We start from the raw sequence: 144,179 nt of genomic DNA, 5'->3' as shown, positions 1-144,179 counted from the left end.
CTGCTCTTGATAGACCGGTCGGTAGCCTCTTTGAAGGGCAACTTGAGGACCACGGTCAGGTATCTAGAACACCTGGGTTGGATCCTCAACTTAGAAAAGTCTTTCCTAAAACCAGTAAGAAGACTGGAGTATTTAGGTCTGATTATAGATACAAGCCAGGAGAAAATATTTCTACCCCAGGCAAAGATCACTGCTTTGAGAGAGCTGATTCTGACAGTAAGGACCAAGAAGGGTCCCTCAGTCCGCCTTTGTATGAGGCTACTAGGGAAGATGGTGTCTTCATTCGAAGCAGTTCCCTATGCTCAGTTTCACTCAAGAATGCTGCAACACAGTATTCTGTCGACCTGGAACAAGAAGGTTCAGGCATTAGACTTTCCGATGCACCTGTCGCATGCGGTGCGTCAGAGCCTCAATTGGTGGCTCATACCCGAAAACCTGCAGAAGGGGAAATCCTTTTTACCGGTTACCTGGACGGTGGTAACAACAGATGCCAGTCTGTCAGGTTGGGGAGCAGTTCTGGAACAGGCTGCGGTCCAAGGGGTATGGTCCAAGACAGAGAGGACCTTACCCATCAACATTCTGGAGATCCGGGCGATACATCTAGCTCTAAAAGCCTGGACTATCAGGGTACAGGGTTGTCCGGTCAGGATCCAGTCCGACAATGCCACAGCAGTGGCTTATGTCAATCATCAGGGAGGCACCCGGAGCCGAGCTGCTCAAAAAGAGGTGAACCAGATCTTAGTCTGGGCAGAGATGCATGTGCCATGCATATCGGCAGTTTTCATCCCGGGAATAGAGAATTGGCAGGCGGACTATCTAAGTCGCCAGCAGTTACTTCCAGGGGAATGGTCTCTGCATCCCGACGTCTTTTGGGCCATATGCCAAAGATGGGGGGTTCCAGATGTAGATCTCTTTGCATCCCGATTCAACAAAAAGATAGAAAGATTTGTGGCAAGGACAAAAGATCCTCTTGCATGCGGGATGGATGCGTTGGTGATTCCGTGGCATCGGTTCTCACTGATTTATGCATTCCCGCCTATTCTGCTACTACCACGACTCCTTCGCAAGATCAGGCAGGAAAGGAAGTCGGTACTTCTGGTGGCCCCCGCTTGGCCCAGAAGGACTTGGTATGCAGAAATAGTAAGGATGACGGTGGGTTCCCCGTGGACCCTACCGGTACGCCCAGACCTGTTATCTCAAGGTCCAGTGTTCCATCCTGCCTTACAAACGCTAAATTTGACGGTTTGGCTATTGAGACCCACGTTCTGAAGAGTCGTGGGCTCTCAGGTCCTGTCATATCTACCTTGATTAATGCAAGGAAGCCAGCTTCCAGGATGATTTATCATAGAGTCTGGAAGGCTTATATAACCTGGTGTGAATCCAGAGGTTGGCATCCCAGGAAATATGTCATAGGTAGAATCCTTGATTTTCTACAGATGGGATTAGAGATGAAGCTGGCCTTGAGTACCATCAAGGGCCAGGTCTCTGCTTTATCAGTATTATTTCAGCGGCCACTTGCTTCGCATTCTTTGGTCCAAAACTTTATGCAGGGGGTGATGCGTCTTAATCCTCCGGTTAAAGCGCCCCTAAACCCCTGGGACTTGAATTTGGTACTGGCTGTGTTACAGAAACAGCCTTTTGAACCAATAAATCAGATTCCTTTGGTCTTGTTGACAAGGAAGTTAATTTTTTTGGTGGCCATCTCTTCTGCTAGAAGAGTATCAGAATTAGCAGCTCTTTCCTGTAAGGAGCCTTATTTGATTATACACAAGGATAGAGTGGTACTACGCCCTCATCCTAGTTTTTTACCGAAGGTGGTTTCTGATTTTCATTTAAACCAAGACATTGTTCTACCTTCCTTTTTTCCAGATCCCTGTTCTCCGGAAGAGAGATCTCTACATTCGTTGGATGTAGTAAGAGCAGTTAAGGCCTATCTTGGGGCAACTACTCAGATCCGCAAGACGGATGTTTTGTTTGTGCTGCCAGAGGGTCCCAATAGAGGACAGGCAGCGTCAAAAGCTACCATTTCTAAATGGATTCGACAGTTGATCATTCAAGCTTACGGTTTGAAACAGAAGATTCCTCCGTTTCAGATCAGGGCACATTCCACAAGGGCTATTGGTGCTTCTTGGGCAGTGCATCACCGGGCCTCTATGGCTCAAATCTGCAAGGCCGCAACCTGGTCTTCAGTTCATACATTCACCAGATTCTATCAGGTGGATGTGAGAAGGCATGAGGATATCGCCTTTGGGCGTAGTGTGCTGCAGGCAGCGGTACAGGGTCCTCAGGTCTGATTGCACCCTACTTGGTCGTGGTTCCCCCCCCTCAGGTAGCATTGCTCTGGGACATCCCATCAGTAATTACTGTGGCTCTGTGTCCTGTGATGTTCGAGAAAGAAAATAGGATTTTTTTAAAACAGCTTACCTGTAAAATCCTTTTCTTTCGAAGGACATCACGGGACACAGAGGTCCCGCCCCTCTTCTAATACACTATATTGCTTGGCTACAAAACTGAGGTATCCCTGCAAGGGGGAGGGATTATATAGGGGGTTGAACTTCCTGATAGGGTGTGCCAGTGTCCAATCACCAGTGATACCTATATAACCCATCAGTAATTACTGTGGCTCTGTGTCCCGTGATGTCCTTCGAAAGAAAAGGATTTTACAGGTAAGCTGTTTTAAAAAATCCTATTATTTTCTACTGGTATAAACTCCCCTTTTCCGCTTATTTTCTTTTCTGCGGTTTAAATAAATCAACCCAATTGTGATTTAAAGTTAGAAGGTGTTTTTTGGTCTTCTTTCCTCTACTCCCCTTGTACTGTAAGTCTGTATTTTGCCTAAGGAAACAGTACTAGGAAGTAGCTGAGCTTTTAAGGTGAAGGATGTAAAGCATGACTTCTAATTCTACATAGTTTCTGCAAGTTAAGCCCCGGTTGCATAAACAACCAGGCTTTCAACATTTGTTCACCTTCTTTTAATTGCCATTAATTAAAATAATCAACAATATATCTTAGGATAAAAAAAATGTTCTTACTGAACTGACAAACATGCAATTAATGCAATTACTCTGAAATTCAAATTTGAAACTTGAGCTCTGCTCTACAGTTATTGTACCACGTGTCGTTCGTTTTTGTCTGCAATAGACTGCAGCTTCTAAATTTCACTCATCCACATTTTGCTAGTTTGTATTTTTTTCTGGAAAGAAAAAAAAAAAAAAGGAGAAAAAAAAAAAAAAATATATATATATATATATATATATTGTATATATCTATATAGATCTCTCTCTCTCTCTCTCTCTCTCTCTCTCTCTCTCTCTCTCTCTCTCTCTCTCTCTCTCTCTCTCTCCTCTCTCCTCTCTATATATATAGAGAGAGAGATATCTGTGATGCTGGTGAGGAAAAGACGTAAGGGGTCTATTTATAAATGTTTTCACCCTTTTACCCAAGATTCACAACTTTAGCCAATTAGAAACATTTTTGATTCTTGGGTGAAACCATTTATAAATAGACCCCATAATGTTACTTAACCTGTTGCCGCCCACATATGTGCTGCAGCTTCGCTGGGCAGCCGATGTTTCTGTGCTGACAGCACAAAGACAGCTGTCGAAAAGCGCTGTCTGTCTGGACTGATAATCGGCTATTTGACTAGCTCCAAATCATGTGATCACTGTGACGGCCTATCACAGTGGTCACATGAGCACTGATCCTTTCCACTTCCCAGGCGTTCAGAACTGTTTAAAGACATGCCGGAGTAGGAGGGAAGGGGTTCAAACAAGTATGTCACTATGCTAAACTAAGCAATCTATCCCCCAATGAAAGGCACAACATCTCATTGTCTTTTTAAATTGTCTTCTAAAGACGCTGAACATGAGCACTTGGAATAGTTAGTTTGGGTTAAAGTGGTATTAAACCCAAAACCAAAAATTTTATATATTGCAGCTTACCAATGGTCCGATGTGGCATCTGTATTGGTTTTCTTTTTAGGGGCTTTTTTTTTCCCTCTGTTTTGACCTGGTGATCTGGCCAGTAATATACCACCTGTATTAGCATGCCCCCACCTTGGATGAAGGAGCACAGGGGACACATTTGGACAGCAGCATTGCCAGTCTGGGGGAGTGTTAGATGTACTAGATAGAATGTACTGTGTTAGATACACTAACACATTAGAGCCAAACGCCAGCTCACACTTTATAATCAGTTACAAACAGATTTGTTCTTGTTGGGATAATGGTTTTTCCATAAATAAAAGCTGATCATTTTAGGCACCACTGCCAGTAACTGCAAGAGAGCCTGTAAATGCAAGTGAGCTTGTCCTTTTGAAATATATCAGTCTTAATGGCTAGGTCACAGGTAAAATTAAAAGAAAGCTTAAAAAAGGAAACTAATGCAGCCACCACATCTAAGAATTGTTAAGTTGCTATTTATTAAATGTTTGCTTCTGGGTTTAATACTGTTTTAAAGAAAAACCTCAAATGAAGTAAAGAGACCACAGTTCTTGACCTTCTTTGTAAACTCTAGTTGCGTGGCTGCAATACCTTTTGGAATTACTATTCTGATGAAGCACGTAGACAGGAAAAAAACGTGAAGTCAGAACTCCTAATCGACATATGTGTTGTAAATCAGTGATTACTAAAGCCAGGAAGAGGTTTTTCATTCTGAGTCATAGGCGTTTGCCTATCAGAAGCAGAGTTGGAATGGCAACTTTTTTTCCGGGTAATTATCTGGTGCACATTCTTCCTACACAGGCTTCTTTACACATTGCTACAGTTTTCTAAGACAGGTTAGGCAATAAAACAAGAACATGTTTTATTTAAAGGTGCTCATAGAAGAGGCACAAGCTTAACACACCCAAGGTTGTGTACCTACAATAGCCAGCAATAGAAATTTGACCCTGACTAAAGCATTTTGATCAACATGACAGCCACAGAACCAGTATTTTTAGTATTTTCAGGAGAGGTCAGCAATGGAATCCTTCATACTTTCTGAATGCAGGCTTCCTCTAAATCAAAGTTCACTTTAAAATGTAGAATTTTAGGAATCTAATAATTGGATGTAGGTCAGTGGCACCACTCTCAGTGAATCAAAATAGTTTAATTTCTGTATAACTAGTATGCAGTATGGGAGTCAAAAGAGTGGCAGTTTCCATATAAGTTTCCAAAAAGGTCTTCCTTCACAGATTGATGAGTAAAGATGAGCTCTGGCGTGTTCTCACAGCCCACGTGCAGAGCCCGCCAGGAAGTCGGCACGGTGCTGTGCTAATCACAGGCAGTGAGACATTTCCCGATCTCTGCAGCCGCGCATCGGGACAATGTCTCACTGCCTGTGATTAACGCAGCGCCCTGCCGACTTCCTGGCGGGCTCTGCACGTGAAGTGTGCGAACACGCCGGAGCTCATTATTATTGACGAGTCCACTTCCAATTCATGGTTGGTAGGGTTGAATATAGACACCAGTTCATCTAGTTCAACCTGTGTAGGTGTGTGCGTGAGTGTTACCTAGATCTACATAGATACAATCATTTGTAGGTCTATGCATTTTGCCTGTAGATGATTTGTGCAGTAGAATATAAAGATTACTTGTGTTAAAAACTGTGTGTTGTGTATTTCTGTGTCCGTGGGCTTCTGAAAAGTAGACTGTGCTTTTTCTGTGTGCATTACATTGCATTAACACTGCTTTTTGTCAGTGTAAAAATCTTTTCCTTTGCTTTTTAATGCATAATAAAATGCTGTCAGAACAAGCTTTGCAGCCATCAGTATTCGGAAAAAGACTGCATATCCTTAAGCGAAGATTGAAAATGTAATGTATTGCAATTGTACCAAAATGAAAACATCCCTTCTTAATTAATTTCCTCTCCTCTTTCAACTGTGAATATACTTTGTATTGCTGAATAAAAACTTTGTTTTGTTGGGAATTATTCATAAGATGTTTGTGTCAGAATGCTCCTGTCTGTGTTCCCATTACTTTGTCTGGTGTTGCGGCCCTTTATTAAAACATGGAAGACTTTATTGGTTAAATCTCTAGACATCTGTAAATCGTGAGAGGCAACAGTTTGCATTATCTTGGGACATTCATGACTATATTGAGGCAATTTTTTTCTTTTGAATTACTTTTTACTTTTTCATTTTACTAGTCTGGCAAAATTCTATTTAGTCTAGGAATTAATTATAACATTTTTTTTTTTTTTAGAGAACAGTTTTCATTTTATACCTAGTGACCATTTAGGACATTTTAACACTGGTAAATGGGCAGGGTGTATTGAGAGGGGAAATTGAATCTGCATGCATGCTCACATGGTTTGCAGAGTACCTTGGGATTTTGAGAACCAGTGTGTTCTATTAGGCAAGTCTTATCAAACACCTGTAGTGCAGATTGGACCGGATCCCTCTTTAATCCCTTTTTTCTATGATAGGCTACCTCATAGGCTAAAGGGGAGTACACAAATTACCTTTCTCCCACGTGGGCCTTTTAGGTGACCGGTCTCTGTCATGGAAATCATCCTACACACCACTAATGAGCCACTGTTGAAAAAAAATCTACACAATCTGGGGCGCCTTCAAACTTTTTTATATTTCAAAGTGTGCTAACGGTGTAACACCATGGATCCATCCCTCCTCCTCCCACAGTCATTGAATTTATGTTTCTTTCTCGAACATCACGGGACACAGAGCCACAGTAATTACTGATGGGTTATATAGGTATCACTGGTGATTGGACACTGGCACACCCTATCAGGAAGTTCAACCCCCTATATAATCCCTCCCCCTTGCAGGGATACCTCAGTTTTTACGCCAGTGTCTTAGGTGATGGACGTGTAAAGATGTCCTGTGCTGAGCTCCAAAGGGAATATCCTAAGATCCTATACTGGGGCAAGCCAGGCGAACCGGATCCGTTCAAAGTGTCTTTTCATGGCCGAATTGAATGGTACCCGGGCCTCGTGTCCGAAGAAACGAGGTTTTACCCGTAATGCTTCTCTTTTTAGAGAGCTGGACCCCGCAGATCAGAAAATGGCTTTAAACTTCCTAATTTCTGGCGAGGTGCTTTACGGTCCCAGAACTGTTGGATCCCCCTACTGATGGGGGCCCCAGTCTCTGACGGTTTTTTCAAACGGAGCCCACCGTGAGAGGTGAAGATTGGGTCTGTGTAAACAGCACCCTGCGGCTGGATAAGGTAAGAGGAGATTCCACAGAATTTTTGAGTTCTAGTGGCTTTTCTCCTTTAAGGTAAATGCATGCTATGCCTATTGTGACCACCGGGGGCTGCCAAGAGCACAAACCTACACATGCTGACTGACTGTCTCAGGTGTTCAGTGCTGATTATGTCCCAGCATCTCAAAGCAGGCTGCAAGCAGGTAAGGTGGAAAGGGGGATTTCTCATGTTTGAATGTTCCCCCCAGGCTAGAGAGGGGCCACAGGGGTCTAGAAAGTGGTTATACCACCCGGGCTCTGCGGCCTAATGGCCACCATCTCTGAAGATAGCCGTTCAGGCAGATCTTGTTACCAGTCTCCCTCCTCCCCTCCCCCCCCATCCCCAGCCTTTTCTCCAGAAGCATGACAGGAGAGTCGGCAGTGCGGGAAGCGCTCGTTTTTTTCAAAACTCGAGGGGGGGGGCGGTAGAGGAGGGGGCGGGATGTCAGCACAGAGTGTTTAGACTCCCACTCAGGCCAGCTGCAGGCTATTAAAGGCACTCTGTACAGGTGCACTCAGCCTTCTGAGAGACACAGAGCTGACGGTCGCATGTAAGGTGGGACACAGGCATTCTCCTAGGCAGCATTTACTGAAGTAACACCAGACTGAGCATTGGGTAGCAAGGCTTTTAGCCAGACTACATCGCTCAGCGGGCAGTGTTCATTTGTATACCTCACACCTTGTTGCTTTGCACTATGGGTAGAAGAGGTTCAAGCACCCCAGGAACCAGAGACACTATGGGATCTCGTTCAGGTTCTGAGGGCCCCCTGTCAGCAGCATCCTCCCCCCCTAAAGATGGGCCAGGGACGGCTAGCCAGTGAGAGCCATCGGGGTCAGGGGCTACACCTGCTTCTGGCACTTCAGCCCCTGTATATATTACACAAGAGGTTTTTTCCTCAACCATTAATGGTCTAGAGGAAAGATTAATGGCCGTGATTACGTCTTCACTCAGTGGAAGAAAACGCACTAGGCTTTCCTCTGTTCCCCAAGACCCTCAGACAGAGGAGCTCTGGGATAAAGGAGATGAATCCCTTTCAGAGGATCGGGATGGGATGGATGATTCCTCTTCGGAGGATTCAGGTGGAGAGGGACCCTCTGCGACTTCCCAAGAACAGAAAGTCTTAGTGCAGATCCTCACTGGATTGGTCTGCTCCACATTTAAGTTGCCCATACCTGAAACTGCTAAAGAATCCTCTTCTGCTTTGGGGTCACTGAAACCTTTCCAAGCAGCACATGCTTTTCCTGTTCATATTTTACTTGAAAAGCTTATTTATTCTGAGTGGGATCAACCAGACAAACGTTTTTTTCCGCCGAGAAAGTTTTCAACACTTTATCCGATGGAAGAAAAGTTTATTAAAATGTGGGGAATACCGGCTATTGATGCCGCCATTTCCTCCGTAAATAATAGCCTGACTTGTCCTGTAGACAATGCTCAGATGCTCAGGGATCCTGTAGATAAAAGGATGGAATCCCTATTGAAGGATGTTTTCTCCTTAGCAGGATCAGTGGCCCAACCTGCAGTAGCAGCGATTGGAGTCTGTCAATACTTAAGAGACCATGTTAAGCAGGTCATCAAAGTATTACCTGAACAGCAGGCCCAGGGGTTTGCTAACCTTCCAGCGGCCTTATGCTTTGTGGTTGACGCCATTAGAGATTCTATCGTGCAAACCTCCCGTCTTTCACTGGGGTTGGTGCATATACGTAGAATCCTATGGTTGAAAAATTGCTCAGCCGAAGCACCATGTAAGAAGCTACTGGCTGGGTTTCCATTTCATGGTGCAAGGTTGTTTGGAGAGGACTTGGATAACTATATCAAGAGAATCTCTTGTGGGAAAAGCACTCTCTTACCTGTCAAGAAGAAGAGTAAGCGTCCCTCTTTCAAACTGACTCTTTCCCCAGCGCCGGGGGCTTCAGCCTCCAGGCAGTCTCGACGGCCGCCTCCATCGGGGTCCAGAGACAAGAGTCAACCCCAGGGACAAAAGAAGTCCTGGGGAAAGAAGCCTACTAGGCAAAACACTAAGACCTCTGCATGAGGGGGCGCCCCCGCTCACTCGATTGGGGGGAAGACTGCGACAGTTCTCAGAGCTCTGGCACGAGGACTTCCAGGACAGATGGGTAGTCTCCACGGTAACCTTAGGGTACAAGCTGGAGTTTCAGGAATTCCCTTCTCCTCGGTTCCTCAGATCAAATGTTCCCAGAGACCCAAAGAAGAAGCAGTCGCTCCTTCTAGCGTTAGAGCGACTTTTGTCGCAGGAGGTCATTATGATAGTTCCCGCAAAGGACCAGGGATTGGGCTTCTATTCCAACCTTTTTACGGTCCAAAAGCCAAATGGGGATGTCAGGCCCATTTTGGACTTAAGGGATCTGAACCGATTCCTAAGGATTCAATCCTTCCGCATGGAATCAATTCGAACAGTAGTTCCCACCCTGCAGGGAGGAGAATTTCTGGCATCAATAGACATCAGAGATGCATATCTGCATGTGCCCATTTTTCCTGCTCATCAGAAGTTTCTGCGCTTCGAGGTAGGAGGGCGCCATTTCCAGTTTGTGGCTCTGCCTTTCGGGATAGCCACTGCACCTCGAGTGTTCACAAAGATCTTGGCTCCTCCTCTGGCCAGATTAAGGGCTCAGGGTATAGCTGTCATAGCATACCTAGATGACCTGCTCTTGATAGACCGGTCGGTAGCCTCTTTGAATGGAAACTTGAGGACCACGGTCAGGTATCTAGAACACCTGGGTTGGATCCTCAACTTAGAAAAGTCTTTCCTAAAACCAGTAAGAAGACTGGAGTATTTAGGTCTGATTATAGATACAAGCCAGGAGAAAATATTTCTACCCCAGGCAAAGATCACTGCTTTGAGAGAGCTGATTCTGACAGTAAGGACCAAGAAGGGTCCCTCAGTCCGCCTTTGTATGAGGCTACTAGGGAAGATGGTGTCTTCATTCGAAGCAGTTCCCTATGCTCAGTTTCACTCAAGAATGCTGCAACACAGTATTCTGTCGACCTGGAACAAGAAGGTTCAGGCATTAGACTTTCCGATGCACCTGTCGCATGCGGTGCATCAGAGCCTCAATTGGTGGCTCATACCCGAAAACCTGCAGAAGGGGAAATCCTTTCTACCGGTTACCTGGACGGTGGTAACAACAGATGCCAGTCTGTCAGGTTGGGGAGCAGTTCTGGAACAGGCTGCGGTCCAAGGGGTATGGTCCAAGACAGAGAGGACCTTACCCATCAACATTCTGGAGATCCGGGCGATACATCTAGCTCTAAAAGCCTGGACTATCAGGCTACAGGGTTGTCCGGTCAGGATCCAGTCCGACAATGCCACAGCAGTGGCTTATGTCAATCATCAGGGAGGCACCCGGAGCCGAGCTGCTCAAAAAAGAGGTGAACCAGATCTTAGTCTGGGCAGAGATGCATGTGCCATGCCTATCGGCAGTTTTCATCCCGGGAATAGAGAATTGGCAGGCGGACTATCTAAGTCGCCAGCAGTTACTTCCAGGGGAATGGTCTCTGCATCCCGATGTCTTTTGGGCCATATGCCAAAGATGGGGGGTTCCAGATGTAGATCTCTTTGCATCCCGATTCAACAAAAAGATAGACGGATTTGTGGCAAGGACAAAAGATCCTCTTGCATGCGGGACGGATGCGTTGGTGATTCCGTGGCATCGGTTCTCACTGATTTACGCATTCCCGCCTATTCTGCTACTACCACGACTCCTTCGCAGGATCAGGCAGGAAAAGAAGTCGGTACTTCTGGTGGCCCCCGCTTGGCCCAGAAGGACTTGGTATGCAGAAATAGTAAGGATGACGGTGGGTTCCCCGTGGACCCTACCGGTACGCCCAGACCTGTTATCTCAGGGTCCAGTGTTCCATCCTACCTTACAAACGCTAAATTTGACGGTTTGGCTATTGAGACCCACGTTCTGAAGAGTCGTGGGCTCTCAGGTCCTGTCATATCTACCTTGATTAATGCAAGGAAGCCAGCTTCCAGGATGATTTATCATAGAGTCTGGAAGGCTTATATAACCTGGTGTGAATCCAGAGGTTGGCATCCCAGGAAATATGTCATAGGTAGAATCCTTGATTTTCTACAGATGGGATTAGAGATGAAGCTGGCCTTGAGTACCATCAAGGGCCAGGTTTCTGCTTTATCAGTATTATTTCAGCGGCCACTTGCTTCGCATTCTTTGGTCCGAAACTTTATGCAGGGGGTGATGCGTCTTAATCCTCCGGTTAAAGCGCCCCTAAACCCCTGGGACTTGAATTTGGTCCTGGCTGTGTTACAGAAACAGCCTTTTGAACCAATAAGTCAGATTCCTTTGGTCTTGTTGACAAGGAAATTCATTTTTCTGGTGGCCATCTCTTCTGCTAGAAGAATATCAGAATTAGCAGCTCTTTCCTGTAAGGAGCCTTATTTGATTATACACAAGGATAGAGTGGTACTACGCCCTCATCCTAGTTTTTTACCGAAGGTGGTTTCTGATTTTCATTTAAACCAAGACATTGTTCTAACTTCCTTTTTTCCAGATCCCTGTTCTCCGGAAGAGAGATCTCTACATTCGTTGGATGTAGTAAGAGCAGTTAAGGCCTATCTAGGGGCAACTACTCAGATCCGCAAGACGGATGTTTTATTTGTGCTGCCAGAGGGTCCCAATAGAGGACAGGCAGCGTCAAAAGCTACCATTTCTAAATGGATTCGACAGTTGATCATTCAAGCTTACGGTTTGAAACAGAAGATTCCTCCGTTTCAGATCAGGGCACATTCCACAAGGGCTATTGGTGCTTCTTGGGCAGTGCATCACCGGGCCTCTATGGCTCAAATCTGCAAGGCCGCAACCTGGTCTTCAGTTCATACATTCACCAGATTCTATCAGGTGGATGTGAGAAGGCATGAGGATATCGCCTTTGGGCGTAGTGTGCTGCAGGCAGCGGTACAGGGTCCTCAGGTCTGATTGCACCCTACTTGGTCGTGGTTCCCCCCCCTCAGGTAGCATTGCTCTGGGACATCCCATCAGTAATTACTGTGGCTCTGTGTCCCGTGATGTTCGAGAAAATAGGATTTTTTAAAACAGCTTACCTGTAAAATCCTTTTCTTTCGAAGGACATCACGGGACACAGAGGTCCCGCCCCTCTTCTAATACACTATATTGCTTGGCTACAAAACTGAGGTATCCCTGAAAGGGGGAGGGATTATATAGGGGGTTGAACTTCCTGATAGGGTGTGCCAGTGTCCAATCACCAGTGATACCTATATAACCCATCAGTAATTACTGTGGCTCTGTGTCCCGTGATGTCCTTCGAAAGAAAAGGATTTTACAGGTAAGCTGTTTTAAAAAATCCTATTTTCCTGAGAACTAGCTTATCTGGCACCGATTTGGGACAGAAATATTTATTTACCTGTCTTTTGCAGTGGTTACCCAAATGCAGGCAACCCAATGTGCCCACTTTTACTGTATAACTTATTCATTTTTAATATCAATACTACACTATTAAATGCTCCTTTTGGATTTCTCTATTTGTGCAAGCACACATGCATGGATCTCTAGGTGTCTGCCATCCATCCATGGGGCTCATTTAGAATCTTCAAACAGGACACAGGGTCAATTTAAGTGTCGGTCCACACAAAATTCAAGTTTGTGTATCACCCTTTGGCACCTTATACTGTATCTCTTAGGCAGGCATTTGGTGGAGTGTCCCTTTGTGGTAAACCTGTACTTTGCCAGTGCTACCCAAAGTGCTCACTTCCCTTGCACTTTCCACTGCATTGACCTTCCACCTGACCATCTAAGATCTACATAGAGCTTCTAGGTACATGCTCCCTGTGCCTCTTCACAATACTGCACTTTGTGCCTGAGCTGCTAATTGCTAGGCCCAGTCTTTAGCATACTGTATGTTTCAACTTGCTTAGCACATCAAAATGTACATTTCACTCTGGACTCAGAAGAAACACCTGTAATCTGCAAGCATGCTGCAGATTTGGGACTCTTGCTGCAGAGAGCATAAGCTTTCCTGTTTGCAAAGCTATACAGTGAATCCAGAAAGTATTCACAGCGCTTCACTTTTTCCACATTTTGTTATGTTGCAGTCTTATTCCAAAATGGATTAAATTCGTTATATTTCTTAAAATCCTACAAACAATACCCCATAATGACAACGTTAAAGAAATTTGAAATCTTTTGCAAATTTTATTAAAAAAAAATCACATGTACATAAGTATTCACAGCCTTTTCTCAATTCTTTTTTTGAAGCACCCTTGGCACCAATTACAGCCTCAAATCTTTTTGAGTATGATGCTTGGCACACCTGTTTTTGGGCAGTTTTCCCCGTTCCTCTTTGCAGGACTTCTCAAGCTCCATCAGGTTGGATGGGGAGAGTAGGTACACAGCCATTTTCAGATCTCCCCAGAGATGTTCAATCACGTTCAAGTCTGGGCTTTGGCTGGGCCACTCAAGGACATTCACAGTGTTGTCCTGTAGCCACTTCTTTGTTATCTTGGCTGTGTGCTTAGTGTTGTTGTCCTGTTGTATGATGAACCCTCACCCTAGTCTGAGGTCTAGAGTGCTCTGGAGCAGGTTTTCATCAAGGATGTCTCTGTACATTGCTGCATTCATCTTTCCCTCGATCCTGACTAGTCTCCCAGCTCCTGCCGCTGAAAAACATCCCCACAGCATGATGCTGCCACCACCATGATTCACTGTAGGGATGGTATTCGCCAGGTGATGAGCAGTGCCTGGTGTCCTCCAGACATGACCATTGCCATTCAGGTCAAAGAGTTCAATCTTTGTTTCATAAGACCAAAGAATTTTGTTTCTCACGGTCTGAGAGATCTTCAGGTGTATTTTGGCAAACACCAGGCAGGCTGTCCTGTGCCTTTTTACTGAGGAGTGGCTCTGTCTGGCTACAGAAATGGTTGTTCTTCTGGAAGGTTCTTCTCTCTCCACAGAGAAACACAGGAGCTCTGTCAGAGTGACCATCGGGTTCTTGGTCACCTCCCTGACTAAGACCCCTTTCCCCTTACCACTCACTTTGGCCGGGTGGCCTGCTGTAGGAAGAGTCCTGGTGGTTCCTTCTTCAATTCACGGATGATGGAGGCCCCTGTGCTCATTGGGACAGTCAATGCTGCAGACATTTTTCTGTACCCTTCCCTAGATCTGTGCCTCGATACAATCCTGTCTCAGAGGTCTACAGATAAATCCTTGGACTTCATGGCAGGGTTTGTGCTCTGACATGCACTGTTAACTGTGGACCTTATATAGACACGTTTGTGCCTTTCCAAATCATGTCCAATCAACTGAATTTACCACAGGTGGACTCCAATCAAGTTGTAGAAACATCTCAAGGATGATTAGTTTAAACATGATGCCCCTGAGCTCAATTTTAAGTGTCACAGCAAAGGTTGTGAATACTTATGTACATGTGATTTTTTTTTTCTTTTTGTTTTGTTTTTTTTTTTTTAATAAGTTTTCAAAAAATTTAAATAAACCTCTTGTTCGTTGTCATTATGGGGTATTGTTTGTAGCATTTTGAGCAAAAAAATTAATTTAATCAATTATGAAATAAGGCGGTAACATAACAAAATGTGGAAAAAGTGAAGCGATGTGAATACTTTCTGGATGCACTGTAGGTCTGGTTTAGGAGGGGTGTGGCGGACCTCTTCAATAGGTCCAGTGCTTCCCTACAGAGAGTAAGGGTCCTGCTTTGCAGTATGATTGCATGGGGACATGCCTTTCTAATCAGACTATGCTTTCTTTAGAAATAAACAATTTGTAAGACATTGAACAACTCTTGTTTTGATGCCCTTGGAATGCCTTTAAGTGATTCAAACTGAAGGCCTAATTAAGCTTTTAGTGAATATGGATGACTGTATGAAGTTCTGACCAAGCTCTGCACCCAGTTCCACTGAAATGGACTAGTTGATAGGAATGGACCTAACATAGTCTAAAGCAACTGATTGGTATAGCTCTGGGCCTCATTAGGACCATCACTTTCAGCTAGTCCATCTTAGTGGGACTGGTTGGGACTTTTCATCCATATTGCCTTACAGTCTCTGGTCTGTTAAAATGCATAATAAGTTCAGGCCTCAAACCGCTCATTACTCACCATGTAATTTAAAGAGCCACAAAAGTACTGCAGTATTGACTGGAAAAGTCATTGGGGAAACTGTGCATAAGTATTTTCACACACGAGCAAAGAGTGATCTTAACAAGAAGGCACTATATCTTCTAAGAGTGAAAGGAAATAAAAGCACATTCCAATTTCTTAGAGCTTTTGTGCTTATGGTCTTGGGGAGTTCCGAGAAACTGATACACGCAATACTTGTGTCATGAGATTGTTTTGTCAACCACAAAGGCAGAAAAGGGAATAGTTTTAAGAAAGACTTCAAGATCAACCAGAACCATTGTTCACACTGTTATCACTAGCTATCTCTATAATTTTTGACGCATGCAAAATTTGCATTATTTTCTAGCTTGTCACAGGATATTGGTCTGTATTTTATTCTCTGAAGCTGTTTTATATTTTTTCATAGCCTCACGTGGGCCGAAGGAGTCATGCATCACAGATTAGACTGGCTGATATGAAACCTGTGTCATTGCATTAAAATGATTCTTATTTTTTAGAAAAAAATAAATGTCATACTTATCTGCTCCGTACAATGGTTTTGCACAGAGCAACCTCGATCCTCCTTTTCTGGGGTCCTCCGCTGGCGCTCCTCCTCCTCAGCCCCCCCCCCTATATAGCAAGCTGCTTCCTATGGGGGCACTCATGCAGGATCGATCCCGAGCTGTGCTGCCTGTGTCCATACACACAGACACAGCAGCTTGGTCCCGTCCCCTACCCCCTCGTCACTGGATTTGATTGACAGCAGCTGCTGCCTTTCTGTCCTGTAAAGAGAGCGCATAGAGCTGCTGCTCTCGAGCACAGTGCTGGATCTTGTTGTAGCATAATATAGATGTTTTGAATGCTTTTACAACCTCAAGAAACCACATCCAAAATATCCACTAAGCGGTCTGTCCTCCAATAAAACAATGCACACCAGTAGTGCTAGGCTGCCATACAATATAGCTAGCAGAGAACTTACAGTAAAACTATGAGCAGAACTTTTCTTTTCATTCTGGGTAGGGTTATAACCCTTGTCAGGTTATTTTTCACCATATGTGTCCAATTAGGGAGTCCCAGAGCCAAAACAGCAAGTGAGAAGAAGTCCCAAATTAAGGTAATTCCTTGGGGACGCTCAGGTCACCAGAACTAGTGTCCATTAAAGATTTCCCCTCTATTACTTTCCTGGGGACAACCCAAATTTGGGGATTTTCTTTTACTCTCACGTTCAATGATGATAATGAACAGAACAAGTAGAGAGGGTGAACAGGGGCACAGACCACAATAAAAACTGACAAGTGTTCTAATCCCTCTCCACTCTTTTCAAAACAAAAACAAAAAATATTGCCTTTAGTTGTACTTTACAATCAAAGATATTGGTGGCATAATAAGGACCTGTCTCTTTTATGAATCTGTTAAAGCTAGAAAAAAAAAACATTGCTTGCTCATCATTATTACAGCCATTCTCCACACTAATGTATTATTAGTGGCAAGGTATTTCCACTATTGCAAATTCCCCCGCCTCCCCCCTCCCTTACCCCTTTTGTATGAAACTTATTCCATGGAAGGCAAAGAGACTCCAGGATCTATGTGTTGGTTGAGCCTTGCATGCTCTGCATACCTTTTTGGAATATTATCTCATATCAGCTAAGATGAAGCTTGAAAGCATTCATGGTTCAACCATCCACACTTTGTGCTTTGTTACATTACTGAGGATGCAGTATCTTGCACTGAAGGAAATGCTTACTTATGCTAGTATTAAAAATATTAACATATTTGGTGCTAATGGCTGTTATTGGGAATTTTGTTGTCTTTGTGTCTTGTTCTGTTCATTGTTGTGATCTTGTGTTGTCTTTGTTGAGTGTGGCATGTGTTGCAATAGAAATTATTTCCCTTTGGGATTAATAAAGTATTCTGAATCCGAAAACCTCTTTAGGAAATCGGTAAGCTTTAAGTAAACTCAAAATGCATAATCAATTTTTTTTTTTTTGCCAAATTTTAATCAGTGTTTGATAAAAAGCTACTTAAAATATGTTGAGGATGATTAGGGCATACATCCGTATCCCTACGCCTCCATCTATACAGTTTAGCGGGGTATGATCACGTTGAGTGAGCTTCTGAGTTGGTGACAAGGGCACTAGAGGAGGAGAAACAAGTGCCTGCTCCCACAGGTCTCCCCTCATTAAAGTCCCATATAAATGATAAATAAGCCCTTTTCTGGAGTCGGCTTTAGTCAGCCGTCCAATAATTACATTTTTATATTCAGTTCATTGAAATGTATGGGCCTTAATAGTTAGCGCATGTCTCAATTGAAACTATTGAAAAAACCTTTGAGTCGGAAGATGAAATTCCACCTGAAGCAACTGAAAGGTTTTCAATACACTGCCCTCATTCAGCTGGGTCAAATATCTCACTCCCCTGTCCTGCTACAGCCCAAAAACTTGCAATTTATTAAGTTCTGGTAGGAACAAATTATGCCATATAGGCGTATAGCAGTTATATCCCTCCCACTTCATCAGCTTCTACACCTGCAGCTAGAGGCGATGAAAGAGCAGCAATGTGGGGTGTTGCTGACATGCAGCAAAGGTAACAGCCTCAAGTTGGCAAAGCAATGGGTATTGGAATAATAGGAGAGTAAAATTGCCTGAGTAGGATCCTCCAGGTCCCTCTCATCCCAGTTTAAATGTTAGAGCTGGGCAGCGAGAAAGTACATTTTGGGGTTAAGTATAGCTAAGCCACCAGCGTCTTTTGCGAGTTGGAGAGTAGATAGTTTAATACAAAGAGACTTCTTTTTCCAAATAAGCTCATGAATTAAAAAAATGTATTTGTCTATAGCAGCACTGCAGCATCCAGACTGGGGAGTTGTGAAAGAAGTACAGTAATTGGGGTGCCCAAATCATTTAATGAGATTGGAGCGGCCAACTGTTAATTTTTTGCTTAAATTTCACCAGTAACGGGGACAGATTTACAGCATATCACAAAAGTGAGTACACCCCTCACATTTTTGTAAATACTTTATTATATATTTTCATGTGACAACGCTGAAGAAATGACACTTTGCTACAATGTAAAGTAGTGAGTGTACAGCTTGTATAACAGTGTCAATTTTCTGTTCCTTCAAAATAACTCAACACACAGCCATTAATGTCTAAACCGCTGGCAACAAAAGTGAGTACACCCCTAAGTGAAAATGTCCAAATTTGGCCCAATTAGCCATTTTCCCTCCCCGGTGCCGTGTGACTCGCTAGTGTTACAAGGTCTCAGATGTGAATTTGGAGCAGGTGTGTTAAATTTTTGTTATCGCTCTCACTCTCATACTGGTCACTGGAAGTTCCATATGGCACCTTATGGTAAAGAACTCTGAGGATCTGAAAAAAAAGAATTGTTGCTCTACATAAAGATAGCCTAGGCTATAAGAAGATTGCCAAGACCCTGAAACTGAGCTGCAGCACGGTAGCCAAGACCATATAGTGGATTAACAGGACAGGTTCCACTCAGAACAGACCTCGCCATGGTCAACCAAAGAAGTTGAGTGCACGTGCTCAGCGTCATATCCAGAGGTTATCTTTGGGAAATAGACGTATGAGTGCTGCCAGCATTGCTGCAGAGGTTGAAGGGGTGGGGGGGTCAGCCTGTCAGTGCTTAGACCATACGCCGCACACTGCATCAAATTGGTCTGCATAGCTGTTGTCCCAGAGGGAAGCCTCTTCTAAAGAGGATGCAGAAGAAAGCCCGCAAACAGTTTGCTGAACACAAGCAGACTAAGGACATGGATTACTGGAACCATGTCCTGTGGCCTGATGAGACCAAGATAAACGTATTTGGTTCAGATGGTGTCAAGCCTGTGTGACGGCAACCAAGTGAGGAGTGTAAAGACAAGTGTGTCTTGCGTACGGTCAAGCATGGTGGTGGGAGTGCTATGGTCTGGGGCTGTATGAGTGCTGCCGGCACTGGGGAGCTACAGTTCATTGAGGGAACCATGAATTCCAACATGTACTAGGACATACTGAAGCAGTCTAGTTCCTTCGGAGACTGGGCCGCAGGGCAGTATTCCAACATAACCACAAACACACCTCCAAGACGACCACTGCCTTGCCAAAGAAGCTGAGGGTAAATGTGATGGCCTGTCTCCAGACCTAAACCCTATTGAGCATCTGTGGGGCATCCTCAAACGGAAGGTGGAGGAGCGCAAGGTCTCTAACATCCACCAGCTCCGTGATGTCATCATGGAGGAGTGGAAGATGACTCCAGTGGCAACCTGTGAAGCTCTGGTGAACTCCATGCCCAAGAGGGTTAAGGCAGTGCTGGAAAACAATGGTGGCCACACAAAATATGACACTCTGGGCCCAATTTGGACATTTTCAGTTATGGTGTGCTCACTTTTGTTGCCAGCTGTTTAGACATTAATATCTGTGTGAGTTACTTTGAGGGGACAGCACATTTACACTATTATAAAAGCTGTACACTCACTACTTTACAGTGTAGTAAAGTGTCATTCCTTCAGTCTTGTCACATGAAAAGATATAATAAAATATTTACAAAAATGTGAGGGGTGTACTCACTTTTAGGAGATACTGTAATTCCAGATACTTAGTTAAGACCAAATTTTTAAGTCCTATTCTAGCCTGTGGGTTAAAAAAGCTCCACATGCCAGTGGCAAAAATGAGCAATCTGAATTACTCTCACTTTGGTGTTCAGAGCACCTTGGAATAGAACTACAATTAGTTGAGGTGGTTGGACATATTACCCAGACTGTCATTGGAGCTCATGCTTATTCAACTTCTGAGAAGTAGACCATAGTACAGACTTAGAAAATACTAAAATAATTAAGTTTAACAGACTACCTAAAAATATCTTCAGCACCTTTAGCAGGTGCCGAAATTTGTGTCCAGCCAAGAAGAAATTTAGGCTGGCCTACAGTCCACTGTTAGAATGCTTTGGCTAAAAATTCTGATAGTCATCTATTTAGATTTAGGACCAATTCACAACAGTATGTTGATCTGCGCTAAGGACATCTGAAAAATTATAATTTTCAATGTGTCCTATTCACACCATAATGCTGCACATGCATGTCAGCATTAAAACGCAGATAAATGGAAAGACATCTGAAAAATAATACTTTTCAGTGTGTCTTATTCACACTATAATGCGGCACATGCATCTCATCAAAAAGTATTTCAACAGACATCAGTGTGTGTTAAAATGCGACTAAAATGGATGGAAACATTCATTTTAGTGCAAGTCAGTGTGAATTGACCCTCAATGTATATAAAGGATAAATCATGGCTGTTGGAGGACAGTAGTAGCATAGCATGAATGATGTTAAAACCCAACTCTATACAAGCATATTTAGGGACTTGGTGGAGTAGGTTTAAAACCCTTGTTTGGCTTTTATTGCTTTCTTTGTCACCTTAGGGGAGGCTTCCCCTTGTTTCTTCTCACAATTTTAAACAGAACAGGAAATGTGGTGAAAATTCCTCAACAGGTAGTGGACTTTTTAAAATGTGACATTCCTCTCCAGTCTATTCAAGACTGTAAACATTGGGTCTGGAGTTAGGCTTTAAGGTAGCAACCTTTATAGTCCAAGAATTTGAATGTGATTCTTTTCTTGTCTGCAAAAAATAGTAACAGAAATCTGTGAAATTATGTATTTGTTTATAGGCTTGTATGGGTTAATAACATCAATAATCAAGGTATATAAGTGTTAGGGCCACTTAGGGCATATGTTAGGTGCAGTGCAGGAGAAGGCTTTCTTTTAATAACTGGAGAAAGTGTTGGATTAATGAGTTTAGACAAATGAAGAGAAGCAGATTGTCATAGCTATGTCCAGGGGCTTTGCGGACCTTGAGAAAAGATGTTTGTATGTAAACTCTTAATTCTTTCTACAGGATTCTAGCAAAAGCCCAAAAAATGTCAAGAAGTTTCTTCCAAAACGAAAACCAGAACGAAAAGCTTCGGATGATGAATCTGTTCTCAGGAAAAGTATGCAACAGCTATTTGTATTTGTTCAGGTTTAGAGACTAATATGGACTTTAAAGGATGTTCACTTTAAAAAATAAAATTTAAAAAAATGCACGTTTTTTTGCAAGTAAAAAAATGTGCATTTATTATTTTTTGTTGCAGGAGACTGTAAAGCATTGCACCAGCGATCAGCAGATCACTGGGACCATGCGGGACTCCTGCAGATCTGTGAGTGTATCGGCTTGCTCGCACCTCATACGATCAAGCCGATACATGCTGACAGGAAGAATGAATGAACTACCATAGTGCTCAAATGCTGTGAATGAGTGACACTGTGAATGAGTGACACTGTGAATGAGTGACGTGGCTGGGTAAAGACCAACTGGGCCACATTTTTTTTTTTTTTTTTTTTTAATTGTGACAGCTAGCGGGGAGGGAGAAGATCTTGCTAGCTGTCAGATTGGGGGGGGGGGGGGTGTAACATGTTACAAAAGCCTTAACCTTTAAATCTCTGTTGTAATTTTGACAGTTTTTTATTTTTATTAAACCGCTTGGGATGCACAGCACAACTTTGCAGAGAGGCATTAGCTGTCTTCTCTGAGTGCATGATCAGACCTAGGTCAGGGAAGTGACTTTCACCAAATATTCACTGGTAGAAAATCAATCACTGCCATTTAAAACACACACAATGTGAAGTTCCACCTGAAATAATGGTTTGGTGAATGCCAAATTCGTTGCTTTATAAATATACCCTCAAGTGCCACATGTTTTAGTGTGCTTACACTGGCTTAGTGGGATATGTGTTTGATTTATACAGTTCTACTGTTCTCTGTGTCTTAAGACTAGTCACAGGGAAAAGACACATTTCTAGATGGGATTGAGATGCTTGCAGAAAGTGGAGCCTACTTGCTCAAGGCTTTCTTTTTTTTACCCATCCATTACTGTAGTGTATCAGACCACTTTTACTCCTTTTTTGTGGTCCAGTTATCCAAAAATCTTTTTTACTTACCTGTTTTTGGTCCAGAAAAGGTATTCCCAAACACCTTCTTCAGCAGACTCCTTGTTTTCGCTTGCATGTAAAAAGACTGTATCAAAGTGTAAGCATAAGAAGTTTCTTACACCCACAGATTATAACCTACTGATTTGATAGGCAATCCAGATGACAGAGACAGTGGAAGTTACCTGAGTATCTTGAGGCATACACGTCAACACATGTGAGGAGCTCTGTACAATCTAGCTGCAGTGAATCACTCCATTCCGCAGGCTTTCTGACTGAACAGAGCTACATTGTTTGCTGAAAATCATTAGTATTTCAACGATCAATGCCACCTGTCCCCTGGATTTTCTTGTTAAATATTGTCTGGTTCTACCATTAAAGCCTAAAGCTGGCCATATGTGGATCGAAATTCAGCCATTTCGGCAGGGACCGGCTCAATTTCAATCCATGTATGGCTCTGTGGTTGAACAGAAGTTGATCTACTGATCAACTTCTGTTCAACCTGCTCGATCAGTGCTACAGGCTAAACCCTGCAGCGCTGATCAGTATATTCAGAGTGCAGGGAAGTCTCCCCATCATCGGAATACAATGTTTCAGTGGGGAGAATTGTCCCATCCACCTCGAATGTAAGGATGGGGAAATTGGGTGAGCTTTCTTTCTTTCAACCTGCTGGTTGAACAGTAAAAACTGATTCATCTATGTCCAGCTTAGAACTATGGGCAAAACTTTTATTGTCGTTTTGGATAGAGCAAGGAAAGGTTGTCAGATTTTTTTTCATCATATGTGTCCCATTTCAGAGATTTTACTACACTTCCTATCACATAGCCAAAACATGAAGTAGGAGGAAATCCCTGGAAATGAAGGGAATGTCTTGGGGACCCCCAGGTCACTGGAACTCCAAAGGAAGATTTCCCCTCTATTACTTTTCTGAGGACAATACAAAATGTGGGATTTTCTTTTACTTTCACTTTCAATGATAATGGTAAACAGGACAAATATGGAAGATGACTCTCCCTAACTGAGGCACAGACAGCAATCAAATCCTGACAGGGGGTTCTAGTCCCTCTCCACTCTATCTAAAACAAAAAAAAGTTTTGCCTTTAGTTATACTCCAAGTCTATTGACCCTTTGAATGGTTTGTTTGGGCCATGGTGACCTAAACAAACTGTTTACCGCACTAACAGATGCATTTGCTGGGCGCACTGCATTAACTGTATGTAGTCTCTGCTGCATACAGTATGAGGCGGGCAAACAATGGCACCATCTCCAACTCAGTCAATCAGAGGAAGCCATGTATTCATTCATAGAATACAAAGCTTCCTGTGAATGGCTGGGCACTCAGCCTGATGGGATTTATTTTGAGAGTGGGAAGGGAAGTCCCTATCCCACTGCTGGAACACAGCATTGTATACTGTATATAGTTCAGGCTACATACAGTTAATACCACATGCCCAGAAATGACACCTGCTATTGCAGTATAAAGTACATTTTGGGTCAGCTTGGTCCAACCAAACTACTTATTTGTCTGTAGGATGCAAACATCCTTAATTAATTGCACAGAGGCACCTAGAAAGAGGCCTTTGACATGAATTCTCTCGTGGTGCTGAGAATGCATCCACTGAGTTTGAAACCTTCAAGAAACAATATACAAATTCCAAAGGCAGACTACGCAAGAAGTCTGCCTGCCCAGAATCTGTCCGCTGATCCCCCCCCTAAGCAGGCAGTTGGCTAGTCCATGTCTGCTCTGCTTATGCAGAGCAGACACAGCCTTCTCTTGTCTATTGGTGGTTCAGATGTAAAGGGACCACCTGTCCATTTATGCTCGACTGGCATCCGATCCGCTAGAGAGATAGGTAACGGATCCCCATTCGTCTGTTTTTAGTGGATCAGATGCCGGTGGGTGTAAACAGACACGTGTCCGTTTACACCCGCCCTACCATAGAGGACATTAGAGGGTCCGATCAGGTCTGCCTAAAAAACTGACAGGCAGACCCGATCTGTCTGCTCGTGTGAAGAGACCTAATACAGCTGCGAAATATGAAAGAAAAAGCTTATAAAAATTACTTTGACCAGACAAGTAACCTTAGTTAAAAAAAAAAAGGAAATTACATTTTTCCTATTTAAGACCATAGTTAGTTAACACTAAATAGCCCTAATAACAGTTGCTTCCCCTTTTCCCCTTATTTATTACTTTCTGCAGATTTATTTCATTTTTTATACTCTTTTAAAGATGAAGTCCTGAATGATCTTAATTGCATGCTTACATTAGTCTACCTTTACACAGGACCCGGAAGATCATGGCAATCACTGTGGTAGTGTGGACTACTACAGTGATTGTCATCTTCCACTGGTACTCAGATATGAAGGTAGAGATATGAATAGTTGGATTGTAATTTGTATTTTTTATTAGTTTATTCGTTTTCTTGATTTTTTAAAATTTATTTGTAAATAACTTTGTATTGCTTTGTGCCAAAATTGTACATTTTAGTGTCATTATAAATGTGACAAATTACGGAATAATATGTAAACTCTTCTATGGGCAGTAACACGGTATTTTACATTTGTTATGTCTATTTGTCAGAAAACAAAATAATTTGTAGCTGGCCAAATAAGTAAAAACTAATTCGGAGTAACACTCAAGCTTTTCATCTCAGTAATATAGCAAACTGGCTTAAACGCCTAAGGCATAGGCAGCTGTGAAATGCAATTACATTATACCTAATTGCGAGCTGTTTGTATTTTAGTACAAGGCAAACATTCATTTTTTGCTTTTCTGTACACATTGTCATTCTCTTCCTCAGGATGTAGATGTACAGGACTGTATTGTAGGCTTGGAAGATAACAGGTCATCTTTTTAAAACAATATCTTGCTTACATTTCCCAGTTGTAAAATCCATTGTAAATCTTTGTGAATAGGAGTGAACTAAAACTGTTTTTACATTGCTAAACCTCTTTTTTCCAGGCACCATAGCACTGGAAGAAGATGCACAGATTCTGAAAGTGATTGAGGCTTATTGCACAGGAGCTGGCTTCCAGCAAAACCTCAGCTCTGGTAATCTAAATGTCTACGGTTTTGTTATCATGACAGAACTGACTGCAGGAAAACAAATACAAATATGGATCCCATTTATAGATTCTCTTAAAGTGACCATGATGCCAGACCATTTTTAAATAAATGATCTTTCCATAGGTCTATATGTGCTTTTCAACCTATTTTATGCCTTTTTACCTGTAAAAGCTTCCTTTGTGCTGACATCCAAATGTCCTGAGATGTCTGTTGGGTTTCTCCATTTTGAATGCGTCGGCAGAGATGTCAAGTGAGTAATTGTCCCCCCCGGCAGCTAAGTAAAAGGTTTTTTAGGGAGGTGAGGAGGAGCTGGGCCAGCACATACAGTAATTATACACCCACAGAAGATGAGAAGACTGACATGCAAGTAGGGAGAAACGGCTGTGCTAGGGAGTCTCTTCTGTGAATGTTTGAATTCCCTAAGTTCAGAGGCACATTACAAGTTAATAAAATGAGTTTATGGAAAGGAAAATGTTACAAATACACATTACAAATACTTTATTTTTTTTTCTTGCTTTTAAATGCTGTTTTTTAGGTTAGTGCCATTTTTTTTTTAAGTTTTTAGACTAATGGACTGGACCCTCAGATTAGGGGCATAAACTCTAGGATTAAAAATCACAAAACTTTATTAATACATAGTGAGACATGTCAAATACATATAAAAATACCGATGCAGTTACAGTTCACTGAATATTGTTGGTAAGTCTATAAGGATAACCACAGTTTACTGTCAGTGTAGATCATACAGACACAGTTTAACCCAACGTGTTTCAAGGATTTTGATTTTTTCTTCTCTTCTTCAGTAGTAAGTGGTTATAATAGAAAACGTATTTATAATGAAAAAAAGGAGGGAAAAATTAGGGGAATACATTTATACATGTTAGCAGCATATTACATAGATAGTGGCAACAGTATGTATATATTAACCCTGTAGATAACCCTGTAGATATAAACCTATGTCCTGGACTACCGCATCAATTTAAAAACATGAATAAAAAAAACTTTTGCTGCTGTCTGCTATCCAAAGTCCAATTGATGGGGAGTGTTGGGGCCCACATGAATTCAGCTACAAGGGGGAGGGATAGGCCCAAGGAAAACACGCCTCAGCTTTTTCAGTAGGTATGCTCAATCTGCCAAATGAAAGCAGAGTGATCAGTGTCGTAATTATATCATAATAGGTAATAAATTCCACTGACACATCCAGCTTAAAAGCCTACCTGAGTAGTGCAGTAGCAGAGCTAGCTAGACCTGCCCATAGAGAGCACACGAAAAAGTGCATGGATCCTGATGAATTGTCAGTTGAAAAACCTAAAACACAAGAGATTAAATGGGATTGGGTTACTTCTACTATGGATTTCCAAAGTGGTAGTCTATGCACATCAAGTGGGAACAGCAGAGGCTTACTCAAATGTTGGAAAGTCTGCATTAGGAATTTTCAACAGGGTCTCTAAGAAGAGAGTCAGCAGGAACCCTAAATGGATTCCTAGTGTCTAAAAGAAGGAAATCAAAATAACTAAATATAGTTTTTTAAACCTCTGATTTGCTTAGTTTTTTGGGGGAATTTCAGACCCACAGAAATTCTGATGTGCCCATAAAGCACAAAATCCCACCACCAATTTTGCCCATCCCTCACTTTTTCATTATTTCCCCCTTTTTTATCCTAGACTATACTGGATGGACTTGTGTCTTTTTTCAACCTGACTAACTATGTAACTATGTATCATTGTTGTCAGGGGAGGTATAAGTGTACATGGCTACATGTTCTTTAATGCTGAACTACAGGCAAGTAAAAAAAAAAAAAAAAAAAACATCGGCTTTTGTTTTGATATCCCCATTTTATAATTTTATAATCCTCTGTACAATAGAACTTTATAGAGGAAACTAATCAGAACTATATTTCTTTGCACAGGCATGCTTACAGGAGGGTAAAGCACAGGGATGACACCACCAATGTCAGTACTTTTTTGTTGTATCACAGGGTGGAGCTGTTCCTGGGGCTGTCTTTAACTGCAAAGAAAAAAAACATTTAAAAAAGGTGCAATGACTTTGAGTGTTGTCTCAAATATATGTTAAAAAAGAGTAAATTGTGCGCTTACAAGAGGATTCATGAAATCATGCTTATTATCGGTCTGGCATTATGGTAGCAATAATCCACCTTACTTCTGAGAATAATGGTCTCCAGGTTCTCCATCCCGAACTGGAAATCAGCACAGGAACTTCAACAGATCGGCCAAATAGTTACAAATGGGGGGAATCCTAGAGTAAGACACCAGCAGAGTGCACCCGCTTAATGCATTATAAAACATAACACTTTAAAGGTAGAAGCATAAAATGCACTCAAAGATGTTCGTAAAAGTGCTGCATAACACTTGACCCTGTGTGATTTTTAAAGTCCTCCTCCTTTCTGTGGTCAGTGGTGGGGATGAAGTACAGCCACTGGGAATGAGCAGCAGAGGACCCGCTTCCTAATGGTACCTATGGCATCCTTGTTGTCAGGTATGGACCTTACAGAGCAGGAAAGGGTCCACTTCTGGGTGCCTGTATCCTTGACAGTGTGTTGCAGAGGTGCTACTCCTTTCTCAAACCAGTGGAAGTGTGTGCAGGTGCCAGCTATAAATATTAAAACAAAATTACATGAGTGATATTATAACCACTGAGGATAAAATGTTAAAGTGGCTGGGATGCTGAAATACATGCAGAGTTGACATTAAGAGAAACAAATTTCATACTATAAATATAATGCAGTACATGCTTAACATATAATAAATCACAAGGAACAAAGAAATCAAAATAAATTAATTTCTATAGGTAATAATAAAAAGCTAAATGTGAACACTGAAAAAAGGCTAAAGAGGATGCAAAAAAAAGATAAACCATAAGATAATAGTTCATGAAAAATTAAACAAAAATAAATGCTCATTCTCTTATTTTATCAGTTAATTTTTTATAAAGTGTTTTATAATGCACTAGGCTCGTGTGCTTTGCTTATCCATTGTCTCACCTCAGAGTTCCCCCTGATTGTGACTGATTTGTAGGAGTTCCTCCACTGATTCTAAGTTCTGCATGCAGACCAATATTGTTACAAGCAAGGTGAATTATTGCTACCATCGTGCCGGAATGATGATGAGCGCAGTTTTATTTATACTTTTCTGAGTGTATGATTGACTTTTTATATTCCAGTATTTTTTATTAAAGTTTCAAGTAACAAACCGTCTCCCTTGTCAAGGGAAAGGATAACAAAATAACAGAATAGGCACTATTTTGAGCACGGTTAAGACACATTACATCAATGTGAAAAAGTCTTGTGCGTAAACCCTCTAAGGTAGGGATATGCAATTAGCGGACCTCCAGCTGTTGCAGAACTACAAGTCCCATGAAGCATAAAAGACCCTGACAGCCACAAGCATGACACTCTGAGGCAGAGGCATGCTGGGACTTGTAGTTTTGCAACAGCTGGGGGTCCGCTAATTGCATATCCCTGCTCTAGGGGTATATACCTAAGAATCGATAGGCAGTTAAGCGGTAAAGTTAAATATTGGATCGAGTAATAGTCAATTAAAGGTACAAAATGGTTTCCACATTCAGAAGTGTAAATGTACCAAGTGACTAAAGAAATTACAAGTAATAGTAAAAAAATTGTGGCCAGAAAGAAAGAAGGGAAAGAGAAGTAAAGCATCATTGAGGGGATCCCTGGAGCAAACTACACCCTATCAAGTGAATCCATGACTGTCACGTTTTATCAAATTTCGATTGAATATTGGTTAGAATAGACGATAATTTATTGTTGATCATTTTCCAGTTTAGTTTATGCTTAAAGTGGTTGTAAAGGCTCAAATTTTTTACCTTAATGAATTCTATGCATCAATGTAAAAAAACCTTCTGTGAGCAGCTCCCTCCCAGCCCCGCCCTAATACTTGAAAAATGGAAAAAATACAGCCCTAAGTGAACAATACAAATAAGATAAAGAACAGCAGCAGATCAATATGAGATACACATATATACAAATAGAAATAATGAAAAGGGAGCTGCGCTAACAATAATGGAAAAAATGTTGTGTTAAAACCATAAGTTTGTTACCATTAGAATTCAAATAAAGTGCATAAATCTTGAAATAACATTCAACACTACAAAGGAAATAATGTGAATTAGTCCATATGTCATAATCACAAGTGTAGAATCTTGGTATAATCAGTGACGACACCAAAAAAACTTGTGCACCTCCACCATATAAAATGCGTGCTTACCAGAGGCAAGCTAACATGGGCTTGCGGCTGTTAACCTCGCCAAGGCCTTGATCCAGGGGAAATAGAAAGGGGACTTCTAGACACTTGACCTGATGGGGCAGGAACACACAGCAAACAGCCAGGGAGATTCGATATTCGATTATTCAATGGTCACGATGAGGACCAGGAGATAACCCAGAAAAGAGGAGCTCACCATAGTGTAAATCATATAAAAAACATTTATTAAAGTTTAAAAGTTGCACTTGTCTTGCATACACACGGTCACACAAATGTTGGCCAACATTTCCGAATGTGAGAACGTGGTGACGTACAACACATACAACGAGTCGATAAAAAGGAAGTTCAATAGCCAGTGTGACACCCTTTGGGCTCCTTCTGCTAATCTCGTGTTAGTAGAAGTTTGGTGAGAGACGATTCGCGTTTTCAGCCTCGTGCTTTTCAGTTCATTTCTGCTTTTCAGTGTGTGCTTGTAGGTTTGTATCTGTTCTTCAGTGCGTGTTGTCAGTTCGTTCCTGTCTTTCAGTGCATTCTATTTATAGTTTTTCTGATTTTCAGATCGTTCTTCTCAGGTTCTTTCTGATTTTCAGTGCGTTCTGTCAGTTCGTTCTGAGCAGCCGACCGTTTTCTAGCCATGTTGCGGTTAAGTACTCGTTGTAGAGTTAGTGCTGTTAGGCTTGGTGTTGGAGTTATTGCTTTGACCCAAGTCCAGTCCATGAACAGGGGGAGGAGGAGTTCATGGACCAAGAATTGGTTATTTAATCGTGACCAATTCTCTCATATGCCTTTGCTGCGGGACCTCCAGGAGAATAATCTTAACGATTTCAGGAACTATCTCCGGATGACGGACCCCGTCTTTCACTGTCTGTTGGCTTTGCTGTCCCCCTATATTACCAAGCAGGACACCTGCATGCGGCAAGCCATCACTCCCGAGCAAAGTCTCGTCACCCCCTTGCGCTACTTGGCGATGGGGAGAAGTCTCCAGGATATCAAGTTCATGACTGGGATCTCCCCCCAGGCTCTGGGAATCATTATTCCAGAGACCAGTTCTACCATCATTCAGGTCCTGCAGAAGGACTATATTAAGGTATGTTTTATCCTTTAACATCACATGCTATGTATTTAATGTTTGCTAATGTATTGTATTTATTTCATCATTCCCTAATTACCATGATTGTAATATGCTGTGAATGTCCTCATGCATGCTGTAGGCTTTTAATGCTCCTTTTTATTCCTTCGAGCATATTTGCGTTCACTAACCTCCCCAGCATGCTATCCTGGGCCCATACACACCTAGCCTAGTCACTTAACAATGTATTTTGTCAGCTCCATTGTAGTGCTTACCATAAACTTCCCCTAAAATGTGTCCAAATGTTATTGTTTTCCTTAAATTCAGGCAGAGTGCAAGAGGCTTTTTTTGGGGGCCCAAACTCATTTGGAACCCTCCCTCCCCCCAACCACTAAGTCAACCGATACCAATATCTGCTGACTTTGCCAAACCCATACACACTATACCTACCTTTTTTGTGTTCAGATTTCTGGATGAATTCACCAAAGCATGTAGTGCAAGGGCCTGCCTGAATACTTTCAAATGGTACTGTTTAAAGTTTTGTTCTATTATCTTGATAGGTAATTGCAGAATGTAAAAATGTGCTTCAATTTGGACAGTGTGTATTCATATTTTTGGATTAAGACACTTCTTACCTGTCCAGTGGGCTTCCAATAGTGTAAGTAAGGAGGGGCTGGCCAAAGTAACACACAGTATGCATTCAACTCTCAATTAAGTGGAGAGGGTTACCTTCCCAAAACATCTACCCCCACACCCTAAAATTTTTCCAATGGGCCATCAGTGGGGGTGAGGAATCTGATAAGTTGACCTTATACTTTTGTCTTTAAATACTCATTTCAATAACTTTATACTTATGTTGGCCAAGAATGTTTGTGTCTAATCTGCTTGCAATGTTATGTGCAAAAGTACTAATTTTTTTATCATGTTTTTACTCCACAGTTTTCTTCCAACCCACAGGAATGGCAGATTGTGGCCTCCCAATGCGCCCAGCAGTGGGACTTTCCCAACTGCGGTGGTGGGAGAGATGGGAAGCACGTCCGTATTGTCCCACACCCCAACTCGGGTCATATTACTACGACTACAAGAGGTACAGTAGTATAGTGATGTTGGTGGTGGTGTCGGCGACTTACGAGTTCCTCTATCTGGACTTGAGGAAGAATGGCCGTATGTCAGATGGTGGAGTCATCGCACAGACCGAATTTTACAGGCTTCTCCAGAATGGCAGCTTGGGCTTGCCACCTCCAGCAGATAACGTGGTGGGCTTCCTGTTTGTTTTTGTGGCAAATGAGGCATTTGCATTGGGGGACCATCTGATGAGGCCATTCCCCATGAGGACCCTCACCCCGGAGCAGAGGATTTTTAACTACCGGCTGGCCAGAGCCAAAAGTGTGGTCGAGAACGCCTTTGGTATAATGGCCAGCCGGTTTCGGCTATTCCAAACCGAATGGCCAAATGCAAACCGAACCACATAATTTTAAGCTGCTGCATTCTACATAATTTTCTGCGTAAGAATGCAGCCAACTATCTGGCCTCAGTTGCGACTGAGGCCGACTCACTGGCAGAAACAATGACGGCGCTTGAAACTGGCCATCCTGGCTTGCCCCCCCCAAAGCGCCTGTGAAGTATGGCAAAGCTATGTGGAGTACTTTGTGGGTAGGGGGGCAATTGATATCCCAGAGAATCTTTAAGCTCTTCCAAATAAATTTGTTGTGAAAAACTAAACTCATGTTTCATTTGATTTACTGCTTGTGTTTCTTATCTGTCTCCTAGGTTCTCCAATGGCCTTTTACTTTTGGCCATTTTCTTCAGTAGTGCAAACGTAACTTATTTGATACATGAGGTGACAATCTCTTCTTCAGCTAACTATTATGTTGTGCTGTGGGTCTGCTACACACACACAATGTTTTTGTTGTTAATGTATGTAATGCATTAATGATAAAAATAATCATCCTTTTCAACTCCATGAATTAATTGCTTGGAGTCCCTAAAATGGCCTGTTGGGTCAAATTTTAGAGCACAGTGGGGGTTATTTACTAAAGGCAAATCCACTTTGCACTGCTGTAGATCCGAGGGGGACATGCAAGGAAAATAAAAAACAGCATTTTAGCTTGCACATGATTGGATAATAAAATCAGCAGAGCTTTCCCCTCATTTCAGATCTACCCCTCAGATTTACAGCGACCACACTTCCAAGTGCACTTTCAGTGCAATTTCAAGTGCACTTTGCACTTGTAGTTTGCACTTGTAGTGCAAAGTGGATTTGCCTTTCATAAATAACCCCCAGTGTGTCAACGTGCTATTTGCCATCATGGGATATCAATGTACGTGTTTTGTGGGTGCAACCCCTTCCTCAAAAATAAAGTAGGTGAGAGGAAGGGTTTGCACCCCCAAAAAACGTCCATTGATCCCCCATGATGGGAGCTAGCACATGTTGACACACTGGGCGTTATTTCAGAAAGGACAATGCACTTGCATTGCACTTGTAGTGCAAAATGTTTTTTTCTTTTATGAAATAAGCCACAGTGTGTCAACATGTGCTAGTTCCCATCATGGGGGATTAATGGACGTGTTTCGGGGGTGCAACCCCTTCCTCTCACCTACTTTATTTTCGAGGAAGGGGTTGCCCCATGATGGCAGATAGCACAGGTTGACACACTGTGTGCATCTTCAAAATTTGGCTTTGCAATTAAAAATTTTTAAATAACAACAAAATTTACATTTTTTTTTGTGTTTAGATTTTGCATAAAACATCAGTGACGTTGCTCAGTCTTTTTTGAACATCATTGATGTTTTGCTTCAGCTTTTCTAAATCCTTATTGCACACCATGATCTCACTGATGAGGACTTGTGCACTTGCACTGCTGAAGTGAGTTTCTTCTTCCACAGCATCCACATCCTTAGGTTGTGTTTTGAGTTCCCCTTCTTCAGGAGGTGTGGGGTTCTGGTGTCCTCAGATGTCCCGATTCTTTTCTCCCCTATGTGAATACAAAAAAGGTATACTTAACAGACAGATATTTGAGGCGAAAAATAGTAATATGAAACATTGCTTGGAAGTGTCGTCCAATTGTCTGTTTTGGCAGAGTTCCAAGCTGAAGACATGATTTTTTCCCTTTCAAAAGATGGAATACTTACCTGTTTTGTACAAGTTTCACACATGGAGAGACCCCTAGTATCCACTGGAGCACCTGCGTGGGACACCATAAAAAGGTTGTTATGGTGTCCTACACTAGTGCTCCTGTGTCCAGATATGTAAACAGCTGCTGAGTGTCCTCTCCTTACACTGAATCAAGTTGGCATTTCATTCTAGTTTCAAACACATCTAGGCAACAATGTAATAAACTTCTTTTAATCCAAAAAGGCATGAACAAATGTAGTTAACCTGCATCTGCCAAAAACATTGTATTAGTGGTCGAACGAACGATGTTTAATACGAACGATTACTGTGCCCATGAACCTCAAACTTGGCATTTTCAACTGTACAACAGCAAAGAAAAGCACATGGACCAGCACGAAAGTACCAATAATAATAGGAACACATTACAAATACTTTATCGTACATCATGGGACACAGAGCCTAAGTAATAACTTAATGGGTTATGGGCCACCTTCAGGTGATGGACACTGGTATACCCAATACAGGAAGTTAACGCCCCTATATAACCCCTTCTCCTTCCAGGAGCACCTCAGTTTTTTCACCAGTTTCTAAGGTGTTGGTCACTAGTGAAGTTGTGCTCTGAGGAGCTCCAGGAGGGATCCATGCTGGATTTAAATTCCTCCACAGACCAGATCCATCCAAGCCACTGAGCCACAGAATGGTACCTGGGCCTCGCATAGAAGAACAAGGTTAGAACAAGGTTTTGCCTGTAAGCCTCTTTTTGAGGGCTGGACCCCAGGAACCAGGACTCTTTGTGGTCATGCTACATTACCTAAAGTTGCTCCTGAGGGGTCCTATACAGGTCCAAAGGAGTTGAACCCCTATAATAGAGACCCAGTCTTTGAAGGTTTACTAACGCAGCCCGTCATGATGGGTGAAGTTTGAATCTGTCTGTTTTCAGCAGTACCCTGCAGCGAGGAAAAGGGAAGAAGCTTAGGAACTGTAAAAAGTCCACCTATGCCTTTTTCTTCCATTTGAAAAACATTTGTAATGCCTTAAAATCTCCACTAGATGGAGGAAAGATAACATACCTTGGGAGGTTGCTTTTCAGCAGCTCTGTGTCCAGCTATAAACAGCGTGTGTGTGTCCCAGCAGCAGGAGGGGGTTCTTAATTGAACAAAGGTGTTCCTCTCCCCCTGGGGGAACTAAGGGGCTGGGGGTACAGCATATTGTTAATACTGGCTCCTGTTTAAAACACTAAGTGTTACAGAATACTAAGCCTACTGCTGAGAAAACTCCCCCCCCCCCTCAGAGGGGTGCGGTGGCGGCTTCCTATGAGTATTACTCAAATGACTCACATTTTGTTGTCAGACTGCCAGTTAAATAAGCCTTGTGCCCCAGTCTCATATATTTCAAAGACCGCTTGCATATAGAAAGCATAGACAGAGTTCTTAAGCGGCAGATGGCGATCACAGATCTTCCTTTTCATGCCATGCCGTCCGTGCGCACGGACTAAGGTTCATTTTTTTTAAACGGAGGAGGGCGGGTACTGGAAGGGGCGTGGCTTAAGGCAGGCGGCGCTGTGTGCAGGAATCGGCTTACACGTGGCACACAGCGCACAGCTGAGGACGCCAATCAGTCTTACACCTGAAGTTTGTCATAAAACAGATGATCTCATTTTCAGAAGATCTCTCAAGAGCAACTGAAGAGAAGAAGTCTGTCACACAGAACACAGGAGCGCTGAGGCACGTAAGGGATGTATACGGGCATTTCCAGTACAGGAAATACAATTGGTTCTCAGCACCAAAAGCTGATTTTTATGGTGGCATTGTTTTGCTAGCTATTACTCAGCAAGTAGTATATTTTTTCTTAAAGTGCCTCTGCTTTTGTGCTTAGCACTATGACTTTCTGAGCTACCACAAAGGTACCAAAAATTACACACCCAGGTGCGGTGCTAGGTACACCAGTCATGCCTCCACACGTCATCCTCTCCCGAGATACCAGATATGGCAAGCCAGGGTGAGTCATTGGAATCAATTGGTGGTGCAACTGCTTCTCACACTTCAGCCCCTGTATACATAGTTACATAGTTAGTAAGGTTGAATAAAGACACCAGTCCATCCAGTTCAACCTGAGTGAGTGTGTGTCTACAACCCTGACCCTTGTTCCTAACCCTGTACATCGCACACTCACATCAGTCCCTACCCTCAATCAAAGGTCCCCATTCATATACTAGGGCCAATTTTGGACAGAAGCCAATTCACCTACCAGCATGTCTTTGGAGTGTGGGAGGAACCTGGAGTACCCGGAGGAAACCCACGCAGCCACAGGGAGAACATGCAAACTCCAGGCAGGTAGTGTCGTGGTTGGGATTCGAACCAGCGACCCTTTTTACTGCTAGGCGAGAGTGCTAACCACTGCACCACTGTGCCGCCCTCATATACGTGACTGAAGATGCATTTTCCTCTGCCCTGCAGGGCCTAGAAGGAAGATTAGGGGCTTTAATTGCATCCTCCATCCAAATGGATAGAGAGCGTGCTAGATCCCCCTCCCCCACCTAAAACCCTTTACCAAAGGGATAGTGGGTACAGGATGAGGTATTACCCTTAGGCGATCACAAGTAAAAACAAACCGGTTTTTCTTCTGTGGAGGAAACCACAGTTGATGAACCTTTTTCAACTTTGCAATCTGAGAGATTGCTAGTACAAACTCTTACGGAGATGGTTCGTTTTGCTTTCATGCTACCCCTAACAGAGTCAGCTGAAAGTTCGGTTTCTTCCTTGGGTTCTTTAAAACCTTAACAGCCTTTTCATGCGTTTCTGATACATGCATTACTAGAAAAGCTTATTTATGCTGAATGGGATCACCCGGATAAGCATTTCCTCCCTCCAAAGAGATTCTCAGTTCTCTATCCCATGGAGGAGAAATTCATCAAAAGATGGAATGTACCAGCAGTTGACGCTGTGATTTCCAGTGTGAATAAAAGTTTAACTTGTCCAGTAGACAATGCACAAATGCTTAAAGATCCAACAGATAAAAAGTTGGAATTCCTGTTAAAATCCTTTTTCCTTGGCAGGGGCCGTTACTCAGCCTGCAGTTGCTGCAATAGGCATCTGTCAGTCCCTAAAGGACCAGTTCAAAGAGGCCCTTAAGGAGGTCCCTGCACAACAGGCCTGTGAGCTGGCCGAACTACCAAAGGCGCTATGTTTTGCCATAGACGCTATGAAAGACTCTATTCACCAGGCGCCCTGCCTTGCGCTTGTGCTAGTACACATGCGTAGGACCCTTTGGTTAAAAAATTGGTCAGCCGAAGCACCTTGCAAAAGGCTTCTAACTAGTTTCCCTTTTCATGGGGAGCGACTATTTGGGGATGATTTGGATGAATACATCCAAACGATTTCTAGTGGGAAGAGTACTCTTTTACCAGTAAAAAGAAAGTATAAACGTCCTTAGTTTAAACTGACTTTTTCTCCTGCGCCAGGGGCATCCGCCTCTAGGCAGTGGCGACGGCCTCTGCCGTCAGACTCTAGAGGCAAACCTCAGGGTCAGGCCCAGGCACAAAAGAAGACCTGGGGCCGGAAATCTGCAAAGCAGAATACTAAAGTCTCATCATGAAGAGGCGCCCCCCCCCTCGCAAGAGTGGGGGCAAGACTTCAGCAATACTCAGAAGTCTGACAAAAGGAAATTCAGGACACATGGGTCATCTCCACGGTGTCTCTAGGATACAAACCAGAATTTCGGGAGTTTCCACCGTCTCGTTTTCTGAGATCAAACATTCCCAACGATCCAGGGAAAAGGCAATCTCCGTTTCAAGTATTAGACCGATTATTGGCTCAGGGGATGATCATACAGATCCCCACAATAGAGCAAGGTTTGGAGTTTTATTCAAACCTGTTTATGGTACCAAAACCAAATGGAGATGTCAGACCCATTCTAGATCTTAAGAATGTAAATTAGTTCCTGAAAATCCGCTCCTTTCGCATGGAGTCGATCAGGTCAGTAGTTTCTATCCTACAAGGAAGAGAACTTCTGGCGTCCATCGACATCAGGGATGCATATCTGCATGTCCCTCTATTTCCCGCTCACCACAGGTTTCTGAGATTCGAAGTAGAACAGCAGCACTTTCAGTTTGTAGCCTTGCCCTTCGGGCTAGCTACAGCACCCTGGGTGTTCACAAAAGTGCTGGACCCACCTTTAGCCAGGTTAAGGGCACGGGGCATAACAGTTTTGGCGTACCTAGACGATCTATTGCTAATAGACTACTTAAGTCGCCAGCAGTTATTGTGAGGACATGCTTAAGCTGAAAAGGATTGTCTAAAGATAAAAATACAAAATTGAAGTAAGTTACCTTTAGGACATCAGTGCGGTAGAATCAAAAATATACTTCAATTGCATCCACAGTGATAACTGGAGTAATTCACTTTAATAAATGGGAGGTAAAGAGTGGAAAAAAGGAAATGACACCAGACATATGAATGGCGGCCCCCAGATTTAGTAGGGCAAAACCAAGATGGGCCAAATGCTGGGGTATATATCAAATGAAGGGACCTGAAAAGATCACTGTGGATGCAATTGAAGGATATTATTGATTCTTTCCGCACTGATGTCCTAAAGGTAACCTTACCTCAATTTTTTATTTTTATCTTTAGACAATCCTTTTCAGCGTAATTAATTCCTAACATAATTTTCATTCTTATGTGCTGGTTTTTTCCTTACCAGAAAAGACTCCTCAATTGATAATCTTTGTCCTTCTCTGCAAATGTTTTTCTGAGGTTCCTGTATGAGAAGAGGCAATCCAGGGGATGCACATTTAAAACCCTCTGACTCTCAACCCTGAGTCATATTTATTTATTGAGACAATCTTAGGGTAAGGTTCATTTATTCTCCTGTAGCCTCACAGTCATTATTGTTATTTGCCCTTCTCTGTGCCCTATAATGTGATAATAATTATAATTTTTTCTATTCTGCCATGTTTTTGTATTATATTCAAACAATTGATGTTTGCCTTTTCTATGGACCTATTTATACTTAAACATGAGTATTTTTATGTGATTTATAGTATAATACGATGCCACACCCAAAGTCTCCGGAAGAAGCTCCGCTGAGCTAAACATGTTGAGAAAGTGGTATTGTTCATGCATCATGTCTCATTGAATTTTATGAACTTTTGTATTAGTCTTTGTCTCATGTGTTTTTTTTAAACATTGTGTAATAAAATTCAGTTTTATTCAATATAGTTGATGAATTGATAATCCCAAATTATTTACACAGCACCTTTAAAGTCCCGAGGTTTGTTACCTCTAGCCCCTCATTGTTCTTTTCATTTATTAAATTGGCATGTGGTGTTTTTCCTTTGGTCTCCTCCTTTACATCCTTCATGAAGTTAGTCAACCTTGTGTTCAGGACAAGGGATCCACTCGCATGCGGAACAGAAGCATTGGTGACCCCGTGGGATCAGTTCTCACTGATCTATGCATTCCCCCCTATACAGTTGCTGCCACAACTTCTTTGCAGGATCAAGCTGGAAAGAAAGCCGGTAATTCTGGTAGCACCAGCATGGCCCAGAAGGTCATGGTATGCAGAAATCGTAAAGATGGCAGTGGAGGATCCATGGTGCCTTCCACTAAGGCCAGACCTGCTCGCACAGGGGCCGATATTCCATCCTACTTTACGAACACTAAATTTAACGGCTTGGCTATTGAAACCCACATTCTGAAGAAACAAACGTGGGCTTTCCGGGTCAGTTATCACTACTTTGATTAATGCAAGGAAGCCAGCTTTCAGAACTATATATTATAGAGTTTGGAGGGCTTATGTTTCCTGGTGTGAATCCAAGGGTTGGCACCCTCGGAGATATATCATAGGAAGAATTCTTGCCTTTCTACAGTTAGGGGTAGAAATGAAGTTGGCCTTGAGTACTATTAAGGGCCAAGTCTCAGCCTTATTGATCTTATTTCAAAGACTGCTTGCTACGCATTCTTTAGTCCGGGGTTTTATGCAAGGGGTGATGCGGATCAATCCGCCAGTTAAATCACCTTTGAGCCCTTGGGACTTGAATTTAGTTTTGTCAGTATTACAAAAACAGCCATTTGAACTGATACAGTATATTCCCTTAATCCTACTGACAAGGAAGCTGGTGTTCTTTGTTGCTATATCCTCAGCAAGGAGGGTTTCGGAATTGGCTGCTGTTTCTTGCCATATTTGATTATTCATGAGGACAGAGTGGTGTTACGCCCTTGTCCAGACTTTTTGCCAAAAGTAGTGTCAGGTTTTCACGTGAACCAAGATAATGTCCTGCCATCATTTTTTTCCAAAACCATGTTCCAGGGAAGAGAAGTCACTACATTGTCTTGATGTGGTGAGAGCAGTGAAAATCTATTTAATGACAACTGCTCAGATTAGAAAGACTGATGTTTTATTTATTCTGCCAGAGGGTCCTAAAAAAGGACAGGCAGCGTCAAAATCCACTGTCGCTAAGTGGATTCGGCAAATTATAATTCAGAGTTATGATTTAAGGGAAAAGATTCCTCCTTTTCAAGTCAAAGAGCACTCTACCAGGTCGGTTAGTGTTTCTTGAGCAGTGCGTCACTAGGCCTCCATGGCTCAGATCAGCAAGGCCGCAACTTGGTCTTCAGTACATACATTCACAAAATTTTATCAGGTGGATGTAAGGAGGTATGAGAATATCACCTCTGACGTAAGTGATGACAGAAACACGTTGGGGCGTTGCTACGCAGCTATCTACAGGGTCGGCTTATCCTCGTCTGTCCTTTCTGGAAACACCGCGGGAACGGTGAGAGGTTAGAGAGGAATGCACGACTGACATAGTATTGATGTTACATGCCCCTATATTATGCAAACATTGTGAGTGTTTTTTTGTGAGATAATTTTAAATTAATACATAATTGTTGTACTGGATTACGCTATGTAGATTTTTTTTTTATCTATTGCTTGCAATGAGCAAAATACAGATGAAAAATGTCCAGTGAACAGCAATTTATCCCTTTGATAAGCATGTTAATCAGCAGGGTCTGGTAAGTGGATTACCTACAGGGCTGTGGCACAAGTGGTGTTGTGATGGAGACTTGGGATCACTGCTAATATTTTCTTCCACGATCATCTAGTTTATACTCACCTGCCTTTTATTAATGCACTGAGTGGATCACCATTTGATACTTTGTTTAAGTGGACTCTTAAGCAATTTCATTGATGTTTTTAAATATTTGCTATTTTTGCATTAGCGCTGCTAATGTTTTAGAAATTTTTCTTTGACATATATTTGATGCATCTCGTTTTAGTATAGCAGCTGCTGACTATTGTTTTATCAATATTTTCTCTGTGTGCGCTGAGGGAGGGATACTGAACATAGTTTTTTTTATCTCTCATTCTTTGATATCACCTTCGGGTGCAGTGTGCTGCAGGCAGCAGTTGAAGTCCTCAGATCTGGGGGTACCCTGCGGGTTGTCTATCCCTACCCTCAAATAGCATTGCTATGGGACGTCCCATTACGTTATTACTTATGCCGCGTACACACGGTCGGACTTTCCGGCATACTTGGTCCGGCGGACCAGAGTGTGCCGGACAATCCGCCCGTGTGTGGGCGGCGGCGGACTTTTCCGGCGGACTTCTTCCCAAAAGCCCGCCGGACCTAGATTTGAAACAAGTTTTAAATCTTTCCGTAGGACTCAGTTTCGGGCGGAAAGTCCGCTCGTGTGTGTGCTGGTCCGACGGAAAGCCCGCTCGTGTGTAGGCTGGTCCGACGGACCAGATACGACGCGAGGGCAGGGTATTGCATCTCGCGCTCTCTGCAATAGGAAAAACAAATTTTCCTATTGCGGTGAGCGCGGTGCATGCCAGGCCCTTAGGTCTGGTATGGATTATAAAGGGAACCCCGCTACGCCGAAAAAACGGCGTGGGGTCCCCCCTAAAATCCATACCAGACCCCCGATCCGAGCACGCAGCCTGGCCGGTCAGGAAAGGGGGTGGGGACGAGCGAGCGCACCCCCCCTCCTGAACCGTACCAGGCCGCATGCCCTCAACATGGGGGGTGGGTGCTTTGGGGGAGGGGGGCGCCCTGCGGGGCCCCCCCACCCCAAAGCACCTTGTCCCCATGTTGATGAGGACAAGGGCCTCTTCCCGACAACCCTGGCCGTTGGTTGTCGGGGTCTGCGGGCGGGGGGCTTATCGGAATCCGGGAGCCCCTTTTAATAAGGGGGCCCCCAGATCCCGGCCCCCCACCCTATGTGAATGAGTATGGGGTACATGGTACCCCTACCCATTCACCTAGGGAAAAAGTGTAAGTAATAAAACACACTACACAGGTTTTTAAAATATTTTATTAAACAGCTCCGGGGGGGGGGATCTTCCTCCGGCTTCGGGGGTCTTCTTCCGGCTTCGGGGGTCCCTCCGCTTCATCTTCTCCCGGCGTCCGGTTGGTTCTTCTCCGCTCTCTTCTCCCGGTGTTCCTGTTCTTCGGCCGGCTCCTCTGCTGTCTTCAAGTAGCTCTCTTGCCAGCAGAGGTCCGGACTTCTGGGCTTCTGGGCTTCTTGTCTTCTCTTCCCCAGATGTTGACACGACGCTCTCTCCTGCTGGACTGCTCTCCGAGGGCTGCGTTGTGACTTATATAGGCGGAGACCCCGCCCCCTTTTGATGTCACAGTCCCTGGGCATGCTGGGACTGTGACGTTTTAGGGGGTGTGGTCAACATCACCCAGTGACCACGCCCCCTAAAACGTCACAGTCCCAGCATGCCCAGGGACTGTGACATCAAAAGGGGGCGGGGTCTCCGCCTATATAAGTCACAACGCAGTCCTCGGAGAGCAGTCCAGCAGGAGAGAGCGTCGTGTCAACATCTGGGGAAGAGAAGCCCAGAAGCCCAGAAGCCCAGAAGTCCGGACCTCTGCTGGCAAGAGAGCTACTTGAAGACAGCAGAGGAGCCGGCCGAAGAACAGGAACACCGGGAGAAGAGAGCGGAGAAGAACCAACCGGACGCCGGGAGAAGATGAAGCGGAGGGACCCCCGAAGCCGGAAGAAGACCCCCGAAGCCGGAGGAAGATCCCCCCCCCCCGGAGCTGTTTAATAAAATATTTTAAAAACCTGTGTAGTGTGTTTTATTACTTACACTTTTTCCCTAGGTGAATGGGTAGGGGTACCATGTACCCCATACTCATTCACATAGGGTGGGGGGGCCGGGATCTGGGAGCCCCCTTATTAAAGGGGGCTCCCAGATTCCGATAAGCCCCCGCCCGCAGACCCCGACAACCAACGGCCAGGGTTGTCGGGAAGAGGCCCTTGTCCTCATCAACATGGGGACAAGGTGCTTTGGGGTGGGGGGGCCCCGCAGGGCGCCCCCCTCCCCCAAAGCACCCACCCCCCATGTTGAGGGCATGCGGCCTGGTACGGTTCAGGAGGGGGGGGCGCTCGCTCGTCCCCACCCCCTTTCCTGACCGGCCAGGCTGCGTGCTCGGATCGTGGTCTGGTATGGATTTTAGGGGGGGACCCCACGCCGTTTTTTCGGCGTAGGGGGTTCCCTTTATAATCCATACCAGACCTAAGGGCCTGGTATGCCCCGCGACGGAGCTCGCAAGGTGTCAATCTCGCCGATAAAAGCGGCAAGATTGACATCCTTTTCTAGTCCCGTCGCACCTGAGTCACGTTCAAAATGAACGGACTTGTCCGTGTGTGGGCAAATCCGTTCATTCTGAAAGTCCGCCGGAACTCCGGCGAAAGTCCGTCGGAAAGACGGGCGGACTTAGCCCGCCGGAAAGTCCGGGTGTGTGTGGGCAAGTCCGTCCGTTTTAAAGTCCGGCGCACCTGGCGGACAAAGTCCGTCGGAAAGTGTGCCGGACCAAGTAGGATAGAAAGTCCGACCGTGTGTACGCGGCATTAGGCTCTGTGTCCCATGATGTACGATAAAGAAAATAGGATTTTTATAACAGCTTACCTGTAAAATCCTTTTCTTGGAGTAAATCATGGGACACAGAGGTCCCCCCCTCTTTTTTTGGGTTTAAGTATATTGCTTTGCTACAGAAACTGAGGTGCTCCTAGAAGGAGGAGGGGTTATATAGGGGAGTGAACTTCCTGTATTGGGTATACCAGTGTCCATCACCTGAAGATGGCCCATAACCCATTAAGTTATTACTTAGGCTCTGTGTCCCATGATGAACTCCAAGAAAAGGATTTTACAGGTAAGCTGTTATAAAAATCCTATTTTTTAGCAGCACTTTCCTGATCTTCCTATACTGATCCTGCTTGCTCAATTTCAGCTCTGACCAGCGTTTCTTCAATTGCTTCTTGGATCGTCGTACCCCAAAAGTCCTTTGCAGACTTCTCACAACTTTAGTCGTGATCTTGGCCTTTCTCACATTTGGGTTTCTGTACGGTCCATGCATCCCATCATAGTCTGCTCTCTTCAAGATGTCCACCATCTCTTCAAAGGACATATATGAGGCCTTATATCTCCTCCTGGATCTAGAACTGCCTTGCTCCAGGCTTTCCTCGTCATTGCTGCTCGCAGCACACACCTGCTGTGTCTCCGCCATGTGCTCTCCCACTGCATGAAAGAGAAGAGGTAGGGAATACACTAGAAAGGACAGGGGCAGAGTTTGACGCATGCACAGTGTATATAAAGCATGCGTCATACGTACGATCTGTGTGTGGAGGACGGAGGATCGTAAGCGCCGATCGTACAAACGAAGGTACAATTGTAACTTGGGGCATTAGTGGTTAGTGGCCTATACTGCTTATAGATTGAGGCCTATATTGGGACAAGATTAGGATAGTTTAGCCTGACATTAGGGTTTGTCTTGTGTTGTCTTGCAGCCAAAATGGTGGATAAATTCACTGACCCTGACTTCCTGCCCAAATTCCTAGACGTGTACAGGGAGCAGCCGTGTCTCTGGCAAGTCCAAAACAGGGACTACTCGAACAAGCAAAAGAGGAAGGCAGCGCTGGATAAACTGTTAGAATTGGGGAAGCCTGTTTATCCCATGGCAGACATCAACTATTTTAAGGCCAAAATTGGAATCCTGAGGAGCACATATAATAGGGAGCGCAAGAAGGTCCAGGATTCCCAGAGATCCGGAGCAGCAGCAGATGACTTGTATGTCCCCAGGCTGTGGTAATACGACAGACTGCATTTTTTGTCAGACCAGACGGAACCCAGGACATCACAATCTACACTTCCTTCAACACTTCCTTCCACATCAGCTGAGGTTCCTGAAGTCCAACCTGGGCCTTCCACCCAGGAAGATGTGGAGGAGCTCAGCTTGAGCCATGTATAGCATTGTTGAACATATTTCTTGTCAAAAATTGAATTATGTTAACTAGATGTTTTTGATCACTACTTTCTGATTTAACAAAGTGGTTTACATATCAATAGACAGTAGTAGCCAAAAATGATTTGGACAAGAATTAAAAATGCTGGGGTCAGAAGGATAGTCTTTTCTATTTGGTAACATTCAATTTGCAACAGTCATGAGCTCAAAATTGTGTGTGATTGATGACCAAAAAACTAAAACTATGTACCATTTTCATACACAGGAAAGTCTCAGCCAGGAGAAGGCCATATCAAGCAACCTGAAGGAATCCCAGGTTCCTCCCCTCCGCCCTCCAACCAAAAGGACCAGGAAGGCAAGGAACCTGGAGGAGTCAGCGACTGTTTTCCTTAGCCAGGCTACTGCAGCACTTAACACGACCCCTGGTGGCCACGAGGCATTTGGCTGTGTCACAGCAAGCAAGCTCGAAAACATGGAGGAGGGCCAACGCACAATCTGTGAGTAAATCATTCTGCAGGCCCTAAACAAGGGACGAGGGGCGAACTAAAAACTCAAAGCCACCTGTGTGAGTTGGACCATACTCCTCCAGCAACACCACCAATACCACAGCCACCCAACCCACCGCAGCAGCATGGAAGGAAGCGTGGAAGGAAGTGTTGAGAGTGATAGCCTGGGTTTGGTGTGGTCTGGTAAAAAACGCAGACTGTTGTAAGACCAAAGCCTCGGGACATATATGTCATCTGCTGCTGCTCCCAAGCTCTTGGAGTCCTGGACCGTATTGTGCTCCCTATTAAATGGACTCCTCAGGTTACCAATTTTGACAGTCAAATAATTGATGTCTGCCCTGGGGTACAAAGTCTTCACCAATTCCAAGAGGAAGGCAACTCCAGCGTTGCCTTCCTCTTTATTTCGTTCTGACCTTGTGCTTCCTATTAAATTTTAAATGTTATTTTTGACAAATACTTGGCTATGTGTTTTACTTCAAAAAGGACAGTTTGTGAGTAGGCAGGTACATTTCAAAAATACAATGTCAAATTAACAAGGGACACCAACATAGTTGTATCTTTGATGTTAAAAAATACAAGCTTATAGTGGTGTTGTGGTAACTTGTCATACAAAACGAAAAAAAAAATTATGGAGATCACTAGAAAAAGAAAAAAAAAAAAATATGGAGATCACTAGAAAAAAAAAATTATTCTGGAGATCACGAGAAATAATAAAAAATCCATTTGTCAGAACTGTGTGAATATCAGCAGCAAAGCAACTTCATTATTCTAGCATTATAAAGAAGAAAAGAATGCGCTGCATTGAGAGATTTCATAATTTGCCTCGTGACAAATATGATATCTCCATTACGAATGCTAGTTTTACAAGACCGAGCGCTTCCGGCTCGTACTTGATTCCGAGCATGCGTGAACTTTAGTGCGTGGACTTGTGTACACACAATATTTCCAACAGTTTTGTTGGCGGAAAATTTGAGAACCTGCTAGCAAACATTTGTTGGCGGGAAGTCCGAAAGCAAATGTTCGATGGAGCATACACACAGTCAGACTTTTAACCAACAAACTCATATCCAACATTTCCCGTCGGAAATTCCGACCGTGTGTACGTGGCATTACGCTTATTTTTTTTTTTTCAGTTTGGCCTCTATGAAAGATGATTTGATGGTAGAGAAAAATTTCAGTGATGGGCATATGCAGGCTATTCTGAAAATATTCAAGAGAATAGGGTTTGGTGCAGTGTAGGAAGTCTCCTGTCCTATTAAATAGAGGAGCAAGAGGTGTATGAAGAAAATGTAGACCTTTGGTATACTTAAATCTGTCCCAGATCGTAAATATATAGGAGAGAGATGGGAGCAAAATAGGAGGTTGCAACCTGTTAGGGAGCCATACCAATGATTGAAGAGGAACTCTAGGGCTAGCCAATGCCTCAAAATCTACCCAGTGTGGTGTATATTTGCCAGATATGATTGGAACCAGACAAGCTATTCGTGCAGCTTGTAAATAGGTTGAAAACTTAGGAACACCCAGTCCTCCATGAGTCTTGGGTGTGTATAAAGTAGATTTGTTCAGTCTAGGTATTTTAGTAAGCCAAATTAATTTTAGATTGTAGTAATGTAAGAACTCTGCTAGGACTTGCCAAAGGTAACATTCTAAAATATTATAAGATTCAGGGGAGGAGGGTCATTTTCACAGAGTGTATCCTTGCTAACCATGATAAAGACATAGCCAACAATTTTTGGAAGTCGGTAATCCGTTATCTGAAAAGGGGGAGGGGGGGTTGTTTTCTTTATAAAGAGTGTCCATTACTGGTATGAGATAAACTCCCAAATATGGTAGTGATTTAGAAATTAGCTTTGATCAAAGAGCTAAGGGACACGGGCAGATTGATAAACAGGACATTGTCTGCGAATAAGGCACACTTGTGCTCTTGGGTTCCACTGAGAATCCCTTTGATATCAGGATCAGCATGAATGGTTAATTCTTTTTATATTTTTCTAGTATGTTTTGAGACAACACTTCCACCCTTTTCACTTGTTCTGTTGCTCATTACAGTTGAAGTTTTTTCTCGACCATTTTCGGAGCAAAAAAACTTTGTTCACCAATAGTAAATCTGTTTGGGTTCTATAAATTTGGAATTGCCCTACATTTGCATTATTGGACTTCTAGTATAGTGTCTTGAAGTAGAACTATAGGCAAAAAGTTTTTTTTTAATTTAATATTGGACAGAGTAAGGGAGAGTTATAACCCCTGTCAGTTTTTTTTTGCCATCTATGTCTCATTGGTTAGATTTTACCTCTGCCATAGTCAAAACAAGAAGTGAGAGGAACTCCCTGCAAATTAACTGAATCCCTTGGGGCCCTCCAGATCACCAGAAGTAGTTTTCCCATTGGAGGTGTTTGCCTCTATTACTTTTCTGGGGATAACACAAAAATTGGAATTTTCTTTTACTTTCGCTTTCAATAATGATGTTAAACAGGACAGATAGAGATGGTGAATTTCCCTAATGGGGGACAGACCGCAATAAATACTTAACAGGTGGTCTAATCCCTCTGCACTCTACTTCAAAACTAAAAAATAGTTTTGCCTTTAGTTACATTTTAAGTTCTTTCGTTCTAATATTGTGTGCCAATACAAACACACATACTCACCTCTATGCTGCAGATCAGTATGATGCTTCAGCTGGCCCATGTCCGCTCTGAAACTGAGAACTCAGCGATCACATGATCGATCAGCTCTCTGGCTGCTCAGATTGGAGAACAGTGACTGTAAGTCACTGCTATCCTCTCTGCACATCCAGCATGCACTGGGGCGCCATTGAGTGGGGGGGGGGGCTTCGCAGTTGGCTCCGGCATGTGTTGAAAGGCAGAGACAGATGTCAGTAAGGCAGCAGGGTGGATTCTGACAATATTGGCCACAAGAGAAGTATGGCCAAAAAAAGGAAAAAGGTTTGGCCATACTTCTCTTTACTACAGTGCAATATCAGAACCTGACTGTACTGTTCACCAGATGTGTATTGATCTCAAAACTGGCTGAACAGGGTTCCAAATTGTTTGTCAGGTACAATACCTAACTTACTGTATGCACTTCGGCTATGTTTAGATGTTTACTGGGAGTTTAACTTTGACCCCTGGGACACAGAATTGTCATTGACACTTTTCTCAATATGCTTGCCATTTGTAAGCATCAGGATATGATACTATGATTTACTCATTTCCTTAACAATATGTAATTGTAATGATTTCTTTTGTGTACTTTTCATGCACTCTTTCCATATCTGTTGTATTAACAAATATAACAGATATGTGTTTGCCGATGCATCTATGGTGCTGTACAAGGAAGGGTTAAATAAATGAAGGTTTCCAAGTTTGCAAAACTAAGATAGATTTTATCTTCCTATTTCCTGTGTCTGTTACAAAACAAAAGTCTCTCTGAAGCAGTAGATCTGCGGGTACAGAAATACTTGTTTAAACAACGAGGTGCATTCTTTACAGATGCACCTGCAAGTATAGACAAAATGACTGCGGTACAGATTTATTAAAGATGGAAGAAAAAAGTAACACTTGTAGTATTTGCACCAAGTTTTTCAAATCTTGGTTTTATATGTGCTGTTTTTATAAACATTTATGATACGGTATAGTTTGCTGATTATCAAATCTTACACATATTCATGCAAAAAAAAAAAAATCTCAGGCATCTGTGGACCTACTCACTAGAAAGATATTAAAGACTACATTTTTATTCCATGCTGGCAATGCTTCTGTGTCTCAGATCATTTTCTAATTCTACCTTTTTGCTCCCCTGCTGTTTTTATACCCATTGCTTATGAAATCTATATGCCAGGTTCAAGTGATATATGGCTCTTTTATAGAAACCATTCAGATTTTTCTAGTATAAAGAAAAGAGTGAAAGAAGAAATATGGTTCCTGTGTATGATACATATGCTTTTCTGAATTGGTCCCCAAATAGAAGCATTTTTAAATAGTTAAAGCCCTAAAATGTATTCCCACTATATGTATAACATACCTAGCCCCTTCCTAAACATACAAAGCAGGGAGCGCATGAAAAGCACTTAAAAAGGTAACAGGCAAAATTATAAATATTTTTTTTAAGTTATGCTTTGTTAATGGTAACAAATATAAAGAAGGTGCTATCCCAATTTAGCTGCAAAGTGGAAATACACTTTAATATAATACGCACTAAACATGCATCACCTAATTTGTATCTTGCAAATTTATCTTTCTTAAAGTGATTGTAAATAATTGCCTTGTAAAACAACCCATTCCGTTTAAAATAGGTAGACAAAACATTTGTATATGGTGTGACAGAATGAGGCTCTGTCCCTATGGAAATTGGATCAAAATGGACACAGAGTCTGCATATCGGCGGACTGCAGCACTAGAGAACATAGCTTTAAAACTGAGAACTGCTTTGGCAGCTTTCTCCGGATTTGCTATTTCCGGATGGGACTCTGTAGTTTGGAGATCCCTAAGAGTCTTGGGTGGGATGGGATCTTCAACCCTGTGTCCGGGTCTTGTGGATAGCCAGCAGTTTGTGTGCCCAGGTGCACACAGTCCATATAACGAGGGACTTGTGAGAGCAGTAAGTTGAGGAAGGTGGAGTGTGAGCAGCTTGCTGCTGTTTAAAGACAGACCTGTGTCTGAAAAGCTGTCTGCACTGTTTGAGACTACATCCCTGGTGGGCGGGGGGGGGGGCGACTTCTTGTCTGAAGGACCGGGAAGGTGGGGATGGCTACAAGGGCCTGAGAGACCAGAGGAGGGTCTGGGAGAGCTGAGGTGGCTAGGGAGCCCAAGGGGACAGAAGAAAGTTCCAAAGTCTTCGGGACAGTGAGTAATCCCAGGGAGCTGGAGAATCCAGTTGAGGCCAGGAGTAGGACAGTTCAACAAGATAAGGCAAAGTAAGCCTAGGAGCCAGGTAGATTGGAATTTTCTCATTTGTTGGAGAAGAACCCCCTGTGTGGGAAGTCCTATGTATAAACTTTTTTATTTTGTTTTTTTCATTTAATAAATGTGGGCTACCAGGCCCTTAACTAAAAGCACCTGTCTGATGTGGAAAAAGGCAAATACTTTTGAGCTAAACACCCCCAATATGACAATGGATATAAAAAAAAATTATAAATACCTTTTTTTTCCATTTTTTTTTATAAGTGATCCCATTCCCTCTGTTTTCAGCTGCATAAGAGCTTGAGGGGAGGAGAAGCAACAGTACACTGATTTTCCCAGTGAATGACTGTGCAGGGGAAGCATGTCAGGACAAGTTCCCAGCATAGTTGAACGGACCACGGTGTGTTCTTCTGCTTAGTGTGGTCAGTTTTTAACAGAAAAGCAGAGGGACTGGCAAGAGCACCAGGGATTTCACACAAAGGAAGCAATATAAACAGAAGCGGATCATTTTTCACACAAGTACATGGTCCAGCAGACACATATCAGGAATATGAAATGTTGGGGTAACAAGCACTTTAATTGTACATTACAGGACACAGGAGTATACAAAAACATTGGGTTAGGCTGCTGCTTTGAGGTGATTTTAACACGGTCAGTCAAGATCTATGAGGATACTAGTATCTTTCGGTGAACTGATGCCTTCTCTCTGCTCCGAAAGAAGCAAAAAAATTCCTATTTTTCATTTGATTTTATCAAAATTGCTGCAGAGCCACTACTACTCAGCTTTTGGAAAGAGTTTGTATCACCACAGGGTGGCACTGTGGATACAGTTATAGTAAGAATATGCCATGTCCTAACTATATTGGAATACTAATTTGGAAAAATATAATGGGCCTTGTAGGCACTACAAGACACAAAGTTAACTGCTACATCTGAAATGCTTTCACAACCATACAGGATACATAAGAATTGGTGGTGTGATTTATGTGTATTAGGCAATATTTTTATTGTGATTACTTTTAAGGATTGTGTTTTTCTACTTTATAGGCAAGAAGTAATTTTTTTTTCTTAAAGTCCATGATATTATTCCAAATTAGTACTACTCAGCTTTGTCCTGGGGGGCTGTACCTGAACCCTGCCAGTAAGAAGTAGAGCCAGCTTTAATGTTGCCCTGTGTGCATTGGACTTTGCATCAGGCACTCACCTAGGCACATAGTGGAACAGGGCTGTGGACCACCTATCCAAGGAGCTCTTTTCCTGTATACCCCTTACTGGGTATGACTAATGGGAAGGTGAAGACTGTAGGATAGGGGCATGTCTCTTAGAACCCTACCTTTCTACATGGTGGGTAAGTTGTCAGACCACCACTGCAATAAGTCAGGGCTGCAGCCCTATCTGGGAACTTGAAGGTGTTGGACTGTCTCCCCTAATGTGTTACCCAAGATTCGTCAGCTGACGACTTGATTTGCAGCACAACTACTAAAGTTCTTTTGTTTATCAAGAGAGGACATTTCTGCTATGATGGTTGAGTTTATGGGGAAGCTTTCAGCTTTGCTGGCATCTTCAAACCGCAAAAGCTGCAAGTGAGCCCCCTCATCCTCTCCTCCAGAGTCCATCTCTGATCTTCCTCTAGTTGCATCTGTGTATTCTGATGAGGAAGAAGGAGATTGTACCTTTTCCAGTTCTGAGGATTCGGTAAACAGAGAGTTTCTCTGACATCTCCAAAACTTAAGGATACTGTTTTGATCCTTATCGAAGCAGTGTGCACATGCCTTGATTTAGAGCAGCTTGCTGTGCCAAAAGTCACTAGCCAGGGATCTCTAAAAATGCATTGGCCTGCACATTCACTGTTATAGCCGATCTTGTATAGTGACTGGTCTCTTCCTGAAAAGAGCTTCGCTCTTATGTAATTGTTTTCCCTTGCAGGCCCTGCCGTGCTACCTGCTGTTATGACCATGTCCATCTGCCAAACTCTAGCCTTTTGGTTCAAGACCATGTCTCAGGATCTCGATCAATACCAGTTGTTCCTTCTGTCCTCCAATGACAAGAGTTCCTGCCCATGGCCCTGTGTTATTGGATCTACAATTCCACCAAGGAAGAGAGGCTCCAGGATTTCTATTCAAACTTGTACACTGTCCCCAAGGCAAAGTAGTCAGCTACCCCATTCTGATTCCAAAGTTTCTCAACACCTTTTTCTTTCCTCTGTGAACAACAAAATTGCTTACCTACATATCCTCATCTTCTCGGCACATCAATGCTCACTCATCGCCTTTCGCTTTGGTCTGGCAACTGCGCCTCAGATTTTACTCAAGCCCCTGTGCTAGCTTTCCTATGTTCTCAGGACATCCCAATAGTGGGTTGCATGGTTGATGTTCTTTTGAAGGAACAATTGACTCTGGCTCTGTTAGTCAATGCCAAACAGACTGTGCGGACTCTACAGAGATTTGCTTGGATCCTAAATCTCTAGAAATCAACATGAGCGCCATCTCATTGCTTGAAGTGTTTCGGCCTGATCCTGGAAACAGTCACGTCCTAGTTTTGGCTTCCTCAAGACAAACTCTTGTCTCTAGGTCAATTCCACTCCAGACTGTTGCAACTCAACATTCTGGCATTGTAGGACAAAAGGGTGCAGTCTCTGCATGGTTCTATATGCCTGAGCAGCAGAACCCTGTTTGTCCTGGCATGGTAAGTCACCCATTCAGTGTTGGAATCAGGAAAATCCTTCCTCCTAGTGGTTTAGAAGGTGCTCAGGGTGAATACCAGCATAGGGGGCTTAGGAGGCTTTTTGGGAGTCCTCTTGGTACAAGGGACTTTGTCATCAGAGAATACACCTTTCCCAACCAACATACTGGAGCTCAAAATTATTTGATTCACCCCCTATCCCTGGACCTCTCATGTGTGAGGTCATCTGACCAGGATTCAGTCGAGCAACACTAGGCAGTGGCTTACATGAACAATCTGGAAGCAATCCGCAGTATGACTCAAAGAAAAGTGGACCTACTGGCTTGGGTGGAACTTCATGTTCCAGCATTGACCGCTGTGTACATCCCAGGTGTGGAAAATTGGCTGGCGGACATCCTCAGTCATCACTGTCTGGACTCCAGAGAGTGGTGCCTTCACCCCAAGGTGTTTCAAGACTTCTGTTGCAGGTGGGGAACACCACACATGAACCTCCTAGCCTCCAAGTTCTACAGCAAACTGAGCAGCCTTTGCAGTAGATGCTCTGGCATCTCTGTGGGATCAGTTCAACTTGACCTACGACTTTCACCCACTGAGGCTTCTTCCTTGCTTGTTCTGCAGGATCGAGATTGAGAGCATCCCCATGATTCTGATGGCACCAAACTGGCTCAGGAGGATGTGGTGCTTGAACTACTTCAGACTCCTGGAAGACTCCCTGGGGGCCTTCCCAGATCGTTTAAATCTTCTGTCCCAAGAGCCGATTTACAATCCTGCTTCTCAGTTGCTGACTTTGATGGCCTGGTAGTTGAAGTCTAAGTCCAGATTTGTCCATCCCTAGCTTTTAAAGGCTAGAACATTGACTTTCTGCAAAACCATTACATTTAAACAGCATGTTTTTCCTGGTACAAGGCAAGGAAGTTCAATCCCAGGAAGTTCTCTGTTGGACCAATCATATCGTTAGTCCAGGCTAGTCTAAATCTACATTTGGCCTTGGGTACAATCAAAGGTCGAATCTCAGTCTAAAGGGTTCTATTCAGAGACTGCTTGCCTCTCACTCCTCAATAAAGGCCTTCGTACAAAGTGTTGCTCATATTGTTCATCCTGTGTGATCCCCAGTGACTCAGTGGGATCCTAATTGTATTGTGTGGTTCTTCAGAAACCGCCCTTTGAACCTATTAGGGCTATTCCCCTGTCTATCCTTACTTGTAAGGTTGCCTTTCTTGTCACGATCACTTCTGCAAGGTTAGTTTCTGAATTGGCAACCTTTACCTATAAGAAACTTATTCTTGTGCTGCACAAGAACAAGATTGTTTTTTGTTTGCCCTGGGCCTCTCTTCTTCCCAGGGTGGTGTATTTCCTTCATCTTAACCAGGATACTGTACTGTGATGTCAGCCACCCTTTGTCTGCTGAAAATGGTTTACAGGAGTGCAGAACGAACTGATCCACAGGGGAAGTACAGCCAAACGAGCTTTGACTGTACTTCTCCTTTTAAGGAGATTTTTGTTCATCGTCTGGATGTGGAACGTGCAGTTTAAGTTTATCTAATTCAAAACTATCTAATCTAATTCAAAATGCTAACCACAACATACAAGGCCATCCACAACATCGCCCCCAGCTACATCACCAACCTCATCTGCAGATTTCGCCCAAATCGTCCCCTGCGCTCCTCCCAGGACCTCCTGCTCTCTGACTTACTTGTTACCCCCTCTCATGCTCACATTCAGGACTTCTCCAGAGCCATTTCCATCCTTTGGAACTCCCTGCCCCGGTTTATCCGATCAGCCCCTAACCTGTCCACCTTTAGGAGATCCCTGAAAACTCAGTTATTCGGGGAAGCCTATCCCACACCCACCTAACAACTGTCCCCGAGCCACCCTCCCCCCAAAACCATTCCCCTGCATCTATTACCTTTTGTACCACCACTCCCTCCCTTTAGAATGTAAGTTCTATGAGCAGGGCCCTCCTTTCCCTTCTCTATTGAATTGAATTGTACTGTAACTGTGCTGTCTCCACTCTACATTGTAAAGCACTGCGTAAACTGTTGGCGCTATATAAATTGTGTATAATAATAATACTGATCCATCAGCTATTAGTCCCTTTTGACAGTCTGATTCTCTGATTATTGTTCCCCAAAGGTCCCCGCAGGGGATAGTTTGCTTTTCAATCCACTACCACTAGGAGGATCTGTCAGTTTATCATTCAAGCTTATGACCTCAAGGGCAAAGTTCCCCCTTTTCTGTCAATGCCCACTCCACTGGAACAGTTAGTGCGTCTTTCAACACCAGGCATCTGTTTCCCAGATTTATAAGACTGCTACCTGATCTTCTGTTCACACGTTTGTTAATACTTACCAGGTGGGCATTCAGGCTTCAGTTGACCCTGCCTTCTGCCGGGTCTGTTGAATCTGTTTACCACCTCTGTAAATCTGGTTTTGTGGGTCTGTTGGCCTTTCATTTTCTTGGTTGCCCACTCCTCAACTGTACAGCTTTTGGCTTTACCAATGTTCCTGAATACTTCTCCTGTTTCTCATAATGTATGATTCTAATGTACTCCTTTTTTGGAGTACATTACAAGATAAAGGTCCCCCTTCCCTTCTGTTCATATGATCCACTTGCTGGGAGTGGGAGGGGTTATAGTGGGCTGTCTCTACTGATTTTGTTTGCCAATGTCCAATCTCTTGAAGACAGCACAGCAGCATAATCCAGTGTTCCTTAATAGTTCTCCTGTGTCCCATATTGTACTCCAAAAGGGGGATTTTATAGTAAATCAAAATGTATTATTTATTTATTTATTTTTTGTAAGATGTTATATGCAAAAAGTAAAAATCTATTTTATTATATTTATACTTTCTCAAGTATGTTTTAATTTTTTACTCTGCTTTTTTGTTTCAGGTTCCCGGAAGGATTCTGTTCCACAGGTCTTGCTCCTTGAGGAAGAAAGTCTTATTATTGATGACATGAGGAACAATGGTCAAACTGCACCAGAAGAAAAGTAAGATGTTGTGCAATGCACTGATCAGGTTTACACCATATGCACACAGTCAGAGGTAGATGTGGTCACTTCTGCTTTTTTTTTTTTTCCTTTTCCTCAACAAAAAAGTTTTATTAATTTGTCCATAGTGCATACATGTCATAATATATTGTTCAGGGTACAAAACATGTCATGAAGGTACGTAAATAACAATTAAAAGCTTAATCTATAGTTATGTTTACATGTTCCGTTTGGGTACAAGATAAAGAATTGTTCCATAGTGCGGCCATGCATTTCGTTCATAGTTCCTATAGGATTAGCAATCTCTAACTTAATATCTATCTAATGTGCAATGTTCCGGTTGTACTATGAGCAGGTATCCGATTCTTGTAACCATCTATCCCAGATTTTGATGTATTTCGTGGGGCACCCTCTATTAGTGTATATGAATTTTTTGTATGGTAAGGAATTATTTATTTCCGCCTTCCAGTCCGAAAGCCTTGGGGGTAAGGGTCTCATCCATTTTCTGGCTATCATTTTCCGTGCTAGAAATAGCGTCTTGTGCATAAACGTCTTGGTGTATTTGTCAATAGAGTCAGATAGTATCCCGATAAGGCATGTTTTGGGATTTAGTGTTACTGGAGAGCCAATATTGTCATGTAGGAATGTCGATCACTTCTGCTTTTGATTAGCTATAGACCGCATTGTTAGGTGCTGCGAGAGAGAGGGGTGTCCTTTCTTGCTTTGTGGGCCTTCAGTTGTGTCCTGTTTCTCTAACTGGGTAGAACAACCATGGTAATGTATAATCTACATAAACCCATTTCCTAAAACTGAATACAAAGGAGCTACTAGCATGATATGGTAAGGTGGGGCTTATAACTAGAGGTGCGGCTTATCTCCTGTATTGGGCATTTCAAGTTCTGCCTTGGAATTCTTCTTCTAACCTCAACAATGACACTGTACAAAATCCAGAAATCTATTAAAGTAGAGCCTTTAGCATCTGAAATGCATGCATGGAATCCCACTATTGTCATTAAAATTTGCTACATTTATCATAAATAAATTAAGGTAGTTAAAAGTAAAAAGACCTGTAAAATGATTAGACTTTATCTCATACTAAGTTACCCCATATCAGCCATTTATATTCTATCTTTCATTCTTACATTTTACAGTGAATGTAGAGACCTGATTGTTTTCCCTGAAAAGCAAGAACATTTTTACTTTAAACACTTTCGATTTAAAGGCTCTTTTTTTCCTCTTTCTTAAAATAAACGTTATTAGGCTTTTAATATTTCTAGAGTAACAACAGCACAGAAGTTCCCTCGTTCGCCTTCAGACATATCCCTGTTTACCCGCAGAGGCCCTTGGATCCTAGGTCCAATCTGTACTGGGAAATATGCCCTTGTCAAGAATACACCCTGCCCTCCCTGGAGCAATGCCCTTTCCCCTGCTAGTTAACTGTAAACTCCAAAACTTCATTGACTAGTTAAAGCTCTGCATTTGCCATCTGATTTACAGGGGGGTGGACTTTGTGTCATAAAGAACTTAATCTGAACTTGGGCAGAAATTGAGGCCCCATGGGCTGGGCTTAGGGACCAAGGGGCACAATAGAAACAAGAGACCGATTACAAGACTGACGCAGGTACTTGCAAGCACCACAAGGTGCCTGAACTTTAACAGTATTATTACCTTAGAATGTCAGGTTCTTTAATGAAAGGGGCATGTTCTGGCGGGAAATATTTTAAAAGTAAATCCGTGTAAATCAAAATGTGTGGGGAGAAAATTGTAAAAGGAAAATCAGTTTAGGAACCTGTCTTTCTCTTTTAACAAAAAACATTGGTTTGATATATTAAAATGGAGAGATATAATTTTCAGAGCTGTGATCACTATTATACAATTCCTGTGGTTACATTTCTAAATGTTTTTCAAATACGACTTACTCAATAATTTTACTGTTCTTGCCTAGGAGTCTTGTAGACACAGTTTATGCATTGCGAGATGAGGTCAAGGAACTAAAACAGGTAAGAACATCTACGGAAGGTTTTGCTTTGCAGCTAACTCAATAGCCTTTATATTGTAATCTTGTGTTGGGTAACAAAGATACAGAACAATCATGGAGAAGGCTTAGTGGGCAGCTTTTCTGTTTCTTTTGTTACATAATTGATTATTTTAAACTGGATTGTAATGGTAGATATGGCATTTTAATACCTTCTTTTAATAAATCAATGTATTGCTTCACATTTATATTTAAGGTTCCCTTTGACCAACCTCACCAATAGATTGACAGTTCTGTATCTTTGCTTCCTAAGATGCTATGGTCACCTTCTGTGGTCTTTTATATTGTTCTAGAGTTATATGTTCTATTTCATGCCACAGGAGAACAAAAGAATGAAGCAGAGTTTGGATGAAGAGCAAAAGTCTAGAAAGGAGTTAGAAAAGTTGGTTCGGAAGATTTTAAAGCAAACCAGCGAGACTGCACGTGACGATCATTAGTCTACATTTAATCTTGAAATGTCAAGACAGGTATCACAGACATATGTCATAAAGACCACATGTACAGAACTTTGGACCTTTGGATCACACAGCTGTATCAGAACATTATAACATTTGGGAATGGGGGGGGGGGGGGGGTCGGGCACCCTCAGTATTTTTTGATATGGCAAATATGTCTGTCTCTGATCAGAGGAATTAAAGCACATATTATATATCTGTTTTGATAATAGGAAACAATCCGTACCTCCCTACCTGTTGATTTAATGCAGTCTTTAACTGTACATGGTATACCATGGATATGACTTCACTGGATTACTAAGTACAAATAGACAAACTTTGGGCAATGAGTCATGGGAAGTGTATTCAAATTTCTCCAAAAGCAGAAATTATTTTTGGTTAAGTGTTTAAACAGCAATGTTCATAGCTGGAGGTTTTTAGTTCCATAAAGGCCACAAAAATTGGAATTGCAGACAAAATCATTTTTGTTTTGGAATGAGTGAGGAAAAGATATATGGTTTCTCTGGTTCTAATGCTATCTGTGTGCCCGTTAGGGAGATTTCCCCTACCTTCTGGTTCAGGTGTCCATGCAAGAAGCAAAGGAAAAAATCTCCCCAACTGACAAAGAAAAGTGTATGGTAGATATTATGACCTTTCCGTGGTCTACATTTAATGCTGTGAAAGTTCAAACTAAACATAAGGACAGCAATAAAAACCCAACAAAGTGTTTTACCCTCCCCACTCTATCCAAAGCTGGCAAAAAAAGTTTTGGCTGAAGTTCTATTACAAATACCTTGCTCAAAAATTATCATTTCTCCTTTTGAAGAAACTTGTAGCAATTGATTGCTCTTCCATAAAAACTGTTATGAATGTTTAGATAAACAGGAATAATTGTATCCTTTTTTAATTTCATGGAGTGAGCATCATTCCCAGCATGCCATCATTTCTTTTGGGAATACCACAGGCCATGGGCAAAAAGGCCATATAATACTGTACCATACATGATAATAAAATAGAAAGTTTTTATGGTATTATGGTTCCTTGTTTGCCTAAGCCCTTAAAGGAACTAAAACACAAGCTGACTTGCATCAAAAAAAAAATCTTCAAAGCTATTTTAAGCTGTGAAAAGTATTTTCTACACAGCTGACTTCCTATTCCAGTAATACAAAAAGCACAGCAGTCCGCCTATATCAAGCTTGGTAAAACTCAAATTGCTTTGCCTATATTGCAAATGTGTATACAATGTCAAATATCTGTCTGTCCATCCTATCTGTTGTGTGGATATATTGAAAATTGTACATATAAGTTTGCATATGTTATTTACAATTTCATTTTCTGAGCCACCTTGGGATTTAGGTCAACTCTCCCTTGAAGTGTTGGCTATGGAATTCTAGAGGTCAATTACAATTTTGTAAATGAAGACTCTTCTTAATGGTTACTAGTTTGGGCAGGCGGAGCTTATCTATATACTATTTATATGGCTGATTTGTACTTGTATGCTGCACTCTGATGTATGCAGTTCTAAAGAAACCCAATTTTATTTTAAGTAATAAGTGCAATATTTACTGCTGTCCTATATAACTTTTCATGTGAATGGTACGTTCCAGGAATACCCCTGTGATATGAAAATAGAGGATGGATGAGTTTTGCTTCTCAGACGTAAACCTAGTTCCTTGCAATGTTCTGGCATTTCACATTTGCAGCCTTTGATTGATAGGCTGGACCTACAACAAAGTGACCTTTTAAGTACAGCAGACAGTTTTTAATAGAGCTCAGCAAATGTAAGATTCAGGTACATTTTTAATGTAAAGGTTTTCATTGTCTTATGGAGCCCCTATTCTTTTAGCTTTGTGCAATGTGTTACAGAAAGTCCAATCTGGTCTGCTGCAGCCACATGCAAACAATCTTAGCAGTAGAGCTGCACAATTAATCGTTAAAAAATTGTGATCTCAATTCAACCCCCCCTGACAATCTCTATTGCAGAGTTTGCTGATTCTTTCATATAACAAGTGGAGAGACTTATCTTCTCATTCAGCTGTCAAAAGAAAAAATCTGGGCAGTCTGCCAAGTTTTTAATATGAAACATTGTAACTAATGCTTCCTTCTTAGATCAAAGGGATAAACTTCTGTGTGTAAAGAAAAAATCAGGGCAGTCTGACAAGTTTTTAACAACCTGTAAATGCAGGAAGTGTAACCATTTAAAGTTTAAATCCTTTTCTGGCACTTGTTTCTTAAGTTAAAATCAATATTTTTTGCTAGAAAATTACTTGGAACCCCCAAACATTATATATATTTTAGCAGAGACCCTAGGGGATAAAATGGCAATTGCTGCAATATTTTATGTCACACTGTATTTGCCCAGCGATCTTTCAAACGCAATTTTTTGGGAAAAAATACACTTCAATGAATAGAAAAAGGGTAAAGTTAGCACAATTATCTTTGTTTTAATGTGAAAGATGATGTTACGCCATGAGAATCGTGATCTATCTTCTAAGCAAAAAATTGTGATTCTCATTTTAGCCAGAATCGTGCAGCTCTACTTTGCAGATGTTTTTACTTTCCCTGTCAATTCAGCACTTAGCAGAAAAGCATGTGCTGCTGTCTACCAGATCAAAATATAAGTATACATTGCCTTTTGTTTACTATGTAATAATTCCGTATGTGCTCTTGTTTGTAGCAAGTTATGATAGTTGTTTAGTATTGTAAGGTCTGCAGCTATTTTACAACCACAGAGATCATGACTAGATGTCCAAGGGCCCAAAGTAATTCTTAGCCAGAAACAATGGGAGGTAGGTCATCTTGAATGCATCTCCAAACACCTGTGTTTTCCTGTGCAGTCAACATCTATATAATGGAAGTGTTGATAGTGTATGCCTTCTGTTTTTTCCTCTTATATACATAGATAGAACCACCCACTGTCAATCAGTACACTATATGTACTATTAGTGGGGATTCTGCACTGGACAACAATAAAGGAGTAAAAGACTGAGGCCGGGTTCACACCTATGCGAATTGGATGCAGGTTTTCCACATCCAGTTCGCATAGCAGGAGAATGTGACTGGCTCCCTATGGAGCTGGTTCACATATCTCAGTTGCGGCTGCGGAGCTCACTGCACAGAGACGCTGTGTGTCTTTGGCTTCATTTCAGGGCCGAATTCAGGCATAGATTCGGTCTTTTGTCTCTAAAACGGAGATCCGCAGCCCGAGCCGGTTCCAGTGTGAACTGAGCCTGAAACTTAAGCTTGGGCGGAAGCAGTTACATTTCAGAAAAAAAATCAGTATTCTAGGCATCTCTCTAGTTTATACAGATTTCATAACTTATTATTTTTTAAAACTACTTGCCTTAAATGTATTGCAAAATAAATGGAATATAGGTTTGTGCTTTCCTACGATACATTGAATGTTTAATTACATAGCTGTAAATATACCATTTGTTTCTGTACAAAAAGAAAAAAAAGTGATTTAACACAGTGGTATTGTCTGCTTAGAATTTTGCCTCTAACAACAGATTCTTCCTGATTTGGCTATTTACCGGAACACTGAGAATTTAAGTCTTTTCTCATGGCTCCTCAGCGCTCTTCTGTTTTTATGGATACCTTCAATATACCAGGGGCAAACTGCTTATCGGTACGGGATTGCCTTTTAAGCACTGTTTCAGTCTGTCCGTGGTATATGCACTAGGCTGAGTAGCTAGTTCTGCCAGTATAAAATCAACACAATGCTTAGGGCTTGCACAGTTTACCGTGGTATCACCCAACTAATATCTAAATCTGTTTTGTTGTTCTGAGGGAAGTAAGTGAATGTGAGACGGATTGTTGGTGGTATGGTTAAAGGCATACCTTTTAGCACCTTCAGGTGGGAGGGAGCAGATGCAGTATAGAGTTAAAAGAAATAAAAGCATGGCTTAAACATTTCAGGCCCTATCACACTTAGGCTTATGCAGCAACGCACACTTATGATGCACGTTCCTGCACATTTTAGATAGCTATGCAATAAATATTTTATGTGCATTGAAAATGCAGATTTACATGCAGTTTTGTTCATGTGTTTTACAAAGCGAGGGGAAAAAGAATAAAGATGTTCATTGTACAAACATTCAAAAATGCACAATGCTTGTGTTTTGGTGTTTTACCAGTGATTTTAATGGGCCTGCTTAAATGGCATTAATGTTTTTAAAATTATACAGAGCTGCATCACATAGACGTGAACTAACCACATAGTAATACATATTATTTATGCAATAAATGCTTTTTTTTATAGTAATGTTCATGCAGGAAAACAGGCAAACATGGCCTTCTGTAATTCGTAGCCTTAGTTCTGCACAGTCAGTATTGAAACGTTGCACATAGTGTGAATAGCTAATTCTCTAAACACAAGCATACTAGAACGTTTGAAAATGTGGAAAAATGCAAGAGTTTCAGGAAAAGTGCTTTCTTTGGGTTATCGGCATTCAAAAAGATCATATCTGATTTTTTTTTTTTTTACTGCTTTGAAAACTATACACATTTATGCAAACATGGGTCATTTCCACTGATGTGTTGCCGTCATTTCTGTTACTGTGCAAAACTCAGGTCAATAGACTTCCTAGATTAGCTTTCTGTAATTACTATTTTGCCATGAATATTTGTTTGACAGACTGCTTTAGCTTACTGTCATTCCCTCTGAGTCCAATTTGGCTGTGGGAAGGGGCATAATTTGTGTCAGACAGAAGACACCAATTGGTTGCCTCTGCCTGAGCATCTCAACAGTGCCTCAGCTTCACAAAGTACACATCCCCTTACCAAGGATAGATGCAGAAAGAACGGAGAACCAGGAGTCTGCATCAGGAGGTAAGTCGAGGATTCCATGAATCTCCCGTCTTCAGGGAGAAGGAAACTCAAAAAATCTATGAATATTGCTCACATAACAATAGCGTCCACATTTCTGCTTAAATGGCTTTATACAACTATGACTAAATTCCATTTAGGCTGTAGCAAACTTTTCTGCATAAAAGATTGTGATAGGGTATTCCAACCTGCTTGTCATTGAAAGGTATGTGATTACTTAAGGAATGGAGATATATTATGCAAATACTTAGACAGTGGACACTCCTTTTGGACAGGATATGAATAATGTAGGCCAGGCTTAGCCTAAAAGTCAGGACAAGTCTCTAGGAGCAAATAAAACATGATTATGACTAATAAAGGCAATAGCAGGCATGTGTTTAAATGTTTGATTTATTCTGAGACAGGTGATGGAGTACATCTTGTATTGTTATCTTGGAGAGGACCATCTTGTCCAACAACCGCAAGACCACAAAAATTGTTGCAAGCGAGTTGATTATTGGCATGTATCCTCCTAAAGCTGAAAAATGTATTTTAGCTAGAAAACTTTTTAAGTCTTCAGGTTTAATTTTCCTGGATTGGCATCCTGTTGTTGCTGTTTAATATATGCATATATTCAACATGCAATGAAAAACTGTGATGCAGCTCTTTTTATTACATTTAATTATGAAGTATATGTATAATCAAAATCTATATCACATGTAACTAAACTCAGTACTTCGGTATTTTGTTTTGTGTTTATTGTATGGTAATATTAATATTTCTTTTTTTGAGGGGTAAGGTCAGGGAACTATTGAACTGTTCATTATTTTCCAGACTGTCACCTGATGATTCGATCAAAATCCACTGTTCATTTATTATGTTTCAAAATAAACTGTGTTTGAGTTAAAATGTAGTCATAAAGTAGCCCAGTTTTCAGAATCTAAGAAGGTGAACTTTAGACATTGGATAATGTCAACCCCTTTTACACTTGCAATAACATTTTGCACAATTACCTTTTTAGGTGGTTTTAAAGCAGTCATATGACCATTTACTGTGTACTTTAACATTTGCAGGGCCAGGGTGCTGAAAACCAGCAGCCATTTGTTAGTTCCTCTGATGTTACTATCTTATCCAAGATTGTGGAGGATAATACTGTTGCCATGGCAACATATCCTGGGAATATAAAACAAAGGAAAAAAGGAAGGGCGAGAAAGTGCCAATGTCTAAGTGTACCATGGCTGATAGCACATGGGCAAAAATAAAGTATTTTACTCAAATGGACATGGCATATATAAAGATAATTTGCAGGGGATACAGCAAGGAGCACTCTCACCAAAGAATATGGATTGGAGAAAAGAAGCACAGAAAAAAATAAAGCACACCACTCTGTGTAGCATTTATTAAATCGTCATGTATAAGAGTCAATAATGCACTCACATACAGTATAATCAAATGGAAGACTGCAGTAATTAAAAAGTACCGTCAGGTGGCAAACTCCTTTAGACCCAATAGGCAGTACTACTCGGATGTAAAGTACTGGCGAGAGCACCTTTAGTGGCCAGATGACTTGGGTAAACGATGCAGACACAGGAGGCAACCACTGTGGACTACAAGCAGGTGACCAGTGGCCATGTGGCTGGCCAGGATGATGTCACATGCAAAAGGGGACGTGGTAACATGTTTTGGGGCAGGTTCCCCATTCTCAAGCCTCTCAATGGACATTGCTGCCAGTTGCTTCCTTGTGAAGTGTCTCCTGAGCTGGCCGAGAATGGTTGGATTGAGCAACCATCTCATGTCTGTCCTATGATAACCTTGATTCTTCGGGGAAATAGATTAGAAACCTAGTTGCTATTGTTCCCTCACAGATAAATATTGGCATTGCACAGCTCCTTCTTTCTGGCTGCTTTCCTTGTGCTTGCCAGTTTTGGCAGGGGGGCTGCTGCTTTCTTTTCCTGAGGGCAATTAAATTGCCTGCACATCTGATCATCCTAAGTGTATAGGTAGCCCTTAAGCTAGAGAGAAGCACTCCTATGCACACATACCTACACTAATGCCCCGTACACACAATCGGAAATTCCGCCAGCAAAAGTCCGATGTGAGCTTTTTGTCGGAAATTCCGACCATGTGTATGCTCCATCGGAATATTTGGTGGCGGAATTCCCGCCAGCAAAAGATTGAGAGCAGGTTCTCTATTTTTCGGTCGGAAAAAGTTCCGATCGTCTGTACCAATTCCGACGTGCAAAATTCCTACGCATGCTCGGAAACAATTCGACGGATGCTCGGAAGCATTGAACTTCATTTTCTCGTCAAAGTGTTGTACATCACTGTGTTCTTGACGGTCGAAAGTTCAGAGAACTTGTGTGACCGTGTGTATGCAAGCCAAGCTTGAGCGGAATTCCGTCGGAAAAACCATCCAAGATTTTTCAGACGGAAATTCCGCTCGTTTGTATGGGGCATTACTCCTATCTGAAAAGTGTGGTGTAATTTCAATCTTCTCCAAGAAGCTATGCCTTGAGAGGTAACTGCTACAAGCGAACAACTTAAGACTAAACTCCAGGCAAACTAAATACACAGATGAAATGCATATGTAGGGGCTGTTTACCCTACCAAAAGATTTGTATTTCTCTCCATCCAGTCCCAAAATTTGCACAGCTCTGCCCCGTACACAGCCTTTTCTATTAGAGGAGGGGACCTTATATTTCTCTGCTGCCATTTTACTTTCATTGACAGGTGCCCTCATCACCCTGTGACTTGACAGTGAAAGGAGCAGATCACTAATGAGCTCATCTCTGTCTCTCCCCCAATTAAAATGCTGATTGCACTGGAGCACACACAAATGGCTCCTTTTGCTGCTATTCCCTCCCCTTGTCTGAGCTCTGCTGTACAGACTGTACTGTAGACTGCAGGATGCTGATCCCAAGTCAAATTAAAGCAGTTACACTGCTTGCATGTAAAAAAAAATACTTTTAATGATTAATAAAAGACTACAGAGCTATATTTTGTCTTTTATCTCTGCCTAGAATTCAGCTTAAACAGTATGAATGAGAGATTTTTTTTTTCCAGTGTCAGCAACAATGGTAATAAGTAATGTAGTCCTTTTAGCTGTTCTACCTTTTTCATTTTGATAAAGTTCTAGGGAACCCATCAATTTTTGCCTTTTCTGTACTGGTTTTTCATAATTAGAAAATGTAACTATTTGGTGAGGGTCTGAGCACAATGGCTTGTGCTGTTGGTCTTCTTCTAACTGGGAGTCCAGGAAGGGTTGCCAGTTTCAATCTACATGTTTCATCCATTATTGAAAACAAAATTATAGCTCCCCACTTTTTTCTCCAAGTGGGAATCACATCACTGAAAGCAAATCAAAAGGTTTACCTGTCATCTTTTATGGAAGTATTATGCAGAAATTATTCTTATGATTTATTAATTATGTTTTTTTTATCAACTGTTGCTGCTTTTTTCAGGCAATGTAATAAAAGTGCATTTGGAAGTACAAAATTGTTGCTGCAGGTAGCTCTATTAAAGTTAAAAAGAAAGTAAAAGTAAACAGATATTAAAAACAAAATAAAAAGGACAAATGTGCCAGCTAATTCTATGTATGATTTTAAATAATTTAAGCCTAGGTTATTTTTTTAGGCATAACTGTCTTTACATTATGTATGAAGACTACAGTGGAACTGTGGTCCTTAAAGATTGTGTTAGAAAGTCACCTAGTGGCTTTCCCACATAAACAATTATGCAAGCATTAGAATCCAAAGATAATGTTATAAAGAGGAAAGTAAGCCATGGGGGTAATGGGGATATTTTATGTTTTGCTGTAGTGCTATTAACATACAATGTACAAAGTATATGTTTCTGTTGTGCTAAAAAAAAAAAAAACAACTTACTGGCAGTTTTACCTTATATAATGTGTTGCTCTTTGCGTGTTGTTTTCTGTTACTTTTTTATTGCTACTTGACCTTTTCAATAAATATTTTTTTTTTAAATTGTCTTGTGCATGAAATCTTTTGCTTACTGTTGATGATTTTTTTTTTAATTCTTCATAATTGAATAAATAAGAGAAGCACTCATAGTTACATAGTAGGTGAGGTTGAAAAAAGACACAAGTCCATCAAGTCCAACCTATGTGTGTGATTATGTGTCAGTATTACATTGTATATCTCTGTATGTTGCGGTCTTTCAGGTGCTTATCTAATAGTTTCTTGAAACTATCAATGCCCCCCGCTGAGACCACCGCCTGTGGAAGGGAATTCCACATCCTTGCCGCTCTTACAGTAAAGAACCCTCTACATAGTTTAAGGTTAAACTTCTTTTCTTATTTTAATGAGTGGCCACGAGTCTTGTTAAACTCCTGTCTGCGAAAAAGTTTTATCCCTATTGTGGGGTCACCAGTACGGTATTTGTATATTGAAATCATATTCCCTCTCAAGCGTTTCTTCTCCAGAAAGAATAAGTTCAGTGCTCGCAACCTTTCCTCATAACTAATATCCTCCAGACCGTTTATTAGCTTGGTTGCCCTTCTTTGTACTCGCTCCATTTCCAGTACATCCTTCCTGAGGACTGGTGCCCAGAACTGGACAGCATACTTTAGGTGCAGCCGGACCAGAGTCTTGTAGAACGGGAGAATTATTGTTTTATCTCAAGTTGATCCCCTTTTTAATGTATGCCAATATTCTGTTTTTCTTTGTTAGCAGCAGCTTGGCATTGCATGCCATTGCTGAGCCTATCATCTACTAGGACCCCCAGGTCTTTTTTCATCCTAGATTCCCCCAGAGGTTCTCTATTTTTGCCACCCAAATGCATTATTTTACATTTTTCTACATTGAACCTCATTTGCCATGTAGTTGCCCACCCCATTCATTTGTTCAGATCTTTTTGCAGGGTTTCCACATCCTGCGGAGAAGTTATTGCCCTGCTTAGCTTAGTATCGTCCGCAAATACAGAGCATTGAACTGTTTACCCCATCCTCCAGGTTGTTTATGAACAAATTAAATAGGATTGGTCCCAGCACAGAACCCTAGGGGACCCCACTACCCACCCCTGACCATTCCGAGTACTCCCCATTTATCACCACCCTCTGAACTCGCCCTTATAGCCAGATTTCAATCCATGTACTCACCCTATGGTCCATGCCAACGGACCTTATTTTGTACAGTAAACATTTATGGGGAAGGCATTGACAGGGAGGAGGCACACTGTACATGGGACCCTGATATTCACAGGACATATTGAACCAGGGACTTTTGGATATTATCTACCCGCTATGCAGCCCACATTTAAAGCTCTAGCGACAGTCTGTCCCTAGTACTCTTCATGAACACTCACTGTTTATCGGTGGAACCCTACCGCTACCAAGCATATTTTCTGCTATACAGACATTGGAAACCTATTGCATTTCAAGCCTTCCATCACCCTGGTCTGGCGTCCATCTAATACTTTCTTTGTTTGAATCGCCTCTTGTGTTCTTTGAACATGGAATCATTCCAATGGAATTAAAACATATGTAAATATATTCAACTCTCAACCTTTATCAAAATACTGGAAACGCGTCGGGTATCGGGGTACACTACCCTTCGGAGAGCACATATGCTGATCTGTATTTTTGTATTGGTGTTTTGTTTTTTGTTTGTATTTATGCAATGTGTAGACAGCACATGTCTTTTTATCCCAGATTATACATTATTAAAAGATTTTTTTTTTATCCCAGAGTTGGTGATCTGTTAAAGTCCCATTCGGGGGATATTTTTCTTTGTTTATGGGGAACTGTGTCAAATGCTTTTGCACTCAAAGATGAAAGTACTGTTCTTGCATAAAAATCCAAAAATTGTGTTTAATGACAAATAGCAAGCGATTACTACTTCAATAAATAAAGTTATACAAAATCTAAAATAATAATGTAAAAACAAGTTGGAATATTTTAGCTTATATATAAACGTGTGTCTGTGTGTTATAGTGTCACACAATCCTACATGCAGAGCATGTAGACAAACAAAAAATGTACCACTTTAATGTTCCTATCACTGATACCAGCCAACATGACATGTAATGAACTGGTACAGATCAATCAAATAAAGCAGTTTGTCAGGCTACAATATGCTACAGAAAAATGGCAACCGCTCGCACACAGGACGCCAACTCACTGTGACCAAAATTAAACCTGGTAATGTAAGATGGCTTCAGCTCTGCTGTCCACCCGCAGAAGAGGTCCCTCAGATACATTTTGTCTCCTAGTGGGATTAACCATTGAGGCGGGCTTTGCCTCAATGATTGAGGCTGGGTTCACACTATTACAAATTGGATGCGGGTTTCCTCGCATCCAGCTCGCATAAGAGGAGAGTCAGACCGGCTCTCAATGGAAACCGTTCACACATCTCCGGGGCGAACACAGTGCACAGCAGAAGAGTCCTGTGCATCTTTAGCTCCATTTCAGGTCTGAATTCAGGCAAAAATTTTGACCCTTTTTTGGACCCGAAACGGTGAACGGGGACAGCTGGACCCTCTGTTCTGTCCCGCGCCGCACATAGTGTGAACCCAGCCTAAGCCAACTAGGGGGCGAAATGCATATGAGGGACCTCTCCTGTGGGTGGGGCGCAGAGCTGAAGCCATCTTACATTACCTAGTTTAATTGTGGTATAGTGAGTCGGCGTCCTGTGTGTGATTTGGTTCCTTTTTGTCTGTACCCTACAAAGAGCAGTTTTATGTAATATGAATAGTAGAAGTGAGGGAGAGGGAATGGATGTTGCACCATTCTACATAGAATGTAACTACGAGTTTGATACATTCTTAAATAAATCATTTTATTTAGATAATTTAACTTTATAACATTCAGCAGGAATTGCTTCATCGAACATGGCAAAATGCATGCGGATGGAGCCCATGACATCATTATGTACACCCGGAAGTGGAGGCAATACTTTTTACACCAAGCTGTCAATCTGAAATCTCCTTATGGAAGCAGCATAATTTTTATGTGCTTTGTACTGTGGTGCACCAGATAACTGTGCACTGTCCCAGGTGGGGGTATATTCAATATTTTAAATAAAGAGTGTTTTTTTCAGCAGTAAGCATGATGATGGTTTTATTTCTTTGAGTCTTCTGGAGTCTTCTACTGGAAAGAGGTAGATTGTCACAGCTGCTTTGAGGACCTTGAGAAGAATAAGGCACAGTTCGGAGGCCTGGAAGATGCAGAAAACCCCTTAAAGGGGAAGGCACAGATAGACCTGTTTTTCAATAGTGGGCATGCTTTACATCCAGCATTCAGTGAAGGTAGTTGTGTAGCTAACCAAGCCATCATCGTCCTTTGATGTATTCCAGGTGAAGAGTTGCTTGAAGTAATCAGCAGCTGAATTCACAGTTACTTCTGCCATTGCCTCACCAACTGCCACAGAATAGTTGAATTAATTGCATCTATGATTGAGGAAGAGAGCAACTGGAACATAGAGGGAGGTGACAACTAATACAGAGAAGCAGTTGGCACAGATGCTCCTTCAGTTGCAGCCAACTACAAAGTTAGCTCCAGTAATGGGGATGAGGTGGAGATGATGAGATCTCCGACGGTACTTGTGTGTCAGATATAGCAGAGGAAGAAAATTAGGAAGAGGCACAACATCTGAAAAGGCAGGATCTCATCCAGGGGCAGCTTGCAGAGGAGTAGAGAGAGAGCAGGCATCCTATTCCACTAGATGGTAGCACTGCTTACAGGCTTGCCCACAGTTCGTGCAAGACGCTGTAGTGAATTGGTGGATGGCGCCACCATATAATCATCAAAAATAGGGATAATCACCAGCACATCTTGGTATAGTGATAATCTTGTCCTTGTCCAAAAGTAACAGGGATCACAGGCTGATGTTCCAGGACCTCACAAGATCCCTTTTTTAAGGCAGAGTGACAATTTTTAACCCGTCTCTAAAAATTACTGTAATTTTATTGTTATGACTGTATTAATATCTTTCCTATTAAAAAAGATTCAGTACAGTACATTAGTACTATTATAATATAGTGCCTTATATGTGTATTTCTCCTTGCTTCTAAAATTTTCTTGGATTAAAAACAATGTAATTCCATCCATCAAGTTTTTTTCAATGTTTATATAATGTTTTGTGAACAAAATGTTCATTTCATATTTAATTTCTGCCTAATAAATGCCTCCTCCCTGCCTTCCTGAGATTCTGTGCCTCAGATGTGTACAATGATTATACAGTTTCTATAGAAAAATAGTTTTGCTTAAAAGAGAAGTATGGGCTCTTTTGGCCCATATTTCTCCTGTAGGGCACAGGACTGCACTGCGTTCTGCACTCCTGTGACCTGTATTAAGTCAACAATGGGCTAAAGTCCACTGTCAGCTGACATCACTCAACTGGTTCAGACTCTGGAAAGATCCTGATTGTAATGTTGGAATCCACCTAGATGCCTTACTGACAGCTGGCTCAGCCTCTCAGCTCACCACTGGGAGCCTGAGCAAGCCGCTCCTGTCCCCACCTCATCTCGGTGCTCCAGTGAGCTCTGGAAGGGTAGAGCAGAGAGCCCAGTGACTGAAGACTGAGAACCGAGCGATCCCCAGCAGCGGGGGTCAGATGGTGCATCCACCTAAGTGAGTGTGTAGGTTTGTTTCTTTCAAACCCCATACTTTTATTTTAATGTTTCTGGGTGAAATATGCCTATTCTCTTCTTCCAAAACCCCATCACATCCTAAAGAATGTGATTCACTTCAATGAATTCAATTTAGTCTATGAATTGCTTTTGCAAACAATACAGTATTTTTTTTGTGGCTGAAATATGCCAAATTGTCTCACATAGAAAAGGATAAGTATATATTAAGCAAATCCATACAAATTATGGTGTCTTAAAAATACACTTATTTCATGTTGCATGCCAAAATGGCACTAATCCCTGTTTTCAAGATTACCTCCTAATAAAATGGATGAGATTCTTTTTAGCTAATCCATATGATTTCCATAGTGCCTTTATAGAAAATTTGTTCATATTTCTGGCTGAAAACAAACAACTGTCTCCAAAAAGGATAAGATTCTGTAAACATGTGCAATTTGTAAAACTGTGTCTGAAAAATACAGTTTTAGGTAGCATTTCTGTCTGAAATAGCCTTAATCTCTCTGTGTCAGAATTATTCTCCAATTAACCTCCCTGACAGTATTCCCGAGTGTGGCTCGGGGTGGATTTTCAGCACCAAAAGCGGTAACCCCGAGCCACATTTGGGATTGCATCGCAGGATCCAGGTACAGCAAACTTACCTTGTCCCCAGGATCCTGCGATGTTCTCTCCGCTCCGTTCCCTGCGAGCGTTGCAACACACGGGGACGGAGAACGGCGCCAAATTCAAAAAGTAAAAAACACAATACATATACAGTACACTGTAATCTGCAGATTACATTACTGTATCGATTTATTTAACATCCCTAGTGGTTTGTCCAGTGCCCTGCATGCAGTTTTATATTATAAATACTATTATTTCTGCCTGGAAACTGGAGATTGTCCATAGCAACCAAAACCGTCCCTTTACATCAAAAGTGGTTTTAGACCAGCTAGAAAACAGCGATAATAAATTAGAATCACTTGCAGAATTGAGTGATAGTGATTTGTGGGGAAATCCGTCATCAAACACTGAAAGCCATGACAGCGACAATTCTGCAACTGAGCAAATTTCAGTGTTTTTGATTTGATTACAGTATTGAATATTTTTTATTATTATTATAATATTATTATTTGTTATAATTATTTATAGTTATTTATTATATTATAATTTATGATTTCGTGTTTTAAAATTCATCATATCCGGGATGTCTACTAGACTCTTGTTTGGACAGATTTAAGTGAGTTATTCCTAAGAATTACAGGCCTACAATAATAAAACGCCAAATTTCCATGCAAAATAATTGTAACACCTTCAGCACCTAAAATCTAAAATAATCATACCACCAGGGTTTTTAAAAAGGAAGCAAATATGTGCAATATTTATATTATGTCTATGAAAAAATGATGTTCAATTGTATATTGCTGAAATCTGCCTGCTCTGTCCTTCAGAAATAGTGGTTTATCCAAAAAGGCTTAAATTACCATATTTATCAGCGTATAACACACACCCCAATTTAAGAGGGAAGTTTCAGGAAAAATAACTTTTAAAAAAAAATAAACCACTTTGAAGCAAAATAATAGTCAGTGAGAATCAATGCAGCCTGATTAGTGCCCATCTGCAGCCTCAAAGCAGCCTAATCTGTGCCCATTTGCAGCTTCGGTGCAGCTTGTTCTGTCCCCATCTGCAGCCTGTTCTGTGCCCATCTCCCCCATCAATGCAGCTCACATCTCATATGAAATCACCAAGCTGTCATCTGTTTCCTCAGCTCTCAGTCGGCAGTGACACACACAGTCCCGCCTCCGCCATCGGCATTGGACAAGCTCCTGTGATAGACAGAACACTGGTCCAATGCCGGTGGCAGAGGCGGGACTGTGTGTCTGAGTGAGAGCTGAGTGGAGAGGAGATGGCGGCTCAGTGATTTCCAGGAGCACTCATTCCCCACCTTCCCCTCTGAGGTACGCTGTAGGCATATAACATGCACCCGCAATTTTCCCCCTATTTTCAGGGGAAAAAAGTACGTATTATACACCGATTAATATGGTATGCACTTGAAATCACTTATATTTTTCTGTTTTAAATTTCAAATAAAAATAAAATACATTTATTTTCCAAATGTAATCTGTCTGCTCTCCATTGCAACACTATTGGCCTGTTCAAAAGAGTAAAACGCTATGCTGCAAATTTTTATATTGTTTCTGCTATAATGCTAATTTGATAACATATAACACCTTGACTGATTCTTGTAAATAAAAAAAGACCTTATTTCTAGGTGCAATGCATTTCTTCTCTCCCACAGAAAAAGCAGACTGGCTAAAATTGATTACCAGCTGACCAGTGAATCTGTAAAATTTTTCTTTATTCAGTCTGTGAAAAAGCTAACCAATTTATTACTTGCAAATGCAATCTGCTTACTCTCTCCCTCAGAAATTGCAACTTATTCCAAAGAAAGCTTGAAAAGTGTGGTGTGGGGCAGTTTTGTTTAATGTTTTACAGTATTTTCAGTTAAACACACAAAGAACATCTTCAGTCTATCAAACTAGACACTATTTTTTAATTGTACATGCAATCTGCTTGCTTAGTCCTTAAAGAGGTTCTTCAGTCAGTTAAAAAAAAATTAAGTTAGCAGCTACCAATACTGTCCTCACTGGGGGGAGCAGTTCTTTGCCAGTTTTCGGGTCCCCAGTGTTGCCATCTTGGATGTGGCAAGCCGGCTCTGGCTCCCTGCAGCTTCACAGCTGGCGTTTCACTGCGCATGTACAAGTCATGCTACGTTTTATGAATGGACCCGCATGATAAAACAAGTGGTCAAAATTCAGCGGCCAGCAGAAAGTTTGTGATCCCAAAACTTTTACAAAATGTTAATCCAATAAGTGCAGTGCTATATGACTTTAAACATACAAGTATCAGCCATGTAATCAAAGGTTAGAACTCCACCACTGAGGACTTAAAACACGGAATACACAATGCTTAATCTTAATGAGTGTCCAAAATCACTTGTGGAAATATCCCAATACTCCAAAGGATTTTGTACCTGACTTCTTAGTAGACTCCAATCATTTGTCAAAAAGATAAACAGGGACCAAACTTCATGTAGTAAGATAATTAAAATACTGTATTAAAAGGTAAGTAATGCACTCACATTAAAATATTAAGGTACCATCATGTCAGATGTAGATGCAGCACAATACAATCAAAATCTCAGTCTTCTGGTTGGCAGGCGTGTGCGTGATGATGTCATGCCCGGGTTCACTTACTTTTTTCTCCAGCACACACTGTATGCTTCTCCAAACATCTATTTGACGCCTCAGTGTGTGCAGTCAAGAAGACCATTCACTTAGGTATCAGCTTTTTAAGGCTGTTTCACACTGAAAGCATGGGCCGTTAGCGGTAAAGCACTGATTGTTTTAGCGGCGCTTTACCACTGTTTAAGCAGCGCTTTTCGGCTCCTAGTGGGGCGCTTTTAACCCCAAAAAAGGGGTTAAAAACTCCTGCGCTTTTCAGGCACTTCGAAAGCGCTGCCCATTCATTGCTATGGACAGAAGGGGGGTTTTCGGAGCGCTGTATATAGCGCTCCCAACCTGCACCAAAGATGCTGCTTGCAGGACATTTCCGAACGTCCCGCAAGCGTACTGCCAATTGTGAAAGCACCAGTTGTAATGAATGGTAGGCAGTTTTCAAGCGCTCTACAGGTGCTATCTCTAGCGTTAAAACACCTGAAAACTGCCTCAGTGTGAAAGGGGTCTAAACCTTTCATTACATGGCTGATACTTGTATGTTTAAAGTCATATAGCACTGCACTTTTTAGATTAACAAAAAGTCTTGATAGTTGTAGTGCTAAACTATTTTTTCCCTCCTCTAACAAAACCCTATCCAATAAAGGTTTCAAAGGTATGCCGCAAATTGTGTATTTTTTTATTATTTGAAACAATTGAAACACTATTTTTTCCCATATGCAATATACCTGCTCGGTTCCTAAGAAACGGAGGCCTGTCCAAAAATGTTAGCTGTGGTGCTAAATTGTAAAAATTTCCATTTTTAGTCTCTGAATCAAGACTCTGAATTAGTCTCTGAATCAAGACAAGACTTAGAATCTGGTGCAGTTATGCATGGTAGCCAATCAGCTTCTAACTTCAGCTTGTTCAATTATTTTTGGTAATAAAATCTGGAAGCTGATTGGTTTCGATGCCGAGCTGCACCAGACTTTGCACTCTCAAGTTTTAGTAAATAACCCCCTTCCTATCTGTATAGTGATGTAGACTTCCTTTGGTCTAAGCATCAACTCCTGTGTCCTGTACTATACGATAAAGATAATAGAATTTTGATACTTGTAAATGCCATACAGTATATTGGAGTACATTGCAGTTTTTTTTGTATTTTCAATGTTGCCCTCTGAAGCATAATTCTACTTTATAGCCAAATTGGGATAACAATAATTTTATATTTGTTGCATGTCCCCATTCGCAGCTTTCCTTTTTTAAATGTTCTATTATGGACCCTCCAGCAAGGAAAAATACAAAGTATTTTTTTGTGAGGGGGCTGGGCAGCTGTGTTTGCCATAATTAACCCTGTTTATACTGTGCAGGCAGATATTCATTATCAGTTGTAACTAGTTTTGAACTGTCAAACAAAGAGTTAAAAATGTAGAAACCACCTTCCTGCATTGTATGTAAATGAGAACAGACTTTTGGAGAGACTCAAAAAATCTTGTAGTTAGCCAAGACACCTTATCCTGCTAAACATCTAAAAGTTAGCCTCCCTGGCGGTATGATTATTTCAGATTTTTTTGTCTCAAAGCGGTACAATCGTTTTGCATAGAAATTTGGCGTTTCATATTGTAGGCCTGTAATTCTTAGCAATAACACACTTCTGTCCACCAAGAGTCTAGTAGATATCCTGGGTATGATGAAGTTTGAAACACAAAATCATAAATTCTAATATGATAAATAAATATAAATAATTATAACAAATAATATAATAATAAAATAAGTTTCCCCACAATTCACTATCGCTCATTTCTGCAAGTGTTCTAATTTACTATTGCTGTTTTCTAGCTGGTTTAAAACCAATTTTGTTGTAAAGGGACACTTTTTGGTTGCTATGGACAATCTCCAATTTCCAGGCAGAAAGAACAGTATTTATAATACAAAACTGCATGCAGGACATTGGACAAAGCACTGGGGAGAAAAGGAATGTGAAATAATTTCATACAGTACTGTAATCTGTAAGATTACAGTGTACTGTATGTGTTATGAATCTTTACTTTTTTGAATTTGCCGCCAGGCTCCGCCCCGTGCGTTGCAACGCTCGCAGGGAACAGAGTCTGGCACAAAGAGGCTTCGGGCAGAGTACGGAGCCCGCAGACACAGCAGAAGGACATTGCAAGATCCTGGGGACAAGGTAAGTAACCTGCACCAGGATCCTGAGATGTAATCCCGAGTGTGGCTTGGGGTTACCGCTAATGGTGCTGAAATTTAACCCCGAGCCACACTCGGGAAAACCGCCAGGGAGGCTACGCAAAGTTAAAAAAAAAAAGAAAGATTTTTAGGCATACTGTGTTAATGGGAGCACATAACAAACCTATAGTGGGATCAAATTCAACTGCAAAAGTGGAAATACACTGAAAAGAAACCCCCCCCCCCTGCTGAACAATAAATTATTTTTTTCATCGGTCAGTACATGTCTCCCAGGTTGCTGCCCAACTCCCCCGATGCCCTTTGACAATCCCTTGCCTATTATCCCAGAAAATGACCATTACTGGTTTCTGTGATTCGGCTCTCATTGAATTCAATAGGGTTTAGATTCAGGACCGGCAGTAACCTTTGCCGAACCTGTATCTAACCAAACCTGGATTTGTTCAGCTCATCTCTAACAGTTATGGGATAATTTCATTTCTATATTTTCTATAGGTAGAATGGAATTTTTTCAAGCATTTTTATTAACACATAGCTACCAATGTGAGCATATTAGAATGCTGGAGACTCAGAACAGTCTAATGGTTGCCATACACGGTAGGATTTTTATATACAATCAAATATTTGACAGATTTCTAGCTGATCGGAATTACAATCAAAAAGATTACACTTACACGTACACTTGATAGTCATGTTGAATTCTCTACTTTCCTAAAATCTTAATTTCCATCCAGACAGGTTAGAATAATTAGTGATTAAAATAATTTGTAGAGCCAATCTCCAAACCTCTGAAGAATCCTTCAATCAGGTCTTTGTGTATGTCCACCATTAGTATCTATTTATAAAGACATTCAAAACTGAAACAAAGTCACACTTTGTCCAAAATAGAAAAATGGTAAAGAGGTTTGTGAAAGTAGTGGAAACATGCTGAAATTGCAGAGAGATATTGCATTTTTGGAAACCCTGCCACATTTTACAAAATTGGTAACATTATTTTTTTTTTTCTATAAATTCTTTATTTTTAATTTTGCAAAGATAAATTAGACAGTTAACCACTTGAGTAAATCAGAACAATCCAGAGAGACATGAAGTGCTCATCAGTCCATCTGTACCAGGAATGTGCATTATCTAAGAACCACAAGTAAGAAGAAAAGTACACCTGAAATTCAGTGAGGCAGTGTGTATCAGACTAGAGACATTACCTTTATCCCTCAGCTGTATGACTGCGAGCAATGAAACAATTGAATAATTTGGGAACACAAGTTAACATCTTTTCAAACATTGAAGGAGTATGTGAAGAACGTCCTGCTATTAAAACTTGAAACCCGGCATCCAACTCTGAATAGTTATCACAGAGGTCCGAACATGAAGAGTGATGCAAAAATGGTAACATTTTATCAAGAACATGTCTTTGATTTACCAGTTTTATTGTTTGTTCTTTTTATGCTCTCTCCCCCCTTTTTTAGGATAGTGGGTAGAACCATGTAAATTGTAATCTGCATAGCTCCACACACTACAAATGAGGAATAAGCAGTTCATTCGTTTTTTGTTACGATGGCGTCCGCATTACCACAAATCAAACTTAACATCTCTTGAAATGTGAAATTCCATGAAACAGAAAAATAGCAAAAACGTGTAAATTCTAAAACATTTGCAGAGCTGTTGTTGAACATTGTTGAACACATATCCTAATGGCAGTGTTGATTGCCACTTTAACTGCTTGCCGACCGCCCCACGTATATATACTGCGGGGCGGCAGCTCCTACTGGCGAAATCACGTACCTGTGTGTTCTCTTTACTTTCTGGTTTGCGGCACACCACCAACGACCAGCTCCCGCTGTGATTGGACCTGCTGATCATTCCCGACAGAGGCAAAATGGCGGTCTGCCTATGTAAACAAGGCAGATTACCGTTCTGTGACAAGGGAAGACAGAGATCCTGTGTTTCTGCCAACAGGAACACGGATCTCTGTTTTCCCACACTGCAAGCACCTCCCAAACAGTTAGAAAGCACTCCCTAGGTACACATTTAACCCATTGATCGCCCCTGATGTTAACCCCTTCCCTGCCTGTCATTAGTACAGTGACAGTGCATATTTTTTAGCATTGTCACTGGTCCCCAAAAAGTGTCACTTCATATCTGATTTGTCCGCCACAATGTTGCAGTCCCGCTATAAGTTGCTGATCGCCGCCATTACTAGTAAAAAAATTTTAAATTCCATAAAAATATCCCATAGTTTGTAGACACTAAAATTTTTGTGCAAACCAATCAATATACGCTTATTGGGATTTTTTTTTTCACCAAAAACATATAGAAGAATACATCTTAGCCTAAACTGATGAAGAAATGTGATTTTTTTTTTTTTTTTACATTTTTTTATTGGATATGTTTTATAACAGAAAGTAAATTTTTTTTTTTTTTTTTTTTTTCAAAATTGACGGTCTTTTTTGTTTATAGTGCAAAAGATAAAAATGACAGAGGTGATCAAATACCACCAAAAGAATGCTCTATTTGTGGGAAAAAACAGACATCAATTTTTTTGGGGTACAGCGTCGCACGACAGCGCAACTGTCAGTTAAACTAACGCAGTGCCGTATTGCAAAAAAAGGCCTAGTCATGAGGGGGGTAAACCTTCCGAAGCTGAAGTGGTTAAACATGCTGCTAGCAGGCTTCAGAATTTCTTGAAGTTGTTGAAAGCCTGTTGAAGCCTGCTAACAGCTTACTTAAAGCCGCAATCAACACTCCCATTAGGTTCTGTGTTCAGCATTTACAAACTAGAGTTGAACTGTACTTTTAGGCTCCATGCACACTATTTTAAAAAACCGCTTGTAGCAACAGCTTTTGAGCATTTTTTTTCTGCTTCTAAAAGCAAATAGTGTTGTCCTATGTGTCCATGCACACTACTTTTAGTATAGAAATGTTTTTTAAGCTTCAGCTTCTAGGAGCAGAAAAAAAACCCTCTTTTTTTTTTTTTTTTGGAGCAATTTGCCAGCAGAAAATAAAACGCGAAACTGTTGCTAAAACGCTGCTAAAAGCTGGCACAGAAACACTATTATGAGCGTATTTCATCCAGCGTTTTTCTGGCATTTGTTTAGCTTATAGTGTACATGGAGCCTAAAAGCTTGCTGAAAGCTCTTTAACCCCCCTATCGGTATTCCTGAGTCTGGCTCAGGGTGGATTTTCAATACTAAAAGCGGTAACCCCGAGCCAGACTCGGGATCGCATCGCAGGATCCTTGTATTTAGTTGACTACCTTGTCCCCTGGATCCTGCGATGTCTCCCCGCTGTGATCTGCGAGCCGCTGTGTCTCGCTCAATTCACAGGGCCGAGCTCCATTCCCTGCGAGCGTTGCGACACACGGGGACGGAGTTCGGCGCCAAATTCAAAAGGTAAAACACACAGTATACATACAGTATACTGTAATCTTACAGATTACAGTACTGTATCAAATAATTACACATCCCCTTTGTCCCTAGTGGTCTGTCCAGTGTCCTGCATGCAGTTTTATATTATACTGTTCTTTCTTCCTGGAAACTGGAGATTGTCCATAGCAACCAAAACTGTCCCTTTACTTCAAAAGTGGTTTTAGACCAGCTAGAAAACAGCGATAATAAATAAGAATCACTTGTAGAATTGAGTGATAGTGATTTGTGGATGGATCCGTCATCAAACACTGAAAAGTAATGACAGCGACAATTCTGCAACTGAGCAAATTTAAGTGTTTTTGATTTGATTACATTATTGAATAATTTTTATTATTATATTATTATTTGGTATAATTATTTATAGTTATTTATTATATTATAATTTATGATTTCATTTTTCAAACTTTATCATACCCGGGATGTCTACTAGACTCTGATTTGGTCAGATTTAAGTGAATTATTCCTAAGAACTACAGGCCTACAATATAAAATGCCAAATTTCCAAGCAAAATAATTGTTCCGCTTTCAGCACCTAAAATCTGAAGTAATCATACCGCCAGGGAGGTTAAATGCTTTGTCAATGAATTCTGTTCACACTAGTCTTATACAAGGTGAAGCCAATGTAAAACAGGCCTACATAGTTAGTATGCCCTCTTAGTTATCTCTTTTTTGTCAACCCCTTGTTTCTGTGTAATCATCGGGGATAGTAACTAAAGCTGGAGCACTCAGAATCTGGTGCAGGTGTGCATGGTATCTAAGATCATCTTGTTCATTAGGCTTTGACAATAGGGGTGATTTCCTACATACTGTGTTGACAGGCCTTTTTCCTGCATTGTAAAATGCCACAAAAGGACACACACACAAAAAAAACATTTGTTTCTTATGTTTCCCATTCACACTGCAATGTAGCCTAGTTTGTGAAAAACAAAACATGTGATGCTATGAATCACTCTCCACACTGCTGCCTCCTGCAGCCAGCATCGGAGAGCTTCTGGAGCTGTGGATCGCTTCAACAGGTCTCCGACGTAACGTGAATTCACCCTAAAACCTGGAAGATGATTGGTTTCAGAGCTGCACCAGATTTTGCACACTTCAATTTTAGTAAATACGCCCCCCCCCCCCCCCATTGCTTCCATTACCAGCATTTGCAATATGTTATTTGATTCACGAGAAAGCGCTTGAGCCTAACTATTTTTCTGCCTGATTGCAATATATAAACCTGTTGCTATTTCTGGGCTGTAGGCTGTAATTTTAATAAAAAATAAATAAAAACGATGTTGCTTGAAAATCAAATAATAAAAACGTAGACACGATACACATTATGTACATACATTTTAATAACTTAAATACTGTACAGATTATTTTTGCATATAAAAATACTAAAACATTTTTCTTTATAAATACATACATATATATTATATATATATATACAGTACACAAGTATTTACATGTTTTATTTTAATATTTAACCACAAAATGTATTTTGCTCCATTTGGTAGGCCCTATTTCACCCAAAAATGATCATGTTGGTTTTGTTAGCTGCTGGATGGCAAGATCATATTTTTTCATAGTTTCATGAATGACTTTCAAGTGAATTCTTTTGTGAAATCTACAGTTTAGTTGCTTGTATCGCATACTTTCTGTTGGATTTTTTATATTATCGATAATGCAATATGAAGAGTGGAAAGGTGCAGGAGGAATGAGATGTCAAGATAAGCACCGTTTAGACCTACAATGGGAGAATCTTTCTACTGGAGTCCCAAGAGCTACACCAAACCAGCTGCTAAACTAAACTGTAAGAGTAGCCAAAGCTATTTATTTTTAGATTTAAAGGGGTTGTAAAGATACATATAATTTTTTTTTTATCATATATATGCTGCAAACATCTGGCATCTATATATTTTTTCCACCAAAATTTGTATTTTCCCCATTTTCTACATACCTATTTTCTGCACTTCCTCCTTTAGAGTCCCTTTGGGTTGTCACAGCTTCCGGGTCTTTGAGCGCGCTCCCTGCTGCTGTGTCATATGTGATTTTGAACTACAATTCCCTACATGCTTAGCGGTATTGCCGCCTTTTTCCCTGTCTGAACGAGAACGAGCCTTGTTCTCGATATCTAGTACAGCCTTCTGTACACAGACACCTCCCAGCAGCCACGCCCATTCCCGCCTCCCCAGCACGCCCATATTCTGCTGAATAACGGTCACTTCTACAAAACACGGGGCGGAGGAAAGGCGGGACTGCGGTGATGAGCTTCTGATTCCCATGCCAATCAAAGGGCATGGGAGGCAGAGCTACAGCGTCTTACACAGCCGCGGGTCCCATGCCTGTGAGCGCAGACAGCATCTCCCCACAGGGTAGTAGTCCCAGTGGTGGGAGTGCGCATGCACGGGACACCCCCTTCACAACGGCTCTGCAGAATGGGGCACCCATCTGGGAGAAAGACAGGAAGTGGGGAAAACAGACTCCCAAAAAAATCATTTCAAAACAAAAACGAAGGAAAAGGTAAGTGAAAACACACTACACTACCTTAAAGGAGCAGGATTAGGAGGAAAAAAGCAGAGGGTTTAGTATCACTTTAAGTTGACCTCAACTCTCTAGAGTCACTATTCCTCCCTGCACCACCCCCCCACCCCCCAGCACACTAGAAACTAGCAATTTTTTTAATGCTTCGTTTACTTTCTTTTTGCTGGCCCCCACTATTTGTCACCATTCTTGCCCAGGCGAGAGTGACATGTCCCCGAACCCTCAACCTCTTGGGATGTGTGACATAGTATCCCAGGAGGTTAAGGGATCGGGGACATGTCATTTTTGCCTATGTAACAATAATTAGTAATTACAAAGGGTAGGGCCCAGCAAAAGAAAGTAAACAAAGCATAAAAAAGGAGGAGTAGGACACAGAACACTGTTATTGTTGGCCAGCTGCCTCCGGCCAAGAAAGACCAGGATGGTGGAGCGGGACCTAGGTTGTGACGCCTCAGTAGCAGAACACAGTGGGACAACACTGGAACTACTAGTACGTGAGAATATGAATCGAGGACAATGCTGCATAAAAGGTAAGAGGAGTTTAAAAACAAAAATTGCAGTTGGTGGTGAAGTTCCTCTTTATGATGGAGTAGGTAATCCTGAAAACCCCTGTTACTTTATTTTTTTTAATTTTTGTTTCATTGGGAAGATTTCACATCCCTTCCTGTCCCAGAGACACAAGGGGAAATCTTTCCAAAGTGAATCGAAGTTTCCTATGAGACAGCCAGGGCAAAGTTAATATAGTCTATCATCTAATATCTAGTAATTGTAGTGCTGTAAATAAATAATAATTCCAGGCTACAAGAGAAGCTCATCTGTAAGTACTAAATCTACCTAGCAAAAAATGCAATTGTGTCTTATTCTATTGTCACTAGCTGGGTTCAAAGACCACCTAACTGCCAACGATAGGGAGCGGGGTGGATTGATGCACTATAGCAATTCCTGGTTGTAAAAAGAAAATACTAAGAAGGTAAGCTTTAGTCGCATGTTTTTTTTCAACAGAGCTGACTTCCTATGGTAAGCCTTTTCTCAGCCTATTGCCAAACAGAAATGGCTGACTTTTTGAAGATTCTCTGTATATAGGTTACTCAGAATGCTATTGTAACTTATAGGAGTATGTTAAGCTTGACATCCTTTTAGAAAAAAAAGTGCTTCTACAAATGTGACAGATAAATCATGTGGCAAGGAAAACGGCTGAGTCAATTCATATCAGTAGCAAGTTTTCATGTTGGGAGGTCTAAGTGTGTGAAAAAAAAAGTGATGATACATTTAAAGACTTATCAAAGGTACTGATATTAAAAGAAATGAGAACATTTTAGAAGTGACTAAGTGATCTGTTAGTTCTAGGAAGAGTGAAATGTACACAGGGCCCTTTGTGGAAGGATGCAGTACCCAAGTATACAACTAACACAGACATCACTTTATTAAGACTGACCTTGCATACACCCATTCTATCACACATATCATAATCTTCATATAGGTTGTGGCACTGAGATTAATTGTGCACCAGCATGTTAGAACCAGTTGGAAATTAAGAAGGTATGGTCTTTCCTGAGGCCATCTTTTGTAACCCTGTATACTAAATACTAAATGAATTCCCCCTAATCATCCTTATATAATTGAAGGTACTAGTTTCTGGCAGTGGATAAGTACCACTTGTGGCAAACATTAACATTTTGTCTTTAAGATTACTCAAGGGACATGATCCAAATAGGGAATTTGGCTCAAATAGTCCTCCTGGTATTTATCTTTAATAGTTAGCTGACATACTTACTACCTTACGTGGGCCTTCCATTTTCTTATTTTCCGATTCATGCCATGCTACATTGCACAATAAGACTCCTTTCACACTGAGGCAGTTTTCAGGAGTTTTAGCACTAGAAAGAGTACCTGTAAAGCGGCTGAAATCTGCCTCCGATTCATTACAATGTGTGCTTTCACACCCGGGCGGTGCGTTCGTTAAAAGTCCTGCAAGCAGCATCTTTGGGGTGGTTTGGGAGTGCTGTATACATCGCTCCCAAAACGTCCCTGCCCATTGCTATGAATGGGCAGCTCTTCTGAAGAACACAGGAGTTTTTAACCCCTTTTTTGGGGTTAAAAGCGTCTGAAAAGCAGCGCGAAAGCCCCGCTTAAACAGTGGTGCTTTACTGCTAATGGCCGGCGCTTTCAGTGTGAAAGCAGCCTAAGGGTTACTTGTCTTTCTCTCTCTGAGAGAGGTTGTGCAATTTTGAAAAACTTTGAATAAGGTGAAATAAAGGAGATGTAAACTTTATAGGAGGAGTCAAATGGCTGAGCTTTAGTTGACAGTTTATGCAATGCATTGCTTCTGGGTGAATTGTACAAGCTTCCTAAGATTACTAAGTAAAATAAGTAAAAAAAAAAAATGCTAGATTAATGAAAAGTTGCTTCATTTGTTACTATAGTATCTTTACAATTAGACAATTTTTCTATACACATTTCCACATTGGGGTTGATTTACTAAAGGCAAATAGCTATTCACTTTGCAAGAGAAGTTGTACTTTGCATGGGAATTAACCCCACAGTTTGTGAACATAACCCAATTATGTGGAAGGGAAAAAAAACATTATTCCTGGAATATGATTAGATGATGTAAGTCAGCAGCACCTCATACACTAAGCTCTGAGGTCTTGCAAAGTGAACACTCTATTTGCCTTTAGTAAATCAACTTAATTATGCCCATCAGGCCATTTACCTAGAAAGAAAGAAAGTGTCTGAAATGCATTTTAATCAAATAACTGCTCGCAAGTTTACAAATGTCTGAAATTAAAAATTTTTATAAAGATTTTGATATGAACCATATATGAACCATTCGAGCTGTGGTATAACCATCATTCATATAAAAAAACATAAATGTGCAAATACAAAATTTAGAGAAAGTGGGGTACACAAATATTTTTGAAGAACAAAATATCCAAAAATTTACATTGATGAGTCACAGATACTATTACGATACTATCTTAATACCATGAATCTCATATGTAAAACACATTATTTCATGTGCAAAGAAATTAAATGCTTTTTAATGTTACATATTTGTGCAGAAAGTCTGGAGTTTAGGTGATACCCTTTATTGGTTAACTTACGTTATTAAAGATGCAAGCTTTCACAACCACTTAGGTCTCTAGAAAAAAATAGTTACCGTATTTATCGGCGTATAACACGCACTTTTTTCCCCTTAAAATCAGGGGAAAATCGCGGGTGCGTGTTAAACGCCGATCCCCTGCGATCCGGAGCTGCCAGATTTTCAAAATCGCCGACCGCAATTTGTAAATGGCGCCGCCGGCGCCGAAATACACAGTGCCGGTCCTCGGCTCTTCTCGGCCACTTTCGTCTTCACTCGAGCGCCACCCGAACCTAGCCGAGTGTACTTGGCTAGGTTTCGATAGCTCCGCTCGGGACTACGAGTGGAGCCGAAAGTAAACGAGAGTCGCCGAGAAGAGCCGGGGACCGGCTCTGTGTATTTCGGCGGCGGTGGCGCACATTTTCAAATCGCGGTCGGCGATTTTGAAAGACAGGATGGCAGGGGTCCGGGATCACAGGATGCAAGGCTGCACTGGGGAAGGCTGCACTGGGGAAGGCTGCACTGGGGAAGGCTGCACTGACAAGGCTGCACTGGGGAAGGCTGCACTGACAAGGCTGCACTGACATGGCTGCACTGGGGAAGGCTGCACTGACATGGCTGCACTGGGGAAGGCTGCACTGACATGGCTGCACTGACAAGGCTGCACTGACATGGCTGCACTGAGAAGGCTGCAATGATGGGCATTTAAATGTAAGTTTTTTTTCCTTCAACTTCCCTCCTAAAAGTTTTTTTTTCCTTAAAATTCCCTCCTAAATTGGGGTGCGTGTTATACGCCAGTGCGTGTTATACGCCGATAAATACGGTATATTTTATTAATGGTTGTATTTCAGTGCTTCTCTACTGGATTGTGTGAAAGACAGAGGAAGGGTTCTGAAAGATTGTCTTTTATTAACTTGTTAGCCAGTAAAGGGTATTACTTAAATCTAAGCTCCAGGCGCAACACTTTCATTTAAATATTTTTCTAAATAGCTGCAAAGGATATAAGTCTACTTTGTATGCATCAAACCCAGATATTACCTTGTAAAAGTAGCTGTGACATTATCAATGTGTTGTACATAGCCCAGTACAGGCTGCCTACAGGTAACTACATGGAGGAGCATAAGAAAAACCAATCACCCTACTCAAGGAGACAAGTAGAAAAAGAAGCAGTGACTGGTCTTTATTACAGAGTTCCTGCACAGAGGCAAAGGGGTTGATTTAATAAAGATTAATAGGCAGTTCACTTCAGAAGGGACATTGCTTTTTGCAAGGGAATTTACCATTAGCTTAGTGAAAGTGATGAAGCTCTAACTTTCATCATCCGATCATGTACAAGCAAACAAATATGTTTTTTTGCTTGCTCATGATTGGGTATTCTTTGCAAAGTGAATTTTCACTACATTCACTAATCTATGTGAACATTCCCCTGTAAAGGGAACAGCCTATGCGCCTTTAGTAAATCAACACAAATATTTTATTGCTGGAATACTGTGTAGATCTGGTAGATATACGCAAATGAGACCAAGATTCAAAGAATACAAATATTGTATTAAATTCCAAACTTTTCACATTAATCAATGGCTAAAACAGTACAAGACTCTACTACTGCTATGATGGAAGATGAATTAGTATTAGGAATATTTCTTGCACTGAACAAGGGAGATAATTGTGTAAAAGTTACTGTATAATGTGAAGGTTTTGGAACTCAGATTACGACTGGCACATTTACTTCTGTTTGCCACTAAAAACACAATGCAATATGATGTAATCTTAAAAGCCAATAAGATGATGGTTTTCTTTCCATATCTGCAAATGGTCAGATTGATTGATACAAGTTTACTGTCAATAAAAAATACATTTAATGTAACACATTTACTCATTCAAATTGGGAACAAATCTATTGCTTATTTGGGAATAAACAGAATGCATGCATGGCATCAAGTGCCAGCTTCTAAAGAACACTTCTATTCATTGCAGTGAAATGAATCACTTGAAGAAACTGTACGTTTTTATTAAAGTAGAACTAAAGTTACAAGTTAGAAAATTAGAAAGCACAGAGAAAGTGCCTCTAAGTGCAATATGCCAGCAATTTATTTTTGCACACAATGTTAAAAACATTTACAGAAAGGTGATCAAAATAGGTTTATCAAATCCGTGGAACCCTGGCGGGGCTCCTACTGCTATCATTCGACATTCCATTGCCGTCCAGTAGCTCAAGGGTGGATGGATTAGCCATGTAAGGTGGCCGCCGCTCTTCCAGGACCGCAGTGGAACGCATGCCGTGTGTGTGGACTGCTCGGAATGGAAGTTATATCAGGAAGGGGGCATTGACACTAATCCATCCACCCTTGAGCTGCTGGGCGGCACTGGGGTGTGGAATGATAGCAGCAGGAGCCCCACCAGGAATACACTGATTTGATGAGCCTATTTGAATTACCTTCCTGTAAATGTTTTTAACATTGTGTGCAAAATTAAATTGCTGGCATATTGCACTTATAGGCGCCTTCTCTGTTCTTTCTTGTTCTACCAGAGTTGCTTCTACTCTCTGGCACTTCTAGCTGGATTGTACGTGTTACCTCCATACACACTGCAAAGACCCAGATGCAGAAGCGACCTATCTTTCCTTTACTGACAAATTTAAAAATTGCAAACAGGCAGGGTATTTATTGCAGAAGAGACACACAATGTCTCTTCTGCAATAAATTAAAAAATTACAAACAGGCAGGGTATTTATTGCAGAAGAGACACGCAATGTTTCTTCCGCAATAAAATACACTTACATTCCTGTTCACAATCCCCTTGTGAATGCACAATGAGCTGCACATGCACAGCTCAGTTTACATTCTGGCACACTGCCTGTGTGCTGGGATGACTACTCTGCTCCACATGTGAAGGAGTGACGTCATCTCATACTGGCCAATCAACACAGCTGAAGACACGAACCCAGAAAAATCTGGGGAGAAGATGCCGTCACAGGACTTCGTAGGCCTCAGACCATTGGAACAGAGGTAAGTTCTTTTGCCTTTAGTTCCACTCTAAGCAGCTATGCTGTAATATCAACACTGATGGAACATGGAACATTTGAGGAGTTTCTCTCACATTGCAATCAGCTGCACTGTTGACTTTCCTTGCCTGAAATACTTTAGCAGAGCTAGTAGAAGTTAATCACAATTAACTGGACTTGTTCTGTAATGTTGAAGATGTTTTGCCACTTATTTAAGTAGTTCCCTCAACTTAGATGAGAGTCACATAACTTAAACTGAGGAAACTACTTGGTTGAAAGGTGAACTGTCTTCAACATTACAGAACAAGCTCAACTGAATGTTACTAACTACTACTTAGCTATACCATGACCTGGATTTGTGAGAACCTTTACAAAAAAAATCAAATAGAGATATGTTTAGAAAAATCTAAACAACCCCAGAGGGTTGAACAAATAAAAATGACTTGATTCTCCCATCCACACACTTGATGCAGATAAAGGAAGCCTCCCCTCCAAGCCTTTGGGGCTGAATACTAAAGCTGCTGCACTCAAAATCAGGTGCAGCTGTGCATGGTAGCCAATCGGCTTCTAACCTCAACTTGTTCAATTAAGCTTTGGCAACAAAACCTTGAAGCTGATTGGTTTCTATGCCAAGTTGCACCAGATTTTGCATTCTCCTGCTTTAGTAAATAACCCCCTTTGTATTCTGTCAGCGTGGAGACTTCCCCGATGTCAGAATACACTGATCAGCCTGCCGTTTATAGCTGGTGGCACTGATCAAGCTGGAAAAATCCAACAGGCTGGTTGTACAGAAATCGATTGGTAGAATTTTGATGCAAGTATCATAATAACTAATTAACACTGAAAAGCTTATCTTTCCAACAATTCTGAATCTGTACTAAGCTATTTAGAACTCTAGTTTGGATAATAATTGGAACATACATTTACATTGCAGAGAAATTTAAAAAATATCTTGCTTTCATAACAAACTGACCAAACCTTACTGCATATGTTTAAATTGCTTTTTTTGTTTTACTCATTCAGATTTTGTGGATTGATTCATAGCAAATGGAGCTATTAGATCTCTACAGTAATTGCATTTGTTCTGTGTACCAACTAATTCATCCCTGGTAGCACATTTAAAAATAGCAATGGATGTGTTTGCATCATAAAATATATTTACATTGCTGCTAGCTGTGGTCTATAGATCAAGATGTGTCTCCCACCTTAAACGTACCGAAGTACGTATATTCAGGACTGTAGTTGACACAGGCTGGATCTGTAACCTTGACAAATAACAGGTCATTTTCTTTAAAAGTAAACACAGCCCCGATTTGGGTTGAGTGCAGTGCACAGTTTTCCGTTGGTGAGACAACTGTGTTCGCTCCTTTTAGTAAAATTTTTTCAGGTTCACTTGATCGCTTCAGATGGATGGACTGTACAAATGGTGCTATCTGAGGTTTTGCTACATTAGCACAATAACTGACTTGAGAGTAAATATAATAAACTCCAGGTGTTTCAATTTTAAGTTTGTTGTTTGTGGAAGTAATTTCATTTTGCATTGAAAAGTAACTTCTTTTGCGCCACCAAAGACCTGGGGAGACAAAGAGCAACATGTTAACACCAGTATTTGTTGTCTTTAACCACAGTGAGATGTGACCCCCACAAAAGGAATACAATCTCACATAACATTTGCCAGCTAAATATAATCTGAGCTGAGCATTTGCTTTCTTTCTCATTACCATCTAAGGCTAACCTGCTAGTGGATTGAGTTTAGGAAACCAAGAACTTTTATTTTTCCTTCATGTGCATAACGTATAAGTCTTTCAAAATGGATAACGCACTTTCAGATTGCCACTGGTGCTTTGAAGCACAAGCCCAGTGCTGATTTCCTTGTTAAACTCTGGTGAAAACATCTCCATTCTGAGTTCTAAAGCTCACCTATACAACAACATCCATAACTATAGCTATGGGCCCTCCCGCACTTCGAGTATCATGAACGTGTTTTCCCGCTCAAATTTTTTTGTGTGCCTTTTGCATGGTTTTCTGCAAGTCATGCATAAAGCATCCCAATCACTTAAATGGACTGCACTCTGCAACAAATGCACCAAAGAAGCTCATGTATCAAATTTAAAAAAAAGACGGGTGCATTTTGGCGACATGTGTTTTGCGATCTCCATATGTTTTTGTCACTCAACAATCATGGCAAAATCACACTGTATTTGGGGTTCCATTCAAAATTATGGCACCCAAACCTGCATTGTGCATTTTGCGGTGATTTAAGCACGATCTGGAATCATTTTCAGAATTCCACAATTTTGCCCACAATTCCAGATACGCTAAGTGTGAATGGGGCCCTCATTGCTGTACCCAAGTTAAAATTGCCCAAGTAATGGCTCATATCTCATCAAGATCAAATGGATGCCCAGATTTCTGACTTTCCAGAAACTATTCCTAGCTCCTACATGGTCTTCAGATTGTCCAGTTGCAATGCAGTAGGACTCTGTGGCTTGAATCTGCTTCATTACCCACAATTATTGAGCAACATATAGGCACCCATGCCCCTTTTAAATTCTTTTGCGACAGTGAATAGAGGACTTTTTTACTTCAACCGGATCTCAGCAACCTGGGATGAGATACAAAGTTGACACAGGGGTTAGGAACCAGCTCCACCTCTTTGAGCAGCAGACGTTTTCGTTATGGCTTATGATATGTCATCTTTGTCCACATGCGAATTTGCCACTTAAAATTGCTTGATTGCTCTGCCTGAGCAATGACACCTCCCTTCACTGGTAGAATAACTATTCAATAATAATGGAAATAGACAGCAACCAAATACAATGGTGCTAGGACTGGGCATTGGCAACCCACTGGGTACCAGTGAGGGGGGCCTTTTAAAAATGGCTCTGTTAGTAGATAAAACCTCCATAAGACCTGGACATAGGGCTCCAGCCTTTAGACGTTATCACTGAAGTCAAACTAACATGAAGATAGTTGGGAACTGGATACTGCATTATCAATAAACCGCCCATTGATTAGAAATGAGAAAGAAGATTTGTGTGGAGTTACCTTTTAATTTATGACTCGGTATATTTTATTGGTCAGTGTGCTTTGTTGTTTGAATTTTGAAGTCCTTGGCTCTCACGGACATATGATTAACAAGCCAGCTGCAGTGTTGCGACACGTACATCATTCCCAAGCAACAAACTTATAGAATAGGGTGGAATAAATGATCATGTGATCAAGAAGTGATATGTGACCACAGCATTCATATTTGCATCTGAGTCATGATGAGACACAGTGACCTACTTACAAATCTTTCCAATTGTCATTTTAATTTGCTTTTTTCTTTCTGTATTAATTTTAACTGCTAGTTTTTTAACTATGAAAACATTTTGTTTAGAATATTTTTCTTTCCTTCCTTTTTGAACTTGCCTGGCCCACCTCCTGTTTTGTACCTATCATCTAACTAAACTTTTCCATTCTTTTCACCTCCACATGAAGGTTTACTTAAAACGCCCCCTTTCTCAACCATCTATATTTATTTTATTTATTTATTTATTTATTTTTTTAACAGAGGATATAAAGATTTCAAAAACAAAATTGTTAAAGAAAATCAAAGTTTTTCCTGAATCTACATTGAGCCGCACCCATGCAGCTTAGGGTGAAATCTATGTATGCTTTGGTACCAGAATGAATTACCACCTGTGCCAGTGCACAACAGCCCTGTCATACTGGCCCTGCCAATGAAGTTGGCCTAGGACTGCAAACATGGAAAAAGATCGATGAAGAAGTGGCAAGCAAAGCAGACTCAAGTTCTGCTTTAATTGTACTTGTCTTATACAGTTTGTGGCGATTTTTTATCACAACAATATTTATGATAAAAAATATACTAGAGCTGTCATTTACACTCACAAACACAACATATCCTAAAATTCCTACTAAATACGAAAGATGAAACTGTGCTGAGTTAATAAATACTTTCACTTTGAAAGTCATGTCTTTTTTTAAAAGTGATTTATAGTACAAAGTTTTGCTACTACTTTACCTATTTAGCATTTTGGATCTTAAACCTTTTTTGTGTGCATGTAAAGTAACAGGTGGCCTATGCACATTTTATGTGCATCTTATGTACCCTAGTTCAGGATATGTGCATATTATGTGTGTGCAAGTGTACTGCATGTGTATTTGTTTTTTAATGTATATATTGTTTTGTTGAGAATAGACCCATGTGTGCTGCAAATTAGGAACGCTAAGTCCTCAGTCTACATATGTCTGGGAAACCAGCACAGCACAATACATGAATAGTTCAAACCTGTGCATTGATGTGCACTAAAATGTATATGTGCTGTGGTGTGCATTGTATGATTACTGGGGTGCCATGCAAAATGGGTGGAACTGCAACGTGACACGCAGAGAGCCATGCAATTTTTTTTGTGTAATCTCAACAAAGTAGTGGGAATCTGGCCTGAAAGCGCTGTTGAAAACTTCTGATACACCAACACTTGTCATGTGCCACCAGCTGTTCTCAATGGTTTCTCTTTTCAATCTTCATGTCACTACTGTGACATGAAGATCAGTGGGAATAATAATTGAAAGCAGCAGGGGACACAGGTCAGTTCACAGGTCACAGGAGAGTGATTACTACCTTATTTAGCAGGAACATCTTTCTAAATAAGTTTTAATTACTGTCAGAGTCACTTTAAACAAAAGTACACCTGTATGCCTAATTTACATAGAACTTTGGTGTTTTATTAAAAGACTACATATGACAGAAATACTCAGTCTGGTCATTCTATTATATTGTTAAATACTAACTACATGTGTAAAAATTACAATAGTTTGATAAAAAGCCTCAACAAAATGATTGTATCATCCGTCGATAAACAAATAATTATTTAATCAAAAATGAAAATTTTGTTAAAATCTATAAAACTGTTCTATCGTTTGACAAATGATCTGCCTAAACTAAAATATCAACAGGGATAAATCTATGATCAATCAGTTGTTTATTATCATGTGTAGAGCTATCATTTTAAATATTTTTTTAATTTGTTGCCAATCTGTTAATCTACAGATTTATATTTCTTTATTGCCTATATCTAACAGAATCATATGAGGTATTCACCACATACAAAATTGACTTCCTGTTCTAAACATATCTATACACAGCAGAAAAGAAGACATCTATAAGAACTTTTCAGAATATGTGTGTTTTTCAGATGACTTATGTCAAAAGATATTTGTGAAATAGTTGAAGGGGTTGTTATGAGACATACACTTAAAATCACTTTTATCGAAAAACCTTCTCTCATAACCTTCTCTCAGAACAGTACCAGTGAACTTCAGATCCCTAATAAGTATCAAGAAATGAATCATTTTTGCATGTACGATTTGCACCTCTTCCTATTAAACTCCTTCCCCATTATGACTAGAGCCTCATTGCTAGCTTGGAGATCAATGATTGCCTCCACCTCGTGCCAAAAAGGGGGCCAGCTTATTCTTATGGATCCACTTAATATTCTGTCACCACATCTTAACCTGATCACCTGGTCCCACTATGATCTTAAATGGGTAGACCATCTCTACACAGGCGATAAACTTAAAAGCATGGAAGCTATGCAGATTGAGTACAGGCTCACCATAGCTGATCGATTTAAATTGTTTAGTGTGAGACTCCTTTTGATTAACTTCCCTCCACCCAGAATATGTCTCCATCCTAAAGTCTAATGGCGCGTACACACGGTCGGACTTTTCGTCTACAAAAGTCCGACTGACAAAATATGACTGACAATCGTGTGTGGGCTTCCCCGGACTTTCAGCAGACTTTTCCAGCCGCAAATCTGACGGACTTTAGATTTGAAACATGCTTCAAATCTTTACGTCGTAACTACGCCGGACCCAGAAATCCGCTCGTCTGTGTGCTAGTCCGACAGACAAAAACCCACGCTAAGGCAGCTATTGGCTACTGGCTATCAACTTCCTTATTTTAGTCCGGTGTACGTCATCACGTACGAATCCGTCTGACTTTTGTGTGATCGTATGTAGGCAAGTCCGTTCATTAGAAAGTCTGCCGCAAGTCCGCCGAAAGTCCGTCGGACAAGCTGTCGGACTTTTGTAGCCAAAAAGTCTGACCGTGTGTACGCGGCATTACCGTTCTACCACCTAAATCACCAAAAAGTCAGACATCTTGCTTCATTATAATTTACTACAGGGAAAATTAACCTTCATGAATACTCCCCCCATTCTTGCCTGGGAGAGAGACCTCCAACAGTCCTCTGCAGGCCCCCAATGCCTTTTTGCCCTTCATTACTCATATGCCATTTTCCATTGTGTCAATCATTGGGAACTTGCACAAAACATTGTCACCAGATGGTATCTCACGCCCTTTCAGATGGCCCAATTTTCTTCCAACTTTTCTTCTTCTTCTTTATGTTGGAGAAGTTGTGACCATATGGGCCATACCATAGTCTTGGTCTTGTAATAGTGTATGCAGCTCTTGGCGGAGTGTGTTTCAGCTCCACTCCAGTGTCTTGGGACTCATTATGAACCCAGACCCAGTGTTAGCAATCCTGAACCAAGGGATAGATAATTTCCCTGCGGCCCTTAGAAAGATAATATCTTTCATATTATTAACTGCTAAGCTTACCATCACTAGACACTGGAAGAAGTTGCTGGTGCCCAACCAGTCTGAAGTCATAGCCACTATCCAGACTCACTAGTCCTATGAAAGAATACTGGTGCTAAAAGCAAACTCACTGTCTTCGTTTGAAAAAGCATGGCAACCATGGCTTACTTGGTATAACACATAACCTGTTAAAATATTTAACCCTTTACATTACGGTATGCAACATACTTGTTTTTGTAGTCTTTGCATTATTTCCTGTGTTATGACAAATTTACCTAAAGCTTGATCTCTGTTTCACAACTATGTTGCCCTGCTTGGCTACATCTTTCTGTTTATATTTTCTTTTCTTTCACTTCTTATGTTTATTTTACATAATTTCAATAAAAAAATAGATTGAAATAAAAAAAGAATAATTTGTTCACAGTTATCACTCTTGCAGTATATTGAAATCACCATGTTGCAAATGAGGAAAGGGTTGTTGAGAAGTTAACCTAATGCTACTAAATGATTGTAATTAGCAGCATAGCTAATGACACCTCCCCTTCCACTTTGTTGCCACCATCTGCAATGCTTACTTTTATCTCAAAGCTTGATCAGCAAAGTTGCTGCTAATATACAGTAATTTAGAGTATTGTAATGGGGAGCAATTGTTTGTTATGCCTTGTACACACGATGAGATTATCGGACAAATGATTGTCCGTTTCTATTTGCATGCTAATCTCATATCAAAAATGAAGAGTTTACTAAAGTTATGAAAATTCTCGTATGACAGATTAAAAATTTAGAAGTGATGTGATGTGTTGTAGTGTATTTGTATTGTATTTTTTAGCGGCAACTGTACTAATTAAACGAAAATCATATAATCTGGTATTGTACGAGAAAAATTTTCGTGCTTGTTCGATCAGATAATATCAGATGAACTGTCATGATCGGCTCTTGGAAGCCCTGTACTAGTGATCAGATTATTGTAAATCTCTTCTAAAGCGGTATTTTTCGTACGATTTTTTGATCGTGTGTATGGGCCTTTAGAAACACCAAGAGATCGACATTAATAGAACCACATACACGTTTGTCTTATCTACTGAACCCCAATAAAGCTTTTGGAAGATTCATCAAAGTTTGAATTTTTTCTGTTCATACTAATCTTTTATGCTGTCTAGATGGACACACATTAATGCCCCACTGCATCTACAATCTACCTTGAATGCTGGGGGCATCATTAGGTCCAATTCCTGTCATCCTGAAAAGTCTATACACCTGACAGCTCTCATAGTCCAGAGAAGAGCCACACAGAGAAGTTTCTTTGTGTTGGCACAGAGCGTGGTGACCCTTCCCATGTGTTCCTTGTACTTGGACACTGTGACATCAGACCATGTAACAAGGGTTCCACTGATATCCAGAAGAATTTCAGGAGCTTAAGCTAATAGCATTAAAAATTAAATCATTTTAGGGAATACTTGGCTGCATTAAGCGGTGTGCTGATATCTGCCTAGATTTCAGCTTTCATTTTTTTTTTCCATCTGAGTGGTCATCTAAATCCAAAAAGACCTTAAAACAAGCTTAATAATTAAAGCTTGACAAAGAAATCTTTCTTTTTATCAGCCTCTTGCTCTGGTATTACATTTTGGTTTGATGAAACAAAAGAGAAACTGACTAAACCACAATGGTATTGCTTTGAAGTATGCGTACGAGAAGACCACCCACTGATGTATTATGAAAAATGTAGATTTTATAAAAGAAAAACCTAACCTTTGATTTTGAGGTGTGGGTTGACCATGGTGTGGTAAATAATATACAATAGCTAAAACTTTCATATTTTAAACCAAGAAAGTAGTTTTTTTGTGTAGCTTATGTGTATGCAAATGTATGTTTAATTATCTACATAACAAGCCTCACCCACTGAAAATTAGGTTTAAAAAAATCTGTAACAAATCCAATCCCACCTGGCAATTGTTTAGTACATGTCCTCCCCATACTTTAAAGATTTTCGAATGAATGTCTGGGTTTCCACTCAAAATCCAAATATATATATATATATATATATATATAAAACTGGTTTCTAATTATTTTAGCCCTAAATTGTTCGTGAAGGTACTAATGTAGCTGTGAAAGTGATATTAGATTGTAATCTCCTCTATGGCACTGATTGATGGAGGTGGTTCAATGTCCTCTGCAAAATGCTACATAGTACTGTAATGTAATAAAATACAGGAGCTGATAAAAGGAAATCATAGTGTAGGTTAGACATTATATTTTCTTCTTTTAGACAAATTTGTATGAGCACAAATATGATCATAAAAGCACGTCAAAGTAATTAAATAAATAAGTGCTGCTAAGTGCAGCAATCTATGGCAACCGATAATGTGTACTGTAGTGATATTTCTTAAATGAGAAGTACGATCAAAGCGCTCCAGTTCATTCTACACTCCTGTGACCCGTTTTCAGCAGACAACAAGCTGAAACCCCCTGTTGGCTGACGTCACTTAGCCGTCCGGCTCAGCCTCTCAGCAAGCCGTTGAGAGGCTGAGCCGGCCGCTCCCACCCCCTGCACAGCCCAGTGCTCCAGTGAGCGTGGGGGGGGGGGGGCAGAATAGAGGGCTGTGATATTCAAACGTTCAATGGTGTTCGATTGCGCGTTTCTCAGTGTTAGAGGTTCTGGGGGACTGATGCTGCATCCACCTGGGTAAGTATGAATTAAAAAAAAAACTAACACAGATTTTAAGAAATATTTTCTAATTTGTTGAGTTACTGCAGTTTTAATATGCTTTGCAGTGCCTTATTAAATAAACTCGCAAGCCATGTTTAGGCAAATCCCCTAAGCTGGAATACAAATCAAACATCATAAATCTACACCATACATAAATCTGGACCACTCATCACCCACCCCTGTAAATTTCCAGAACATCTGCTATACTGGCAATAAATGGAAGAGGTTTAAATAGGTAATGGGTGTTTGTCTTTCAAAATTTCAGCTGCTCATGGGGTGCAGTTGCTAGGAAATTCAAGTTTTCCTGATATCGCCAACAAGATAATCATAGCATCACCATTAGACCCACACTGGGCTGTTGACTTCCAATTAGGAGGATGTTCAAAGTGTGATATCTTACTGACATTTTGCCCTGTTATTGACTTTATTACATCCCTATTTTTTTATATTTCATTTATCTTTTTAAACATAAAAAGTTAAAATAATTCAGCATAATATCACATTCTGGTCTCATTAAATCCACCTTTATACTTATACTTTATACATTTGCACAGAGCAGCCCCGACTCTCTTCTTTTTGGGTCTCACGCTGGCAGTCTGGGCTCCTTCCTCCTGCCGAGTGCCCTCAATAGCAAGCCTCTGTGATTGTCAGCAGCAGGAGCCAATGGCTCCTGCTGCTGTGTGAGCCAATGAGGAAAGAGAGACCCCAGAGAGCCGTTGCTCTCATGCACATCGCTGGATCAAGATGGTGCTCAGGTAAGTATAAGGCAGGGCTGGGGAGGTGCGCTGCACCCAGAAGGTTTTTTACCCTAATGCATAAAATGTATTTGGTTAAAAAAAAACCTGAAGCCTTTAGAAACACTTTAATACATACAACCTAAACACATTCCATCACAATAATTAAATATTTGCTAAATATAATGTTTATCTAGAAATTTATACCATTGGTTTTATATTTCAGCCTGTAGTGAGTTGCTGTTTATCACCACATTCTCTTCCTCCCTGCATAACCAGCAGTAAGGTAAGAGGTAAGTACTTTTGTTTTAGAGGTAAATAAGCATGCTTTTAAGCTCCACATAAATTGTAATCACACTGCATAGTCATAGTCTACCATATCATGCTAGATGATAATTAACAATATAGCACACAAGCTTTTTTAAAGCTTTTTGAAATGGTTCATTAATTACAAATACATTAATTGTCCCTGATATACTTTTCAGATGCTGAGTGGATAATGGATGCTAGCGGCTAAAATGGATCTCTTGCTCAAACTTTTTTTTTTACGTTTTGGTTGGGAAAAGTTAAAACTCTTGTCAGTGCCCTGGTTACCATTGTTACTGAGACAGACAGTGATGGGAAATCCAACACAGTTGTCACTAAAAAGAATTCAGGGAATATCTTTAGTAACAACTGTCTACATGGGGGTTTACTCTTACTTTAGAAAAGTTTTCTCACACTTTTTCATTTTCCAAAACTTTAAAAATATTCTGAGTAGAGATACACTTTAAAAGAGGCTTTTTCTTCTCTGTGTACTGCCCCCTCCCCACAGGAACCATGCATTGCAGACAGTCCATTTTCCATATATAAAGTTCCAGACATTTAAAAGAAAAAGGCAATCAGCTATAAACAAATATTTGAACTAAGAAACATCGTATCTGTTTACCTTCATTGCTGCTGTTGTTTTTGTCTCCCACTACATGTATAGCGGCCACTGGTACTGCAATAAATTATTTTCAGACATTTAACATTTAACTGCACACAGATATTTCAAGTGATATGAAAAGTTAATATATAAAATATATTCTAATATCAATCACATTAGCAAGTCAGGACAGAGTTTTGGGCTAGGAACCTATTTCTGTTTTAATTTTGCATTATTACCTTATTTGGCAATAATTATGAACAAAAAAAAATGTAATACTTTAGATCCATCCAACTGGAGATGTCCAGGCTCTACCAGCTTTCGATGACAGGCCTATTTCTCAGCAATTACACATCACAAGAATTTTGAAATTGCTTTAGTATATTAACTTTTTTTTAAAATTTTCTGTTTATTGAATATTTTACAAACAATGTACTGTATATGCACATTTAGTTAAAGCAGATACAGATGTATATTTAAAGGATACATTCACTTTCGTATTTAAAGTGGTAGTAAAAAAGAAAAAAACATTTTCTCACTGCAAATTAATGTCAGAACGTGCTAGTATGCATCGCATACTAAGACATGAAACCTGTACAGTCGTGTTATTCATTCATAGCAATCTCTGAATGAGAAAACTAAGTCCAGTCTGCCACCATGGCAGACAGCTTGTAGTTCTCAATAAACTGTAATGCCGCGTACACATGATCGCACATTGTGTTTTTTTTTTTCAACGGATGTTGGCTCAAACTTGTCTGGCATAAACGCGGTCACACAAATCTTGTCAGAAATTCCAATCGGCAAGAACGCAGTGACATACAACACGTACGACGAGCCGAGAAAAATTAAGTTCAATAGCCAGTGCGGCTCTTCTGCTTGATTCCGAGCATGCGTGGAACTTTGTGAGTCGGAATTGTGTACACACGATCGGAATTTACGACAACGGATTTTGTTGTTGGAAAATTTGAGATCCAGATCTCAAATTTTGTTTGTCGGAAATTCCAATGGAAAATGTCTGATGGAGCCTACACATGGTTGGAATTTCTGACAACAAGCTCCCATCAAACATTTCCCGTCAGAAAATCTGACCGTGTAAACGTGGCATAAGGGTGCTGATTAGTAGTTCATGCATAGTGTTTTATAATAATACCATCTAACAGTGAATCTTGAACTAAAAATTGTCAACAGTTTAGGATGCCACTATTCAATGATATTGCCCTTTATCCTTAGTCAGTGACTTGTGCCTCATTTTCATTTAGCACCACTAATGCCAGATATCCAGGAGGCACCAAGCTTTGACATACCTAAGTGATGTTGCAATTTAACTTTTCATAAACATAAAGGCAATAAGCGGTTTACTTATATAACTTTTTGTGACACACATGCACTCTTTTCAAACTTATGTGATAAGTCATGGCAACAAGAGTCCATCTTATTTGGCTGATGTAGATTACTGCCCTTTATACAAACACTGCACTTCTTTTTTTGATAACTGATAATATAATTTTATAAATTAATCCAAAGACCATGGATGGCCTGTTCCTTCCACTGCCCAATAATTGGGCATTATTCCTTCTCCCACTAACAACAAGCACTAGGTCAGGTTTCACAGCTCATCAATCTTGGGGATTTGTTTACCCTATTAGGCCTGAAAGCAGTAAACTAGCCCTTTTTATTAAAACATTTTAGGACCCCTGCATTATAATAATAAATCGGGCAGCTAACAAGCTAAAAAAATGTTGCAACTTCTTTTATAAGAGAAAATGATACTTTAAAGATGATGTATAACCATGTCCTTTTCCACCAACTGAGTCATCCTGAATCATCCACTTTTGTTTTCACAGATGAAGGAGTTAGGAGTTTATTTATAAATGATACCTACATTGATAAGGGCATTATAGTACTTTAAAACTTTTTATGTTTTACAAAATGCAAATCACAGGTTTATTATAATTGCACAAACTATTTTTGCAGCTATACTGTTTTTTAACTTTCCATCTATCTGTCTGCTTGCAATTAGTTGCAAACAGGATGTTTAGTTTTGACACATTTAATTTTCGGTATTAAAATGAGTCAAGCATGTTTGTTACAGAAAAGTGTTCATACTTGCTATGAAAATATAATAACAGATACCTAGTAAAATGACCAGCCCCCTTACTATTATGGGTTTGGCAGCCATATTGTCAGTGTGCTTTAGAGGTGGATAGGGAAAACTAACAAATCTGTGTAGGGAGAGACGCAGTGCTATTATACATTACTATACAGTGATGTTCTCACTGTGCTATGCAATGCTATACATAGCGCACTCTGCAGACAGTTGACTGGCTGACATAACTGTCCACACCTAGATCATTCCAGGCATAGAGAAACCGGTTGTCTGCCAGCATTGTTAATGCACCCTCCCCCATCCCTAATCCTGCCATAGCCTGGCAATTGAGGAGTCTGCAAAATGATTTGACCACACCATAGCAGACTTACAGCAGGTGTGATGTGCAAGCCATACTGTCTTTTGACATAGAGGAAGATAGTGAGATGACCAGAGGAAAATTGTGGCTCAGTGATGGTAAAGGCAGGGGACAGCAGGTAGGGAGTAGCAACAGGCAGAGAATATGCAGCAGCTGGAGGTCAATACAAAGTAGTCTTTAGTGAGGAAGAGGTGGTGGAGGATTAGGTGACAGACCACACATGGGTTCCATGGAGAGCAGCAAGGAAGAAAGTTGTCAAGCGGCAAGGGCACATTACAGAGAATAGCAAGCTTCCAGTGCCTCCTTTTTGGTAATAATTTTTTAATTAGCCCCACAAAAGGGGCTTATTAAAGGAACAGAATACAGAAAAAATGTCAGTTGTTGGGGCTTGTTTTACATTTTTGATTAAGTGTTAGGGTTATGCTGAGGAGTATTAAGGTTAGGTTAACCACATCCAGCCCAAGGATGTCATATGACGTCTTTGAATTTCAGTGGGGATATCTGAATGATGCCTGCAGCTACAGGCATCATTCAGATATCATCTTTTAGAGTCGGCAATTCTGTGCACCATAAGAATGATCATAGAGGCAGTTACGCGGCTTGATCATTCTTACAGGCGACGGGAGGGGACATCCCCCCTTCCCACCGCCCTCTGGTGCTTTTCTGGGGTCTCCCGTGCCATTGGGGACCCAGAGAAATAATCAGTCAAACATCTCTATGACCGCCGGAGGCCCGGGCGCGACATTATGACATCACGTCCGGGGAGCAGTTCTAAACAAAGATGTGATCTCGGCTGGAAAGCGCGGGATCGTTCATTTTTTTTTTGATCTGATGCTTTCCAGTCTGGAAGAGAGATGTGGGGTCTTATAGACCCCATATCTCTCCAAAAAGAGGACCTGTCATGCACCATTCCTATTACAAGGGATGTTTATATTTCTTGTAATAGGAATAAAAGTGATCAAAAAAATTTAAAGAGAAAGTGTATAAATAAAAAAATTAAAGTAAAATAAACAATAATACATTTTTTTTTAAAGCACCCCCGTCCCTGTGTGCTTGCGCACAGAAGCAAACGCACACGTAAGTCCCACCCACATATGTAAACGCCATTCTAACCACACATGTGAGGAATTGTAGCGTGCGTTAGAGCAAGAGCAATAATTCTAGCACAAAACCTCCTCTGTAACTCTAAACTGGTAACCTGTAAAAAATTGTAAAGCTTCACCTATGGAGATTTTAAAGTATCAAAGTTTGGCGTCATTCCACGAGTGTGCGCAATTTTAAAACGTGACATGTTGGGTATCTATTTACTCGCCGTAACATCATCTTTCACATTATACAAAAAAATTGGGCTAACTTTACTGTTTTATCATTTGCTAATTCATGAAACTGTTTCTTTTCCAAAGAAAACTCTTTGAAAAATTGTTGCGCAAATACTGTGTGATATAAAAAGTTGCAATGGCCGCCATTTTATTCCCTAGGGTGTCTGCTAAAAAACATATAGAATGTTTGGGGGTTCTGAGTAATTTTCTAGCAATAAACTTATGATTTTTACATGTATTAGAGAACTGCCAAAATAGGCCCGGCATGGAAGTGGTTAAAGGTCAGAATTAGGTTAGGTGTTGAGGAATGTTTAGGGGATAGGTTAAAGGTTGATTAAGGGGTTAGGCACTTTTGTGCCTATAGCCCTCATAGCTGTATATCTGTTGTGTAAGATTGAAGATACTGTTGCCTCTGACAGCTCTATGTTAAAAGATCTGGAGCGAGATGTGGCACCATTGTGCTGCTAATTGTTGTAATGAGAAAGCCCTGCCTCTGCCAAGATAACTGTCTCCACACAGACACTGTGCAGAACAAAGCATAGTATTTTACAAATTTGAAAAAGATCAGCTGCAGTGAGACCCTGGGCAATACTGATGACTAGTCCTTTGCCCTGTCTGCCTTTTTGTAGCGCATCTTCTAGAGATCAGTTTCTCTTTAAATCTATAATTTGTATTAATGCTTTTGATTTTGTGGCAATAAGAGATCCAATAATAGTAATTAATTCTAACCCACCCTGGAGAATAAAAGTTAGTATCTGAAAGTTTCCGTCTGATTTGTGACTGCAGGGAAAAACAACCATTGCTATATGATGACTTAGGAGTCTGCTGCTATAATGTGCCAGCAGAAGGTTACTGAGAATCCTTAAAAATGTAAATCGGCACTGTTACTTGCATGACTTTTATAACTGCTTTGAGTATGGTGATGGTGGATACTACTTTGAAAAACATGCTCCGAACTGTCACAAAGGTGGGCATCTAGATTAACATCCAATAGTAAAGTATGTAGTGGAAAAACCGACGCTCATCAATTAGAGTAGCCCAAGGTGTCGGCATACTTGGACATATACCATACAGCTACTGATATAGATAGCTGAAGTGAAATAATTACTAGTCCGGACACATTTGTGTGCTGACACATAGCATAGTAGATATTTGATGCCATAGCAACCTGATAAACCTATCATTTATAACAGCCTTTTTCAACCAAGGTGCCTTGAGGTTTCTTCAAAGGTGCCTTGGCAAAATGCCTAAAAATTACCCCAAAATTGTATGCAAGCCGGTGGGTGGATGGAACCGGCCTTTTAGTTACACACAGCCATAGGTTTTCATTGTACACCATTACAACCTTCTAGCTGCCAACCTCCTAACGACCAATGACATCATCATAAGGAGGATGTCAGTTGGTTGCCTGCATATCATCCTTGTTTGACCCTCCCCTGCCCCACTCCATCAGCTTTGGGGTCTCATTAGCTAAGTGATGGAGAAAAACTGAGGGAGAAGAGAAACGTTGGACCAGTACCGATTTGCAAAAGTGTATTTGCTTAGGAAGAATCACCTTTAATGTTGGATGTCTTACGTGTATTGATGTTGCTGCATTATGTAAAACAATTTGAATAGTTTTTACTTCAGAATGAGGTGCATTAACTATCCATAATTTTGGAGGGTGCCTCAAGATTGTCCATAATTTTAAAGGGTGCCTTGACTGAAAAAGGTTGAGAAACACTGATTTATAACATCTTAGACTTAACGTTAGCCAGGGGTTTTCAAGCTCACATCCGCACCCACAGGGATGTCCAGTTGGGGGCAGCAGCTTTGTCCATGCAGCCTCATGTTTTGATTAACATGAATGGGACTGCCTGTATGAGGATGCATAGAACACCTGTACCTCCCATGCAGGCAAAATACAGCCCTCACACAGTTGTAAGCTTAAATTTGTCAGTGTGAACAAGGCCTAAAAAGTGATGCAAACTGGAAGTCTTCAGTTGCCTTTGTGCTGTGCTGGGCTTCTATTGTTCCTCTTTAAGGTGGCTCCTGCTGCTGTCAATCACAACCCAAAAAGAGGAGCATCACGGCTGCTCTGTGCAAAACCATTGCACAGAGCAGGTAAGAATAACATGTTTGTTTTTTGTTTGTTTTTTCACAATGCTTTAATAAATAAGGTGAAACTCTGTTGAGTTTTGTCATCCTAACATGTTCAGGTAAAAACGCAGTTTTTTTTTTCTTCCTTGCACATGATTGGGTATTCTTTGCATAGTGAATTTTCATGACCTTCAATAAGTTAAAAGAAAATTCTCTTGCAAAGTAAACATTTAGTAAATCAACCCCATAGTGTTTAAGGAGTGCTGGCTTTTTCATGAATTGGAATTTATCTAGAGCCACCATTGACTGTGCACCCTTTCATACAGGCTGTAGGCGACTGCCTACAGGATCAAAGGATTTTGAATAATAGAACAAGACGGTGGTCCTAGTCCTACCCTACTGTATTCAAATCTATTAAAGTTTTGCCTATACACACACATTTTTTAGGGTAAGCCTTACAAATCAAATTTTAAGTAATAAGAATGATCTGTGTCACTCCATATCAACATATTCATATCAGTTTCATACTGTCATTTTTGAAAGTGCATATCTTAAGCTGACTGATGGCTGTGGGGGGAAAAACAGTGAAACCACTGATTTTTAAAACTCATGGATTTTGTAGAACTGTATATAACATTTTCTGTGTATTATCGTTATAATTAATCAAAAGCTTTTGGAGAAGGGAATTGCAGCAGACCATTAAACTTTATTTCTCACTTATGTGTATGTTATACCTTTTTTTGGAGTTCTGGGTTCTTCTTCAATCCGAGGTTCAGGAACTGAATTTTCTCTTTCAGCTGTGATACAAAATACATATATATTACTATTTTAAGTGTCTCACTTGCTAAGTTACTGCTACACAATTATTTGAATTATTGGTTCAGCTATTCATGAGATGTTAAAAAGTAGCTTTAATAACATGAATCAATTACAATTTCCCTACTAAACCCAATTGTGTGGGTAGAGTATTAAAGTGTTTGACCAATGACCCTATTTTTTTAGTTCATAGTAGATTATTTGCAATAAGAAAAAAAATGCTTTTAAATAGACACTAAAGTTCATGAATTGGTTCATAGTTCACATGTGTTCATAGTGTAACATTTATCTGAAAGTAATTGTAATGTAAAAAATATCAAAATTGTTCAATATATAAAAAAATCATATATGTTAATTATTAGAATTTCTCTTTATAATGCAAATATTAAAATAGAACAATTAAAAAAAGAAAGAAAGGATAGCAAAAATAAAGTACAATTCTTAAGAATTGCATTATTGTTGACCACTTCATCCTATACTGTATATCTCAATAAAACAAACATCAATATTTTTTTACTTTCTTTTTTCTCTCCTGTCTTTTTCTTTCTTCTAAATTTTTGTATATCTCATACTTGCATCAAAAGGGGATCCCCTAGCAATTGATTCAGTTTTATTCTTTTTAAAAAAGCTTAATAAAATTATGGTAGTTTGCTGTAAGAATTTATTTCCAACTACTGGAGTACAAGTCTGCCAGCTAATATAAACTTTGTATGGTCTAAAATACAACTATAATGATTAGAAATTGTATTGGTCTTAATTTCCATTTTCTTCTGGATAGTGGATTTCCCCATTTTCTTCTGGATAGTGGATTTCAAACTCTGGAGAAGTCCATGGCCATTCGCTGTAAACAATGCCCTAAAGCAGTAGTCTCCAAACTGTGGCCTAGGGGCCGGATGTGGCCCTTTGTTTATCTTTATCTGGCCCTTGGGGCACTTTTCCTCCCACTGACACCAACAATGGGGCACAGTTCCTGTCACTGGTACCAACAATACAACACTATTTCTCCCACTGACAGCAATAGCGGGGCACTGTTATTCCCATTGAAACCAATAATGGGGCACAATTCCTTCCCAATACCAACAGTGGGACAATATTTCTCCTATGAACACCAGTGATGGGGCATTGTTTACTCCCATTAATGCCAGGGCATTTTCTACTCTTACTGGCCACAATCTGGTCCCCTTGAAGCTTGAAAGAGTAAACTGGCCCTTTATTTAAAAAGTTTGGAGACCCCTGCCTTAAAGAGACAAAATAAGTCCAGTGGATCATATGGCAGAATGCCAAAACTTCTATGAAGCCCATATTTTCTTTTTTAGGTTGACGATATAATTTAGGCAATGCTGTGGTAGATTCAAATGGTCTTATAGATAGTCTACTGTTTTCAATCAATCAGATATAGACTTTCGCAATATAAAAGATGAGCAGTAAAACACAGTTATTTTGCAACACTGTGGAGCAAAAAGTAGATCCTTTTATATAGATTTGCTTTCACAAAAAAGGGAAATTTGAATTTTTGGTAGGTGTTGACAAGTATACGAGCTTTAGAAGAAAATGGAAAGGTCATTTTAATTATCATTAAACTTCAGAATGGCTTTTTCTGTGCTTATATGCAATATGTTCTATCAATTTTTAGACAAAACTGGAGACATCCTGTTGACCCCTTTCACCATGGGGCGTTTTTCAGGCGCACCTGTAAAGCGCCTGAAATAAGCCTTATCTGCAATCCCAATGTGAAAGCCAGAGTGCTTTAAGAGCCCTTTCTCACTTCCAGCACCCGAAAAACTAGCATCGCTTTACCAGCGTTTTTCGAGCGCTAGCGGGGCGCTTTTAACCCCTGCTAGTGGCCGAATAAAGGGTTAAAAGCACCCACAAAGCGCAGCTGCCAAAAGCACTTTGCAGGCGCTTCCCATTGATTTCAATGGGAAGGGGCGCTTTAGGAGCGGTGTATTCACCGCTCCTAAAGGCCCCGTTCACACTGGGGCGGTTTGCAGGCGCTATTGCGCTAAAAATAGTGCCTGCAAACCGACCTGAAACTGCCGCAGCTGTGTCTCCAGTGTGAAAGCCCTCTGGCAGGAGGGAAAAAAACTCCTGCAAACAGCATCTTTGGAGCGGTGTATACACCGCTCCTTCACCGCTCCTGCCCATTGAAATCAATGGGGCAGCGCGGTTAAAACTCCCCCTCTAGTGGCCAAATACCGCCTCTAAAACGACGGTAAAGCGCAGCTAAAAATAGCAGCGTTTTACCACCAACGCCCCCACCGCCCCAGTGTGAAAAGGGCCTAAGTGCTGCAAAGAAGCTGCTTGCAGGACTTTTTTTGATGCCCTGCCAGCGCAGCGCCTCAGTGTGAAAGCACTTGGGCTTTTTGGGACTCGGGATTGCAGATGAGGCTTCTTTCAGGTGCTTTTTTAAACGCTAAAGCGCCTGAAAAAAGCCCCAGTGTGAAAGGGGTCTCAGTGTGAAAGCACTCGGGCTTTCACATTGGGATTGCAGATGAGGCTTCTTTGTGATGACACTGGGTTTAAAAAAAAACAATGCTGTACTTGACAGAGCTCTGGTACTAAGACAGTTCATTAACTATACTGTATAACCTTAAGAACCCTTTCACACTGGGGCATTTTTCAGGCGCTTTCGCGTTAAAAAAATCACCTGTAAAGCGCTTTACAGGTGATTTTTTTTACGTTAAAGCGCCAGAAACGCCCCAGTGTGAAAGTGTGAAAATACCAGAGCTCTGTCAAGTACAGCATTGTTTTTTTTTAAACCCAGTGTCATCACTTTTGTCACTGATATAAAAAGCATGGTTTATTTCATGTTTTAGGAGGATAGGTTTGGAACACAGATACAGTCTATGTATCAAACACTGGCATGGCTGCTATGAGGCTTGCACCTGTGGGGCCTCTGTAGTAAAATTGAACCCCAGGTATGAGTAGCAGTGGGTGCCTCTGTAGTTGAATTATTTCTCATTCATATTCTGTCAGCATGGATCCACAGAAGCAGTGACAGCTCAGCTACACAAAAAGCTCACAGAGGGAGACTTCCAATACTTCCTTCCTCTGCCAGGTTCTGCATTAGATGATGTCATCATTTAGAGCCCTTTAGAGGCAGCAAGTAGTGGAAGTCTTCCTCTGCCGGCTCTGTATTTACAAATGACAGCAGTAAAGTGCTGAGCTCTCCGTGCATATGTGGGACTGTGCTGATAGAGATCTGAATGGGGCGCAATTTACTTATAGAGGCATCCACTGCTCCTCACCCCTGGGACTGGATGCCACTCTTGTTCATTTGCATTAGCTACTGCATGTTAATGGTTATCATGCTGCATGTTAATGTGAGTTGGGTTAAGGCAGCCTATATATTTGAATAGGCTGTCTAATTCACCAATAATGAGGTATGTACTATTATTTTGTAATGCAGTGCACTACAATATATTGTGTTACTGTACATTCTGAGGCTCTGCAATATGACAAAATGTGCTGGGCACCTCATTATGTGCATCACTGCAATGCATCTATGTAAAAGTACCAAAATAGCTCTGCTAGTACAATTCCTATGGCATGCCGTAAATTTCTTATTTCACAACACTTCATTTTGTATTCCATGCTGTATGTTACCGATTCCACACCACTCCTCATTCTTTGTCTATTCTTATTGTTTGTCATTATGTTAAGTTATTCAGAGAGACGCTTTAAAGGACAAGTGTACTTTTGAACAATGTAGACCTATCTTTTTTCTCTAGCCCGGTGGCTGAATAAGACCCACCCTCTCCGATTTCCAGATTTGTACTTACTTCAGTATCACTACCGCATCCTCTGCAGCAATCTGTCATCTGCCATGGCAATTGGGGTACTGTACAATTGTTTTTTTTTATTTTGGAGGGCCATTAAAATCTTTGCTATGGGGACCTGTTTAATTCAACTTGCATATAGATATTTCAGGCTACTTATTCAATATCAGTGCAAAGCATGGCAAAAAAACCTTTTTGCAGGGACAGTTATCGTTTAAAGTATATATTAATAGAGCTACAATCTACAGCAAGAACTAGAGCTCATATGGTTCTCTTCTTGATTTAGCTAAGGATAGCTAGGCATAAATCTAGATTGTTGGATCTCCCTATCCAAACTGTGCACTTACTCCTGAGGACCTGAATTTGAAATTTCAGAAAATTCATTTTGGAGCCCTTTAATATGACACTCTGTCAGTTATATTATAGTTTACAGCTGTTGCAGTTTACACTTGTACTTGTAAAATTTCCCACCAAACACATATACATGTCAGAGACTCATCGGATGGAGACAGCCATTTCCACAATTCATGGGACACACAATTGTTTAGGGGCAGTCAAGCAGGGTGTTAAGTCACTGCAGGCCAAAAAATGGCTACTTCTATCAGAGGTTTCTGAACAAGTATTTTACTTTAAATAAGTAAACATATGTATGTGATGCTGCTTGACATAGCAGTCTGATCATAACTGGCTCATAATTGGTAAAAATCAAGCTTATAAAGGTATACATTATCAACATACCTGTTAATTTTTCATGGCTTTCACTAGGTTGGTCATACTGGGTTATCTAAAAAAAACACACACACATTGCTTATTTATCCAGTGTACAATATAACCAGTGTTTTATTTTTATTTTTTTTACCATTTTCTATTCATTTAAATTAATTACTCCATTTAATTACCATTATTATTAGGGCAGGAATCATCCTGCAGTCATCACTAAGCTACTGAAGTTGTGCTGTGGGTCACCACAGTGTAGCTGTTTCCAGGCCAACATAGGTAGAGGCACAAGGCCATGGTTCTGCTTCTGACCCATACAATGATTCCTGATTGTTACATTTTATAAAGAAACCAACTATTGCTTATGCTGGCCATACACTATATGAAAAATCGGCCAAAATTTTGTCATTTAGACAGTTCCTTTGTTTTTTGGCCAGTTAATGGGCTCAAATCAGTAATCAGAAAAATAGTATCCTGAGTGCAGAGAATACCATCGAGTTGCAGCCTCCCCTAAGCAGTTCCCAAAGGGTACTTACAAATAATAACAACAAAAAGTGGGGTAAGTGGCACTACCCCTATTGCAAATGGGTAGGGGGGTAATAATGACCCACCTTAGTGTGTAACCATACCTAAACTATACCCAAATTACTATGTAAACATGTGTGTTAAATAAACAATAGTGCAGCATAGTGCACATCAATCCATCAGATACCATCTAATTATAAAAGTAACTGCATCTACAGGGATAAAATGCAGCACTACATACACAGTGAATGAAGGTGAAATTACAACACCACATAAGTGACTGAATATATCACTTGTGTGTATCAATAGATTCCAAAGGTAGGTTAATAAATATCATATACCAGTGCTAGAAAAAAATCCCTGTGTGTCATAGGTGACTACAAACAACAAGTGTTTACTCATAAAAGTGTGCTAAAAATTAATAAGGAGCATAAGAAATTCCATAAGTACATTAATTAATTAATAGTCCCATGTATATGATGTAGAAAAAAGGGGGGGGGGGGGGTTATACCTATGGGACTTTGGCAACCCTCCCTTTTTTCTACAACAGGGATAATAAACTAAATTGTGGACTGTCATATGCTGTATGTCTTATTATAACTTGTGTGACCTAGAGATATAGCTTGGGACAAGGGGTTCTTCTGCATTGTCATAAGCTTTCTGTGAATGCTTTCTGTCAAATATACAGTGGGGACGGAAAGCATTCAGACCCCCTTAAATTTTTCACTGTTTGTTTTATTGCAACCATTTGCTAAAATCATTTAGGTTCAATTTTTTTCCTCATTTATGTACACACAGCACCCTATATTGACAGAAAAACACAGAATTGTTGACATTTTTGTAGATTTATTAAAAAAGAAAAACTGAAATATCACATGGTCCTAAGTATTCAGACCCTTTGCTGTGCCACTCATATTTAACTCAGGTGCTGTCCAATTTCTTATGATCATCCTTGAGATGGTTCTACACCTTCATTTGAATCCAGCTGTGTTCAATTATACTGATTGGACTTGATTAGGAAAGCCACACACCTGTCTATATAAGACCTTACAGCTCAGTGCATGCCGGAGCAAATAAGAATCATGAGGTCAAAGGAACTGCCTGAAGAGCTCAGAGACAGAATTGTGGCAAGGCACAGATCTGGCCAAGGTTACAAAAAAAATTCTCCTGCACTTAAGGTTCCTAAGAGCACAGTGGACCCATATTCCTTAAATGGAAGATGTTTGGGATGACTAGAACCCTTCCTAGAGCTGGCCGTCCGGCCAAACTGAGCTATCGGGGGAGAAGAGCCTTGGTGAGAGAGGTAAAGAAGAACCCAAAGATCACTGTGGCTGAGCTCCACAGATGCAGTCGGGAGATGGGAGAAAGTTGTAGAAAGTCAACCATCACTGCAGCCCTCCTCCAGTCGGGGCTTTATGGCAGAGTGGCCCGACGAAAGCTTCTCCTCAGTACAAGACACATGAAAGCCCGCATGGAGTTTGCTAAAAAACACCTGAAGGACTCCAAGATGGTGAGAAATAAGACTCTCTGGTCTGATGAGACCAAGATAGAACTTTTTGGCCTTAATTCTAAGCGGTATTTGTGGAGAAAACCAGGCACTGCTCATCACCTGTCCAATACAGTCCCAACAGTGAAGCATGGTGGTGGCAGCATCATGCTGTGGGGGTGTTTTTCAGCTGCAGGGACAGGACCACTGGTTGCAATCGAGGGAAATATGAATGCAGCCAAGTACAGGGATATCCTGGACGAAAACCTTCTCAAGAGTGCTCAGGACCTCAGACTGGGCCGAAGGTTTACCTTCCAACAAGACAATGACCCTAAGCACACAGCTAAAATAATGAAGGAGTGGCTTCACAACTCTGTGACTGTTCTTGAATGGCCCAGCTAGAGCCCTGACTTAAACCCAATTGAGCATCTCTGGAAAGACCTAAAAATGGCTGTCCACCAACGTTTACCATCCAACCTGACAGAACTGGAAAGGATCTGCAAGGAGGAATGGCAGAGGATCCCCAAATCCAGGTGTGAAAAATCTGGTGCATCTTTCCCAAAAAGACTCATGGCAGTATTAGATCAAATGGGTGCTTCTACTAAATACTGAGCAAAGGGTCTGAATACTTGGACCGTGTGATATTTCAGTTTTTCCTTTTTAATAAATCTGCAAAAACGTCAACAATTGTGTGTTTTTCTGTCAATATGGGGTGCTGTGTGTACAATAATGAGGAAAAAAAAGAACTTAAATGATTTTAGCAAAGGGCTGCAATATAACAAAGAATGAAAAATTTGAAGGGGGTCTAAATACTTTTCATCCCCACTGTAGCTGTACCCGCTACTCTTCTCTCAGAAACCCATCCATCATCTACACACAGAGCAGCAACACATTATGGCTTATATATAACCTTTGAAGATTGCTTCTGGGAAGTTAAATTCTTTGCATAAAACAAGCACAAAGCAAACCACAGTACGTGATTTTATATTTAAACCACAAACCTATTGAATTTCCATAGAACAATCACTTTCAGTTTGAAGACAGAAACGGCGATTGAGAGTAGATATATTTACAGCAGTAACTCTCACTATTACATAAAAGGACAATTAAAACCTTTTTTTTGGCTTAATGTGACAGCCACAGGTGTATACATTGATCAGCCATAACTTTATGACAAACCACCTATAGGTTCCCTTTTGCCGCCAAAACAGACCCTTTTGCTGACAAAACAGCCCTGACCCATTGATGCAAGGATGGCACTGGACCTCTGAAGGTATGCTGTGGTATCTGGCACCAAGTAGCAGACTCTTCAAGTCCTGTAAGTTGCAAGGTAAGGCGTTCATGAATTGGACTTGTTTTCCCAACACATACCACAGATGCTCAATTTGATTGAGACCTGGAAAATTCGGAGACCAAGTAAACGCCTCAAACTTATTGTTGTGTTCTTTAAACAATTCTTGAACCATTTTTGCAGTGTGGCAGGGCGCATTATCCTTCTGAAAGAGGCCACTGCCATCAGAGAATGCCATTTCCATGAAAGGGTGTACTTGGTCAACAACAATGTTTATGTAGGTGGTATGTGTCAAAGTAACATCCACGCGAATGGCAGGACCCAAGACTTCTCAGCATCACGCTGCCTCCTCAGGCTTGACTTCTTCCCATACTGCATCCTGGTGCCATTTTTTCCCCAGGTGAATAACGCAGCCATCCACATGATGTTAAAGAAAACAAATTCATCGGACCAGGCCACCTTCTTGCATTGCTCTATGATCCATTTCTGATGCTCACATGCCCATTGTAGGTGCTTTTGGCTGTGGACATGGGTCAGCATAGGAGCCCCATACACAACAAATTGCAATAACCATTTTTTTTTGCTTTCATAACATCAGCTTCAGGGACTACTTCCTGTCTAATATATCCCACCATCTTTCAGATGCCATTGTAATGAGATAATCAATGTTATTTATTTATCCTGTCAGTGGTCATAAAGTTATGTCTGCTCAGTGTATATCCCATACATACAGAACAGCGACCCTTACATATTTTAAAACTTTTTGTCATTCAATATTTTTTTTATTGTTTTTTAGGACAGAAAAATTATTTACATGTTAGGATATGAAAAAATAGAATTATTTGTCTCAGAGATGTATCGCTACAATGCCTTGAGTGGTAACATTGATGACAACAACATCAATGTTTAACAGCATAGGTCAATGGAGATTGAGCATGTTTACTATAAAGGTACTGGACTCAACAGTAGTCATGTTGGAAAGCAGGAATTTACAAAACTGGAATAAAACAGTAAAGAATGAATGTGGGGGGAAGGGTGGGAAGGGAGGAAAGGGAGTTCAGTGCTCAGTCAATTTAAAAGGATAAAATTTAGGAAGAAATACAATGTCTCAGATATTAATGGTTCCAAAAGTGATGCTTTATAGTCCGGAGGGAGAAAATGGGCAATCCGAAGGTGCCATACCTTGGTGTATTTGCGTTACCCTATCCTGCAGTGTGGGTTTGGTTTTGCCATGGATCGTGGCTTGGGTGATCCTGTGTTTTGTCTCCTTAAGGCAAAGCCTTAAGGTCTTTCAGGTCTTGACCACGGTTTGCTTTGCAGTAGTTGTTATTTGAAGAAGCAACTTAAATTGTGCCTTTGTGAGTTCTGGGGGTTTCCTGTTAAGGAGAGCTACAGTAGAGTCAGGAATAAGAGGCTTATCAAACAGAATTGAAAGGATCTCGAAAATTTCCAACCAGAATTTACTAATTATGGGTCAAAACCGCCAAATATGATGGTGTGTACCCATGTCTTTGCAGCCTCGAAAGCAGGATAGTGAGTAAGTTGGTATAAAACTTATTGATCCTGGCAGGAACTAAATACCATCACGATAAAACCTTGAAGGCTGTTACTAGGGCCGCCACACTTTGAGAACAGGATTTGGTTGCCATCCAGATATTGGACCAATATTTTGGGTAAGAGTAAAGCTGAGGTCTGCTATCCACTTATTTACATAAGATGGGGAGTAAGGATAAAGTTAAATATCACGTGTATGTATAGTTTAGAAATTAGTCCTCTACAGTGAAAGTCATTGGTGCACATGCATTTAAACAACGAGAGGTGGTCCAAGAGGAACGGGTGTGTATAGTTCACAAAAATGTTTGACCTATAAGTAGCAGAAGACCTCTGTTCTCAGAAGCTTGTTTTGCCTGTGTAATGTGGAAAAGACCAGAAGCCTTATAGTACAGTTGGTACAAGCGAGTAGGGTTCAGTTTCGACTGGGTCATAAAATAGTCTGTAGAGGAATTCGCAGGATAGAAAGCAGGGTGGTGAATGAAGAATAGCAAAGCATAGTGCAGGGAGAGTAGGTGGGCCCTTTGCTTAATATGGTCCCACAGTTTTAAGCTTTAAAGCAAAATGGGATTTGAAATCTGTGCATACTCCATGGGCTGAAGACAAAATAAGTTATCAAGAGAGAAGGAGATCACAATATCAGCCTCCGGGCCAACTCAAGGAGAGACTTCCCAGTTAGCATTGTATTTTGTCAGAAAAGAAAATTGGGAGGCCTGCTAGTACATCCCTATGTGGGGCAGGCCAAGACCTCATTTCTCCTTGGGTAAAAACAATGCTGCTTTGGGGAGTTTAGGCTTTTTGGGGCCCCAGGCATAGTGTAGAATTTGTTTCTGCAATATCCACAAAGAAGTATAACACCTCCAACAATATTGGGTAACACCACTGCCTTATATCTTGAAAACCTAATTACAGTGCAAACAATATATAAATTGCTACTTTTGTTGCAAAAGTCCCATAATGTGACAAACAGGGTATTAAAGTCCCTACTATAATAAACATCAATGTCCAACTAATGATAAAGTGCTCCGTGCCACTCCAAACAACATCAATACTGGTGATAGTACTGTGCTTCAAATTGATGACTTATTGGTAATGGTATTTGGCATTTCAATATCTGCAAATTGCATTCTGGAACTGCTACTGGCAGCACCCTGGAGAAGTATAGAATTTTGGGTAGAAAGGTCATTCTGATTGCCATGATCCCACCAAGCCATGAAATATGCAGAGGGGTCCACTGGGCCTTAAGGGTGGTGAGCTTCCTGAGCATGGGGGGTAGGTAGATCATCTTGTCATAATTTTAAACTTTTAAAAATCAACATCCTGTCTAGGAGCACAAGATGTCTGCTTTTAAAGTGGAGCTATGGACAAAACAAGATTGCATATATGATACAGTCCATCAGTAGCATTAACCTTTTAGTTACTGTAGTCCCCCAGTAACATAATTTTATGACGTGTTGAAAAATAAAAATTGCTGTTAATGCTACTGACAGATTGCATCATACATGTCATTTTGTATTTTGTCCATAGTTACAATTTATCTATGTTAGCTAGAGAAGCCTCTTATGTGCTCCTCTCTGATTTAGTGTAAAGCAGGGTATTTCAACCCGGGTTCCGCAAAGAGTCCCCAGGAGTCCCGTGGCAAAATGACAGAAATCTCTGATACAGTCCGATGATTAAAGGTTTTGTGTGTTAATTGTGTGTATTCAGAGCAGGGAGAGCACATCCGTTCCTCCTCCGGGCTCTCTCCCCCTCCCACTACTGTCGGCAAAACCAAAAGCTGTACAAGCCAGCCACCGGCGTCCTACCAACCAATGCCGTCATCGGTTGCTAAGGCAAGGTCAGGCAGTGCACACAGCTTTAAGTTTGGCCAGCAGTAGTATAGATAACAGCAGAGAGGGGGAGAGAGCCCAGAGGAGGAACGGATTGTGCTCTCCCTGCTCTGTATACACAGAAGGTAACACACAAAACCTTTAATCATCAAACTGTTCAGGGCTTTCTGTAAGTTTGCTGTGATAAAGGCAAAAGTAGATGGGGGGTGGTTAGTAGGAGGGATTTGTGCTAGAGAGGGAATTTTGCAGGGGGGATATGTGGTAGGAGGGGAGAATTGTGGAGGGATTGTGCTATAAGGGGGGTTTTGAAGGAGGAATTTTGTGCTAAATGAGGGGATGGGGGGGATTTACAACTTACTTAACTCTGCCTTAAAAACTAAATTTTAGGGCTTATTCACACCAGGTGCAGTGTGGTAGTGCGTTTTTTTCCGCACCACACAAAAAATGCATTGCCTTTTGTAGTTGCACACAGGTTCCATTAATTTTTAATGGCACCCTCACACATCCACTAATTGCATGCATGTTTTCGCCCACTAAAACACATGGATACCGCCGTACCATGCATTTTGGTGGAGCCTAATTTAAAAATCATGCCAGCACATTTTTTACACGTTTCACTGGCATAGAGCAGCCTAATTAAAAATGCAACACACAGGAAACAAAAAAAATGCTCACGCTCGAACGCACCTCCTTGTGTGAGCGAGCCCTCAGACTGGTGTGCCTTGGGATTGTGCGCAATTCTAAAGGGTGCCTTGACTGAAGATGGTTGACGAACACTGGTTTAAAGTGCATGTCAGGACAAAATAAAAAAGGCATAAAGTATGCATTACTTCTCTGCAATACATGCATATTCCTCCATGCTGTATCCCTTTAAAGATCCTGCAAGTACAGGAAAGAACACATAGGTCTTTCAGAAATGCACATCACTCCTAATGTCCTACTGTGGGCCAACAATAGACATTTTTGTGGATTGAGTGGTGTTAGCTCTGTCCAGTTATTTCTGCAAACTATCAAATCTCCTACTACCCTAATTCCCACAACATAAGGATTGATTATTTTGTAGTCCAGAATATGAAATAGGATAGCTAATTATGATCCTTGAGATAATGTGCACAAGACACAGGGCAACTCTGAAATTCTAACAACAGCTGTTTTATACACTTATGGAAAAGATATGTAGCGCCACCCCCCGAAGGAGCTGCTTGAATATGTTTGGTTCTGTATTCCCAACCCCAAGCACACTCTCAGCCCCTCTGGCACACCTGGCATTAGTGTAGGTGCAAGTACAGTAATAACAGCGGTGCTTTTTTTCAGCGGGAACATGGGGGAACACAGTTCCAGCCCCTCCTGCACTGACTGTATCCAATGGCAAAGGGTGCTGGGGTGTGCTGGAGGCTAGGAGATCTGATGTTGCTGGGAGGGATCTAGGATCTACTGATGAGAGAGGGGTTTATTGTTGTTGGCTGCTGGAGGGTCTATTGATGCTGGCTGCTGGGAGATCTGTTGTTGCTGACAGGGGTCTGTTGTTGCTGGTGGGGGTCTATTGTTGCTGGGGTGGATCTGTTACTGGGGTGTCATTTTGTTGCGGGGGACTATTGTTGTTGTGGAGGATCTATTGTTGAAAGGGGGTTGTATATTTTAATGCTTATTAATAAAATCTATACAAATTACTTAGCACCACAAAATGATACTTGGTTCTGTATTTACTGGAAGGTGGGTAGAGGGTGGAACCAAGGGACAATGCTCAGAGGTGGGTAGGGGGCGAAGACAAGGGGTGACTTAAAAAGGGGGGTTTCTGAACCTATTCTCTGAGAAAAAAAGCTCTGAATAACAGACACACGTTGTAGTAAAACACAGAAATAGTCTATACTGTGATGTTTCTGTGGAATGGTAACAAACAATAGAAGTATAGTTCAAGTAAATTAACTGTAGAATAATCACACAAAGCACATTTATTCTTTTGAGGATATGGGACTCTTTTACTGTATATGTGCTGAGGGCACTTATGCAATAGACAATATGTTTCAACCATATCACTATATAAGCATGTCACTCTGCTTACCTTATATGTCATTTTATGAAGTTTACAAGTATTTAATTTTGTTACTCATATATGAATATTGTGAGCATTCATTATACAAATATTCATCTATATACTTTTGACACGTTTAAGGTGTATAAGACAAAAGTTTGCACTTTGTTAATACTGAGAACTGTTTATATTTATGGTTATTTTTTTATAGGATACGTTTGTCATTTACTACAGGATCTATGGTGATTTCCTTTTAAATAGGGCCCCCATGCATCCCATTTATTAGCGTTACACATATATTGTTATTAACTATAGAATAATGACTGAGAATCAAGAGCAATATACTCAATGGTATTGTCGGGCTGCTTTCAGGGGATTCCTCAACAGCGAATAACCCCAAGAGCAGAGGCAAACACTTTAATAATAACAGATCACAGATGGCAAACTCTATAATGGATTAGTCACCTCTTTACTTGGATTTGGCTCTATGAGTCCAGACAGGAGGAGAGCAGAGGAATGACCCTCACTTATGTCAGACCTATCTCTTCTGTCCACTGACACCACAGGCCCACAAATTCTAAACACTGCACCTGGTTCAGTGGTGAATGGCTTAACTCCCAAGACAGACTACCCCGGTCATGCATCACACGTACTGAGCCCTGAGTATGTGTGCGTGTCTGTATGGCCACAATAACCTTAGTACATTTGAAGAAAAAGGCCTAGAGTCTTCGGCCAATCACTTTGGTGCACTTTGAACTCCTATTGGCTATAGTGTAAAGGCAGTATCCTGGCAGTGTAAAATAATGTAAAATAATTATTCCTGCGCTATCATGTACAGAAAGACAGAGCAAATGGAAAAGCTGCCTGCACCGAATAGGGTCCAACCAAACCCAAATAATCAGTAGAATGCAATGGAGTAACAAGGATCCCATCCACGTTCAAAATATTATAAATGGATACAATAAACATAGTGTATCAAAACACTTTTTGGTATTCCATAACAAGGATCCCACCCACCTGAAATTTTGGGGAATAGAAACATATATGAGACACTGGCGGGGGGGACATAAGGTACATAAGGTAAGGACCCTTAGCCAGTTGGAATCCAAATGGATATTTACACTAGATACATTTTAGCCTAGGGACCTGAATATTGAATTCGACCTCAACGGCTTCCTTAGTGATTTTTAATATTTTAATATTTTTTAGAATTCGACTCCAACTGTTTTCCTAGTCCCTTTGTATATACTTGGATATTTACACTAGATACATTTTCGCCTAGGGGCCTGAATATTGAATTCGACCTCAACTGATTCCTTAGTGATTTTTAATATTTTAATATTTTTTAGAATTCGACTCCAACTGTTTTCCTAGTCCCTTTGTATATACTTGGCTAGGTGTCCCTTAGTGTTCTATTCCACCTGCACAGAAATTTGAAATATGTTCCTCAGTGTTCTATTCTATCTGCATATTGATTGGATTGTATATTGCCCCTCCATGTTCCCTATACCTGATGCACCCCCATACGTCTTAGATTAAGGGATAGGAACCCTGACCTACTGATAATACTCTATGATGGATCTTTTTATTCTAGTTTTTGCTATTTTATTCTTTTTTATATGCCTTCTTAAATGGACCCTTGCTTATTGATATCAATATATGATAGATTGTTTTAATTCTTATTCTGACTATATTGTGAAATGTTTTTTATTTTCTATATCTGTTTTTTATGCTCATGTCAGTGCCGAGGCTTATCCCATCTGTTCGGTTTTGATAGCGTTTTTCCAATTATTAAATATTTTTAATTTTATTTTCTATTCGTTTGCTGCCCACAGCCTCGTTTTTATAATTTTTAATAATAATTTTTTGAGATTACATATTATGCAGCGCATGATGGCATTTAACATCCATCTCCTTGTATTGCTGACAGTTCGCTGCTGTCTCCATGCCCTGGCCGCACCCACATGCTGTTATCATTTAGCATCTAGCTCCGATCTTAATGTGATCCACCACCGTGCTAAGTTAGCTGATAACCTAGAAAATGGCCGCGCCCATGACCCTTCGGGAAAATGGCCGCTATGCCATTTCTCCATTGATCTACAAGAAAATGGCTGCCCATTAGTATTCATGTTATAACTATTTAAAGACATTAGTTGTGCCTCCATGCATCCCCTGATGAAGTCACGTGGTGTATGACGTCACGCGTAGGGATGGGACAGGCACTCTATGCTGACTGATGTTTACGAGCTCACCGCTCGTTGGAGATAAGTCGTTTTTGCTCTGCTTTATGTGAGTACCCTATGCTGTTCTACTAAATACTTACCGTGGTCAAACAATACTATACTATGTGGCACCCCCTTTGTTTCATTTACGTCCCCTGAACCCACTGAGGGACCAAGGTCTCTGGAGATCGGATCCAGGTCCAAGAATAGAAATAAAGGCAGCTATTACCAGCACTGTTGTTTATGGTGATACCTCATTACCTTAAGGTAAGGGGCCACTACCTACCAGTGTGTCTTTCTTTGCACGAAGAGGAGTCACTACTGTTTCCTGGTTTAAGCACTTCACATTATTATTTGCCTAGCAGAACGTTTATTTACCCTACGGAGGAATACCTTTATCTGTTTGGATTTACCGAACACTGCATTTGCACATTATGGACTGATTGGAATTTGTTTGTCACTGAGTTAATTTATTTTGCACTGGACACTGTGTTATTGCGGTGCGTTGGATGTGTGCATGCTACGCACAGCATCGCATTGCCTACACTGAATGTTTGCACTTTGCACAAAAAGCACAATGCACAATATTCTTAATTTATGTTTTATTAAGTAGACCTGTTAGTGTTATTTATGCATCTGGATTGCACTTTGCACTTTGATATTATTGTATAGATTTGATGCCACATAATATTTCTCCAGATTATTTATGCTAGTGGGGTGCCTTTTATCCCTTTGGGATTGTTCGGATTTCAGTATTTACACTGCTACCTTTAGCAATAATACTTTATTGCTGGATTAGCGCAGCACCACCCCCTCCATTACATTCTAGTATCCTGGCAGTGTTGGGATAACAGGAGTGACACTGTGATTGCTTAACAGGGCATCTGTGTAATACAGGTTCTGGCAAGTGTGGGCAAAGTGAACAACGCTGTCTGAATGCAGTGTCTTTGTTTCCTGCAAATAGGCAAGAGCCCGCTCACCAATCCTGCGATCAAGGCCCAAACGAAACAGCCTGAAACAGGCAGACTCTTCAGGTAGCCCTACTGGCTACCTCACAACTGACGCCTCGCACTGTTGGTGCAGGTGCGCCTATATATCCCCCCTCTCAGGTAGGATGTCCCCCAACCAGCCGTGGATGCCTGGCAGGAACGGTACGCCAACCTGGGAGACAACACTTCTCTCCAGGTCTTGTCTTCTCCTCTGCTTCGTGGTGTCTGCCTTCCCAGCATACAAGATGGTGTCCTTTCCTTTCTTTAAACCAGATGGCAGCTGGTCTGTGTAGTTCTATCCCCACAGAAAGCTATCTGTCAAGAGGAGAGGGGAGGAGGGAAAATTCCCCCACAGGAGCTGACAGGCTCTCTCTCCCTCTCAGGAGAGCCTGTGTAAATCCCAGCGACGGCCAGAGGAAGATGAGAGCCTGTGGGGCACTCGCTACAGATACAACAAAACCTTTTTAACTGTATATTTAACATACCAAAAAAGAGAAAATAAGACAATGTAATTTTTGGGGTTTACATGCAATTTAAATATGGTACTGGTGCCTGCCTTCCTGACCTAATGGTGTTGATTTACTAAAACTGGAGAGTGCAAAATCTAGTGCAACTGTGCATGGAAGCCAATCAGCTTCTAACTTCAGCTTTTTCAATTAAGCGTAAAAATACCTGGAAGCTGATTGGTTTCTTTGCAGAGCTGCATCAGATTTTGCACTCTCCCGTTTTAGTAATTCACCCCAATGGCTTAGCTCCTCCAACTGCCATTCTCCTATGCAGTGAGCGCGCTTTTACTGGTGATTAAGCCAGTTTCATTGCATACTCAAACGGTATTTGGCAGCACATAACAGTGAAGTCAGGATGTCATGCCCCAGTAATAAAGAAAGATTACACAGACGCACAGAAGTAGTTTTTTTCTTAAGAAGTAAGGATAACAACTGGTATATTATGGCATCTGTTCTTAGGCAGCACAAACATATAAACCTTAAAAATGAAGCATAGCTTTACTTTCATTTTCTTCCCTTTCGTTCATACCAAAAGCATTTGGCATCCGTTTATTAAGTGGCATGTTATTTTTCGGACATTCAATATTTTTTACATGATCATTTTCTCATCAGACAAAAAGGTAGCCTAGGTATGAAAGCATTTTCTGCATGGCATTTAAGTATTAAAAGCCGATATTTTTCAAGAAATTGTAATTTAACTCAAGATTTGTTATTTTATCTCCATTTGGACTGGCTAGCTTTTCTGGTCTTCTCAATAGACATCTAGAAGTTCGATCTTCATGTTTAATGCCACCCAGATGGTACGTGGGAAGGTGCATGGCAAGCCAGGTACTGACATGGGGATGAGGGTCTTTTCATGCTGCTTCTAAGACAACATTGAAAATTCACAACTCCTTTTATTAACATACTTGGGGGATGCCCTAAAGCCGTACCTGGTGTTATGGAACACTACAGTTGTCTTGAGCAGTCTCAAAAACAACATACACTGACTGCACGTATTTGGCTGTAGAATTGATGTTTTCTTGTTGTTTTGCTTACAGCAGCATCCCAATTTGATTAATTTCAGTTTGAATAAAAAGCTTTTTATTAAGTAGTTTTAGCATGACATGTTTTTTCCATCAAACAATAATAGAACCACTTTGACAAGCAGATAGAAATTGGTTAGTAGTTCTCTTTGGCTACACAAACCCTAATTAGGGTGTAGCATGTAACACGTGATGTTACTATTAGGGGCCCCCCAACCCATGACAGTGGGCAGGAATCCTCTCTAAGTATTCTATATATTCTTTATCCGCCTAACATCTGCCAAAATGGACAACTTGGTTAAAACATCTGTTCACCCTACTGGACACTGTGCAACCAATTTATCTACTTTCCACCTGTTAGTTCCATTGCCTGGTAATAACTGAGTCTGCAAATATTCAAATAAAATGCTAACTGTGAGTAGCAGTAGTCTCAGAGTTATGTTTAGATATAACAACCTTTCAAGTGAGAGTTGAAACATTTATTCTATCTTACAAATGGAAAGATCAAAAAAAGACAAATCATACTAAACACACATCACAGAACTACACTAGCGGCAGTCGTTCTACACGCCAACACAAAGTATACCTCAGAGATTAGGCTCCGGAACTCATCTATAACTTTCTCGCAGCTCAGTAATGTGGGATCCACTTTTTCTCTCTTCAGACATTTCTGTATTCTTCTCAGGAACAAGTAATCATTGTTTATTGCCATGATGTCTTCAATCTAGGATTTAGAAATTTAAAAAAAAAATGTTTTTTTTTTGTTCACCAATATTACCAATATAATAACCCTCTAAATAGCTGGATCCGGCTACCATAGCAACAAGCACAGTCTTCCATTTTGTTCTGCAATTACATAAGGAGCTGGAAGTGTATAGGTATCAAGGGATCTGTAAACATGTCTAAGGAAAATGTTTTTATTACATATATCAGCCAGTTAAATACATTTCTTTCTTTTTCTAAACTACCTGAAAGTCCCAGCTTAAAGACCCTAGGGTCCCTAGCACAGACAGACAGGCAGAGATGAATATACACATTAAAGTGATTGTAAACCTTTCTTTTTTTTTTTTAATAACAAACATATCATACTTACCTCCACTGTGCAGTTTGTTTTGCACAGTGTGGCCTCGATCATCGTCTTCTGAGGTCCCCCGACGGCGCTCGCGGCTCCTCCTTGCATTAGTAAACCCCCTGGGATAATCGCTCTCCCTGGGAGTTACCTCGCGGGCGTGCTCCCGAGTCCAGCATTTGTGTGCATAGACACAGAATGCCGGACTCGGCCCCGCCCCCGGCGCCCGTGTCACTGGATTCAATTGACAGCAGTGGGAGCCAATGGCTGAGTTGCTATCAATCTATCCAATCAAAAGCCGAGAACCCCGGGCAAAGAAGGTGAGCGTGTCTCCGCCGAGGGAGCGAACGAGCTCAGGTGAGTAAAACAGGGGGCTACGGGGCCGGTCAGTGTCAGACGTTTTTTCACCTTAATGCATAGGAAGGTGGAAAAAACACGAGGGTTTACAACCCCTTTAAGTCAAGTTTGTCAGGGTTGTTAGGCTAAAGAATTACAGAAAAACTAACCTTCAATAGGCACATTGACCTTGCAACGCTAAACAGACATAATGATTTTTACTTATTAAGTTTCCAAGCCATAATATGTTTGTAATGATTTACTATGGTGGTATGTATTAACATTTATCTATTGCGAGTGACAAAAGCAATACTCAGGCCCACAGACATGAGACTATGGGGTTGATTTACTAAAGGCAAAAATATTGTTCACTTTGCAAGGGAAGATTCTCTTAGTGAAGTGTAAAAAATTCACTTTGCAAGTATTAACTAGTCAAATGGAAGGATAATAAAAAAAAAAACACTATGTTTACTTGCATATCATTGGGTGGTGAAAGTTGGGAGAGCTTTATCTCATTGGCTAAACCAGGGATGCCCAACCTTTTGAAGAGTGAGGGCCACTTAGAGGATAAGTTTACCTTCAGGAACATGTTACATGTTCCATCTGTTTTTAAGTTCTCATGCACACAGGACGTTTTAAAAATGCCAGTGCTACAGCAGCGCTAAAAACGCCAGTTTTTTCACTTTTAGCCACGTTTTTACATTAGAGTTTGTGTGCGTTTTTCCCACGTTAGAGTTTTGGGGCTTTTTTTATTGAAAACACTCTCTAGAATGTAAAGACGCCTAAAAATGTCAAACACTGCTATATGCGGCTTGATGCGTTTAGACGCGTTTTTTGGCGTTTTTCGTTTTTTCGTTTCCTGGAAGCACAGGCTGGCTGTTTTTTTTACTGCCACTAAACGCTTATACCTCCAAACACCTCTGACAGTTTATGTGTGCATAGATACATAGGCTAACATGGAGGGGCTTTTAGAGGCAGTTAAAAAAAATGACAAATGCCCCTAACAACAACTGTAAAAACATCCTGTGTGCATGAGCCCTAATGTGGAACGTAACATGTTCCTGCTCCTGCAGCGGATCGGCGATCCAAGCCCTCTGTGTGACAGCAGTACGGGGAGATGTTCCCCGTGCCAGTTGTTACTTTTTGAAAAGAGTGTGGCTGTGTGGGGCTCCACCCACATGGCTGCATTATTCATTCACAGAGTTCCGTGAATGAATCAGTTACAAGTACCAACAGCCCTTGCAGATGTTGGCTATTAGTTCTGAATAAACCGCCACAGCACTGTTGAACACTCTGGTACTTAATTGATTCTTCCTATCAATGTGAAACTGTAATCAGTAGTGGGATACAATGAAATAAAATGGATCAGAATTTCAAAATTTTTATTTTGAATAGCATAATGAACATTTTCCTCCTGCAGCCGCTGAATGCTGTCGGAAGCGAGAGGAGGAGAACACGTCTTTCAGCAGTTGCAGGAGGAAAATGGAGAAGATCAAAAATGTAAATAAACCCTTACTGCCCTGAGTCACCTTATAAGGCTGCCTTCACACTCATGCACTGTGGTTTACTCAGTTCACCTGCAGCTTTCTGCTGGTTAGCTGTGCTTTGCCATAGACTTCTATTATATCATGCAGGTGTGGTGCACTTTCTGAAAGCGCACCAACAGGATTTTTAGTGTGCTTTCAAAAAGCTCACCAAATCCGCAGGATATACTAGAAGTCTATAGCTCAGTGCAGCTAACCCACAGGAAAGGCGCAGGTGCCCTGCGCTGCACCTGTGGATCAGTGTGAAAGAAACCTAATAACCCTTTTTTTTAATAGTGTTAAAATGGCCATTGCAAAACTATATTTAATAAACTGACCTTTATGTCTTTCAGCTTCTGCTGGCATTGCTGGCTGTTAGAAGAATCCTGTTCCAGGCGGAGTGATACCAAATGTACTTCACCTGGGACAGGAGTCGGTGCTACAGAGAAACCAATGGCGTATGCTGATCATGCTCCTTGTGTGTGCAACCACTTGCTTCCTCTGTTGCCAGATCCATCAACTCTGACACTCAAGCCCAGATCGTGGGTTACCAACCCGTCGGCCCAAAGCATCAGAGCGTGAGGCCGAGGCCACATCAGAGGGCTCCACTGGCCACCGCTTAAAGGAGATATACAGCCAAAGCTGGTTAGGCTGTACTTATCCTGTGGATCACAGGAGTGCAGTTCATTCTGCACTCCTGTGACCCATTCTCATTAGGCAGCGGGCTGAAATCCACTGTCTGCTGACGTCACAGAGCCTTCAAGGCTCGGCCAAGATCGCAACACTGGAGTCAGGATCCGCCCACATCCCTGGACCAGCATCTGGCTCAGCCTCTCAGGAAACCAATAAGAGCCTGAGCTGGCTGCTCCTGCCCCTTCTACAGCCCAGCGCTCCAGTGAGGAGGGGGGAGAGCAGAGAGCGGCGATTGACAGTCATCAACTGTCTGCTTGGGGAGCTGCGAGAACAGAGTCATCTGCGGTGTTAGATCGCTCGGTTCTCAGTGTTAGAGACTGGATGTTGCATCCACCTAGGTAAGTATCACCTAGGTAAGTATAAATCTACAAAAACCCCAAACCCCATACTTCTCTTTTAAGCACCCCTGGACTAAGGTGACCATTTTTTTGCAAAGCGAACAGTCTATTTGCCTATAGTGAACCATCTGTAAATTTACTTTTAAATAGGCAGCGACAAATCAAGCAAAAATACCACTTAGAAAAAGTGGTGTGATTTTTACATATTGATTATTACGTTCTTTGATCCAAATTCATTTTCACAACAAAATGCCTGCATGTCTACATTTCCAATTAGTGTCATTCAAATGGACCCAGCAAAATGGGGCCGCTAATGAAACCAGTATCATCATAAATTGATTATAATATTGGTTGGTGTGCAGTGGATAAGATTATGTATTCTCATTAAATACCATCTTCTGTCCTATAACTGACCTTATGACAAATGCCCAGAATCTCTCTTATAAGCTGCAATTTAATTAGTGTTAACTAACTAATCTCTGATACAATGTAATTGCATGCATGCTATGCTATATTCCAATTTCATCAATTTGAAAAGCATGTTGTCATTAAAAGAGGCTGTTATGTTTTGGGATTATAAAAAAAAAATGCTAGACGTGCCAATAATAACATTTATTTTAGGTATTTATTGATCAGGGATCACTTTATATGCATATATAGATATAGATATATAGATATATCTATATCTATATATCTATATCTATATATCTATATCTATATAGATATATAGATATAGATATATATCTATATATCTATATATATATATCCAGGTGTACAAAAAAATATAAATTATGGGGCTCACTCTACAGCATAACAGGATACCAGTTCATGTTAGCTATCTGCAAATAAATTTGCCAAGATTCCAATATGGGTGCCAGTCTTAGATTAAAGTGTGACTGCATCCAACTGACAAATAACTTAAAGTAATATTAACATCTTGTTTTTTTTTGTGTTAAAAAATAACAAACATGTCATACTTACCTGCTCTGTACAGTGGTTTTGCACAGAGCAGCCCAGATCCTCCTGCACACAGAATATTTTTTGATCTTAATGCATTGAATGCATTAGGGTCAAAAAGCCTTCTGCCTTTAGAACCACTTTAAAGGAGATCAAGTGGTTTTAGGTACATTTTAGGCTGCTTTTTTGTGTTTTAAGTATATATCTAATTTATTCTACAAATAAATATTTAATACAGAGTACATGTTTGACTATTAATACTTGCAGCACTATGCATTAGCAAAAAAACGAACAGTAGAAGTGGTTTCTTCTCTCTCTCCCAAGATTAAAACCCGCTTGAGCTACTGAGCTTGGTAAGCAACAGGATTTTTCTACAAAGGAGGTAAGACTTTGAAAAACATGTATAGAGAAGCAGAAAGCTCCAACTGCTGGCTTAATATAAAAATGCTAAATATTTTTATTTAATATATTACCTTGAAATTATAAAAAAAAAATGTTAAACTACACATTCCCTTAAAGTGTGTTTATACTTTTGTAGCCAAATTTGGATGAATGTTCTTATTCACCTCTCATAAATTAAATTAAAACTTGCAGCTTCCTGTTTTTAGATGCTATATTCCGGAACACCCAGCATTTCAAAATCCTATATAGTCCTCTTTCTTTATAAGGAGGCTGGGTAGCTGTGTTTGCCATAATTAGCCTGTCTTTACTGTGCACGCAGATCTTCATTATCATTCTGTCCTAACAAAGGGTTAAAGGTAACTGGGCTTCTTGCATGTTAATGAGAGGGAGGTAATCCTGTCCTTGGGACAGACTCATTGTCATTGTTCAATATCAATATATATATATATATATATATATATATATATACACAGTATCTCACAAAAGTACACCCCTCACATTTTTGTAAATATTTTATTACATATTTTCATGTGACAACACTTTGCTAAAATGTAATGTAGTGAGTATAACAGTGTAAATTTGCTATCCCCCTCAAAACAACTCAACGCACAGCCATTAATGTCTAAACCGCTGGCAACAAAAGTGAAAATGTCCAAACTGGGCCCAATTAGCCATTTTCCCTCCCTAGTGTAATGTGACTTGTTAGTGTTACAAGGTCTCAGATGTGAATGGGGACCAGGTGTGTTAAATTTGGTGTTATCACTCTCACTCTCTCATAATGATCACTGGAAATTCAACATGGCAGCTCATGGCAAAGAACTCTCTTAGGATCTGAAAAAGAGAACTGTTGCTCTACATAAAGATGGCCTAGGCTATAAGAAGATTGCCAAGACCCTGAAACTGAGCTGCAGCACGGTGGCCAGGGACCATACAGCGGTTTAACAGAACAGGTTCCACTCAGAACAGGCCTCATAATGGTTGACCATAGGAGTTGAGTACATGTGCTCAGCGTCATATCCAGAGGTTGTCTTTGGGAAATAGACATATGAGTGCTTCCAGCATTGCTGCAGAGGTTGAAGGGGTGGGGGGTCAGCCTGTCAGTGCTCAGACCATACGCTACACACTGCATCAAATTGGTCTGAATGGCGGTCATCCCAGAAGGAAGCCTCTTCTAAAGATGATGCACAAGAAACTCAGCAAACAGTCTGCTGAATACAAGCAGACTAAGGACATGGATTACTGGAACCATGTCCTGTGGTCTGATGAGACCAAGATAAACATATCTGGTTCTGGTGGTATCAAGCGCGTGTGGCGGCAACCAGGTAAGGAGTACAAAGACAAGTGTGTCTTGCCTACAGTCAAGCATGGTGATGGGAGTGTCATGGTCTGGGGCTGCATGAGTGCTGCCGGCACCTGGGAGCTACAGTTCATTGAGGGAACCATTAATGCCAACATGTACTGTGACATACTGAAGCAGAGCATGATCCCCTCCCTTCAGAGACTGGGCTGCAGGGCAGTATTCCAGCATGTTAACGAACCCAAACACACCTCCAAGATGACCATGGCCTTGCTAAAGAAGTTGAGGGTAAAGGTGATGAACTGGCCAAAAATGTCTCCAGACCTAAACCCTATTGAGAATCTGTGGGGCATCCTTAAATGGAAAGTGGAGGAGCGCAAGGTCTCTAACATCCACCAGCTCCATGATGTTGTCATGAAAGAGTGGAAGAGGACTCCAGTGGTAACCTGTGAAGCTCTGGTGAACTCCATGCCCAAGAGGGTTAAGGCAGTGCTGGAAAATAATGGTGGCCACACAAAATATTGACACTTTGGGCCCAATTTGGACATTTTCACTTAGGGGTGTACTCCCTTTTGTTGCCAGCGGTTTAGACATTAATGGCTGTGTGTTAAGTTATTTTGAGGGGACAGCAAATTTACACTGTTATACAAGCTGTACACTCACTACTTTATATTGTAGCGAAGTGGCCTTCCTTATATTTACAATGTATTTCCACTTTCTCAAGTTTGTCTGGAAAAGTGGAAATACATTGTAAATATAAGGGAGGGCACTGAGATAATAATCTGCATAAATTATATTTGTTTACACATCTTTTCCCTTCATTTCAGCCTAAGCATTTTAGGTATTTATCATGCCCAGTGAAAAATATTTAACATCATTGTAAGTGTGCTTTGTCTTCAGTTGCCTTCATATGTCTATGGCTGTTCACATACAGTATCCTCTGATGTGGTGAAGAGAAGTGTATATCCAATCAAGTACAGAATGCTTTTTTTTTTCAAATTGCCCTTAACATTACTGTATATTCAATTTTCACCTCTTTTCATTAGTTAGTAAATCAGGCCCTATGTGCCTACTGATCACTTAATAGCAGAGCTACCAGATGATGCCTATAATCAGGGACACATATGATTTAAGCAGTGGAAAAACCGTCAGCTTTGCTTTTTTTCTTTAGATTTGATTGAAAAGTTTGATCAATCGAGAATAATTTCATTTGATAGTGCCTTCTACATTTTTCTCAAAATTCTGGGTGAAACCCTGTTCAAAAATCAAATTAATTCCTTTCCAATAATGTACTTTTAAAAGACTCAAATAAAAACACAAAAGCAATACACACACACACACACACACACACACACACACACACACATATATATATATATATATATATATAGAGAGAGAGAGAGAGAGAGAGAGAGAGAGAGAGAGAGAGAGAGAGTACAAAAATAAGATATCAGATTTGTACCTCATCTCAACTAATCAGTTGGTCATGGATCCTATGTAAATAATATGCCTCTCTAAATATTTTATTTTTTTTTTTTTTATAACAAAGGTTGGTCTTTATTGAGAAGACATCATATAACAATTAACAGACATACAGTAATCATCCAGGATTAATCCAAGAATAGGTAGTAAGAACAAGACAAAAGTAAACTTTACACATCAGATCATCAGATCATACAATGTTCCTGGTTACATATATTGTTCAAATGTTGAATACAGTGGTTGAATTTCAATACACATAGTCTGAGCAGTGGAGGGGGGTGGGAACAGCATATGCTCGCACCCCGGTACCTGGGGGTAATGCCATAGATTTTTCCCAATGGAGGAATCAGAACTGTTCAGTCCAGGGTAACCAAATTTCTGAGGGCATCCTCTGTTGGTGTAAGTCAGCTTACACATAGGTAACACAGCATTTATGGAGGAGTCCCATGAGTCCACCTTAGGAGGAGAGGGGGAGGCCCAATTCCTTAAAATTTCCTTTTTGACGTAAAACAACAAAAAGGAGATGAGCAACTTAGTGTAACGGGGTCTATGGTCATCATCATGGATGCCTAACAGGGCTAATTCGGGCGATACCGGAAGTGATAGTTGTAGGCGGATATTGATACTCTCAAAGACCGCTGCCCAGTATGTCATCACGGAGGGACAAGTCCAGAACATATGCATATAGGTACTATTGGGGAATTGGCATCTGGGGCAATTTGGTGACCTATGAGGGTAAATCTGGTGCAGTCTCTGAGGCTTGTAGTAAACTCGATTTATGAATTTGGTTTGCAACAGCTTGTCCCTAGAGGATACCACAAGTTTAGACCCATCCTCAAAGCATCCCTCCCAGGTCTCCCTATCTAAACTAGGAATGTCAGTCTGCCACTTTTCCCACAATGTGTTCATTTTAGGTGAGTCAACCCCTAGAAGGGCAAGGTATAGTGTAGAAAGGGTTTTCTTAAGAGTTTCATGTGCTAGGATTGCCTCAATAGGGTCTGCTTTCAAACTTATAGACTGGGGGAATTGGCTCTGGCTGCATGCCGCCTCTCTAAATATTTGGCACACATATAGTAAACACAATTTATAAAGTTTTATTTTGTTTCACTTGATCCCCCCTTCTAGATTGTAAGTGCTAATGAGCAGGGCCCTCTGATTCCTCCTGTATTGAATTGTATTGTAATGTCTACCCTCATGTTGTGAAGTGCTGCGCAAACTGTTGGTGCTATATAAATCCTGTATAATAATAATAATAATTTTAGTGTTCCTCTAGGCTTCATCAAATGTGGTCCTGTAAAATTTACAAAGGTTTCCTAATCGGTTAACTTTGATAGGTGTAAGGAGTTACAGAGTTCTGCACCTTACCATCCCTCTTGTTCTCAATCAGCCACACCTACAACTGGTTTAGACCATGTGTCCAAAGGACATAATATCCAATATAATGTATTTGCAGGGCTCAAAGAATACTGAACATAAACTACAGTCTAGTATTTGTAGCCAAATGTATACGCCTTTTCAACAAATCAAATAATGTTTCATTTAGTTTAATGTGATAATGATCAATCTGGCATGATTTTTATTCCTTTAAATAGTGGGAAATTTGGCCAATAGTCCAAATGTTTGAATTATTGGAACATTTATAATCAGAAAATAGTTTATCAAGGCCAGATTTTTGTACAAGCACAGTAAACCTTTGCATCTGTTGGCATTCTATGAAGTAAGAGGCTAAGCCAATGTCTTCCCTCCTGCACTCCCTGTAGTTAATTATTATTACCACAGACTAATTGATCTAAAAGCCAATTTTGCAAAAAAAATAGACCCTGCCCTGCCAACAATAAAGATTTAGGTTTAGGTTAAAAAAGGAACAACCTGTTCTGCTTTATTCATCAACATGGTACAAAGAGCAGTAGTATGATAGCTAATACAACCAATAACAGCCAGATTTAATTTAGCCTAATCATATTGATAACAGACAGGAAGATGTCTCATCTACAACATTGAGCATTGAAACATCTGCCTGTCCCCAAACCTTGTGGAACCGGCATCATCCTGGCTTGTGAATTGGTCATTTAGAATAAGCAGCACACATTGTTGGCCAGTGAAATCCTACAGCCTGATCCTTGCCCATTTGTTGCAGCAGACCATCAATCAATACAGATTAGGACAACCTATAGCCATTATAACATCTTCTGTATAAGCAACACATGATTGCTCTTATAAATTAAACCTTTGTCAAAAGAAATAAAAGGGTTTTAATAGTTTTCTGGCTCTTAGGCTAACCCACTGACATGAATCCTTTCTGAATCACTAACCAGGAGCAAGCATGGAGATCACAAAAATGAGTAAAACCAGAGGTGACTCCATCCTCCAGAGGGTCAGCATTACAGCCAGGCAACTGGCATTTCCAGAATTAGAAGTCACCAGTGGCAGCCTCCAAGCTTTCCTTTACACAGTCCACTTAGTAGTAAGACTATCAAATGTGTTAAAATGTATCTGTGGGTTAGTTTTATCAGGCTTTTAAGATCAGCCAAGGTCATAATGAGAAGAGTTTGTTGGTTGGCTTTTACTCCTTCATAAAAAAATAAGTGGGGGTGATTTACTAAAAATTCCAACTTTAGCTTGTTCAATTAAACTTTGACAGTGCACACTGGACGTTTTTACAGCTGTTGTTTGTGGCTTCAGGAGTTTTTTTCTGCAGCCAATAAACTCTCCAGCATGTTATGCTATGTGTCTGTGCACACATAGGCTGTTATCAGCAGTTTTTGGCAGGGGTGTTTTCTGGCTGGAAAAAAAAAACCCAGAACTAGTGAGTTTTGAGAGGCTATTTGTCATTAATCAAGCGTTTTCGAGCCATAAGCTTTTGGGAGTGGGAGTATAATTTTGTTAAAACAAGCTAAAAAAATTTGAAAAACTCTACTGCACAAATGCTGAAACCTGGAAGCTGATCACCTTTGCCATGTCATCACAGTGGAGGAGATTTACTAAAACTGGAGCACACAGAATGGTGCAGCTCTGCATAGTAACCAATCAGGTTTCAGGTTTTATTGTCAAAGTTCAATGGAACAAACTGAAGTTAGAAGCCGATTGGTTACTATGCACAGCTGCACCAGATTCTGTGTTTTCCAGTTTTAGTAAATCCCCTTTAGTAAATCTTACCCTAAGGTAATTCAAACATATCTCAAACACATCACAAACTGATCTCTAACACCAATGTACACCAGCTCTTTTTATGGCATTTTAAATTAATGACTCTTTATTCTGGAGGCAGACAAATATCATAATGGAAGTTAAACACAGTTCATAGCATATGAATAATGAAGTCGCTGCATTCTGTAACCATTACTGATTTCCACGTTGGGATTGTGCACACAACTGTAATAATCTGACACAGGCCAAACATCCATCTGTGGAATATTAAATACATGCTTTTTTTGATGAATTTCACCAAGATGTGTTCTGGAACATCTGCCTTTTATTAAATGCATTAACATCATTAAGGCTGGGTTCACACTGTGTGCAGCGCGGCTCGCAGCAGGGAGTCCGGTGCATTCCCTTCACCGTTTCTGGTCCGAATTAGGACTGAATTTTTTGGCTGAATTCGGAGTTAAAACAGAGCCAGAGACACACAGGACTCTTCTGCTGTGCGCTCCGAGGCTGCCCCAGTAATGTGTGAACCAGTTCCATTGAGAGCCTGTCACACTCTCCTGTCATGCGAATTGGATGCTGGAACACCGCATCCAATTTACAATAGTGTGAACCCAGCCTCAAGGTTACTTCGAAAATTAGTGGTAAATCATTGTCAATACACCTGAAATGTATGCATTTCTTTTACTAGGGAGCTCATATAAATCTCTATCTGATCAACTGACAGCAAATGAACTGAAAAATAAATGTGCAGATCCTATTCATTGCATTCATGTAAAACAATTAAAACCTAAAAACATAAACAAAAAACAAACATATCCAGCTTCATCCAAAGGCATTACCTGTCATCTATCATTTAAAGAGCTTGAAACAAGTTGGTTCAAAATAAGTTTCATATGCACTTAATAAGCTGCCAAAAATAGAAGCCTAAAAGGTATTTTTTTCCAAAATTCTAATTAATGGTAAACAAATCATTGAACAAATAATGTATACTAATGAAAAGCGTCACCTTTTATTCTACTATTAACCTTGACCCAGATCCAGACAAAGCCTTTTTTTAAGCCCTTTGCATGTAAAATTTAGGGTAACTATCCTGTATAATATGTTGTTGCTATATTAAAATAAAATCTTTCTCAAATGTAGTCTAAGAAAAAGAGTTGTACTTATGTTAATCATAACTTTCTTTTTACATTTAAAACTTCAAATTTTAAGTTGTTGTAGAACCTGTCACGGTACTCCCAACATTTAACTGCATTTCAAACTTCTTTATAATGTCTTGCATGTGACTTTTAGTGTGACTATTATTTGTAATGTTCAAACGCTAGAAATGTTTCCTTTGATTTAATTAATGATGTGAATTTTTTAAACTCATGCACTTTTCTTAGGTCATACAGAATTTAAATTTTCACTTGAATTAAATATTTTACCAGAACATTTTTTTTTTCTAAAGGTACAGAGTACAGAATATAACATTTCACACTGTTTTAAAATTAACCATAAAAAAATAAAATGTTTAGAGCTTTTATCCCATCTGGCTTACCTTATCTAGTTTTGTATGAAAATATACACCAAAAACACAGGTCCCAATAATCTGTCCAAGAACACAAACAGCAAAAATCCATAAAGTGAGTTTAACGATAGAGAGGGGAGACCCTTGTTGTGTCGGATACATTGGAGGGCTCTGGCTGAAGGTGTTGATCATGCTATGACATGGAAGTTATGTGTTCTTCTTGCAATCTGAAACAATGTGCAATAATAGAATTGATGATGCTTTAAGACTGCAGGTAGATGCTACTTCAAGTCCTACACACTTCCTGGAATAACTGTTCTGCATCTTACACTGTGTGACGTGTGTAAAGTTGTATCATCTTAGAGTATTTCAATTAGATTCCACACATTCTCAAAGAACATTTTCCATGTGCGTTTTTTCTATGGAAATAGATTGTTTGATGAAAAGTGATTGAAATAATCCACCAAGTGACATTTCCACTAAGGAATTTCCATTAATGTCCAGATCAGCAGATTTCTTGCTTAGCAGTCATTAAAATATTTAAATAACTAATTTTATTGTAATGTTTTACACTGCAACCTTTTAGCAGATTGTGTATTTTAGATGGGTCTGAATAATTTTATAGTGCACTAACGAAAAGAGACTAATGACCTCACAAAACAATATTATTCAGAAGATGACAAAGAAAACCCATTTGAATGATCTCCATGTGACAGTGCATTGGCATAAGGATAGGTTGCTCAACCCACAGGATACCTTGTCCCCTCCAGACCCATGTTTTAAGATTGTATTACACGGTTTTAGTTTGAACTCTTCTCCGTTTCAATTTATGACTACCAAAGTCAGAGATGTATCCCTTAGGATACACACTGTACTGTATAACTAGATGAAAAGTGTCAGGGCTGGGCCAAGCCCTTCCTTCTCAGCTGTCGGCTAATTGCCAGCTCATATCTCTCCACAGTGACTCACCTGTTGATGATCCGGCTCGTTGGTCCTGCCTACTTAAGCCGTCCAGTCCAGATGATCTCTGCCCTCGCACTGGTCACATTTCTAGAGACACTCACCTGTGTTCTTCTTAAAGACTTGCTTGGCTGACATTCCTTCTGGCTCCAGATCCTGCTTGCTGTTCTACTACGCTGTTCTCTGGCTCCCTGTTTTGGCTTGTCTGACTATCTGTTCTGGTTCCTGGGCCCTGGCTATGTTTTGACTACGTCTACTCTATTTACCTTTTTTTATTATTATTAAACAAGTGTGATTTAACTGTACTTCTGTCTCAGTCTGATTCATGGTTTCTGACAGTAGCTGAAGGCCATGAATTCAGAAGATGCAATCAATCCACTTGTTGGTAATATTTTTTCCAGATTGGATGAGCAGGATCGCCACATGGATCAGTTTGCCATGGTGTTACAAACGCTCCTGAGTTGCGCGGCTCACCTGGAATCTCCCACTGTGGCTGCTCCGGTACAACCTGTGTTGCAGGCCATCCCTGCTGCTCCTCCAGTCTCTGTGCAGGCACCCGCCTCGAGTATTACCTATTAGGAGGTACAGTGGGGACGGAAAGTATTGAGACCCCCTTAAATTTTTCACTCTTTGTTATATTGCAGCCATTTGCTAAAATCATTTAAGTTCATTTTTTTCCTCATTAATGTGCACACAGCACCCCATATTGACAGAAAAACACAGAATTGTTGACATTTTTGCAGATTTATTAAAAAAGAAAAACTGAAATATCACATGGTCCTAAGTATTCAGACCATTTGCTCAGTATTTAGTAGAAGCACCCTTCTGATCTAATACAGCCATGAGTCTTTTTGGGAAAGATGCAACAAGTTTTTCACACCTGGATTTGGGGATCCTCTGCTATTCCTCCTTGCAGATCCTCTCCAGTTCTGTCAGGTTGGATGGTAAACGTTGGTGGACAGCCATTATTAGGTCTTTCCAGAGATGCTCAATTGGGTTTAGGCCAGGGCTCTGGCTGGGCCATTCAAGAATAGTCATGGAGTTGTTGTGAAGCCACTACTTTGTTATTTTAGCTGTGTGCTGTGTGCTGCCACCACCATGCTTCACTGTTGGGACTGTATTGGACAGGTGATGAGCAGTGCCTGGTTTTCTCCACACATACCACTTAGAATTAAGGCCAAAAAGTTCTATCTTGGTCTCATCAGACCAGAGAATCTTATATCTCACCATCTTGGAGTCCTTCAGTTGTTTTTTTTAGCAAACTCCATGTGGGCTTTCATGTGTCTTGCAGGAGAGGCTTCCTTCGGGCCACTCTGCCATAAAGCCCCAACTGGTGGAGGGCTGCAGTGATGGTTGACTTTCTACAACTTTCTCCCATCTCCCGACTGCATCTCTGGAGCTCAGCCACAGTGATCTTTGGGTTCTTCTTTACCTCTCTCACCAAGGCTCTTCTCCCCCGATAGCTCAGTTTGGCCGCACGGCCAGCTCTAGGAAGGGTTCTGGTTATCCCAAACGTCTTCCATTTAAGGATTATGGAGGCCACTGTGCTCTTAGGAACCTTAAGTGCAGCAGAAATTTTTTTGTAACCTTGGCCAAATCTGTGCCTTGCCACAATTCTGTCTCTGAGCTCTTCAGGCAGTTCCTTTGACCTCATGATTCTCATTTGCTCAGACATGCACTATGAGCTGTAAGGTCTTATATAGACAGGTGTGTGGCTTTCCTAATCAAGTCCAATCAGTATAATTAAACACAGCTAGACTCAAGTGAGGGTGTAGAACCATCTCAAGGATGATCAAAAGAAATGGACAGCACCTGAGTTAAGTATATGGGTGTCACAGCAAAGGGTCTGAATATTTAGGACCATGTGATATTTCAGTTTTTCTTTTTTAATAAATCTGCAAAAATGTCAACAATTCTGTGTTTTTCTGTCAATATGGGGTGCTGTGTGTATATTTATAAGGAAAAAAAATGAACTTAAATGATTTTAGCAAATGGCTGCAATATAACAAAGAGTGAAAAATGTAAGGGGGTCTGAATACTTTCTGTCCCCACTGTATGTCTGGTTCCGCTCCACTTCCCCAGCGATTTGGGGGCAATCCAGTCCAATGCAAAGGATTTCTCAACCAGGTTGAGATATACTTTGAGATGCTGCCCCAGTTGTTTCCCACGGACAGAAGCAAAGTAGGTTTCGTGATATTTTTGCTTTCTGAGAGAGCCTTGGCCTGGGCAAACCCTCTATGGGAGACGCAAAAACCTGTTGGCTTGAGTTACCCTGAGTTTGTAGCTTCGGTTAAAAGGGTATTTGACGTTCCTGCATGCTCTGCTTCTGCTGCCAAGTGCCTCATGTCCATCAGAGTACGAGAACTGTTGCTGATTACATCATTGAATTCTCTACTCTGGCAGCAGAGGTTGCTTGGAACAATGAGGCCCTCATGGCTGCTTTTACTCATGGTCTCTCTGATACTATCAAGGGTGAGATAGCAGCTCGAGATAAACCCACTGAGCTGGAGAAGTTAATCACGTTTGCCATCCTCATTGACTCCAGACTCAGAGAAAGTCTCTCTTTTAAGGAGCGCTTGTGGAAGCCTCCTGTACATTTGTCTCCAAGCTTTGCAGTCCCACCCTTGCCTCCCTCACCTCCCATGCCTCCTGGTACCCAGTCGGTCAGTGAAGGTGAACCCATGCACTTGGGTTTCACGTGTCTCTCTGCGGATGAGAGAGCCCTTAGGAGGAGGGAGAGAGTGTGCCTTTATTATGGCCAGGCAGGTCACTTTTTGAAGTCTTGTCCTACCCGTCCAGAGAATGCCCGAACCTTGAGGTCCTCTCACGGACAGACCTTAGGTGGCGTACTTTCGTACCCAGTTATACAGAAGGATAAGCTCCTGCTTTCGGTTACCCTTTCTTGGGCTGAGTCGTCCATCGAGATACAGGCTCTAATCAACTCTGGGGCTGCAGGCCTGTTCATTGATACTGCCTTTGTATCAAAGCACTTGATTCCGCTGCAGCTGCGTGACACTCCACTTGCCATTGAGGCTTTTGATGGGAGACATCTACAGCCTGCACATGTGACTCATGAGACTGTTCCATTGTCCATGGCCGTAGGGGCTCTTCACCATGAGATAATCCAATTCCAAGTTATTTCCTCACCTAAGTTTCTGCTGGTTATTGGTTGTCCTTGGTTACAGAGGCACAACCCCTCTTTTGATTGTGTCCGTGCTGAGGTTCTCTCCTGGTCGCCACAATGCAGTAAGACATGCTTCCAGAAGGTAGCCAAGGTCCTGTGCACCTCTTCACTCTCCTCCCTGCTGGAGGAGTACCGCAATTTTAGCGATGTCTTTGACAAAGGTCAAGCCGGTAGTTTGCTTCCACACCAGTCGTATGATTGCGCAATTGACCTTCAGCCTGGTGCCATACCCCCTCGTCGCCGGGTTTACCCTTTGTCAGTCTTGGAGGATAAGGCCATGGAGGAGTATGTTGCAGACACACTTTCTCAAGGTTTCATCCGCAAATCCTCATCTCCTGCTAGTGCTGGTTTCTTCTTTGTGAAGAAGAAGAGTGGTGAACTGAGACCTTGTATTGATTACAGGGGTCTCAATCGTTTCACAATTAAGAATGCCTATGCGATTACGTTGATTACAGAGTTATTTGACCACCTCAAGGGAGCAACGTTTTTCACGAAGCTTGATTTGAGAGGGGCATACAATCTTGTGAGGATTAAGGAGGGCGATAAGTGGAAAACTGCGTTTAATACCAGAACAAGCCATTATGAATACCTTGTAATGCCTTTTGGCCTTTTAGCCTTTTAGCAGTTTTCCAGGAATTTATTCACGATGTCCTCCGAGATTTGTTGCAGTTATGTGTGGTGGTTTATCTTGACAATATCCTCATATTTTCCAAATCCCTCTAGAGCCATCACACAGATGTCTGTCATGTGCTTCAGAAACTAAGAGAAAACAATCTCTATTGTAAATTGGAGAAGTGCGATTTCCATCGTGAACAGGTTAAATTCCTGGGTTATGTCAATTCCACTGCTGGTTTTTCGATGGACCCAGAAAAAATTTCAGCAGTCCTACAGTGGCCCCGACCCATGGGTTTACATCCTCTGCAGCGTTTTCTTGGCTTTGCCAACTATTATCGGAAGTTTATTCGTAACTTCTCATCTCTGGTCAAGCCCCTGACTGATATGACCAGAAAGAACAGTAACCGGAGTCCATTAAGGCCTTTGAGAGTCTCAAGGCTGCCTTTGTCTCTGCTCCTGTGTTGGCACATCCTGATTCTACGTTACCTTTTATCCTTGAGGTTGATGCTTCTGAGACTGGAGTTGGTGCCCTTCTGTCTCAACGTCCTACCTCTGAGAGCACTATGCATCCTTGTGGCTACTTTTCCAAGAAATTGTCACCTGCGGAGTGCAATTACGAGATTGGTGACAGAGAGCTGTTAGCGATCATTTTAGCCTTGAAAGATTGGAGACATCTCCTTAGAAGGTACCACTGTGCCGGTTCTCATTCTTACTGACCGTAACAATCTCACATTCTTGCCTGAGGCTAAACGGCTCTCTCCCAGAAGGGCACGATGGGCTCTTTTCTTGTCAAGTTTCAATTACATTGTCTCATTCTTACCCGGTACTAAGAATGCAAGGGCTGACGCTTTGTCACAACAATTTTCCTCCATTTGCAAGATGGAGTCGGTTCCAGTTCCTGTGATTCCTCCTGATAGTATTCTGGCTACCGTTCGCACCAGTCTCACTTCTCCTTTGGGTGACAACATTCTTGCTGCTCAGGTTCATGCTCCTCCTGAGAAACCTTGTGATCGCTGCTTTGTCTCAGAGAGTCTCCATACTACCATGCTCCAGACTTACCATTCCCCCAAGGCTGCTGGCCACTCTGCAAAGAATCAACTCTTTTGGGTCATTTCCCACCAATTCTGGTGGCCTAGTCTACGTGCTGATGTAACCGCCTTCGTAGCTGCCTGTTCTGTGTGTGCTCAGAGTAAGACTCCACGACACCTTCCAGTGGGTCTCCTACAACCCATACCCAATGGAGAGAGGTCCTGGACACACCTGTCTATGGATTTCATTGTGGAGTTACCCAACTCCCAGGGCAACACAGTTATCTTTTTGGTGGTTGACCGAAAAAGTCTCATTGTATTCCACTTAAGAAGTTGCCCACTTCTAAGGAACTGGCTTCCATTTTTGCTCGGGAGATCTTTCGCTTACATGGGCTACCCAAGGTGATTGTCTTGGACAGGGGTAGTCGGTTTGTGTCCCGGTTCTAGCGAGCCTTTTGTGCACAGTTGGGAATTCAGCTTGCTTTCTCCTCTGCGTATCACCCGCAGTCTAATGGGGCCGCAGAATGAGCCAATCAGTCCTTGGAGCAATTCCTACATTGCTATATTTCTGACCATAATAACAACTGGTCAGACCTCTTAACATGGGCAGAGATTGCTCACAATGCCTTGAATTCTGCTTCCCGATTGTCCCCGTTTATGGCGAACTATGGTTTCCAACCTTCCAT

The 144,179-nt window shown here is 41.0% G+C and overlaps 2 protein-coding genes across 4 annotated transcripts in view; one reads left to right on the top strand and one right to left on the bottom strand.

Moving 5' to 3' along the window:
- The window catches only part of ARHGEF6 (Rac/Cdc42 guanine nucleotide exchange factor 6), a 219,371-nt gene extending 152,053 nt beyond the window's left edge, over positions 1-67,318 (top strand). For 2 of the 3 annotated variants that reach the window (XM_073599229.1, XM_073599228.1), the window contains 5 exons: positions 21,170-21,263; positions 25,202-25,291; positions 55,961-56,060; positions 58,006-58,060; positions 58,416-67,318. In XM_073599229.1, the coding sequence (XP_073455330.1) occupies positions 21,170-21,263; positions 25,202-25,291; positions 55,961-56,060; positions 58,006-58,060; positions 58,416-58,532 (456 nt within the window). In that variant the 3' untranslated portion in view covers positions 58,533-67,318. Of the gene's footprint in view, positions 1-21,169; positions 21,264-25,201; positions 25,292-45,250; positions 45,946-55,960; positions 56,061-58,005; positions 58,061-58,415 lie in introns of those variants that run through there. The other variant, XM_073599230.1, reaches the window with a different exon arrangement.
- A 21,202-nt stretch (positions 67,319-88,520) lies between these two features.
- CD40LG (CD40 ligand) lies at positions 88,521-137,995 on the bottom strand. Its single transcript, XM_073599227.1, has 6 exons — positions 137,737-137,995; positions 125,542-125,679; positions 111,521-111,566; positions 106,922-106,984; positions 100,346-100,399; positions 88,521-90,942 (listed from the first exon to the last, which is right to left on the bottom strand). The coding sequence occupies exons 1-6, from the start codon at positions 137,896-137,898 to the stop codon at positions 90,557-90,559; spliced, it is 849 nt and encodes a 282-aa protein (XP_073455328.1). The 5' UTR covers positions 137,899-137,995; the 3' UTR covers positions 88,521-90,556.
- Positions 137,996-144,179: the final 6,184 nt, after the last annotated feature.

This window comes from Aquarana catesbeiana, linkage group LG09 (assembly GCF_042186555.1).
Source record: "Aquarana catesbeiana isolate 2022-GZ linkage group LG09, ASM4218655v1, whole genome shotgun sequence".
NCBI lineage: Eukaryota > Metazoa > Chordata > Amphibia > Anura > Ranidae > Aquarana > Aquarana catesbeiana.
The sequence above is the reverse complement of the archived record's forward strand: the minus strand, read 5'-3'. Positions and strand labels throughout refer to the sequence as shown.

Excerpts from the sequence above, each read along its gene's own strand:
- CD40LG (XM_073599227.1), bottom strand. The coding sequence starts at position 137,898 with ATGATCAACACCTTCAGCCAGAGCCCTCCAATGTATCCGACACAACAA. Across the intron at positions 111,567-125,541 it reads TCCGGAGCCTAATCTCTGAG|ATAACCCAGTATGACCAACC; the intron begins GTATACTTTGTG and ends TGTTTTTTTTAG. Across the intron at positions 90,943-100,345 it reads AAACAACAGCAGCAATGAAG|GTCTTTGGTGGCGCAAAAGA; the intron begins GTAAACAGATAC and ends TTGTCTCCCCAG.